This window comes from Siphateles boraxobius, unplaced genomic scaffold, assembly GCF_051911475.1.
Source record: "Siphateles boraxobius isolate OS27281-9 unplaced genomic scaffold, OSU_SipBor_1 39, whole genome shotgun sequence".
In the NCBI taxonomy this organism is placed as follows: domain Eukaryota; kingdom Metazoa; phylum Chordata; class Actinopteri; order Cypriniformes; family Leuciscidae; genus Siphateles; species Siphateles boraxobius.
This window is the reverse complement of record NW_027509019.1, coordinates 1,284,592-1,428,770: the sequence shown is the minus strand read 5'-3', so window position 1 is coordinate 1,428,770 and position 144,179 is coordinate 1,284,592. Positions and strand designations below refer to the sequence as shown.

General features: G+C 44.1%; 1 protein-coding gene and 21 non-coding genes across 22 annotated transcripts; all 22 read right to left on the bottom strand.

Annotated features, from left to right (window-relative positions):
• Positions 1-15,297: 15,297 nt before the first annotated feature.
• trnat-ugu (transfer RNA threonine (anticodon UGU)) lies at positions 15,298-15,371 on the bottom strand. The gene has a single exon. It is a non-coding gene; the product is annotated as a tRNA-Thr (tRNA).
• Positions 15,372-15,544: 173 nt separating this feature from the next.
• trnat-agu (transfer RNA threonine (anticodon AGU)) lies at positions 15,545-15,618 on the bottom strand. Its single transcript has one exon. It is a non-coding gene; the product is annotated as a tRNA-Thr (tRNA).
• A 582-nt stretch (positions 15,619-16,200) lies between these two features.
• trnat-agu (transfer RNA threonine (anticodon AGU)) lies at positions 16,201-16,274 on the bottom strand. The gene has a single exon. It is a non-coding gene; the product is annotated as a tRNA-Thr (tRNA).
• Positions 16,275-21,758: 5,484 nt separating this feature from the next.
• On the bottom strand, positions 21,759-21,848 carry trnar-ucu (transfer RNA arginine (anticodon UCU)). Its single transcript is given in 2 exon segments — positions 21,759-21,794; positions 21,812-21,848. It is a non-coding gene; the product is annotated as a tRNA-Arg (tRNA).
• A 538-nt stretch (positions 21,849-22,386) lies between these two features.
• On the bottom strand, positions 22,387-22,460 carry trnat-agu (transfer RNA threonine (anticodon AGU)). Its single transcript has one exon. It is a non-coding gene; the product is annotated as a tRNA-Thr (tRNA).
• A 293-nt stretch (positions 22,461-22,753) lies between these two features.
• On the bottom strand, positions 22,754-22,843 carry trnar-ucu (transfer RNA arginine (anticodon UCU)). Its single transcript is given in 2 exon segments — positions 22,754-22,789; positions 22,807-22,843. It is a non-coding gene; the product is annotated as a tRNA-Arg (tRNA).
• Positions 22,844-23,262: 419 nt separating this feature from the next.
• On the bottom strand, positions 23,263-23,335 carry trnat-ugu (transfer RNA threonine (anticodon UGU)). Its single transcript has one exon. It is a non-coding gene; the product is annotated as a tRNA-Thr (tRNA).
• Positions 23,336-23,508: 173 nt separating this feature from the next.
• On the bottom strand, positions 23,509-23,582 carry trnat-agu (transfer RNA threonine (anticodon AGU)). The gene has a single exon. It is a non-coding gene; the product is annotated as a tRNA-Thr (tRNA).
• Positions 23,583-24,046: 464 nt separating this feature from the next.
• On the bottom strand, positions 24,047-24,136 carry trnar-ucu (transfer RNA arginine (anticodon UCU)). The gene is given in 2 exon segments: positions 24,047-24,082; positions 24,100-24,136. It is a non-coding gene; the product is annotated as a tRNA-Arg (tRNA).
• Positions 24,137-29,300: 5,164 nt separating this feature from the next.
• On the bottom strand, positions 29,301-29,373 carry trnat-ugu (transfer RNA threonine (anticodon UGU)). The gene has a single exon. It is a non-coding gene; the product is annotated as a tRNA-Thr (tRNA).
• Positions 29,374-29,547: 174 nt separating this feature from the next.
• Positions 29,548-29,621, bottom strand: trnat-agu (transfer RNA threonine (anticodon AGU)). The gene has a single exon. It is a non-coding gene; the product is annotated as a tRNA-Thr (tRNA).
• A 793-nt stretch (positions 29,622-30,414) lies between these two features.
• On the bottom strand, positions 30,415-30,488 carry trnat-agu (transfer RNA threonine (anticodon AGU)). Its single transcript has one exon. It is a non-coding gene; the product is annotated as a tRNA-Thr (tRNA).
• A 957-nt stretch (positions 30,489-31,445) lies between these two features.
• Positions 31,446-31,519, bottom strand: trnat-ugu (transfer RNA threonine (anticodon UGU)). The gene has a single exon. It is a non-coding gene; the product is annotated as a tRNA-Thr (tRNA).
• A 422-nt stretch (positions 31,520-31,941) lies between these two features.
• Positions 31,942-32,015, bottom strand: trnat-agu (transfer RNA threonine (anticodon AGU)). Its single transcript has one exon. It is a non-coding gene; the product is annotated as a tRNA-Thr (tRNA).
• Positions 32,016-32,983: 968 nt separating this feature from the next.
• Positions 32,984-33,057, bottom strand: trnat-ugu (transfer RNA threonine (anticodon UGU)). The gene has a single exon. It is a non-coding gene; the product is annotated as a tRNA-Thr (tRNA).
• Positions 33,058-34,509: 1,452 nt separating this feature from the next.
• On the bottom strand, positions 34,510-34,583 carry trnat-agu (transfer RNA threonine (anticodon AGU)). Its single transcript has one exon. It is a non-coding gene; the product is annotated as a tRNA-Thr (tRNA).
• Positions 34,584-35,551: 968 nt separating this feature from the next.
• trnat-ugu (transfer RNA threonine (anticodon UGU)) lies at positions 35,552-35,625 on the bottom strand. Its single transcript has one exon. It is a non-coding gene; the product is annotated as a tRNA-Thr (tRNA).
• Positions 35,626-36,046: 421 nt separating this feature from the next.
• Positions 36,047-36,120, bottom strand: trnat-agu (transfer RNA threonine (anticodon AGU)). Its single transcript has one exon. It is a non-coding gene; the product is annotated as a tRNA-Thr (tRNA).
• Positions 36,121-37,088: 968 nt separating this feature from the next.
• trnat-ugu (transfer RNA threonine (anticodon UGU)) lies at positions 37,089-37,162 on the bottom strand. Its single transcript has one exon. It is a non-coding gene; the product is annotated as a tRNA-Thr (tRNA).
• A 421-nt stretch (positions 37,163-37,583) lies between these two features.
• Positions 37,584-37,657, bottom strand: trnat-agu (transfer RNA threonine (anticodon AGU)). Its single transcript has one exon. It is a non-coding gene; the product is annotated as a tRNA-Thr (tRNA).
• A 749-nt stretch (positions 37,658-38,406) lies between these two features.
• trnat-agu (transfer RNA threonine (anticodon AGU)) lies at positions 38,407-38,480 on the bottom strand. The gene has a single exon. It is a non-coding gene; the product is annotated as a tRNA-Thr (tRNA).
• A 32,202-nt stretch (positions 38,481-70,682) lies between these two features.
• Positions 70,683-143,207, bottom strand: stx1a (syntaxin 1A (brain)). Its single transcript, XM_077197311.1, has 10 exons — positions 143,133-143,207; positions 117,267-117,341; positions 105,736-105,835; positions 100,471-100,545; positions 99,648-99,724; positions 99,439-99,547; positions 91,611-91,681; positions 85,909-86,046; positions 74,358-74,468; positions 70,683-72,764 (listed from the first exon to the last, which is right to left on the bottom strand). Exons 1-10 carry the CDS (start codon positions 143,160-143,162, stop codon positions 72,687-72,689), a joined length of 864 nt encoding a protein of 287 aa, XP_077053426.1. The 5' UTR covers positions 143,163-143,207; the 3' UTR covers positions 70,683-72,686.
• Between the last annotated feature and the right edge of the window lie 972 nt (positions 143,208-144,179).

Here is a 144,179-nt window from a genome sequence, read left to right as displayed (position 1 = left end):
GCTTCAGAGAGAATATGGTGCGTGTATATTTTCTAATCGCTAGGTGTCAGTACACTCGCTGGCTGTTACCTAGAGTGCCTCGGGATTGCTATTTGCTACAAACAACTGCACCTTTGACGCAAATTTACAATAACGATAAGAGTGCGGCAAGTCAACAGCATTGAAGCGTGTCAAGAGGCTTTCCAGACAAGTAGCAGTGAGTTTTTGTGCTTTTTCCTATTATTATCATCAGTCTAATAGGCTGTATTCCCACTAATTCGCAAATATATTTTGACATAGCAGACGTTTTGAAGGCCGTTCTGAATCGTCGAAGAAGGAAACGTGATGCAGTGGAGGACCCTCTTTTTTCTGCGCCAATATGATTCATTTTCCTGTGCGTTCCTACACAGAACGTACGCACCCCGAGCAAGAGCCCAGATAGCTCAGCCGGTAGAGCATCAGACTTTTAATCTGAGGGTCCAGGCTTCAAGTCCCTGTTCGGGCGAACAAGCCTCTTTTTGTGGAGCGGTACGTTTTGTTGTTGAGTTCTTGCTTATCTACACTGGCCTTGGGCAGCGATGCTGCAAGGCACCAAGCCAAACGACATGCCCCTTTTAGCCAGCTTGTACAGTACCCGCCGGCAGTAGGACTGCCAAACACATCCTAACGCTCTCCTAACAATTCCTAACGCTCTCCTAACAAGTCCTAACAAAAGTCCTAACAATTCCTAACATATCCGAACGAGGTCCTAACATGGGGTAAAACAGCCAATCAGTTCCTAAGAAACAATGTTGCGACGCATCCAATCATCAACAACTGCTGCCTCGACGCACGGTTGTCTGATTGGTGAGGGACCTTAGCCATCATACAGCGTAAGGTTGTCATGCAAATCTCGTCGCTGATTGGATGGCCACCGTTTAGTGACAGGTTACAAACTCGACGTTGACAGGTATGTTATATTAATAATAGACTTTAGGGTGAATGTTCTATAAAGTCTATGAGACAGTAGGTTTTTGCTAGCTCCTTTGGATAAACGTGGGAAATGATGTTGAAAGGGTAACATAACGACTGAGGTAACGTTAACCCCATACGTTAAAATGACCCGCTGTTGTGAATTTTTCTAAATAAACTGCGATAGCTGCCCACATTTACATTTAGTCTCTTTCTTTCTGTTACATTAACACATTCGGATTGTACTACGACATTTATTGTGTAAGGTTAATTAGACTAGATGTAAACCCTGTTTACGTAGGGTAACGTAAGCTAGCCGTTTGTTTGTTTGTTTGTTTGGCCAGTTAATGTCGTTGTCGTTTAAGAGATTTTTCTTCGATGGTGCTCATCTTAAACTATGTTTTGTGTCATTGACCTGATGTGAAAACCGTTAATGCCTGAGGTGTTTTTGTGTGCTTTTTTAATAATCTAGTGAGGTCAGCACGAAGACCCTAGTTGAAGTGTAGACCTATGGATTAACTTTCTGAGTAAAATAAATTGTGAAATTAATTAGTTACCAATCAACACATTTGTTATATGATAAGGTAGGCTATACTGTTCATTTGATAGACATATATTGCTGAAATATTGAGAAATAAAGTAGTAAATCAGTAGTTGAGTAGTATTTCCATCTGTTACGGTTCATTTTTGTTGTTTTCCATATATTGTCCCTAATATCTGCAGAAATGACAAAGACTGGGAAACCAGATGCCTACTGGGCAGGTGTGATGTCCCTGTATGCCCAGGGAAAGTACACATTTACAACTGGCAAGAGGCCGGGGTCCAGGAGATGGAGGGCGGTAATACTGCGGATTGCTGATTGTCCTTTGACCTCCCCTGAAAGGTCAAACTATTGTCCGCAAACTAGACATATTTGGGAAAAGGATCCCCAGCAAGTGTGGATACCACCAGGTAAACGATGCCATTGATTCATTAAACATGTGATGTGATGAAAATATACTGGAAAATGTAATGGAAAATGGTTTCTCCTCAGTTCTACTGTTTGTTTCCAGTGTTAAACAGTGTGAGTATGTAATTATTAGTTGAAATTGACTTTAAATGTAAACCCACTTTGATTGTTCCCAGTCAGCAGAGAAGGCAGGGACAGCAGCATCCAGTGCAGGTCAGCTGTGTCTCAGGTCAGCTGAGAGTTTACAGGCCAGTGCAGGTGCAATAGCTACAGTTTCTCAGGCCAGTGCAGCAGCTAGGAATGCTGTTGGGCTGGGTTTCGATTCAGATGTTACAATTCGATTAGATTTCAATTCGCAAGCTTTCAATTCGATTCGATTTTGATTCTCCATTCGGTTTTTTGATTTCGATTCTAAATTCTATTTCGATTTCGATTCGACTCAATGAATATATATTTAACACAAATCCTATATTTATTAAAAAAAAAGAAAAGAAAAGTGTGTGTGTGGATGTCTGTGTCTGAGCTGATGGTGGCATAGCTGACGGTAATGGGAGGTTGAAGAACATCACCTGTGAGGGACCAGGCACTGTAGGAAGCTGCACAGGTGGTAAAATGAAAGGGAGAGAGACAGGTGGTGCTGGTGCAATAGGGACAGGAAGTCCTTGATGTGATGGTGGAGCCTGGAAGATGGCCTGAGGTTGCGACCTCCCCTTGAGTTTTGCCTCCCCCAGCAGTATTTGGTGGCAGGATAAAAAGGTGTGGCTCTGACAAATTGCCGGAACAGAGAGTCGGTCCTTTCTGCATAGCAGCAGGAAGGTTCTCAGGTCCTGCCATGGGTGCTTCAGGGGCTTGGATACCCTGTTTCAATATCTCCTGTTCCTGTGACTTACCACTCCTGCTGTACCTGGGAAAACATAAAGCAACCAATTTTAATAAACATTAAAGCAATTATACCAAAGATGGTATGTTCAACTACTGTTTGATCATGACTATGATGCAACAGCAAGACACAGCTGAGATCACAGAGCAATTGATCACACCCTTGTCTCGGGTATCCTTGCTTTAGTAAAATGCCGCTGGTACGGTAGCTGTTCGTTTGTATGTGTGTTGGAAAGCTGTTTATGGAAATACGTTGTACTGATTATTGATTCTTGCAGTCTGTTGAAGACCATGTCGTGAGCAATAAATCTTGTTTTTCATAATGGAGAAGAAAGCAGAAGTTGGACTCTTGTTGATTTGTTTCTGGACCCGTCAAAGCAGCCATAGCTATATTACAGTTTCTTTCAGTCGCTAACAAGTATTTGTCCAAACAGTTGTCACATTTTCAAAACTCTAAACACAATTAGCACAGCATCGATCTTTTGTGGCCATACCATTCACACGTCATGTCGTTTTCACACAATATGCAGTCAGTGAACACATTTCCACAATGCTTACATTTTCTTAACAGACAAGCAATACCTCCCAACAAAATTATGGATTATTTTTGTAGTATTTACAAATGTTACAGTAACACACACCATCCCACAATAGCAAAAACAATATTCCAAACCTTAGATACATTATAAAGACCTCTGCTTCTGCAATGATATGAGTTCAAAAACAATATATAGCTGATAATAAACAAAATAATATTAATAATAATAATTGACCCCATGCAGTGAGAGGTGCAGTGAGAGGTGCAGTGAGAGGTGCAGTGAGTGATGCAGTGAGAGGTGCAGTGAGAGATGCAGTGAGTGATGCGGTGAGAGGTGCAGGTGCAGAGAGAGGTGAAAAAAACTGATTTGCTTTTTACTGGAATGCTTTTGAATGTGAACAGTACGGTACATGTGGAAATAAAAGTCCCAACCAAGAAATTTAGTGTAAAAACGGGGGATTGCATGTTTTGCATGCAAATACCTGTAAAACTGACACATACAAGTCTATGTAGTTTTTGTAATGTCAACAATAGCCATTATTTTGAAACCTGGTGTACTTTGATTGACTGCATGTACCTTGTGAAGTGAAAACAAGTGTTATTCTTTGACAGAATAATTTCATTTTGAGTCAGATTTCCAGTGTTTTGGGAAATTTAGTGTGTAGAGATAGATGTGTTCTGTATTGAAATAAAGAGTTAGTATATATTTAACAAAATGTGTTTTTGAGAAGAAAATCATCCATTTGGCCAATTGTGTTTTGTTGGTGTGAGTCTGTGTTAAGAGTTTCGTAAAAGTATCTGAAGTATGGGTAAGCGCTTGTTGGCGATTTAAAAAAACTGTAAGACAACCACATAAAAGACTTGAACGCTTTGTGTGGCACTTCAATTTATGCTTAGCTGGAACAATACTAATTTACTCACCATTGTGTGACTGTTGCAGTGTTAACTTCTGGGAGCTGGATGGTGCTCTCGCTCATCACCTTAGCATTGGTGAGGATGCACTCTCGGATGTGCTTGTAAGCACGCACCACCATTGTGAAGCGGGACACCCTCATTCCATCACACCGCACCACGTTTGGGTAGAGGGCACAAAGCCTTGTGAAGATGGCCTCCACCACTCGGTTGCAGTCAGGCCACTGTGCAGGACTATGAGCCCCAACGAAACACCTGCAAATTACAGCAGAATACATATTCATTTCAATGTGTGATCCTTACTCTGTTATTTTTCTTGTTTGTTTCCCCCTTTTCTAATCTGTCTGTTTTGCTTTGTGTTGTCTAGATGTTAATTTTTAATATCTGTGCACAGTTGTGTTTTGTGGTTTGTTTTATACAAAATTTAAGACAATCAAGAGCCTGTGTTTGCTAAATTTAACATACATTTTGGTGCTCTCCACACCTGGTGCCACAATCTTCTTAGTGCCTCTGAATCGTCCCTGTTTTAGGGAGGTTTGGTGACGTCTGGGTAAATGGTTTTCCTCTTGTCATACTCCCCCAATGCCTGCCATAGGGTGATGATCTTGACACACTCTTCTCCAGTCAAGGCCAGACGGTGGTCTCTGAGGCTAACCAAGAACTCTGCCAAGTCCTGCACGGCTCCATACCCCCCAATATTATCAGGTCCAACAGAATCCTAAAATAAAAGATAATTTAGGAACTTTTGATAGCAGCAATGAATACAAATATTCACATGAAAGCACAGCAAACATAACTAAGATTTTGTTTACAGACGTAAATGTACACTGGGCCCTTACATCATGTGAAGTGTTCTCTTCAGATGTCAGAAGACCAGTTTCAGCTGATAATTGGTCCACTGGAACTACATGAAAAAGGCAAACATTCAGTTTAAATTTGTATTTTTGCCTTTCAATAAGACATATATACATAGAGGTGGTGGTAATTGTTGTCACAATAACTCTATATAGATACTTTGGTAAACTCACAGCTATGTGCTCCAGGAAAGAGTCCTGGCTTTGAATGACTGTGCAGTGGGCTGGTGACAGGAGACAGAGGGACCACAGACAATGATGAAATGGAGCAGGTGACAGATGTCACTGGTGATGAAGGAACCACAGACAATGATGAAATGGAGCTGGTGACAGGAGATGTCACTGGTGATGGAGGAACCACAGACAATGATGAAATGGAGCTGGTGACAGGAGGGGTTGGAGATGATGCTGCAGACACTGATGCTTGTGAAGAGACAACAGGTGTCCGTTCTGTGTCAAAGGTGGGGACAGTGATGTCCTGAAACTCCTCAAGTTCAGCATAACTTTCATCCACTTCTATACCAACCTCAGTGGTCTCGGACTCTTCAATGGCCAACTTGTAGTCCTGCAGATCTTTACCAGTTTGCTGGTAAAGGTATTCCACTCCAATAAGCTCACCTTTAAAATATTAAAACATTGAAAATTAGATAATATACCAGGATATTATATTATAATTCAGAGGTTAAATGGATTGTGTACACTTAAACAAATGTGACAAAAAACAACAAATAGTTATCTACCAGTGTACTTTCTTGGGCCAACATAAGGGATGATTTTCTTGCCCATAACCTCCTCTGCAAGAGTATTGACAGCATGACGCAGAAGATGATTGTAGGAATGGGGCTGCTGCTCATCAGTTGTTGCTGCCACTGCCCGGTCCTCATTCCACCTTGCAAGTCCATCCAAAAGATACGCCTGGAAGAAGGTGTCACTCGCCAGCGTACCTGTAAATTCAAAAAAGAAAAATAAGACCACACAAAAATGTCATATGGATACACAAATAGCTGTTCCCATAGTTATTTTAATATATAATTAAATCAAATCTTATTTTAATAATTCAGTTAAGTCACTTATTTACCTGGGATGAATCTGTTAAGGTGCAGGTGAAATGACTCAAGCGAAGTGGAACCTCTGGCACAGCGGTAGGTTGGCAGACGGTGCCCTCCCTTCACTACAGTGCCCGTCTGCATGTAGAGCTGCACACCTACAGGATCCTGGATGCAGGCCACATGCTTCCACTGGGACTTTAATATCTCTCTCATCCGGGCTGAGTTTATTAGTGGGACTCACATAGTGTCACGACCAGCATCTCCATCAAAGGCCTGAATATGGCTCTCAATCAGCGCCAGGGTCTCCTTGGTCCCGCGAGTGGTTCTCCTGCAATGTAGGGCTAGCTCGTTACGGCTGATACGGCGCAGCACATCAGCCTCGGATGTAGGTTTCCAGTTAGCTTCTAGCTCTGCATGCTTTGCCTTCTTCAGGGCCGTCAGGTCAACCTGGTCCCACATGAAAATACAGTGGCTGAGGCGACTCATAAATGTGGCATACAACTGATGAGAGTCAGTGGTGCAACCCACAGCAAACCTCCGCATGAAGTGCCATACATCTAAACGGATGATCATTTGCTCCCACTCTTCAAACATTCTTCTCAGAAGAGTGTTGCCACAGCAGTCTCGGTCGACATACAGTACCTCGGGAGGAGCCACCCCAGCCACTCTGTATCGCTTGATGAGGCCTTCAATCATTGGCCCGAGACCAAAACCTTCACTGGCTGTGAGCACGGACATGATCACCTGTCCGTGCTCATTGCCAACATTGGTTGCCCAGGTTGCAGTGCCATAGCTGCGTCCTGCTAGTTTTCGTGCCACTTTTTTTTTTGAATCCATTTTTAAGATCTGACCATATTGTGATGTGATAGTGGCCTTGATCTCATCCAGCCTTTGCAGGACATCCTGAGCGTACCCCTGCATCAACCACCGGTGCTTAGGGACAGAAGGCATTGAAGGAGCAGATTCAAATGTCACAGGCAGGATCAGGCTACAAGTGACAGCACTGGCAATCCTCTTGCAATCTGTCAGATACTGGACTGTCTTTTGCAACCACACCTCAGTATGACATTCCTGCAGCTTGCGCTGGATCTGGCTGCTGCTGTTTCCCAGCCCTTGCTGACGCATCAAACATACTACCTCGACGTCACATGCAAGTTTTGATGTAAGAATGCAAGGGAACTGCACCCTGTGGCCAATGTCGAGCTGGGAGACGATATCATGGCTCCAGCTGATGACCTTCCTCTTACATCTTCGGCAGGCCAGGTACCAGACCTGCAAACTTGTCGCTTTTTGGCAACAAACGCCGTTTTCTTGGTCAATTGGGTCATTTATGTGAATCGCGTAGAACCGTTGAGTTTTTTGTTTTGTGTGTGTGTGTGTGGGGGGGGGGGGGGGGGGGGGGGGGATGTGGGGGCAGGCAGGCACGCCCTTTTTTCCAAGTATTTTTTCCATTATTCCAGCATTATTGGATAATTCTTATAATTGACATTTCTCTGGGCCAATCAGAATCTTAGCATTGTTTCTCTTGGCCAATCGGAATCTTAGCACTTGCGTCAGAATCTTGAAGCACACAGCGTCAACAGAGCTCACCATTGGATGAGACACCTGGCTAACACGCAATTCTGATGGAATCGAAGGAGTCTTATGTGAAATTTGAGGTAAGTCAAGCTTTTTGGAGCAAAAACAACAGCTATTTGTTTGCTTGATTCAATTAACGTTAGCTATTGCTTTTTTATGTGATATAACAATAATATTGTATTGTTGACTTGTCGTCATACCTATGAATTACGTTAAGCTATGCTAAGTGGTACCGCCAGACCCGGAGATCAGCTGAATGGTTTCTAAAACGGTAAAAAAAAGTAGCTTAATTCCCCAAATGGTGGAATATCCCTGTAACGTTAGCTAGGCTTATCGTTTCATAGCGCAGCGCATTCCACGTCCTATGTGACAGGCAGGCAGTCATTCGCGATGTGGGTAAGTTAAATGTGAGTGTTTACACACCAGCTGATGCGAGAGTAAGTGTAACATAAAGCAATTTGGCAACCGTGTTAATCTCTTGTTGCATGGGATGCGCCGTGCCGCATAACGTTACCTGGTAAATTAATTTCTAACAACATAGGGCTATTTGGATAGCTATTTAGATAAACAATCTGGCGAGCGTGTTAGGCTAATACACCAACAGCAACTTTCTGTATTATAAATGGCTACATTTTGCATACAAGTCTATCATTTGAAATCTTTACATTTGTATTGTAGCTCAGAATTCGAGTAGCCGTATATCTCGATTCGAAACACAGATCAGTCCTTGGACCGATGAGATTGGCTAACTTATCCTGTGATTTTCTATTTCAGAATGAGGGAGCTTAATGAGAAGGACTCATTATATATAGCACAGCTAGACTCAGCAGGGAGGTGCAAGTGGAGCTGGGCATGGATCAAAGTGGAAGTGAAGCAGGAAGTGAAGGGAGCAACACATACACTACCACTTTCATTGTGTTTCAAAAAAGTAGATAAGGCAGGACATGCCAAATGTACCTTATGTACAAAAGAGATCAACTATGCCAAGAATTGGGTGCATGCCCTAACATCCCACTGTGACACAGCCAAACACAAAGAGAAAGTGTTTAGCATTTTGACAAACAGGGCTATTCGTAGTCCCCCTGAAAATGCCGTTCCTGAGACCCAGGGACCAGAAGCAATGAGAGAGAGGGAGAGAGGGAAATTGCCTGTGTCCATGTTTCAGCGTGTTGCGAATGCAGAGGTTTAGTACCTAGCTACTATTTATACAGAAAATGTATTGATTTGTTGGTTGAATTTACATTATGAACACTTCACTAGCACTTTGAGATTGTTTATTCAATGTAAAAAGCACTACATATAAAATTCATTATTATTATAATTATACATGTATTTTACTCATTGCATATCAGCCATACAATATGGAGACACACTGTTTTATCATAGTAGACTATGTAGGATAGGTTGCAAGGTTACATTTTAACATGATTTTAACTTGCTTTGCTTTCAGGCAATGGTTCTTGGCACTTTGGCAGAGCACTCACTGCCATTCACAATGGCCCCCGTCATCGTCAACCTTGCACAGACGCTGGCCGAGGACTAAGTGGGACTCAGTCGTATGAAGCTGTCACGAACATCAGCAAAGTACAAAATGGTTCACGGCCTGGGGAAGACATTCTCTGACCGCATCCTCAGCAACATCACTGGGAAGTTACCATTCTCCCTCAATCTTGATGAGGCCACCTCAAGTAGTGACAAAAAGGTAATGATAGTATTAATTGTAATTCCTAGTATTTATACAGTGCTTTTGACACTTAAAGCAATTAAAGGAGAACGCTGGCCATTTTTAACCCACCCGACTGCTGTCATTAGGAAATAACGAGAACATTTGGCCACAATATTTACCGAGTATCAGAACGGCAGCTAAAGCGACTATAGGGACAGACATAACCGAAAGGGAAACTTAAGGATGTCTGTCCCTATAGGTTTGCTTTAGCTGTCGTCCTGATATTCGGTAAATATTGTGGCCAAATGTTCTCGTTATTTTTCCTACTGACAGCACTCGGTGACCTTGATCAGCAGGGATATGAGTTAAAAACGGCTGACGTTCTCCTTTAACAATGGTCTTCTCATTTATACAGGTGCTTTCCATTTTGGTCAGCTATTATAACCCAGAGAGGAAGGCTGTTGATATGGAGCACCTTGGGTCGTTTGAAATAGTTAAGGTCACCGCAGCAATCCTGGAGAATGTCCTGGACAAGTTTTTCACAGAAAACAATATCCCATGGTCCAACTTGGTGAGCATGATGATGGATTCCTGTGCGGTGATGAGAGGCAGCAAGACGGGCCTGGAAACCAGAGTGCGGCACAACCACTGCCCACAGCTTCTAGATATTGACGGGGACTCGTGCCATCACATTCATAATGCGTCAAAGAGATTTTACAGTCCTTTCAACTGGCATCTAGAACAGCTCTTCAGTGACCTTCATGTTGATCACAAGTGGGCTTCTGACCAGGTAAATTCATACAGGAGTGTAGTGCACTTGTATAGCTCTTTTCCACCTTGACAGCACTCAATGGCCTCTTATTCACCTATTCACTCTCACTCACACACCAATGGCAGCAGCTGCCATGCAGCGAGCCTGCTCATTAGGGGCAATTAGGGTTTCAGTCTCTTGCCCAAGGACATTTTGACATGTGGGCAAGAGGAGACAGGATTTGAACCACTGAGACTTTGGTCATTTGATGGCCATTAGATGGCCTTATTATTGTCTTCTGATTCATGATTATCATATGGGACTGAATGATAACTTGAGACATGTGTTCTTTCTGTTTGTCAGCGGGCTTACCTCCGAGAGATCTGTGAATACATGAGCATTCCTGGATCAACTCCAAAGAGATTCATCGAGCATCGTTGGCTGTCATGTTATGATGTTGGACTCAGCACTCAGACCATGCTTCCTGCTTACAAGGTCCTGTACTTTGTGTTCATGGAAGAAGACAAGGGTCTATACAAAGAACCTTTGGAACAACTCTATGCTGCTCACCATGTGAATGAAAAGGCCCAGAGGCGCATTCAGTCTTTTCACAAGGACCTCAGCGGGAAAGGTAAATCAATCCATTGCGGTTGTAGATTGGCTGGATAATGTGGAAAAATGAATGGGAATATTTATGGTGTGTCAACATTGGCCTGCATGTTCAATATCTTACATTTGCTTTGGTAAATCAACAAACAAGAGCTTTGATATATTCTCTTCCAGGAATGACACAGCAGGGCAGAAACCGAAAACGGCGGGTGGTCAAGAAACTGTGGCATGAAGACACCAAAACAGAGCTCCATCTCAGTGTCTACACAGGTGGCCTGGCTATTCTGAAAGAATACGTCATGGTGTTCCAGGTATATTGAAATACTGTTTCACAACTATGTTGTAATCATAAAGCTTGGATAGTTTTAAATGTTAAAATACCTCTGGGGTAGCATCTTTTATTTTATGTAACTGGCTTTAACTGTTATTCAGTGTAACTGGCTCTGTTTTACTCTGCTTGTATGGTAAAAATTCATATCCATCTCTCACTTGCACAATATTACTACCTCCACAGAGTCGTGACACCCTTGTGCACAAGTTGCATGACAAGCAGCTGCAGGTTTTTACCAATTTCCTTGCATGCTTTGTGAAGCCAGTACACCTGCCACCAATCCCCAGGACCCTGGCAGGTCTCGAACTCAAGGGAGACAAACTGCTGCCTGCAAGAGACGTGTATGTGGGTCGAGTGGCAGATAGATTCAGACGGGAGCATCCTCAACACCATGTGAGTGGTTTAAAATTAGTTAACTGACTTTTGGAGCAAAGCCATTTTATTGGCAATGATAAAGGAGCACAACTTTACCAGTGTGTTGTTATCAATATTTATACAGCTGCTGAAGCCCTTCCTGGACCAAGTATTTCAGGGATACATCGCATGTGGGGAATACCTGCAGAGCAAGCTTCCACTGGAGAGCATGACCCTGCAGTGCCTGTCTTCTGTTGACCCTATTGCAAGGGGGCACTCCAAGACTGGACGTATGCTGGGACAACTTGCGGAGATGTTAAACCAGTTTCTCCCTGCCGATGTAGATATTCAGCAAGAGGTTAGCTGGATAATGCACTTCCCTAATGTTAGTATGTAATGCTTGTTTGTGAGTCTTGTGTGGATGCTTTTGATATTGTTTCTGTTTATTTGATATTATTTGTAACCCTATACTGCTGTGGAGGTTAAATGTCCCTGGTGGGATAATTAAGTGCTTCTTATCTTATCCTAGGTTCTCCAGTATGGCGTAGACCAGAGTCTGCCAACTTACAGAGAAGGAGACGATGCTGTCAGCTGGTGGGCAGCTGTCTTTGAGACGGGAAGGTACCCAGGTCTCAGCATGGCAGTAAAGGCAGCGTTGTCGGTGTTCCATGGGCCACTGGTGGAGTCTTCATTTAGTCTTATGTCTGAAATCATTGACTCGAGAAGTGGCAGCATGAACATTTCCACTCTGAGTGCCATCCAAACTGTAAAACACGCCTTGCTGACCCGGAAGCAGATGGCATTGCAGATATTTCATAGAGAAGACCTGAAGTATGGGCCAGTGGACCAAAGGATGTGCCACAACATCATATCGGCCGGAACCAAGGACAAAGCTCTGAGGAAGCAGGCAACCCTAAAGGAGATGGAACGAATTATTATACAAATTATTAAATGTGTCATTCTCTTTAAGCCTCAAGCATTTTTTTTTACATTGATTTTTGATAAGTATGCTAATTTTTGTTGTCACGCTCAGAAACGTGTCATTTGCACATTTAAATTCTAACAACATAGGTCTATTTAGATAAACAATCTGGCGAGCATGTTGTTTTAGGTTAATACACCAACAGCAAATTTCTGTTTAATAAAGCGCTCAGAAATGTGTGAGTCCACATTTGCTGTCCACCTGAACAGGGCCTTGGAAATCCACCTCTGATGGAATCCAGATGGAAGACAGACTCGTTGTGCTGGGGAAAAAAACAAAAAATGTAATAAATACAACTAATGTAAATTCACAATAACTTCCCTTAACTTTTTTATCCCTGGAATGGAACTTGAATATTTTGTTGCATGTTTTAAATAAGTATAAACGTACATGCCAGATGTGCCATCTCAAACTTAGTTGCCTCTGCCAGCAGTGTGCTGTCATCTATCTCAATGGACACAGTCGGGCGAGTGAGGATAGCTGAGGTACCTGTGGCTGCCTCAATGGACACAGTCGGGCAAGTGAGGATAGCTGAGGTCCCTGTGGCTGCCTCGATGGACACAGTCGGGCGGGTGAGGGTGGCTGAGGGCCGCGTACGTGCCTGGGCCAAAGCTACAAAACAAAACACAGAACAGATAAACATGACTACAGAACAATAAATCCTAAAATCCAACAAAGCAATAAATACTAAACACACCAAAAAAGTGTTTGCTTACAAGGTGTGGACTTGACGGGGGAAACCAGCCTTTCAATGGTCTTGGTCAGGCTTTTCTGGTTAGGCAACTTCCTAAACAAGAGGGAGCGGAGAGAGGCGGTGGAAGTATGGGTGGAGGCAGCGTGCTGGGTGGTGGTTGTAGCGTGCTGGGTGGAGGCAGCGTGCTGGGATGTGATGGTAGCGTGCTGGGGAGGCAGCGTGCTGGGTGGTGGTGGTAGCGTGCTGGGTGGTGGTGGTAGCATGCTGGGTGGTGGTGGTAGCGGGCTCGGTGGAGGCAGTGTGCTGGGAGGTGATGGTGGCGTGCTGGGTGGAGGCAGCGTGCTGGGTGGTGGTGGTAGCGTGCTGGGTGGTGGCAGCGTGCTGGAGAGCTTTCCCAGCATATTGCTCTTCCTTCACGGCAATGGCAATTCTGCCAGAAGGAAAGAGCTCAAAATACTCCCTGAAACTCTCTTTGTTGTGGGCATGTTCTTGGGAGTCTTTGCTGCCTCCTGTGGGGTCCCTCTTCATAGCTGCCACCAAGTAAGCTGCATACCCCAGGGCATTTTCAGCCACCCACTTGAAGGTTTGCCCTCGAAATTTCACCAAACTGGATTTCAAAGAAACCCAGCAGGTGCTTTCTGTTAGCTAGATCTCCGTGGTGCCGACTTAAGCTTTTCTTGGCCTTGTCCAGCACTATGTCAGGGGACAGGGGTCTTGTGTACGGCTTTCCTTTGTTGGCCTCCTTCACCTTTGCCGCTTCCATCGTATCAGTCAGATTCAGGCTGCCATCAGCTCGTCTCCTGAAGCGAGGTTCCATCTAAATTTTTAAAAAAAAAATGTTTGAAGATATAAAGAATTTAGAGAAAGAAACAGACAAACACATTTGGTAACACATTAGTTAATACAGCCGTGCCTATTACATTACTATATTTACTCATGATCACCTTGTAATGTTGATTATATATTATGCTTTGTGTGTCTATATTTTTCTAACAGGCTTAAAATGTTGATTTACATATCAGAATCTCAGAATGATCCCAGAATAAGAGGTCATTTTTTCAATAATTATTTTACCACTATTATACCATTGTTATACCACTACTTTCCCCTCTTTGAAATCCTTTGCTCTATTACAAGTAACAGTTAAATGTAATGCATTCAAAATGTTAGCCTACTTAACGTTAGCTAAAACAAGTTAGTTTAGCATCAAAATATAGTAAAAGTACTAAAAGTAGAAGCATAATGTACACTATATTACAGTAATTGAATTATAATTAGTGATGCCTTAGTGTGTAACAATCATTTTAATGTTGCAACTGGTAAAGCTGTAGTAAACTGTAACGTTATATGCTTTGTTCTGCTTGGTCGTTTTATCTATGAATAAATTTTTTAATTATATTTTGTATTAATTACTTTAATTATTAGCTAGTCTGAGACACATGTTATTCATATAAAACAGCTATATATTTGGCACTTTACTTTTATTGACAAAAGACTGACTTTGCGAATTTTGATCCGAAGTTAATCAATGAATGTTATCCTCTTCTCCAGTCACAATTCGCAAGTCTCTAGGGGGAGGTGACTCTTGACGTTTATTGGTCAATTCTTGGTTAGTTACTTGGCTGAATCATGGTAGCGATGAGAGCCGCGATTGGCCATAAGCGTACGAAACTTGGTTGCAGCAGGGAACGTGAATGGCTGTCATAACCAAGAATAGTACGAATCTTGGCTGCAGCAGGGAACGTGATTGGCTGTCATAACCAAGAATAACCACGATTAACAGGCGGCATGAAGCGCCACAGAGCCCATGTTTTTATCAAGGCCAAGTGATGGATTTTCATCATTTGCACACCCTGTAATGTTGTACAACCTTTGAATGGCCTCAATTTGCAACCTAGAAGTCCAATGTGCTATCCATTGCACCACAGAGCCCACGTTTTCATCAAGGCCAAGTGATGGATTTTCATAATTTGCACACCCTGTAATGCAGTACAACCTTTGAATGGCCTCAGTTTGCAACCTAGAAGTCCAATGCGCTATCCATTGCGCCACAGAGCCCACGTTTTTGCATGGCAAGGCCAAGTGATGGATTTTCATCATTTGCACACCCTGTAATGCTGTACACTCAGAAAAGACAGGAGCTCTGCACAATTGAAACCGATTCAAAGTTCTGAGGCCCTCGGTCCAAGAACGATCACAAAGTGCAAAGCCAACGGAGTAGAGGCACCACTAGGATTCGAATCCAGGATCTCCTGTTTACAAGACAGGCGCTTTGACCAAATAAGCCACGGCGCCTTGTCGCCAGGACATATTAGATTGGGACACTATCCTTCAACAACAGCTCAGGGATGGTTTTCAAATGGAAGCAACTGCAAAGGAAACCTCAGTTTCACCGTTTGTGGTCAGTTCTCAGAAAAGCAAGCGATTGCAAGGGTTCACGGCCTTGCGACACAAACGAGTATCATCAGAGGCACCACTGGGATTCGAACCCGGAATCTCCTGTTTACTAGACATGCGCTTTAACCAACTAAGCCACGGCGCCCATCTCCGCTCTTTGCTGCCAGAAGGTTGACCCAGACGATCAAAACATAGAGAAAAGATGCAAATTGTGGACCAGGCTTTGGATAGCATAAAAGAGTTTGCTGACAACTGCGTGGCCTGCTAGCCTCTGTGTTTCCGTAAGCAAATGTGGTAGGAAACAAAAGAGTAATTTTGAAGCCTTTTGACTACTAGGACATTATTTAAATGAACATGTTGAAAACAGGAGCCCTCAAAAGCTTTATGTTACCTGAGGGTAACGCTGTGCAGTATGGGGTTGACAAAACAGCAAAAGTCACAACTCTGGTGGGACTTCAACCCACAACCTTTGAATGGCCTCATTTTGCAACCTAGAAGTCCAATGCGCTATCCATTGCGCCAAAGAGCCCACGTTTTTGCATGGCAAGGCCAAGTGATGGATTTTCATCATTTGCACACCCTGTATAGCTGTACACTATAATCAGGGATGGTTTTCAAATGGAAGCAACTGCAAAGGAAACCTCAGTTTCACCGTTTGTGGTCAGTTCTCAGAAAAGCAAGCCATTGCAAGGGTTCACAGCCATGCGACACAAACTGGTATCGTCAAAGGCACCGCTGGGATTCAAACCCAGGATCTCCTGTTTACTAGACAGGCACTTTAACCAACTAAGCCACGGCGCCTACCTCTGCTCTTTTCCGCCAGAAGGTTGACCCAGACGATCAAAACATAGAGAAAAGATGCAAATTGTGGACCAGGCTTTGGATAGCATAAAAGAGTTTGCTGACAACTGCGTGGGGGTGGCCAGCTAGCCTCTGTGTTTGTTGGACAGCTGTGTTCAGCAGGACTCCCAGAACCCCAATCACACGTTTATGGAGCTCCATTCACAAGAGCTGCAAAGACCATCTAAGCTATGGGAAGACAAAGGAAGTCTGGCTCTTCTCTGTGGTGACGGCCGGTCCTTGTGTGCAAGAGCCAAGAGGTTTCCGTAAGCAAATGTGGTAGGAAACAAAAGAGTAATTTTGAAGCCTTTTGACCCAGTCAGTGCTTGATTGCTCGATTGCTGTTCCTGATCCTGATCGATTGCTCCTGTCTGCCTAGCTGCCTGCTGTGTTTTGTTTGCTTCGAGGCTGTAAGCTCCGTCTAAGCCTCGTATTAGCTTTGTATTTCTTTCTGTTTTGAACCATCATTTACTACCATTTCTAGTTGTTTATACTACTAAATACAGCTTAGACAACATCCCAGATTAACCTGACATCGCTAGCTTCCGTTATTGTTAGAACAACACGCTAGTAACTCGCTAGCCTGTTAACGCGCCACCAGTGCGCTCAGTTATTTATTTATTTATTTTTTCTCTCGCGCGCCCGCGCGTCTGAGTTCATAACAAGCCCAGGTGAGTAAGAATCAGTCAACAAACACGGTGAGTAATGTCTTGTTTTGTTATTGTCACCCGAACTTCATGTTACATGTTTAGCATAGCCTTCCCCGTCGGCAATATAGGGTTTATATGTGATAAATGCAAGGAGACAGTCAGGCTGACGGAGAAGATTTCAGAATTAGAAACACACATCCAAACTTTAATTGAGGATAGTAAGTGTGCTAGAGCTTTAGATTCTACTTTGGATGCGCCTAGCATAGTGAACTCTTTACATGATTCTGTTCCGGCTGAATTATTGCCTGTGCAGCCAGGCAGATGGGTGACAGTGAGGGATCGCTCTAGTCACGGATCAAAAAACCACTCTTCCGTTCCGATTACCACAACATATCGATTTGCCCCACTCAGTGAAACACCCACTGAGAATTCTGTTGATTGTGCCCTGGTAATTGGCGATTCTATTACACGTAACGTGAAAATAGGTACACCAGCCAACATAGTCACATGTTTGCCGGGAGCCAGAGCGCCTGACATCAAAGCAAATTTAAAAGTGCTGGCTAATGCTAATCGTAAATTCTCTAAGATTGTTATTCACGTCGGCACTAATGATGTTCGACTCCGCCAGTCGGAGATCACCAAAATTAATATTAAAGAGGTGTTTGAACTCGCAAGTACGATGTCAGGCACTGTAATTTGCTCTGGCCCCCTTCCTGTTCGAAGGAGTAATGAGATAGTTAGCAGATTGTCATCACTCAATGGCTGGGTGTCTAAGTGGTGTCCGCAAAATAATATAGAATTCATAGACAATTGGAAAAGTTTTTGGGGCAAACCTGACCTGTTGAAAAGAGATGGTATTCATCCCTCCTGGGATGGTGCTGCTCTTCTCTCTAGTAATTTGGCTCATAGTCTTAGAGACAAAACATGACAATCTGGGGCTCAGGTCAGGAAGCAGACAAACAGGCTAAACCGACCGTCTGCTAGCGGCCTCGCGTCACCAAGGTCAGATAAATCCCATCACATAGAGGCTCTTTCACCTAGATATCATCATATAGAGACTGTGTCTGTTCCCCGAATTTGGAAATCCAAAAAACATCCAAACCGATCTAAGGTTAAAAATGTAAGTGATATTCAACAAATAAAAAATAGATATAATACAGATGAGCAAACGATAAAGCTTGGGTTGCTGAATATTCGATCCCTTACTTCAAAAGCACTCATAGTTAATGATATGATTTCAGATTATAACCTAGATGTGCTGTGTATGACAGAAACCTGGCTAAAACCAGACGATTACATTACTTTAAATGAGTCCACCCCGCATGATTACTGTTATAAACATGAACCTCGCCTGAAAGGCAAAGGGGGAGGTGTCGCTGTAATTTATAGTAATATTTTCAAAACCATTAAAAAATCTAGTTTTAAATATACTTCTTTTGAAGTGTTGGTGCTTAATATTATATAAAAATATATAATGTAAACGATAAAACAAGTTTGAGAATTCTGCTGGCAACTGTATACAGGCCACCAGGGCACCATAAAGATTTTATCAAAGAATTTGCTGACTTTCTATCAGAATTAGTATTGACTGCAGATAAAGTCCTAATTGTTGGTGATTTTAATATACATGTTCATAATGGAAAAGATGCAATGGGATTGGCATTTAAAGACATTCTTAACTCTATTGGAGTTAGACAACACGTGTCAGGACCTACTCATTGTCGTAATCATACTCTAGATCTAATATTATCACATGGAATCAATGTTGATGCTGTTGAAATTCTGCAGCAGAGCGACGACATCTCAGATCATTATCTAGTCTCATGTAAATTACATTTAGCCAAGGCTGCAAGGCCAACTCCGTGTTACAAGTATGTTAGACCTATCACTTCTGCCACTAAAGATTGCTTTATCAATAATCTTCCTAATCAGTTTCATTGTCTCAGCATCCCAGATAGCTTAGAAGAACTTGATATTGCAACAGAAACTTTTAACTCTCTCCTTTCCAGCACTTTAGATACAGTTGCTCCGTTGCGCTTAAAGAAGATTAAAGAAAATAGTCCAACACCGTGGTACAACGAGCACACCCGGGCCCTTAAGAGAGCAGCCAGAAAAATGGAGCGCAACTGGAAGAAAACAAAACTAGAGGTATTTCGGATTTCATGGAAGGAGAGCTCGATTGCTTACAGAGAGGCTTTAAAAGCTGCTAGATCTGCTTATTTTTCAACCCTATTAGAAGAAAATAAACATAATCCAAGGTATTTATTTGAAAAAGTGGCTACACTAACGAAAAAGAAAGCTTCAAGCCCAGAAGTTTCCAAGAAACACAGCAGTAATGACTTTATGAACTTCTTCACTTATAAGATTGATAATATTAGGGACAAAATTATAACTATGCAACCGTCTACTACAGCATCGCATCAGGGAGTGCATTATAGTCTCCCTGAGGTAAAATTTGATTTATTTGTTGCCATAGGAGAGGAAGAATTTTGCAAACTCGTTAATTCATCTAAATCGACAACATGTATGTTAGACCCTATACCGACTAAACTACTGAAAGAGATGCTTCCAGAAGTCATAGATCCTCTTCTTAACATCATTAATTCATCTTTGTCTCTAGGATACGAACCAAAAACCTTTAAGCTGGCTATGATTAAACCGCTTGTTAAAAAAACGCAACTCGATCCTACAGAATTAGTCAATTACAGGCCGATCTCAAATCTACCTTTTCTGTCAAAGATACTAGAAAAGGCAGTATCCTCACAACTGTGTTCCTTTCTTAAAAGAAATGGTATCTGCGAGGATTTCCAGTCAGGATTTAGACCGCACCATAGCACTGAGACAGCTCTCATTAAAGTCACAAATGATTTGCTCTTATCATCCGATCGTGGTTGTATCTCTCTATTAGTGTTACTTGATCTTAGTGCTGCATTTGACACCATTGACCACAACATTCACTTAAATAGACTAGAAAACTATGTTGGCATTAGTGGAATTGCACTAGCATGGTTTAAATCATAATTATCTGACCGCTATCAGTTTGTAGCAGTAAATGAAGAGATGTCTTATCGATCACAAGTTCAGTATGGCCTACCACAAGGCTCAGTACTAGGACCGTTGCTGTTCACTCTCTACATGCTACCTTTAGGAGATATCATTAGGAAACATGGAATTAGCTTTCACTGTTTTGCTGATGATACTCAGCTCTATATTTCTTCCAAACCTAACGAAACTCACCAATTCACAAAATTATCGGAATGCATAGTTGATATTAAAAATTGGATGACTAGTAATTTCCTACTACTAAATTCTGAAAAAACAGAGATTCTAATTATTGGACAAAAAACGTCCACACGTAATAACCTAGAATACCGTCTAACACTTGATGGCTGCTCTGTTAAGTCTTCGCCGTCAGTTAGGAACCTGGGTGTGCTCTTTGATACCAATCTTTCATTTGAAAGTCATGTGTCTAGTGTCTGTAAAACCGCATTTTTCCATCTTAAAAATATATCTAAATTACGTCATATGCTCTCATTGACAAATGCGGAACAACTAGTTCATGCGTTCATGACATCAAGGCTAGATTATTGTAATGCTCTACTGGGTGGTTGCCCTGCACGCTTAATAAACAAACTACAGCTAGTCCAAAACGCAGCCGCTAGAGTTCTTACCAGAACCAGGAAGTACGACCATATTAGCCCGGTTCTGTCAACACTGCATTGGCTCCCTATTAAACATCGTATAAATTTTAAAATATTGCTGATTACTTACAAAGCACTAAATGGTTTAGCTCCCCAGTACTTGAGCGAGCTCTTAACGCATTATAGTCCTTCACGTCTATTGCGATCTCAAAACTCCGGCCAGTTGATAATACCTTGAATATATAAATCGACTGCTGGCGGTAGATCCTTTTCCTATTTAGCACCTAAACTTTGGAACAATCTTCCTAACATTGTCCGGGAAGCAGACACAGTCTGTCGGTTCAAAGCTAGACTAAAAACACATCTCTTTGACCTAGCATTCACATAACACTCTATAGACTTCTATAATTTAATATTAGGCTGCTTAGATTAGGTCAGCCGGAACTGGGAACACTTCCCTCAAATCCTGATGTACTCGTTACATCATAAGAAGAATGGCATCTACGCTAATTTTAGTGTCTTTGTTTATCCCGAGGTTTTCCCGCAGCCTGCCGGATCCAGGCCGTTTCCAGATCTGACGAAGGACTTTCGCCTGGACCCGATGACAATGCAGTGCTGAAGTGCCAACTAGCCTCTCCCTATGGAGGATCCCTATACCACTCTACAGATAAAGCGTTGTGGAATTTTTCGGTTCGCGTACCTACCCAAAGTGATAAGATAAATAAAAAATTCTGCATCAAAATTTATAGACAAGTAGTTTGTTTAGGCATGGTTTGTAAGGAATTATAAACCTGTCTGTTTAGAAGTCTGTTTAGAGAGTACGGTGTTGTCTTAGCGGCCCCTAATTTAGTAACAAACTATCATTTAGACGGAAGTGAATCAATCAAAACTAACTTTAGCTGGAAAAACATTTTTCAAGAGCCACTATAAAACCAAACCAATCTCTGTTACCTTAAATTATATCTTTATCTCTGTAAAGCTGCTTTGAAACTATCTACATTGTTAAAAGCGCTATATAAATGAGGATGACTTGACTTGACTTGACTACTAGGACATTATTTAAATGAACATGTTGAGAACAAGAGCCCTCAAAAGCTTTATGTTACCTGAGGGCAACGCTGTGCAGTATGGGGTTGACAAAACAGCAAAAGTCACGACTCTGGTGGCACTCGAACCTACAACCTTTGAATGGCCTCATTTTGCAACCTAGAAGTCCAATGCGCTAACCATTGCGCCACAGAGCCCAAGTTTTTATCAAGGCCAAGTGATGGATTTTCATCATTTGCACACCCTGTAAGGCTGTACAACCTTTGAATGGCCTCAATTTGCAACCTAGAAGTCCAATGCGCTATCCATTGCGCCACAGAGCCCACGTTTTTACATGCCAAGGCCAAGTGATGGATTTTCATCATTTGCACACCCTGTAATGCTGTACACTCAGAAAAGACAGGAGCTCTGCACAATTGAAACCCGATTCAAAGTTCTGAGGCCCTCGGTACAAGAACGATCACAAAGTGCAAAGCCAACAGAGTAGAGGCACCGCTGGGATTCGAACCCTAGGATCTCCTTTTCACAAGACAGGCTCTTGGACCAGCTAAGCCACGGCGCCTTGTCGTAAAGAAATATTAGATTGGGACACTATCCTTCAACAACAGCTCAGGGATGGTTTTCAAATGGAAGCAACTACAAAGGAAACTTCAGTTTCACCGTTTGTGGTCAGTTCTCAGAAAAGCAAGCCATTGCAAGGGTTCATAGCCTTGCAACACAAACAGGTATCGTCAAAGGCACCGCTGGGATTCGAACCCAGGATCTCCTGTTTACTAGACAGGCACTTTAACCAACTAAGCCACGGCGCCTAACTCTGCTCTTTTCCGACAGAAGCGTGACCCAGACGATCAAAACAGAGAAAAGATGCAAATTGTGGACCAGGCTTTGGATAGCATAAAAGAGTTTGCTGACAACTGCGTGGCCAGCTAGCCTCTGTGTTTCCGTAAGCAAATGTGGTAGGAAACAAAAGAGTAATTTTGAAGCCTTTTGACTACTAGGACATTATTTAAATGAACATGTTGAGAACAAGAGCCCTCAAAAGCTTTATGTTACCTGAGGGCAACGCTGTGCAGTATGGGGTTGACCAAAACAGCAAAAGTCACGACTCTGGTGGCACTCGAACCTACAACCTTTGAATGGCCTCATTTTGCAACCTAGAAGTCCAATGCGCTAACCATTGCGCCACAGAGCCCAAGTTTTTATCAAGGCCAAGTGATGGATTTTCATCATTTGCACATCCTGTAAGGCTGTACAACCTTTGAATGGCCTCAATTTGCAACCTAGAAGTCCAATGCGCTATCCATTGCGCCACAGAGCCCACGCTTTTGCATGGCAAGGCCAAGTGTTGGATTTTCATCATTTGCACACCCTGTAATGCTGTACAACCTTTGAATGGCCTCAATTTGCAACCTAGAAGTCCAATGCGCTATCCATTGCGCCACAGAGCCCACGTTTTACATGGCAAGGCCAAGTGATGGATTTTCATCATTTGCACACCCTGTAATGCTGTACACTCAGAAAAGACAGGAGCTCTGCACAATTGAAACCCGATTCAAAGTTCTGAGGCCCTCGGTACAAGAACGATCACAAAGTGCAAAGCCAACGGAGTAGAGGCACCGCTGGGATTCGAACCCAGGATATCCTGTTTACAAGACAGGCGCTTTACCAGCTAAGCCACAGCGCCTTGTTGTCAAGACATATTAGATTGGGACACTATCCTTCAACAACAGCTCAGGGGTGGTTTTCAAATGGAAGCAACTGCAAAGGAAACCTCAGTTTCACCGTTTGTTGTCAGTTCTCAGAAAAGCAAGCCATTGCAAGGGTTCACAGCCATGCGACACAAACGGGTATCGTCAGAGGCACCTCTGGGATTCGAACCCAGTATCTCCTGTTTACTAGACAGGCACTTTAACCAACTAAGCCACGGCGCCTACCTCTGCTCTTTTCGGCCAGAAGGGTGACCCACACGATCAAAACATAGAGAAAAGATGCAAATTGTGGACCAGGCTTTGGATAGCATAAAAGAGTTTGCTGACAACTGCGTGGGGGTGGCCAGCTAGCCTCTGTGTTTGTTGGACAGCTGTGTTCAGTAGGACTCCCAGAGCCCCCATCACACGTTTATGGAGCTCCATTCACAAGAGCTGCAAAGACCATCTAAGCTACGGGAAGAAAAAGGAAGTCTGGCGCTTCTCTGTGGTGACGGCTGGTCCTTATGTGCAAGAGCCAAGAGGTTTCCGTAAGCAAATGTGGTAGAAAACAAAAGAGTAATTTTGAAGCCTTTTGACTACTAGGACATTATTTAAATGAACATGTTGCGAACAAGAGCCCTCAAAAGCTTTATGTTTCCTGAGGGCAACGCTGTGCAGTATGGGGTTGACCAAAACAGCATAAGTCACGACTCTGGTGGGACTTGAACCCACAACCTTTGAATGGCCTCATTTTGCAACCTAGAAGTCCAATGCACTATCCATTGCGCCACAGAGCCAACATTTATATCACGCCCAAGTGGTAGATTTTCATCATTTGCACACCCTGTAATGCTGTACAACCTCTGAATGGCCTCAATTTGCAACCTAGAAGTCCAATGCGCCACAGAGCCCATGTTTTTATCAAGGCCAAGTGATGGATTTTCATCATTTGCACAACCTGTAATGCTGTACAACCTTTGAATGGCCTCAATTTGCAACCTAGAAGTCCAATGCGCTAACCATTGCGCCACAGAGCCCAAGTTTTTATCAAGGCCAAGTGATGGATTTTCATCAATTGCACACCCTGTAAGGCTGTACAACCTTTGAATGGCCTCAATTTGCAACCTAGAAGTCCAATGCACTATCCATTGCGACACAGAGCCCACGTTTAATAATATATAGGCCATATAATAAATCTACTGTAGGATCTAGGAAAAATCTTATTTTAATTAAACCTGAAAATCTAAATATCAGTGAACAAAAAAAAATTCTAAAGCTAGGTCTTCTAAACATTAGATCGCTCACACCTAAGGCGGTTATTGTAAATTAAATGGTCACAGATAATAGCTTCTATTGTACTTTGCCTTACTGAAACCTGGCTTAAACCAAATGAGTATTTCGGTCTAAATGAGTCTAGTCCACCAGGATACTGTTATAAGCATGAGCCCCGTCTGATCGGTCGTGGCGGCGGTGTTGCAACAATCTATAGAGATATTCTTAATGTTACTCAGGAAACAGGTCACAGGTTTAATTCGTTTGAAGTACTTGTACTAAATATTACGCTCTTAGATGTAAGAAAGAAATCCCTATTATCTCTAACCTTGGCTACTGTATATAGACCTCCAGGGCCCTATGCTGATTTCCTAAAAGAGTTTGCAGAGTTTCTCTCAGATCTATTGGTCAATACCGATAAAGCAATAATTGTTGGAAATTTTAACATACACAAGATAACACAAATGATGCGTTAGGGACTGCGTTTACAGATTTATTAAACTCTTTTGGGGTCAAGCAAAACGTCAGTGGTCCCACTCATCGTCTAAATCATACACTAGACTTAAATATATCTTATGGAACCAATCCAACTGATATAGATATTATACCGCAAAGTGACGATCTCACTGATCATCACATGGTAACTGTTGTGGTTTTCAATCTTTCTGAAAAATAACTTCGCAGAGATCTTTGATGCCAGAAATAATTAGACTTTATTTTCGAACGCCGTCCCGTTCCATAGAACGGCGCTCTAACGCTCTCTGGCCCTCTGGCCTTCCAGTGCGCGCTCCCGAGTACATTTTGGTTCAGAGTTATATACATACTTCTTCTACATAACTTGTATAATACGTACTGCTGAAATTTGTCATGTTGCGCCACGTTATTGACCAGGCAGAACAATCGTTCCAACCACTATAGATAGATTCTCAAATAGCTTACCTGATCTATCTCAGCTGCTCAGTGAACCCAAACAAACAGATGAACTAGAGGAAATGACTAGCAGTTTGAGCACCATTTTCTCTAGTACATTAGATATTGTTGCACCAATTAGATCAAAAAAGGTTAGAGAGAAAACTAAAGCACCTTGGTACAACAGTGCTACGCATGTTATCAAGAGAGAAACTCGTAACTTAGAGCGTAAATGGAAACAAACTAATTTAGAGGTCTTTAGAATCGCGTGGAAAGACAGTATGTCACTTTATAAAAAGGCTCTAAAAGCAGCCAGGGCTGAGCATCTCCACAAACTAATAGAAAATAACCAAAATAATCCAAGGTTTTTATTTAACACCGTGGCTAGACTAACAAATATACAGACAACACCAGAGCAAAATATTCCGTTACAGTATAGTAGTAATGATTTTATGAACTACTTTAATGAGAAAATAGAAAGCATCCGTAACACAATTGTAAATGTACACTCTTTTATGGTCTCTTATGATTCAGCCTCAATTATCGCCCCTCTGGAACAACTACACCGCTTTACAACTATAGGACAGGAAGAGCTAAATAAACTTATCATTGCATCGAAACCAACAACATGTTTATTAGATCCAATACCCACTAAACTACTGAAAGAAGTGTTACCTGTAGTGGAAGAGCCTCTTCTCAATATTATTAACTCGTCTTTATTTTTAGGTCATGTTCCAAGAATATTCAAGCTGGCAGTAATACAACCTCTCATTAAGAAACCGCAATTAGACCCAAATAACTTAGCAAATTACAGACCCATTTCAAATCTTCCATTTATGTCTAAAATATTAGAAAAAATTGTGTCCGCTCAATTGTGCTCTTTCTTGCAAGAAAATGAGATATATGAAAAATTCCAGTCAGGATTCAGACCGCATCATAGCACAGAAAATGCGCTAGTTAAAATTACAAATGATTTACTTTTAGCTTCTGACCAAGGCTGTATCTCAATACTAGTTCTACTCGATCTTAGTGCTGCGTTCGACACTATCGATCATAAAATACTCCTGGATCGACTACAAAACTACACTGGTGTTCAGGGACAAGCATTAAGCTGGTTTAGATCTTACTTATCAGACCGTTATCATTTTGTCTGTTTAAATGGGGAAAAATCAAAGATAACGTCAGTAGACTATGGAGTGCCGCAAGGATCGGTGTTAAGCCCTCTGCTATTCTCAATGTATATACTCCCACTTGGTAATATTATAAGAAAACATGGAATTAATTTCCACTGTTATGCTGATGACACTCAATTATATATTTCATCACGGCCAGATGAAAACACTAACTTATCAAATTTGACAGAGTGTCTCAAAGATATAAAATGCTGGATGACGCGTAATTTCCTGCTACTAAATTCAGATGAAAAGGAGTTGTTACTTATTGGTCCAAAAAACTACCCACAAACTCACTTACAATACAACTTTAATATAGAAGGATGTCCTGTTACTTTATCCACTACAGTTAAAGACCTGGGTGTTATACTAGACCGCAACTTGCCTTTCGAAAATCATATTTCATATGTTACAAGAACAGCCTTTTTCCACCTTAGAAACATTCCAAAGCTACGTAACATGCTATCTGTTTCTGATGCAGAAAAGTTAGTTCATGCATTCATGACATCGAGACTAGATTATTGTAATGCTATATTAGCTGGCTGTCCTGCATCCTCAATAAACAAGCTACAGTTAGTGCAAAATGCAGCTGCTAGAGTTCTTACTAGGTCAAGAAAATATGATCATATAACACCAATTTTATCATCTCTACACTGGTTACCTATCAAGTTCCGTATCAATTACAAAGTACTATTGACCTATAAAGCCCTAAATGGTTTAGCTCCTGTGTATTTAATGGACCTTCTATCGCCCTACAATCCATCGCGTTCTTTAAGATCACTAAATTCGAGGTTTCTGGTCATTCCTAGGATATCTAAGTCCACTAAAGGAGGAAGGGCGTTCTCACATTTAGCTCCAAAACTCTGGAATAGCCTTCCTGATATTGTTCGAGGCTCTGACTCGCTGTCCCAGTTTAAAACTAGATTAAAGACGCATGTCTTTAGCCAAGCATTTACATAATGCTTACTTTTTATACCACTGCTGAATCAGATCAAATGCATTTAATATTATAAAACTTGAAGAGTCTGTAGGTTATTTGTATAGGTTGCATAGTATTTACAGTCATTACGTTCCTGTGTATATTGCGTGAATGACGGGTGGTTGGGTAGATATTGTGTTTTGCGGTAGGTGGTATGCCATACGGAACTGTTGCCACTGAACCTGCTTTAACGACGACAGTGGGGCTCGACAGCCTTAGTCAAACGGGTCGGCGCGTATGGTTGGGCTGCAGAGAGATTGTGGTTGGGTCTCAGCAGCAGGAGGGATGTAGAGGTCAGTAAGCAGGGCTAAGTTGAGTGGGGGACGGAGGGGGGTGACTCTGGGACACAAGAATCACTGTCTTCATGTTTTTTTATAATTTACGCCCGTGTTATGGAAATCATTATGAACAGCAGCTACATAATTATTTTCCCTTTTTGCTTTTCTGCTGTTATCTCGGGACGCGAGTCCCGAGAAAAACGGCGTTCGTCAGCTCCAGTTTGTATCCAGCCTTTCACGGAGACTTCAGATACCCCAATCACAAAGCCTGTGAAGAGACGACTCAACACCGGCGATATGGACCCTCTATGGTGGACGGCACTGATCCTCAACAACTCGCCTCAACACCGGCGTGATTACTTGGACTTCCAAAAGATGGAAATGGATAAATATTCTAAATGTTCCGATCCAATCTGACTTGTAATGCTGCCCGAATCATAAATCATGCACTGTTCCTTCGTTGGCCAGAGGAGAACTGGCCCTCCGACTGAGTCTGGTTTCTCCCAAGGTTTTTTTCTCCATTCTGTCACCTGATGGAGTTTTGGTTTCTTGCCACTGTTGCCTTGGCTTTTGGCTTGCTTAGTTGGGGACATTTATTATTCAATAATATTATTGATCTGCCTTACTTAAGGTGGACGTTGACACAATTTTCTTTTAGAAACAAACTCTGTTATATTATTTTCATGTTATCACTGTGAAGCTGCTTTGATACAATCTGTATTGTAAAAAGCGCTATAAAAATAAAGGTGACTTGACGGGACTCGAACCCACAACCTTTGAATGGCCTCATTTTGCAACCTAGAAGTCTAATGCGCTATCCATTGCGCCACAGAGCCCACGTTTTTATCCAGGCCAAGTGATGGATTTTCATCATTTGCACACCCTGTAATGCTGTACAACCTTTGAATGGCCTCAATTTGCAACCTAGAAGTCCAATGCGCTATCCATTGCGCCACAGAGCCCACATTTTTATCAAGGCCAAGTGATGGATTTTCATCATTTGCACACCCTGTAATGCTGTACAACCTTTGAATGGCCTCAATTTGCAACCTAGAAGTCCAATGCGCTATCCATTGCGCCACAGAGCCCACATTTTTATCAAGGCCAAGTGATGGATTTTCATCATTTGCACACCCTGTAATGCTGTACAAACCTTTGAATGGCCTCAATCTGCAACCTAGAAGTCCAATGCGCTATCCATTGTGCCACAGAGCCCACGTTTTTGCATTGGAAGGCCAAGTGATGGATTTCCATCATTTGCACACCCTGTAATGCTGTACACTCAGAAAAGACAGGCCCTCTGCACAATTAAAACCCGCTTTAAAGTTCTGAGGCAAGGCCAACGGAGTAAAGGCACCGCTGGGATTCAAACCCAGGATCTCCTGTTTACAAGACAGCGCTTTGACCAGCTAAGCCACGGCGCCTTATCGTCAAGTCATATTAGATTGGGAAACAATCCTTCAACAACAGCTCAGGGATGGTTTTCAAATGGAAGCAACTGCAAAGGAAACCTCAGTTTCACCGTTTGTGGTCAGTTCTCAGAAGAGCAAGACAATTGCAAGGGTTCACAGCCATGCGACACAAACGGGTATCGTCAGAGGCACCGCTGGGATTTGAACCCAGGATCTCCTGTTTACTAGACAGGCACTTTAACCAACTAAGCCACGGCGCCTACCTCTGCTCTTTTCCGCCAGAAGGGTCACCCTGTAGATCAAAACATAGAGAAAAGATGCAAATTGTGGACCAGGCTTTGGATAGCATAAAATAGTTTGCTGACAACTGCATGGGGGTGGCCAGCTAGCCTCTGTGTTTCCGTAAGCAAATGTGGTAGTAAACAAAAGAGTAATTTTGAAGCCTTTTGACTACTAGGACATTATTTAAATGAAAATGTTGAAAACAGGAGCCCTCAAAAGCTTTATGTTACCTGAGGGTAACGCTGTGCAGTATGGGGTTGACAAAACAGCAAAAGTCACAACTCTGGTGGGACATCAACCCAGAACCTTTGAATGGCCTCATTTTGCAATCTAGAAGTCCAATGCTCTATCCATTGCGCCACGGAGCCCACGTTTTTGCATGGCAAGGCCAAGTGATGGATTTTCATCATTTGCACACCCTTTAATGCTGTACACTCAGAAAAGACAGGAGCTCTGCACAATTGAAACCCGATTCAAAGTTCTGAGGCCCTCGGTCCAAGAACGATCACAAAGTGCAAAGCCAACAGAGTAGAGGCACCGCTGGGACTCAAACCCTAGGATCTCCTGTTCACAAGACAGGCTCTTTGACCAGCTATGCCACGGCGCCTTGTCGTAAAGACATATTAGATTGGGACACTATCCTTCAACAACAGGTCAGGGATGGTTTTCAAATGGAAGCAACTACAAAGGAAACCTCAGTTTCACCGCTTGCTCAGAAAAGCAAGCCATTGCAAGGGTTCACAGCCTTGCGACACAAACGGGTATCGTCAAAGGCACCGCTGGGATTCGAACCCAGGATCTCCTGTTTACTAGACAGGCACTTTAACCAACTAAGCCACGGCGCCTAACTCTGCTCTTTTCCGACAGAAGGGTGACCCACACAATCAAAACATAGAGAAAAGATGCAAATTGTGGACCAGGCTTTGGATAGCAAAAGAGAGCTTGCTGACAACTGGGTGGGGGTGGCCAGCTAGCCTCTGTGTGTGTTGGACAGCTGTGTTCAGTAGGACTCCCAGAACCCCCATCACATGTTTATGGAGCTCCATTCAGAAGAGCTGCAAAGACCATCTAAGCTATGGGAAGACAAAGGAAGTCTGGCACTTCTCTGTGGTGACGGCCGGTCCTTGTGTGCAAGAGCCAAGAGGTTTCCGTAAGCAAATGTGGTAGGAAACAAAAGAGTAATTTTGAAGCCTTTTGACTACTAGGACATTATTTAAATGAACATGTTGAGAACAAGAGCCCTCAAAAGCTTTATGTTACCTGAGGGCAACGCTGTGCAGTATGGGGTTGACAAAACAGCAAAAGTCACGACTCTGGTGGCACTCGAACCTACAACCTTTGAATGGCCTCATTTTGCAACATAGAAGTCCAATGCACTAACCATTGCGCCACAGAGCCCAAGTTTTTATAAAGGCCAAGTGATGGATTTTCATCATTTGCACACCCTGTAAGGCTGTACAACCTTTGAATGGCCTCAATTTGCAACCTAAAATTCCAATGCGCCACAGAGCCCATGTTTTTATCAAGGCCAAGTGATGGATTTTCATCATTTGCACACCCTGTAATGCTGTACAAACCTTTGAATGGCCTCAATTTGCAACCTAGAAGTCCAATGCGCTATCCATTGCGCCACAGAGCCCACGTTTTTGCATGGCAAGGCCAAGTGATGGATTTTCATAATTTGCACACCCTGTAATGCTGTACACTCAGAAAAGACAGGAGCTCTGCACAATTGAAACCGATTCAAAGTTCTGAGGCCCTCGGTCCAAGAACAATCACAAAGTGCAAAGCCAACGGAGTAGAGGCACCACTAGGATTCGAATCCAGGATCTCCCGTTTACAAGACAGGCGCTTTGACCAGCTAAGCCACGGCGCCTTGTCGTTAAGACATATTAGATTGGGACACTATCCTTCAACAACAGCTCAGGGATGGTTTTCAAATGGAAGCAACTGCAAAGGAAACCTCAGTTTCACCGTTTGTGGTCAGTTCTCAGAAAAGCAAGCGATTGCAAGGGTTCACGGCCTTGCGACACAAACGGGTATCATCAGAGGCACCGCTGGGATTCGAACCCTAGGATCTCCTCTTTACAAGACAGGCTCTTTGACCAGCTAAGCCATGGTGCCTTGTCGTAAAGACATATTAGATTGGGACACTATCCTTCAACAACAGCTCAGGGATGGTTTTCAAAATGGAAGCAACTACAAAGGAAACCTCAGTTTCACCGTTTGTGGTCAGTTCTCAGAAAAGCAAGCCATTGCAAAGGTTCACAGCCTTGCAAGACAAATGGGTATCGTCAAAGGCACCGCTGGGATTCAAACCCAGGATCTCCTGTTTACTAGACAGGCACTTTAACCAAATAAGCCACGGCGCCTACCTCTGCTCTTCTCCAACAGAAGGGAGACCCAGACGATCAAAACATAGAGAAAAGATGCAAATTGTGGACCAGGCTTTGGATAGCAAAAAAGAGTTTGCTGACAACTGCGTGGGGGTGGCCAGCTAGCCTCTGTGTTTGTTGGACAGCTGTGTTCAGTAGGACTCCCAGAACCCCCATCACATGTTTATGGAGCTCCCTTCACAAGAGCTGCAAAGACCATCTAAGCTATGGGAAGACAAAGGAAGTCTGGAAATTCTCTGTGGTGACGGCCGGTCCTTGTGTGCAAGAGCCAAGAGGTTTCCGTAAGCAAATGTGGTAGGAAACAAAAGAGTAATTTTGAAGCCTTTTGACTACTAGGACATTATTTAAATGAACATGTTGAGAACAAGAGCCCTCAAAAGCTTTATTTTACCTGAGGGCAACGCTGTGCAGTATGGGGTTGACAAAACAGCAAAAGTCACGACTCTGGTGGCACTCGAACCTACAACCTTTGAATGGCCTCATTTTGCAACATAGAAGTCTAATGCGCTAACCATTGCGCCACAGAGCCCAAGATTTTATCAAGGCCAAGTGATGGATTTTCATCATTTGCACACCCTATAATGCTGTACAACCTTTGAATGGCCTCAATTTGCAACCTAGAAGTCCAATGCGCTATCCATTGCGCCACAGAGCCCACATTTTTATCAAGTCCAAGTGATGGATTTTCATCATTTGCACACCCTGTAATGCTGTACAACCTTTCAATGGCCTCAATTTGCAACCTAGAAGTCCAATGCGCTATCCATTGCGCCACAGAGCCCACGTTTTACATGGCAAGGCCAAGTGATGGATTTTCATCATTTGCACACCCTGTAATGCTGTACACTCAGAAAAGACAGGAGCTCTGCACAATTGAAACCCGATTCAAAGTTCTGAGGCCCTCGGTACAAGAATGATCACAAAGTGCAAAGCCAACAGAGTAGAGGCACCGCTGGGATTCGAACCCAGGATCTCCTGTTTACAAGACAGGCGCTTTGACCAGCTAAGCCACGGCGCCTTGTTGTCAAGACATATTAGATTGGGACATTATCCTTCAACAACAGCTCAGGGATGGTTTTCAAATGGAAGCAACTGCAAAGGAAACCTCAGTTTCACCGTTTGTGGTCAGTTCTCAGAAAAGCAAGCCATTGCAAGGGTTCACAGCCGTGCGACACAAACGGGTATCGTCAGAGGCAGCGCTGGGATTAGAACCCAGGATCTCCTGTTTACTAGACAGGCACTTTAACCAACTAAGCCAGGGCGCCTACCTCTGCTCTTTTCCACCAGAAGGGTGACCCACACGATCAAAACATAGAGAAAAGATGCAAATTGTGGACCAGGCTTTGGATAGCATAAAAGAGTTTGCTGACAACTGCGTGGGGGTGGCCAGCAAGCCTCTGTGTTTGTTGGACAGCTGTGTTCAGCAGGACTCCCAGAACCCCCATCACACGTTTATGGACCTCCATTCACAAGAGCTGCAAAGATCATCTAAGCTACGGGAAGAAAAAGGAAGTCTGGCGCTTCTCTGTGGTGACGGCTGGTTCTTGTGTGCAAGAGCCAAGAGGTTTCCGTAAGCAAATGTGGTAGAAAACAAAAGAGTAATTTTGAAGCCTTTTGACTACTAGGACATTATTTAAATGAACATGTTGCGAACAAGAGCCCTCAAAAGCTTTATGTTTCCTGAGGGCAACGCTGTGCAGTATGGGGTTGACAAAACAGCATAAGTCACGACTCTGGTGGGACTCGAACCCACAACCTTTGAATGGCCTCATTTTGCAACCTAGAAGTCCAATTCGCTATCCATTGAGCCACAGAGCCAACATTTTTACCAAGCCCAAGTGGTGGATTTTCATCATTTGCACACCCTGTAATGCTGTACAACCTCTGAATGGCCTCAATTTGCAACCTAGAAGTCCAATGCGCCACAGAGCCCATGTTTTTATCAAGCCCAAGTGATGGATTTTCATCATTTGCACACCCTGTAATGCTCTACAACCTTTGAATGGCCTCAATTTGCAACCTAGAAGTCCAATGCGCTATCCATTGCGCCACAGAGCCCACGCTTTTGCATGGCAAGGCCAAGTGTTGGATTTTCATCATTTGCACACCCTGTAATGCTGTACACTCAGAAAAGACAGGAGCTCTGCACAATTGAAACCCGATTCAAAGTTCTGAGGCCCTCGGTCCAAGAACGATCACAAAGTGCAAAGCCAAAAGAGTAGAGGCACCGCTGAGATTCGAACCCTAGGATCTCCTGTTCACAAGACAGGCTCTTTGACCAGCTAAGCCACGGCGCCTTGTCGTAAAGACATATTAGATTGGGACACTATCCTTCAACAACAGCTCAGGGATGGTTTTCAAATGGAAGCAACTACAAAGGAAACCTCAGTTTCACCGTTTGTGGTCAGTTCTCAGAAAAGAAAGCCATTGCAAGGGTTCACAGCCTTGCGACACAAACGGGTATCTTTAAAGGCACCGCTGGGATTCGAACCCAGGATCTCCTGTTTACTAGACAGGCACTTTAACCAACTAAGCCACGGCGCCTACCTCTGCTCTTTTCCGACAGAAGGGTGACCCAGAGGATCAAAACATAGAGAAAAGATGCAAATTGTGGACCAGGATTTGGATAGAAAAAAGAGTTTGCTGACAACTGCGTGGGGGTGGCCAGCTAGCCTCTGTGTTTGTTGGACAGCTGTGTTCAGTAGGACTCCCAGAACCCCCATCACATGTTTATGGAGCTCCATTCACAAGAGCTGCAAAGACCATCTAAGCTATGGGAAGACAAAGGAAGTCTGGCACATCTCTGTGGTGACGGCCGGTCCTTGTGTGCAAGAGCCAAGAGGTTTCCGTAAGCAAATGTGGTAGGAAACAAAAGAGTAATTTTGAAGCCTTTTGACTACTAGGACATTAATTAAATGAACATGTTGAGAACAAGAGCCCTCAAAAGCTTTATGTTACCTGAGGGCAACGCTGTGCAGTATGGGGTTGACAAAACAGCAAAAGTCACGACTCTGGTGGCACTCAAACCTACAACCTTTGAATGGCCTCATTTTGCAACCTAGAAGTCCAATGCGCTAACCATTGCGCCACAGAGCCCAAGTTTTTATCAAGGCCAAGTGATGGATTTTCATCAATTGCACACCATGTAAGGCTGTACAACCTTTGAATGGCCTCAATTTGCAACCTAGAAGTCCAATGCACTATCCATTGCGGCACAGAGCCCACGTTTTTATCAAGGCCAAGCGATGGATTTTCATCATTTGCACACCCTGTAATGCTGTACAACCTTTGAATGGCCTCAATTTGCAACCTAGAATTCCAATGCGCTATCCATTGCGCCACAGAGCCCACGTTTTTACATGGCAAGGCCAAGTGATGGATTTTCATCATTTGTACACCCTGTAATGCTGTACACTCAGAAAAGACAGGAGCTCTGCACAATTGAAACCCGATTCAAAGTTCTGAGGCCCTCGGTACAAGAACGATCACAAAGTGCAAAGCCAAAGGAGTAGAGGAACCGCTGGGATTCGAACCCAGGATCTCCTGTTTACAAGACAGGCGCTTTGACCAGCTAAGCCACGGCGCCTTGTTATCAAGACATATTAGATTGGGACACTATCCTTCAACAACAGCTCAGGGATGGTTTTCAAATGGAAGCAACTGCAAAGTAAACCTCAGTTTCACCGTTTGTGGTCAGTTCTCAGAAAAGCAAGCGATTGCAAGGGTTCACGGCCTTGCGACAAAAACGGGTATCATCAGAGGCACCGCTGGGATTCGAACCCTAGGATCTCCTCTTTACAAGACAGGCTCTTTGACCAGCTAAGCCACGGTGCCTTGTCGTAAAGACGTATTAGATTGGGACACTATCCTTCAACAACAGCTCAGGGATGGTTTTCAAATGGAAGCAACTACAAAGGAAACCTCAGTTTCACCGTTTGTGGTAAGTTCTCAGAAAAGTAAGCCATTTCAAGGGTTCACAGCCGTGCGACACAAACGGGTATCGTCAAAGGCACCGCTGGGATTCGAACCCAGGATCTCCTGTTTACTAGACAGGCACTTTAACCAACTAAGCCACGGCGCCTACCTCTGCTCTTTTCCGACAGAAGGGTGACCCATACGATCAAAACATAGAGAAAAGATGCAAATTGTGGACCAGGCTTTGGATAGCAAAAAAGAGTTTGCTGACAACTGCATGGGGGTGGCTAGCTAGCCTCTGTGTTTGTTGGACAGCTGTGTTCAGCAGGATCCCAGAACCCCCATCACACATTTATGGAGCTCCATTCACAAGAGCTGCAAAGACAATCTAAGCTATGGGAAGACAAAGGAAGTCTGGCACTTCTCTGTGGTGACGGCCGGTCCTTGTGTGCAAGAGCCAAGAGGTTTCCGTAAGCAAATGTGGTAGGAAACAAAAGAGTAATTTTGAAGCCTTTTGACTACTAGGACATTAATTAAATGAACATGTTGAGAACAAGAGCCCTCAAAAGCTTTATGTTACCTGAGGGCAACGCTGTGCAGTATGGGGTTGACAAAACAGCAAAAGTCACGACTCTGGTGGCACTCAAACCTACAACCTTTGAATGGCCTCATTTTGCAACCTAGAAGTCCAATGCGCTAACCATTGCGCCACAGAGCCCAAGTTTTTATCAAGGCCAAGTGATGGATTTTCATCAATTGCACACCATGTAAGGCTGTACAACCTTTGAATGGCCTCAATTTGCAACCTAGAAGTCCAATGCACTATCCATTGCGGCACAGAGCCCACGTTTTTATCAAGGCCAAGCGATGGATTTTCATCATTTGCACACCCTGTAATGCTGTACAACCTTTGAATGGCCTCAATTTGCAACCTAGAATTCCAATGCGCTATCCATTGCGCCACAGAGCCCACGTTTTTACATGGCAAGGCCAAGTGATGGATTTTCATCATTTGTACACCCTGTAATGCTGTACACTCAGAAAAGACAGGAGCTCTGCACAATTGAAACCCGATTCAAAGTTCTGAGGCCCTCGGTACAAGAACGATCACAAAGTGCAAAGCCAAAGGAGTAGAGGCACCGCTGGGATTCGAACCCAGGATCTCCTGTTTACAAGACAGGCGCTTTGACCAGCTAAGCCACGGCGCCTTGTTATCAAGACATATTAGATTGGGACACTATCCTTCAACAACAGCTCAGGGATGGTTTTCAAATGGAAGCAACTGCAAAGTAAACCTCAGTTTCACCGTTTGTGGTCAGTTCTCAGAAAAGCAAGCGATTGCAAGGGTTCACGGCCTTGCGACAAAAACGGGTATCATTAGAGGCACCGCTGGGATTCGAACCCTAGGATCTCCTCTTTACAAGACAGGCTCTTTGACCAGCTAAGCCACGGTGCCTTGTCGTAAAGACGTATTAGATTGGGACACTATCCTTCAACAACAGCTCAGGGATGGTTTTCAAATGGAAGCAACTACAAAGGAAACCTCAGTTTCACCGTTTGTGGTCAGTTCTCAGAAAAGCAAGCAATTTCAAGGGTTCACAGCCGTGCGACACAAACGGGTATCGTCAAAGGCACCGCTGGGATTCGAACCCAGGATCTCCTGTTTACTAGACAGGCACTTTAACCAACTAAGCCACGGCGCCTACCTCTGCTCTTTTCCGACAGAAGGGTGACCCAGACGATCAAAACATAGAGAAAAGATGCAAATTGTGGACCAGGCTTTGGATAGCAAAAAAGAGTTTGCTGACAACTGCATGGGGGTGGCTAGCTAGCCTCTGTGTTTGTTGGACAGCTGTGTTCAGCAGGATCCCAGAACCCCCATCACACATTTATGGAGCTCCATTCACAAGAGCTGCAAAGACCATCTAAGCTACGGGAAGACAAAGGAGGTCTGGCTCTTCTCTGTGGTGACGGCCGGTCCTTGTGTGCAAGAGCCCAGAGGTTTCCGTAAGCAAATGTGGTAGAAAACAAAAGAGTAATTTTGAAGCCTTTTGACTACTAGGACATTATTTAAATAACATGTTGAGAACAAGAGCCCTCAAAAGCTTTATGTTACCTGAGGGCAACGCTGTGCAGTATGGGGTTGACAAAACAGCAAAAGTTACGACTCTGGTGGGACTTCAACCCACAACCTTTGAACGGCCTCATTTTGCAATCTAGAAGTCCAATGCGCTATCCATTGCGCCACAGAGCCCACGTTTTTGCATGGCAAGGCCAAGTGATGGATTTTCATCATTTGCACACCCTGTAATGCTGTACACTCTAATCAGGGAGGGTTCTCAAATGGAAGCAACTGCAAAGGAAACCTCAGTTTCACCGTTTGTGGTCAGTTCTCAGAAAAGCAAGCCATTGCAAGGGTTCACAGCCTTGCGACACAAACGGGTATAGTCAGAGGCACCGCTGGGATTCAAACCCAGGATCTCCTGTTTACTAGACAGGCACTTTAACCAACTAAGCCATAGCGCCTATCTCCACTCTTTTACACCAGAAGGGTGACCCAGACGATCAAAACATAGAGGAAAAGATGCAAATTGTGGACCAGGCTTTGGATAGCATAAAAGAGTTTGCTGACAACTGCGTGGGGGTGGCCAGCTAGCCTCTGTGTTTGTTGGACAGCTGTGTTCAGTAGGACTCCCAGAACCCCCATCACACGTTTATGGAGCTCCATTCACAAGAGCTGCAAAGACCATCTAAGCTATGGGAAGACAAAGGAAGTCTGGCACTTCTCTGTGGTGACGGCCGGTCCTTGTGTGCAAGAGCCAAGAGGTTTCCGTAAGCAAATGTGGTAGGAAACAAAAGAGTAATTTTGAAGCCTTTTGACTACTAGGACATTATTTAAATGAACATGTTGAGAACAAGAGCCCTCAAAAGCTTTATGTTACCTGAGGGCAACGCTGTGCATTATGGGGTTGACAAAACAGCAAAAGTCACGACTCTGGTGGGACTCTAACCCACAACCTTTGAATGGCCTCATTTTGCAACCTTGAAGTCCAATGCGCTATCCATTGAGCCACAGAGCCCATGTTTTTATCAAGGCCACTATCCTTCAACAACAGCTCAGGGATGGTTTTCAAATGGAAGCAACTACAAAGGAAACCTCAGTTTCACCATTTGTGGTCAGTTCTCAGAAAAGCAAGCCATTGCAAGGGTTCACAGCCTTGCGACACAAACGGGTATCTTCAAAGGCACCGCTGTGATTCGCGGTACCCAGGATACCCAGGAACTCCTGTTTACTAGACAGGCGCTTTAACCAACTAAGCCACGGCGCCTACCTCCACTCTTTGCTGCCAGAAGGGTGACCCAGACGATCAAAACATAGAGAGAAAATGCAAATTGTGGACCATTCTTTGGATAGCATAAAAGAGTTTGATGACAACTGCGTGGGGGTGGCCAGCTAGCCTCTGTGTTTCCGTAAGCAAATGTGGTAGGAAACAAAAGAGTAATTGTGAAGCCTTTTGACTACTAGGACATTATTTAAATGAACATGTTGAGAACAGGAGGCCAAAAAAGCTTTATGTTACCTGAACGCGTGCCCTTGATGTGCTCTGGATGTTCGAGTTAATTGAAACTGGGACCTTCTTTGAAACCACGAGCTCTCAGGTTCGAACCCTTAGAGAAAAGACTGAAAACGAAATGCTCCTATTTATTTCGGAAGAATCTTGCTTCAGAGAGAATATGGTGCGTGTATATTTTCTAATCGCTAGGTGTCAGTACACTCGCTGGCTGTTACCTAGAGTGCCGCGGGCTTACTATTTGCTACAAACAACTTGCGCCTTTGATACAAGTTTACAATAACGATAAGATCGCCACAAGTCAACAGCATTGAAGCGTGTGAAGAGGCTTTCCAGACAAGTAGCAGTGCGTTTTTGTTCTTTTTCCTAGCATTGTTTTCCTTTAACTACTATTATCATCAGTCTAATAGGCTGCATTCCCACTAATTTGCAAATACATTTTGACATAGCAGACATTTTGACGGCCGTTCTGAATCCTCGAAGTAGGAAACGCAATGCATTGGAGGACACTCTTTTTTCTGCGCCAATACGATTCATTTTGCTGTACGTTCCCACGCAGCACACACGCTTCTCGAGCAAGAGCCCGGATAGCGGTGCCGGGAGAACGAGAGACTGTCAATTGCCATCCAATCATGTATCACTATTGGCATCTTTCCATCTTTGTTCACAGCCAATCAATAAAGCCTGATCCCATCATCTCCGTTTCCCAGCTTCCAATTACTATGATCCATTTCCAACTTTTTTTTTTATACGTATGCATCAATCACGTATCAGTATGTGTATCTTTACCTCACAGTTTACAGCCAATCAATAAATTCCATTTCCGAAATCTCCGTCTCTTTGCTTTTGTTGACAACCAATCACTGTCCTTCATTCCCAAAAACCCTCCATCTACCTGACGGGGCATCGCCAGAGGTTAAGTGGTTTCCAGCGGTTTTGAAAAAAAAGTTGAAACTTTACAGGTGTCAAAGTACTGGGTTTACTTTGGATTTCACGTTACTACATCGAGGTAAGAAACCGACAATGTTGTTATATTTAGTTCAGTGACTTGCACTAGTTAGCTAGCGTATTACGTACTAACGTTACAAGAACGTCTTATTTATGTAGCAGAGGTCAAGGGTAGCGGCCCGTTTCATTATTTTTAATGAATGTTTACAGTTTTACATGTTTATATCAATATAATTACTATCGTGCATAATGTATGTTATTACGTTGTTATGCTTACATTAAATTGGCTAAAAATAGCTAGCCTATCATATAGATTACCTCGTACCGCTATATGGCTGAATTATGCATAACGTTAACGTTAATTAGCCTACAGTTTTGGGCGCCAGTTTTTACCAGAGGTAAAATAATTTGTGTCTGTTCATTTCAGCTGTAATTCAATACATAGGCTAACCATAAAACTGCGCCTTTATTAACATTAACATTACGTTGTATGACGTAATATGGGCCTTGTGTTGTTTAAGAGGGCTATAATCGATAATAATCATAATGTGGGCTAATTGTAAGTCTATGTAATCGAAATGGTATGTAATAATCTGATTTTTATGGAGTTATGGGTAACACTTTACTTGAAGGGGTGTGCATAAGACTAACATGACACCTTCATAATCATGACATGACACATGTTATGAATATGAAGGAGGTTTCATGCATGTTTATGACAACTGTCATTAAGTGTCATTCGCTCAATTATGACATTTTTAATGCAAATATGACATTGTTTGAGATGTCTTTGTTATGACACCTTGACATAAACCAATACATCATAACCTGTCAGTGTCTTTGTCATGACAACTTGACATTACTAAGACAACACAACCTGTCATAAACATGACATAGCAGATTAATTATCAAACTTAAGAAACCACTTAGCTTTATTGGTTAACATTACATTAAAGGGTCAGGTGGTTGGTTTTGACATTGGCTGTCATGAGGCCATTATAACTGTTTAATGACAAATTCAATTTGTACCACTGTAGTTGAGGTCACGAAAAATATTCATGACACAGTTATAATGGCCTCATGACAGCCAATGTCAAACCCAACCACATGCCAGTTTAACTTAATTTAATGTCAAGTTGTCATGACAAAGACACTGACAGGTTATGATGTTATGGTTTATGTCAAGGTGTCATAACAAAGACATCTTAAACAATGTCATATTTGCATTCAAAATGTCATTATTGAGCGAAAGACACTTAATGACAGTTGTCATAAACATGCATAAACCCTACTTCATATTCATGACATATGTTATGTCATGGTTATGAAGGTGTCATGTCAGTCTTATGTACACCCCTTCAAGTAAAGTGTTACCGAGTTATGTTATGGCATATACCCACACACAACAATATACCTTCCTCACTAAATATCAAACTATAACCTTGTCCAAAAACACTAAAATATGTGCTATGTGAAATAAATGTATGAAATTGATTAACTACTCTACTGAATAGTCACAAACTTTGTATTTTGCCACACGCTATCTTTTATTGGAAGATGGCTTCCAAGCACAAGAAGCACAGGGCTATGAGTGAGGGTGAATGGATGACCCGCCTGCGCAGATTTGCCACACAAGGGGTCTGGCCTTCTGAGGAAGGAAACAGACCGGCACCACTCCAGAAGAAATGGCATGACCTGTTTTAGAAGGTAAACTTGGGCATGTATATAAACACAGGGAAGCTATGTCATATATAGAGGGAGCAGATAGTTATGATTCACTGTCATATGTTACAGATTGAGAAGTGTCCACTGCAACACAGGGGGCAAATGTCTCTGTTTGGGGGGACACAGACATGTGACTGTGGTTTCCATACAAAAAAGGTATAAGTGTTTCATAAAACTGTAATGTGTTGATGGTGTATTGTGTATTTTTGAATTTAATTTCCTTTTCTGTGAAACTGTAGCCTTCCAGTTTGGCCCCTGTGGCCCCTGTGTCATCCACACCATCCACGTCACCACCTGTAACACCAGGGCAGTCAGGAACAACATCTGGAAAGGCACCTTTAAAGCCTACTTTAACTTTGGCATCGGTAAATGCATGTCTTTGCAGATATTTATGTTATCATATGTTATAGCATTTTAAAATGCTTCACATAATGTTACTAATTTCTTTTTGTCAGTTTACAAAGCCACGGTATGGTGGGGCCCATGGTGCAGCTTTAAAGCCAAACCTAGGTGTGACAAGGACGCATGCAACCAAGGTATATAGTCAAAAAAATGAAATTTCATTCCATAAAGATATGCTGAGTTTATCTAATCATTGTTACTGCAATACCTGATAATGATATATTATTTCATTCAATATTGTAAACTGTGTTCTCTTAATCTTGCAGCCTATTAGCACTTCTGCATTGTCCAGCCCTGCATCTAGGACACCATCTCCTGCTCGCAGTCCCAGGCTGTATATTCAGACCGTCTCCCCCCTGTCTCTTCCTCCTTCTTCTGTGTCTGAAGCCACCTCTGCTTCCTGTGCTCCAGGAGCTGCTTCTAGAGTTGTGAGAAACTCTTTCATTTAATCATTTTCTTCACACTAATATTGTTGGATCACATAAATATGCTACATTTTGAACAAACATTCCTCATAAGTGGCTTGTAATCATATCTACTGTATGTGTTTGCCTTTTTTAATACATAAGGAAGTGTCAGCCGCTGCCTCCTCTGGGACGTCCTCTGCTCCTCTAACCCCTGTGATCAGCTCCACCTGTGTTCCCTCTGCTGCTCCATCTGTGGCTGGATCCTCTGTTCAACCTGCCGAGGATAGGGTGATCGCTCCAGGTTCAGAGTCTGGATGGCTTCCCGCAAAGTTGATGAAAACCTTACCACCACAGGATCAGAAATGGATTTCAGCAGCTTTGTGGAAGCAACATCGGCTTCGTACTGACCTGAAGCTGTGGTATGATCCACCAGAGCCAGCTCTGATCTATCACCGATCTATCTCACACACCGGCTTCTACTGTGGATGCCATACCACCTCTGGAAGGTCAGGCTGTCCTGTCCTGTGTGTGGGAGACAGCTCACAGGCTATGGGGCACACAAGAGAGCCCGTCAGGTTCTGGATGTGGACCAGTACTACCTAATGATCACGGAGACTCTCTGGTGCAGTGGGTGCAAAACGGCCTTAACCCTCTGGGGACGGATTGGGCGGTACCGCCCAAAATGGCATACTTTTACAAATGTGTCATTATCTTAAAAACTATTAATGATAGAGATGTGCGGCCTTTTTTGCCGTCTTCCTCAGATTCCGCTGAAAACAGTGATAACAAACTTACCCGGCTTGTATACACACTTCCTTGTTGCGCAATACCACTACGTCAAAGGCCAATGAAATCGATGTTGTTTGTCAGATTCACGAGCAACAACCAATGGAAAAATTGCCGATGGAGGAATATTTTTCTTACCCAATCAGAGGAAGGTTACTATGACGTATTCTAGCAAATCGGAGGACACTGTAGCCGTGCAAGGGGTGGTACTATATACTATTACGCAAACAGCGTTGAGTGGCAGAGACTACAGAAAGCGAACGGACGCGTCGAGTATAAACAAGGCTTTACGGAGCGAGAGCACACAGAGATATGAGAGAGAGACAGAACAATTATAATATACACATACAATTATAGAATTATTTATTGTTTTAACACTTTTATGATGGCAAGGAGTAAACGATTTAGGTAGAACAAGCTCTGGAACAATTACTGGAGAGTGACGGGGAGAAAGCATTGCTTAGAAAATTCTAAGCATTCCTAAAAAAAACGCCTGGGACTATTTGTAAATAAAGTTAAAATTTTCATTGTTCTTTACACATTTTATTTAACAATTACACATGTCTGTCAAGCAAAGGCTTTGACAAATATATTTTTTGTTCAAAAACTGTTCACCATTGTTGTGTGATGTGTGATTTTCAGAAATAAATGCCAAAAATCGAATTTCCGTTTTTGAAATTCTCTAGTTTATAATACATTTTCACTCATACTTCCTTTATAAACATATTACATGCGTGCTTAGGTTAGATTAGGGTCTTCTGAATCCATAGATACCAAACACATAGTGTTCCATCTCCATTACATATAGTTTATAAGCCCAAATGTAAAAATAGAGAAAACGGACCAAAAAGAGCTTAGTCCCCAGAGGGTTAATTTCCACCAGCAAGGCCATCTTGGACCAGCTGGACTTAGCCCACAGACTGGAATTTAGGCTGATCCTAACTCGAAAGTGAGTATACTGAGATTACTTAGCTTGTGTAACAAATGTTTGTCATTTAAAACACAATTGAGATGAGCTGGTTTTAATGTTTGTGTCTTTCTGTCTCTCTTTCCCTTTGTTTTATTCAGGTATGCCTGTGACATGCGGGTCATAAGGTTCCTGAGGGAGAGGGCCCTGGGCAACAGCCCCTCTCTCATAGTGAGGCAGCTGCGGGAGAACCACAGCGAGGAGTGGCCGATCGTCTTTGCCGATACCTTGGTGCCTGCTCAGACTTCATCTCTCAGCCAAGCCTGCTCCCTGTGAGGTTTCAGGAGCCACCTGAGCCCGAAACTATCCCCTCCCACAGGTGGATGCTGGCTGTTTATGGGCGAGATATCTTGTGCAGGATTGACCACATTAAAGCCAGCATAACGTCCACATATGGCTGCATTCTGAAGATGGACTCAACCAAAAAGGTAACTATTTTTACATTTCAATCAAAAGAATTGAAAATACACCATTAGTAGTAGTACAGTAGTATGTAGCCAGAGGCGGCGTAGGTGGTCGTGGAGGATGGACCAGAGGCGCTGTGAGTGGTCATGGTGGATGGACCAGAGGCGCTGTGGGTGGTCATGGTGGATGGACCAGAGGCGGCGTAGGTGGTCGCCCATATATAAATAATATGTATATAATAATATAATATAATATAATAAATAGTAATGTTCCATATATAAATAATTTAGCATCACTCACTGTCTTTTCTGTGTGATTACAGATCACAAAGAAGCTGTCAGGGTTTGCAAAGGGGACAGCTATGTGGCTAACATCTGTTAGCAATGAGGTGGGCCAGATCCTCATTAGTGTTCTGACAGCTCAGGAGGGTCCAGCCCTGGACCGAATGGCAGCTTACCTCATCCGGAGGTACACTGATGCGGGTGTGGCTCCGCCTCAGCTCCTCTATGTGGACTGCGACTGCTGTCGGGAGGGCACTGGGCAGACCAAGCTCAAGCAGCGATTTGGTGGGTGGCCAGACTTGGTGGTGAAGCTGGACATCTACCATTTCATGCGGCGACTGGCAGCTGGGTGCACTAAAGATGCACATCCTCTTTACCCCATTTTCATGGCACGCATGTCTTGCTGCATTTTTGAATGGGACAGTGGGGATGTGTCTCTGCTGAGGCAGGCCAAGATGGAGCAGCTGAAACATGAAGGTGTCCCTGGTATCACCGACACTATGGTGGACCAAAGGATCACCAAGGATGAATTGGCCCTGGACTGCCGAAGGCGGACAAGAGGAGAGCAGCAGACCATTCTGATGATCGAGCACCTCCTCAGCGAGCTGATGGGGGTAAAGGGTCGAGACCTTCTTGGTGTCCCTCTCTTGGACCAGGAGAGGATGCAGCACATCTGGCAAGTCCAGATGAGGCACGTAAAGTGCATTCAGGATGAACCAGGTGTGCTGCTCTACACACAGACTGGCACCACCACCAAAGATGGTATTGTGCTGCCAAAATACAGATGCGCAAGGGGCTCCACATCACTGGAGTGTCACGGAACACACACTGGAGGCAGAAAATCCAAAAGCAGTAATTTAATATAAAAGGGCAATCCAAACTCTTAGTCATCCAGGCAGGGGTCAAAAGTCCAATAAGGCAATCCAAAACATAAAATACAAACGAGAACCAGTCTGATACAAATAACGGAAGTGTGGGGACATAATACAAGGACTCCGTGACACATACTGAAACAGACAGGGTTATATACACAGGGAATCGACAATGATAATGGGGAATTGGCTGAGTGCAATGATCAGTGATAAGAAACAGCTGAGTGCAATGATGAGACAAAGGATCGTGGGAAATGTAGTTCATAAGTGAAGGACACCGTGGGAAAGGAGGACATCTAGTGGACATCAGGGGAACACAAACCCAACACTGTGACATAACCCCCCCTCTACGGAGCGGCTACCAGACGCTCCATGACAACAACAAGAAACACAGAAAACACAACACAATATAATACAAGAGGTTCAGGAGGGAGGTGGAACGGTGGAGGATCAGGGGGAGGGAAGGTGGGCCAGGTCCATGAAGGGAGACAGGAACAAGGAGTGAGGGTTTAACCGGGGACCGGGGCAAAACAAAAAATCTATCGGGCATCCAGGGGTAAACACAAAGTCTATCGGGATGCCAGGGCGAAACGCACAGTTCATCGGGAGGCCAGGGCGAGACGCAAAGTCCATCGGGCGGCCAGGGCGAGACGTAAAGTCCATCGGGCGGCCAGGGCGAAGAAGACCTCTCGGGCGGCCAGGGCGGCAAAGACCCCTCGGGCGGCCAGGGCGGCGAAGACCCCTCGGGCGGCCAGGGCGGCCCCTCGGGCGGCCAGGGCGGCGAAGACCCCTCGGGCGGCCAGGGCGGCGAAGACCCCTCGGGCGGCCAGGGCGGCGAAGACCCCTCGGGCGGCCAGGGCGGCGAAGACCCCTCGGGCGGCCAGGGCGGCGAAGACCCCTCGGGCGGCCAGGGCGGCGAAGACCCCTCGGGCGGCCAGGGCGGCGAAGACCCCTCGGGCGGCCAGGGCGGCGAAGACCCCTCGGGCGGCCAGGGCGGCGAAGACCCCTCGGACGGCCAGGGCGGCGAAGACCCCTCGGGCGGCCAGGGCGGCGAAGACCCCTCGGGCGGCCAGGGCGGCGAAGACCCCTCGGGCGGCCAGGGCGGCGAAGACCCCTCGGGCGGCCAGGGCGGCGAAGACCCCTCGGGCGGCCAGGGCGGCGAAGACCCCTCGGGCGGCCAGGGCGGCGAAGACCCCTCGGGCGGCCAGGGCGGCGAAGACCCCTCGGGCGGCCAGGGCGGCGAAGACCCCTCGGGCGGCCAGGGCGGCGAAGACCCCTCGGGCGGCCAGGGCGGCGAAGACCCCTCGGGCGGCCAGGGCGGCGAAGACCCCTCGGGCGGCCAGGGCGGCGAAGACCCCTCGGGCGGCCAGGGCGGCGAAGACACCGGCTCAGGAACAGCAGACACCGGCTCAGGAACAGCAGACACCGGCTCAGGAACAGCAGACACCGGCTCAGGAACAGCAGACACCGGCTCAGGAACAGCAGACACCGGCTCAGGAACAGCAGACACCGGCTCAGGAACAGCAGACACCGGCTCAGGAACAGCAGACACCGGCTCAGGAACAGCAGACACCGGCTCAGGAACAGCAGACACCGGCTCAGGAACAGCAGACACCGGCTCAGGAACAGCAGACACCGGCTCAGGAACAGCAGACACCGGCTCAGGAACAGCAGACACCGGCTCAGGAACAGCAGACACCGGCTCAGGAACAGCAGACACCGGCTCAGGAACAGCAGACACCGGCTCAGGAACAGCAGACACCGGCTCAGGAACAGCCGACACCGGCTCAGGAACAGCAGACACCGGCTCAGGAACAGCCACAAGAACTGTAATAGTCACAAAAACAGACACACACACAGAAACAAACACTGGCTCTGGAACAGGCACTGGCTCTGGAACAGGCACTGGCTCTGGAACAGGCACTGGCTCTGGAACAGACACTGGCTCTGGAACAGACACTGGCTCTGGAACAGACACGGGCTCTGGAACAGACACGGGCTCTGGAACAGACACAGGCTCTGGAACAGACACAGGCTCTGGAACAGGCATTGGCTCAGCCTCCGGCTCTGGAACAGGCATTGGCTCAGCCTCCGGCTCTGGAACAGGCATTGGCTCAGCCTTCGGCTCTGGAACAGGCATTGGCTCAGTCTCCGGCTCTGGAACAGGCATAGGCTCTGGAACAGGCATTGGCTCTGCCTCCGGCTCTGGAACAGGCATAGGCTCTGGAACAAGCATTGGCTCTGCCTCCGGATCTGGAACGGGCAATGGCTCTGGAACAGACACTGGCTCTGGAACAGACACAGGCTCTGGAACAGACACTGGCTCTGGAACAGACACAGGCTCTGGAACAGGCATTGGCTCAGCCTCCGGCTCTGGAACAGGCATTGGCTCAGCCTCCGGCTCTGGAACGGGCAATGGCTCTGCCTCCAGCTCTGGAACAGCAGACACTAGCTCCGGCTCTGGAACAGCAGACATGGGCATGTCCAGGATCCGAACCAGACGCTCCAGATAGTCCAGATCCAAGAAGGCAGATGGCACTGGCTCTGCCTCCGGCGCTGGAACGGATACTGGCTCTGCCTCCGGCTCTGGAACAGGCATTGGCTCTGCCTCCGGCTCTGGAACCGGCAATGGCTCTGCCTCCGGCTCTGGAACCGGCAATGGCTCTGCCTCCGGCTCTGGAATGGGCACTGGCTCTGCCTCCGGCTCTGGAACGGCCATTGGCTCTGCCTCCGGCTCCGGCTCTGGAACAGCAGACACTGGTTCCGGCTCTGGAACAGCAGACACGGGCATGTCCAGGATCCGAGCCAGACGCTCCAGATAGTCCCGGCCCAGGAAGGCGGACGGAACGTGAACAGTCTCTCGCTGGGCAGACGTGACGTGAACAGTCTCTCGCTGGGCAGACGTGACGTGAACAGTCTCTCGCTGGGCAGACGTGACGTGAACAGACTCTCGCTGGGCAGACGTGACGTGAACAGTCTCTCGCTGGGCAGACGTGACGTGAACAGTCTCTCGCTGGGCAGACGTGACGTGAACAGTCTCTCGCTGGGCAGACGTGACGTGAACAGTCTCTCGCTGGGCAGACGTGACGTGAACAGGCTCTCGACCACCTCCTCCACTGCGACCTCCACGGGTTCCACGAAACTTAACTAATCGGGTCCCCTTAAAAAACTCCATTCTCTCCCGCTCGGTGGCTGGGGAAGAGATATTGAGAAACATACCGCTGGATCTTGTGTGACGGAGTCCTTCTGTCACGGAACACACACTGGAGGCAGAAAATCCAAAAGCAGTAATTTAATATAAAAGGGCAATCCAAACTCTTAGTCATCCAGGCAGGGGTCAAAAGTCCAATAAGGCAATCCAAAACATAAAATACAAACGAGAACCAGTCTGATACAAATAACGGAAGTGTGGGGACATAATACAAGGACTCCGTGACACATACTGAAACAGACAGGGTTATATACACAGGGAATCGACAATGATAATGGGGAATTGGCTGAGTGCAATGATCAGTGATAAGAAACAGCTGAGTGCAATGATGAGACAAAGGATCGTGGGAAATGTAGTTCATAAGTGAAGGACACCGTGGGAAAGGAGGACATCTAGTGGACATCAGGGGAACACAAACCCAACACTGTGACATGGAGTCCTTTCATCTACACCTGAACAGGTTCATTCCAGGTCAGTATAAATCATTATTCATCAGAAATATTAAGGGTGACACAATGAATGTCTTTCAAATAGCATAGCAAAAAAAAAAGTAATGTAACGTTATTGATCTTATCTAAAGGAACAAGCGCCAACAGCTTAAATTTCCAGCTGTACCTCCTGGAAGGCTTGAACAGCTGGAATCAGGACCGTAAAATGGCATCTCTGGCAAGCACACCTCCGTCCCTGTTAAGCTACTCCGGGGACTTGGTGCACTGTGTCAACACCCACAGTGTTAAGGTACTTGGAAGACAGCTTGTACCGTCTTTTCAGCCACCATCTGTCTATACTGGTGAGTTTCAGCTTTAAATTGCTTTTTATATTGCATAAAAATAGAATATTTATATTATTTTTCTGAAAACTGATTTCCCTCTACTGTGTTCTCCTGTCTGTCCCAGGTGAACTCATAGGAATAGATTACCTGTACCGTCAAACAGGGCAGGCCATGCAGGACGTGGATCCTGACTCTGAGGTGACAGAACAGATGTTGGAGGATCAGGGCACGGAGGAGGAGTTGGAGGATGAGGGATTCGGAGATGTCAGTTTGGACCTTAACCTGGATCCCCCCATTGAGGTGCTGGACCTGTCCCCTGGCTCATCACCCACCACAATCAGCGTAGCCAGCACTCCTGCCTCTGTCCAGACTGGGTCTGCTAACACCACCACAGCTGCACCTAATCAACAACTGGTAACTATTCTTAATAATAAAAGTACAAGCAGTATTATTTGTATAGCACTATTAACTTTATTTGTATAGCGCAATGAAAAGAAAAATAGAAACAAACTAAATACCATTAATACAATCTAAAGAGTAAATAGATTAATAAAAAAGCAAAGTAAAAAAGATAAATTAAATTCCAAAAACATGTTTTTCCCCCTTTTTTCAGTCTTACAACTGGATGACCAGGGTGCCCTCTGGTCCATCCTCTGCCACAACCTCTGGTCCATCCACCATGACCACCCACGCCGCCTCTGGTCCATCCACCATGACCACCCACGCCAACTCTGGTCCATCCACCATGACCACCCACAGCGCCTCTGGTCCATCCACCATGACCACTCACAGCGCCTCTGGTCCATCCTCCACGACCACCTACGCCGCCTCTGGTCCATCCACCATGACCACCCACAGCGCCTCTGGTCCATCCACCATGACCACCTACGCCGCCTCTGGTCCATCCTCCACGACCACCTACGCCGCCTCTGGTCCATCTGCCATGACTGGTCCATCCTCCACAACCACCCACGCCGCCTCTGGTCCATCCACCATGACCACCCACGCCACCTCTGGTCCATCCACCATGACCACCCATGCCGCCTCTGGTCCATCCACCATGACCACCCACAGCGCCTCTGGTCCATTCACCATGACCACCCACAGCGCCTCTGGTCCATCCGCCACAACCACCCACACCGCCTCTGGTCCATCCAACATGACCACCCACGCCGCCTCTGGTCCATCTGCCATGACCACCCACACCGCCTCTGGTCCATCTGCCATGACCACCTACCCCTCCATCCTTCCTCTCCCGACCACTCTCACTGTCTCTGTTGCTGCAGCCACTTCTCCTCCAGCAGTGCAACCAGTGCCTGAGCAACCGCTGGTAAGACTTTTTGTAACAAGTACATTGTGATGGTTGTGTTGTTCTTCTGCTTGTGATATTGTATCTTTTTAACATTGATTAACTCTTATATTTTACCAGGCTGTGGATGAGCGCGGTGTACCAGGGATAGAGAGAGTGGATAACCTGGCAGGCTACTTGGTGGGGCTTAGGTCGGAAACTGGGCAAACTCTGAGCCACCAGCAGGCCAGTACCATCATTGCCCTATGGCAAAGCCTGCTTCCGTATGACCAGCAGAGAGTGGCGTACGCTGCCCGGCACCAGGTGCGTCTCACAACAGGACGCTTCAGGTGCTCAAAAACCAAGCCTGAATTCACGCCTGGTGTGGACAGCATGACCCGTTGCGTCCTTGGGTCAACAGGATCCCCTGCTCAGTGGCCAGACTGTTGCTGCCTGGTAGAGTCTATCTTCGTTAAACTGTGTGATATTCACAGGAGCCCAAAAAAATTGGGAAAAAAAATCGCAGCATTTTGCATCATATAATTGCGTAGGCTTGACATCGGGATTGCGATATGATTAATCGTGCAGCACTAGTTGAGGTTATTTTATGATTAAGATAAAACAAATATAAAATCTCACATCATTAGCTATTAAATGGAGTTTGCAAGCTTATTAACAGTGGAGGAAAATTAATACTGGCTTTTGGGTAATAGATAAATAAATATGGAAAAAAATGCGATTTGAGGTATTTGAATTGAGAAAAAAAACATTAATCGAAAAATTACATTTTTTGCCCAGCCCTACAGACAGGTGTAGGTCAGAAAACTCCAGCTCTGTGCAGAATGAGTGAAGGGAAGTCTATCACATGCTCGCTGTGTAGTTAGGAGGTGATGTGCGAGGACTTCACGCAGCACCTGTCAGACTACCACACCCAGGAGCAGTGTGAGCAGTGTGGTACAAAGGCCGGGGGGGGCGTTTGGATTGTTACAGCACATAGAGGAATGTCACCTTTTGACTTGTCCAACAGACCTCCCAGATGTTGCTGCTGCTACCACTCCCATAGCCCAAGAGACGACACTGCAACCCAGTGACCAACCCGATGTTCCTGCCCCTGTTCCTGCTCCACCCACAGCCCATGAGACGTCACTAGCACCACCACGACACCCACTCACTCTGCAGCCTCCTGAGGTAAACTGGGTGAATTTTCTACCCAAGCAGTTCACCAGAGTCATCCAGCCAGCTGACCAGGAGTGGATCGCCCACATTTTATATGACAGTACTGGACAGCTGAAACAAAACCTGTCTCAGAACTGGTTTCATAATAGATTGATTTAGTGAAAACTGAATATCTTTATTTATTAAAATTGAAACCCCTCTTTGTTTCCTGTTATAAGTTGAAGCATATATTTTGTCAAATTGTTTGAATTTAAGATCCTGTGATTCTGTGTCTGTTAAATGTGTTTCTTGTAAGAAGCAAATATCAGCCTTTAATTTTATTAGATGATTAATAACTGTAAGTCTTTTGGATTGGTTACGAAAGCCGCGTATATTCCATGTTATTAAAATAAGTGGTTGCATGTGTGTATGTCAGGTATATCCGAGTTGTTGTCTTAGTAGATATATATGAGTTAATAGTCATATAAAGTGATAGAGAAAGAGAGGGAGTAAGAAAAAGGGAAAAAGTGTTTGTGTGAGGGGATATGACGTTTTTGTTTTTTCTTGTCAGTTTTGAGTGTACGTGTGTCATATCAGTTCCCTTTCAAGGGAACTCGAGCTGCGTCAAACGCTGTGGGAACGCCCCTGCGTTGTGCGTCATGAAGCACGTATGGAATCAGCCCAATGGAGAGATGGAACGTTATAGGCGGGTGACGTCATCGACCAGGAAACTATAAAGCACCCCATAAACACAAGCGCAACAGCTTTCTGTGCCTTCAGTCGCGCTATATGTTAATCTGTCCCTGTGTGAATATTGACTGTCTTTACATACTCTGCACCACACAAACAATTTATATATATATATATATAAATTATATATATATATTATATATAATATATATAAAAAGCTTTCCTTTTAGACACTCCTCTCTCCCCCCTGGGTTTATTTGGTGATGCTGTAAATTCTGTCATCGATAAATTCCAGGAGAAGGGAAAAGCAAACAACAGCTTTTAAGAAATTTCTCCCTTTAAAAATTCATGTCCCTGGGGCTGCTGGGCGGGAGCAGCCCCGGCCGTCTGCGAGCTCATCATATAGGGCGCTGAAGCAGAGTGTCACGTCTCGTGCTCCCCCTGCTGGACAGTGGGCTCAGCCGCGGCACTCTCAGCCGAAATCTCCCAGTAATAGAACTGATCTGAGGACAGTTATATTAGCTAAGAAGGCTTCGGCTAAGAAGAAGTCCTGGCGCCACGGCGGGCAGGACACTGAGGGTGGTCCCCACTGAGGCGGAAAGGTGTTCACCTCTTTCTACGGTGCCCATTCTTCCTCGGTGCCCTCAGGGCCCCGTTCTGCCAACCCCGCCCTCCATGCCGGGGCGCAGACGGTCCCAGCGAGCGATTTCCCGAGGGATGCTCGCTCCCTCTGAGGAGGGTTTCAGAGCGGTTAGACCAGTTGTTCCCTGCCGGTGTGCCGTTACAGGGCGCTGCGTTTGCTGCTCAAGTTACACCAGAAGCCAGTCTCGAGAGACTGGTACCCTTAGTAGAATTTCTGGCAGAGTGGAAAAGCCTTCCAAAAATATCTCATTGGGTCCTGCAGACAATAGAAAGGGATTATGCTATCCAATTGAGGTGTCGTCCACCAAGATTCAGAGGGGTTCTGCCTAAAGTGGTGGGCCCCGAGCAGGCTCTGGTTATGGAACAAGAGGTGAAAGCACTCCTTCAAAAGGAGGCTATAGAACGGTTTCCTCCTCCCAGTGTTGAGTCAGGCTATTACAGCCGATATTTCATCGTTCCAAAATAGGATGGGGGGTTGCGTCCAATTTTAGACCTGCGCCTATTGAATCGCTCGGTAGGGAAGCCAAAATTCAAGATGCTCACTATCAAGCAGATCGTGTCAAAAATCAGATCCGAGGACTGGTCTGTCACGATAGATCTAAGGGACGCGTACTTCCACATTTCCATCCTTCCACAACACAGGAAGTTCCTGAGGTTCGCCTTCGGGGGCGAGGTGTACCAGCACAGGGTTCTTCCGTTTGGCCTAGCTTTATCTCCCCGCACTTTCACGAAATGCATGGACGCAGCACTAGTGCCCCTGAGGCTTCAGGGTGTTTGTGTCCTCAATTACATCAACGATTGGTTGATTTTAGCTCAGACAGAGCAGATGGCGATTCGACATTGAGATGTCGTTCTCGTTCATATCAGGAAGTCGGGGTTGAGGCTGAACGCAAAGAAAAGTGTATTATCTCCTCAGAAGACCACTTTTCTGGGTGTCGTTTGGGTTTCGGTTTCGATGCAGGCGCGACTCACTCCGACCCGCATCGTTTCGATTCTCTCAGCTGTGAAACAAGTAAAGCTAGGCCAGCTACTTACTGTAAAACAGTTTTAGAGACTGTCGGGTCTGATGGCAACAGCGTCGGACTTTATACATGAGATCGCTACAGTGGTGGCTCAGGACCAAGGGATTCTCCCCGAGGGGAAATCCGCTCCACACGGTCAAAGTCACGCGGCGCTACCTTCGTGCTCTGGTCATGTGGAAAGAAACTTGGTTCCTATTCAAAGGGCCTGTGTTGGGGGCTCTTTGTCGTCGCGTAACGCTAACGACGGATGCTTCCCTCACAGGGTGGGGGGCGGTCACGAGTGGTCGTCCAGCCCAAGGGCTTTCGCAGGACCATCATCTATCACGGCTTATACATTGTCTAGAGATGTTGGCAGTGTTCCAGGCTCTGAAACACTTCCTAGCAGACCTGAGAGGTCATCATGTGTTAGTTCAGTCAGACAACACGTCGGTGGACTCTTATATAAATCATCAGGGGGGCCTGCAGTTTCGCCGGCTTTACAAGTTGGCCCGTCAGATCCTCCTGTGGTCCCAAGGGAGGTTACCATTTCTGAGAGCAATGTATCTTCCTGCGTATTTGAATTCGGTAGCAGACTCCCTGTCGAGACAGGGGCCGAGGCCGGGGGATTGGAGACTCCACCCCGAGGTGGTGGAGCTCCTTTGGTTGAGTTTCGGTCGCGCCGAAGTGGACCTATTCGCTTCAAAGGAGATCATGCATTTTCATCTGTGGTTTTCCATCAGCCATCCGGCCCCTCTGGGGTTGGACGCTATGGTGCAGCCGTGGCCGAGGTCACGTCTGTTCGCCTTTCCCCCGATTGCTCTGCTACCTGGAGTTCTGGAGAGCGTTCGCCGGGACGGGGTCAGCCTACTATTAGTAGCCCCGTTCTGGCCGGCCTGAGTATGGTTTGCGGACCTAATTTCTCTCCTGGACGGCTCTCCCTTGGAGCTCCCGGTCAGGAGGGATCTACTCTCTCAGGGGGGCAGCATGATATTTCACCCCCGCCCTGTATTGTGGGCTTGGCCTCTGAGGGGGCCCAGCTCATGAACTCTTGTCTCTCAACCGAGGTTGTTGAGACCATTCTTCACTCCAGAGCTCCATCCACGAGGAAGCTTTCTGCCTTGAAGTGGAAACTCTTCACTTCTTGGTGTGGAGAGCACCTGCAGGACCCAGTTAACTGCCCAGTTGGTGCAGTGCTGGAATTCCTGCAGGAGCGCTTCTCCACAGGGCTATCCCCCTCCACACTAAAGGTGTATGTGGCGGCACTGGCTGCTTACCACGTCCCTTTCAGTGGAGTTTCTCTTGGGAGACACCCGCTTATAACTCGTTTCCTTCGTGGCACACTGAGGCTGAGGCCAGCAGTTCGTACGAGGGTGCCGGCCTGGGATCTGGCCATCATATTAAAAGGTCTTTCCCTAGCTCCTCTTGAACCTATCGAAGAAGTTCCTGAGAAGTTTCTCACGTTTAGGACTATCTTTCTTATTGCTATCTCCTCACTAAAGAGAATCGGAGATTTGCAAGCTCTGTCGGTTTTACCCTCGTGCCTAGAATTTTCGCCTGGCCTGGTTAAGGCTTTTCTGCATCCTAGACCAGGTTACGTTCCCAAGGTCCCTGCTAATGTTGTTAGACCTACAGTTCTGCAGGCCTTTTGTCCTCCACCATTTCTATCGTCTGACCAGGAGAAACTTAATTTACTCTGCCCTGTTAGGGCGTTAGACGCCTATGTCCACAGAACTGCCCTGTGGAGGAAGTCAGAACAACTATTTGTGTGCTTTGGGCCACCCAAGAAGGGGTGTCCCGAGTCTAAACAGAGAATGAGCAAGTCGGTGGTCGAGGCTATCTCACTTGCCTATGAGTCGGCTGGTCAGCCTTCACCTTTGGCTGTACAAGCCCACTCTACCAGGAGTATGGCGGCTTCTAAAGGGGGCACAGGTGCTCTCATCCTCTGTGCGCTAGTTCTCACATGGCGGTCACTTGGTCCTATGGCGACGTGGGTATTAGCGTTCCCACAGCATTTGACGCAGCTTGAGTTCCCTTGAAAGGGAACGTCTCGGTTACGTATATAACCCTAGTTCCCTGATAGGGAACGAGACGCTGCGTCATTCCACCATACTCCCGGCATTCCCGCTAGCGCTTCCTTCAGGCCTATCAGAAGCTGTTGCACTTGTGTTGATGGGGTGCTTTATAGTTTCCTGGTCGATGACGTCACCCGCCTATGACGTTCCATCTCTCCATTGGGCTGATTCCATACGTGCTTCATTAGGCACAACGCAGGGGCGTTCCCACAGCGTTTGACGCAGCGTCTCGTTCCCTATCAGAGAATTAGGGTTACATACATAACCGAGATGTTTTGAGTGTATGTGTGTCATATCTCGCATAACATGTTTTCCATAATTTTTATTTGAGTTTTAATTAAGTAGTAGTAGTGGTATAGAAAAAAATTGTGACATCCTGAGTAACGTGACCATTGAGAAATTTTTTTTTTCTCCTTGTGGTATCAAACATGAATACAAAACAAACAACCAGACATTAGGCAAAGTGACTTTACACATATAAACAAAAACAAACAGAATGACAAGACGTAAACGAGTAATATGCAAAGAAAGGCTTGATCATGCCCTATCAAAGAGAGAGAGAGAAGGAAAGAGAGAACTCGAGCACAGCAAGTATAGACGATGGGCTAGCTAATTCGGTCAGCTAACAGAGGTGTACGAAAATATATCATAATTGTGTATTCATTCAGCAAAGCCACGGTGTTATTTCAGGGCTTCGGAATAATCGTCCATTTAAATAGAGTTTGTCAACTGTCAAGACTGCACGTATGTTGTTTCTTCGGTTTTCCTTTAATTTGGGTAGAGAGTTTTCCTTTGTTCGTTTATCTCCCGAGGGAATTGATCATTCATTCCAAAATTGGTGTCCTTGAGTAGTTTCCTTTTTTTTTTTGACCAGGTCTTTTTGTCGACAGTGTTCAAATTTTGCGATGTAGGGCCTAGTTTTTTCCTGCTGTTGTTTGCCGAGACGATGATCTCGCTGAAAGGTAGGCTAATGCTTTGGACAACATCATTGTGTAGTTTGAGTTGAGATCGCATGAAGTTTTGAATGCATAACTCTGGATTATCGGGTGGTGTTTCTGGAATGCCTGAGAAGATGAGTTTATCACGCATCGAGCGAGTTTGGATGTCTATATACAGTCTTGTATATTAAGAATATATCAAACAAAAAACTTTCATATTTTTTTAGAAAGGATGTGAATTAAAACAACCACAGCAGGCAACAAGTTGATAAATTCTGTTAAATTAAAATTTACCAAATTATCCATTTGTTTTCTGGCAGGGAACACATGGAACGAATCACCGCTCCACATTTGGTAACCGTGTTTACTCCTTTCTTTTCAACCATTGGATTTAGGATTTAAAATATCGCTGTTGTATTTGCACGTCTGACGAAGCGCTGTTGAATATAGGTGATAAACTACGCCGCAAAATTTATAAATAAAATGCTTTCTTAAAAATGCAAAAGCATGCATGCACGTTTTCTTAATATGATAATTAAAAACCAACAGACTGATGAAAATGCAGGCATTCTCAATGTGCGACGTGCGGGACAAGGGTTAAAAATGCTGTGTGGTACACAACACTGTCACGGTATACAAATCCATTGGTTCCTTCTCGTCTCGAGAAGGAACCATGTTTCCATGTTGTACAATTCCATACAAATTTCCATGTTGTATTTCATGTTGTTGTATGAAAGCACGTGTGTATGGGGTGTGACATTCCTTGATCCGCTCCAGCTGTTCATCATCTCATCACCAGCTGCAGCCGATCTCATCTCACTATATATACTCACTGCCTTCTCATCCTCTTTGTCAGATCGTTTTGGTTGATGTCTCGTGTGGTGTTCCTGTCAAGTCTTCCTGCCTTTCCTGTCATCGTGTTCCCGTGGTTTCGTTATCTTGTTGTGGATCGTCGTTTCGTGTCTTCACTTCACGGACTCCACTTCACGGATTATTACTTCACGGACTCGCACTTCACGGACTCGCTCTTCACGGACTCGCACTTCACGGACTCGCACTTCACGGACCTCTCACGCTGGCCATCAAAGTCCCTGCGTTGTCTGTCCACACCCGTGTCTATCATCTGTTCTGTGTTCGCCTGTATAATAAACCTGAATAAACCTGCTATTGCTTCCTGTTGTGCTTAAACGTCATGACAGAACGATCTGACCGTACCATGGAAGCAGCAGGGGGATCACCCACCACCTTAGAGGAGTTCGTTCACCACAGTGTAAGGAGAATGGATTCACAAGAGAGAATTCTAGGTGACACGGGTCGTGCGATACAAACCTTAGCAACGCAGGTGTCCGAGCTCACCCAACAATTCCAACGTCTTCAGACTCCCGCTGCGCCCCCCACACCAGCCGTTCCTCCAACACCACCAGAGAATCACACTACAACTGAGCCACGCCTACCGGTCCCGGAACCCTACGCGGGTGAGTCTGCATTCTGCCGAGCATTCCTAAGCAGATGTTCTATGCATTTCGCGTTGCAGCCCAAAACGTTCAATAATTAACAGGCCAAGGCGGCATTCGTTATTACCCTGTTGACCGGGAAAGCGGCATTATGGGGAACGGCGGTGTGGGAGAATCAAGACCCATGCTGTGCCTCGTTTCAGACACGCTCCGCGGAGATGAGACGAGTCTTCGATCGGGCCGTTGCGGGGAGAGAGGCCGCTAGGGTGTTGGCCGACCTCCGTCAGGGTGAGAGGTCGGTCTCGGATTATTCCATCGAGTTCCGCACCCTTGCGGCCGAATGTCATTGGAACGAGGAGGCGCAGTGGGACATGTTCCTGCATGGGTTGGCTGACCGCGTCCAGAGAGAGATCTACGCCCTGGACCTCCCCACCCCGTTGAATGGGTTGATCGAGTTAGCTCTGAGGGTGGACGCTCGACTTATCAGAGCAGGAGGCAGAGTCCCGTCTATTCGACACTCGGGAGGAGTAGAGTCTCAACGGTCCAGCGGCAGGGACGCGGTCAGCCCAATCTTCGATCACGAACCCATGCAGGTGGGTCGAGCTCGGCTTTCCCGGGAGGAGAGGGAGAGGCGGAGGTCCCAGGGCCTTTGCCTATACTGCGGAGGTGCGGGACACTATGCTTACAACTGCCCGGTAAAAGGCCAAGACCGATAGTAAGTATGAGGCTACTATCGGGTGGGATCTCCGCCGAGAAGACCTCATCCACATCTACCCTCCTCCCGGTAAGACTGAGATGGTCAGTTCACCAATACGACTGTCAAGCACTTCTGGACTCTGGGGCGGAAGGTAATTTTATGGACAGCACTTTTGCACACAGATTTCAAATTCCTCTCAAACCACTCACACAGAGGATTGCAGTACACGCTCTAAACGGTCAGGAACTTCCCACCATTTCATTCATCACTGAAAACATCACTCTCATTACTTCAGGCAATCACTCAGAGACTATTTTTTTTTACATATTGGATTCACCCCTGGCACCCGTCGTTCTCGGACATCCCTGGCTCATCCGTCATAACCCCCGAGTGGACTGGCATCAGAAAGCTGTGTTGGAGTGGAGCAAGGAATGTCATAAGTCTTGTCTGATGTCTGCTTGTCCGTCTGTGCCTGTTTTTGTGTTACAGGAGGAGGCAGGGGATTTGTCTAACGTTCAGTAAGTCTCGGGCTGCTTCTCTTCCTCCGCATCGTCCCTATGACTGTGCTATAGATTTACTGCCAGGTAAGTCTCCGCCTAAGAGGCCATGGAGAAATGTATTTCTGATTCTCTAGCAACCAAGTTCATCCGTCCTTCCTCTTCTCCAGCGGGGGCGGGGTTCTTTTTCGGGGGGAAGAAGGATGGGTCTCTGCGACCTTGTATTGATTACCGGGGGTTGAATAACATCACGGTAAAGAATACTTATCCTTTACCGTTGATGTCTTCAGCCTTCGAGAGGTTGTAGGGAGCGTCCGTCTTCACGAAATTGGACTTACGTAACGCTTATCATTTGGTTTGCATTAGGGAGGGGGATGAATGGAAGACTGCTTTTAATACCCCCAGGGGGCACTTTGAATACTTGGTCATGCCTTTCGGGCTGTCCAACTCCCCAGCAGTCTCCCAGGCACTGATCAATGATGTGTTGCGAGACATGATTGATCAGTTCATATATGTCTATCTGGATGACATATTGATATTTTCTTCGTCTCTCCAGGAACATGTGCAACACGTCCGACGAGTGCTTCAGAGGCTGTTAGAGAATGGGCTTTTTGTCAAAGCGGAGAAATGCGATTTTCATGCACAGTCTGTTCCTTTCCTAGGGTACATCATTTCGTCTGAGGGAATGCGCGTGGACCCTGAGAAGGTTAAGGCTGTGGTAGAGTGGCCAAGTCCAGATTCTCGTAAGGCCCTACAGAGGTTTCTGGGGTTCGCCAATTTCTATCTGCGTTTTATTCGCAATTTCAGCCAACTAGCCGCGCCTCTGACCGCCTTGACCTCCCCCAGAACTCCGTTCAGGTGGTCAGATACAGCCGAGGCTGTGTTTGCCAAACTCAAGAGCCGCTTTGTTTCAGCTCCCATCCTCGTTGCCCCTGATTCTTCACGTCAGTTCGTGGTTGAGGTTGATGCGTCAGAGGTGGGGGTAGGAGCAGTTCTGTCCCAACGCTCTTCTGCAGACGACAAAATGCATCCCTGCGCGATTTTTTCTCATCGTTTGTCCCCAGCTGAACGCAATTACGACATTGGTAATAGAGAGTTGTTGGCAGTCAAGTTAGCGTTGGAGGAATGGCGTCATTGGTTGGAGGGTTCGGGGGTACCTTTTATCGTCTGGACCTATCATAAGAATCTGGAGTACATCAGAACCGCTAAAAGACTGAACTCCAGGCAGACTCGGTGGGCACTTTTTTTCGGTCGTTTTGATTTTTCTCTCTCGTACCGCCCGGGTTCCAAGAACATCAAACCCGACTCTTTATCTCGCATTTTTGATCGTTCCGAACGCCCGTCTACTCCCGAGTGCATTTTACCGGAGACCCTATTTGTTTCCACACTCGTATGGGAGGTCGAGTCGAAGGTCAAGACGGCCTTAGAAGGGGTAATGCCTCCGCCCGGTTGTCCACCGAATCGTTTATTTGTGCCGGAGGGATTACGGTCTGACGTTATCCAATGGGGTCATGGCTCCAACGTGGCTTGTCATCCAGGAGTTAATCGTACTAAGTTTTTGGTAAAGCAACAATTTTGGTGGCCACTTATGGCTCGTGACATTCACAATTTTGTTTTGGCTTGCTCGGTTTGTGCCACTGGTAAGACTTCCAATCGACCTCCAGATGGGCTCCTTCAACCGCTACCTGTCCCTTCGAGACCCTGGTCCCATATCGCTCTAGATTTTGTCACCGCCCTCCCACCCTCTCAGGGTAACACAGTCGTTTTGACTGTGGTGGACCGGTTCTCGAAGGCGGCTCACTTTATTCCCTTACCCAAATTACCCTCAGCTAAGGAGACAGCGTTGACCGTCGTTGACCACGTGTTTCGCTTACATGGCCTCCCGATGGACGTGGTCTCCGACAGAGGACCCCTGTTTGTGTCCAAATTCTGGAGAGAGTTGTGTAAATTACTGGGAGCGACGGTTAGTCTGTCCTCAGGGTTTCATCCCCAGAGCAATGGCCAAACCGAGAGAGCCAACCAAGATCTGGAGAGAGTGTTGCGATGTTTGGTCTCCAAGAATCCTTCCTCATGGAGCCAACCACTGTCTATGGTGGAGTACGCCCACAACACATTACCAGTGTCGGCTACGGGCCTATCTCCGTTTGAGTGTAGTTTAGGTTACCAGCCACCTATTTTTCCCAGTCTGGAATCTGAGGTCGCGGTCCCCTCCGCCCACGCCTTAATTCAGAGGTGTCACCGCACTTGGACTAGAGCCCGTGAGACTCTACTCCAGGTGGGGGCGCGCACCAAGGCCAAGGCCGATCGCCACCGGTCAAAGCCTCCAGTTTACGTCGTTGGTCAAAAAGTGTGGCTTTCTACTAGAAACATTCCTCTCCGATCCGTCTCCAATAAACTTTCTCCCACATTCATTGGCCCGTTCACTGTCACCAAGATCATTGGTCCGGTGGCAGTCCGCCTTAATTTACCTCCGGCGTACAGGAGGGTTCAACCCGTGTTTCATGTTTCAAAAATTAAGCCCGTGTTTCATGGTCGCATTAACCCGCCAGTCCCGGTTCCCCCCCCGCCGCGTCTCGTAGATGGGGATACCACCTATTCGGTAAACCGTATTCTGGATTCTAGGCGGAGGGGGCGTGGATTTCAGTACTTGGTGGACTGGGAGGGTTACGGTCCGGAGGAGAGAAGTTGGGTACCTGCTAGAGACATCCTGGATTACTCTCTGATCGATGATTACAATCGACAGGTAAGGGTCTCTGGGAACGCCAGGAGGCGTTCCTAGGAGAGGGGGTACTGTCACGGTATACAAATCCATTGGTTCTTTCTCGTCTCGTGTTTATGTTGTTGTATGAAAGCACGTGTGTTGTGGGTGTGACATTCCTTGATCCGCTCCAGCTGTTCATCATCTCATCACCTGCTGCACCAGATCTCATCTCACTATATATACTCACTGCCTTCTCATCCTCTTTGTCAGATCGTTTTGGTTGATGTCTCGTGTGGTGTTCCTGTCAAGTCTTTCTGCCTTTCCTGTCATCGTGTTCACATGGTTTCGTTGTCTTGTTGTGGATCGTCGTTTCGTGTCTTCACTTCACGGACTATTACTTCACGGATTATTACTTCACGGACTCGCTCTTCACGGACTCGCACTTCACGGACTCGCACTTCACGGACTCGCACTTCACGGACCTCTCACGCTGGCCATCAAAGTCCCTGCGTTGTCTATCCACGCCCGTGTCTATCATCTGTTCTGTGTTCGCCTGTATAATAAACCTGAGTAAACCTGCTATTGCTTCCTGTTGTGCTTAAACGTCATGACAAACACAAAGTGGGACGGGTGCTCACCCAAGGTCCAGGTAGGCTTGAGTTCCAGCACATTCTATTATGGGAGACAAACAGGAAGCAATGCAAAATATATACTGTATGTTCATTAGTGACGTGACAAAAATCAACCTTTCAAAATTTGCATTTAAGGAATAAATAATATGTAAAAATAATGTATTAGTAAAGCATGAAAACGTCTCGGTTACGTATGTAACCCTCGTTCCCTGAGTAGGGAACGGAGACGTTACGTCGGATGACGACGAATGGGGGTTTCGCCTAGAAAGTGTATTATAAAACGAGCCAATGGCAATGAAATGCCATGGGTCTGCAGAATTTGCATAGCGTATCTCCGCCCCATCGCGTGGGTATAAAAGGAGAGACACCGGCAAAGGCAGATCATGTCTTCGCTGAGGAGCCGAGACTGAACTCAGGCGTCTACCCAGCGGTACAGCGGAAGTGGCAGGAAGAGGTAACGTCTCCATTCCCTACTCAGGGAACGAGGGTTACATACGTAACCGAGACGTTCCCTTTCGTAGTCAATCCGAGTTACGTCGGATGACGACGAATGGGGGTCCCTGTGAAATCACGCCACCTTCACAGCTGTCTTCCAGTGCCCTGCGAAAGTCTGATCCCCCTGTCGTGATACTGGCACGGACGAAGGAGTCCTACTTAACACAGGAATACCAAGGTACACTGGGAAGCATATCTCAGAGGAAATATGCCGCAGCATGCCTACCCGTAGGGAGGACTTAGGATACACATATGGCCGGAGGGCTACATATGGAGGAACGCTGGAGTGACCAGCCCGTGGGGTGGCAACTTTCAACTCCAGGAGAGGCAAGGTGGCTTGCCGAGGGAAAGACACATGCTCAAGGAGGCTTACAGTGGGAATACACATGTGGGGGTTACTTAGGGGAGGAACCATGCACACGGAGGCACCTAGCCGACGCACAGGCAATAGACACTGTCGCCAGCATCAACAGTGCTGGAGGAACTCAGGGCTTCAGAGAGGAGGCTCACCTGAGGAATTATCGCACGTATTCAGTCCGTGGAGTGGAGTGGCGAGCAAGCGAAGACACCTGAGCGGGTCCGGTACTAGCTGACTGGAGCGAGTACACGAGAGGACATAGGCTCCACTCGGAGATTATAAAATCTGGTGAATGTGTTGGGTGTCACCCAGCCTGTAGCTCTACAGATGTCTGCCAGCGAGGCGCCATGCGCTAGAGCCCAAGAGGAAGCCACACTCCGGGTGGAGTGGGCTGTCACACCAAGGGGGCACGGTCGGCCTTGCTGTTGGTAAGCCAAAGCAATGGCGTCCACTATCCAGTGGGACAACCTCTGCTTTGAGAGAGCCTTTCCCTTCAGTCTCCCACCAAAACAGACAAAGAGCTGGTCTGAGGTCCTGAAACACTGAGTCCTGTCTACGTAAGCACGGAGAGCGCATACTGGACAGAGCAGTGCCAAGGCTGGGTCTGCCTCCTCCAGGGGCAGCGCTTGCAGGTTCACCACCTGGTCCCGGAAGGGAGTGGTGGAAACCTTGGGCATATATCCAGGCCGGGGTCTCAGGATCACGTGAGAGTGACCGGGCCCGAATTCCAGGCACGCTTCGTCAACGGAGAATGCGTGCAGGTCCCCTACCCTCTTGATGGAGGCCAATGCAACCAGGAGCGCTGTCTTCATAGACAGGAACTTAAGCTCAACTGATTGCAGAGGCTCAAAGGGAGCCCTCTACAAGGCATTTAACACCACTGAGAGGTCCCAAGAGGGAACGAGAGGAGGACGAGGAGGATTCAGTCTCCTCGCTCCTCTCAGGAACCTGACGATCAGGATGTGCTTCCCCAGAGACTTACCTTCCACTGCTTTGTGATTTGCAGCGATAGCGGCTACATACACCTTCAGGGTGGAGGGAGACAGCCTTCGCTCCAGCCCATCTTGCAGGAAGGAAAGCACGACACTGACCGAGCATCTCCTGGGGTCTTCTCGGCGAGAAGAGCACCAGTTGACGAAGAGGTTCCACTTCAACGCATAGACATGTCTCGTGGACGATGCTCTAGCGGAAGTGATGGTAGCCGCCACCGCTGGTGGCAGGGTACTCTTCCCGTCCAGGAGCCACACGTGGAGCCTCCAAAGATCGGTTCGAGGGTGCCAGAGGGTGCCCCGTCTCTGAGAAAGGAGATCCTTCCTCAGAGGAATTGGCCAAGGAGGTGCTGTCGCGAGGAGTATCAGTTCGGAGAACCAGGTCCGGGTGGGCCAGTACGGCGCAACCAGAACGCCCTGCTCCTCGTCCTCCTTGATCTTGCACAAGGTCTGTGCGAGAAGGCCCCCTGGGGGTAACGCATATTTGCGTAGGCCCCGCGGCCAGCTGTGCGTCAGTGCATCCGTGCCGAGGGTGCCCTCGGACAGGGAGTAATACAGGGCGCAATGGGACGAGTCGTGGGAGGCAAACAGGTCTATCTGTGCGTCCCCGAACTGGTCCCGAATCAGCTGGACTGACTGGGCATGGAGTCGCCATTCGCCGGAGATAGGCCGAAACCGTGACAGCTCGTCGGCTGCAAAGTTCCGATCTTCCGGAATGTGGATAGCACGAAGGGACCTCAGGTGCTTCTGACTCCATAAGAGGAGGTGGCGTGCGAGTTGCGACATACGGCGGGAGCGTAGACCACCCTGACGGCTGATGTACGCTACTGTTGCGGTATTGTCTGAACGGACTAGTACGTGTTGACCCAAGAGCAACGTGCAAAAACGGTGCAGGGCAAGGCGTACTGCCAGCAACTCGAGGCAATTGACATGCAGAAGGCGCTGGGGTCCTGTCCAGGAGCCCGGGGCAGCATGTCCGTTGCACATGGCGCCCCAGCCCGTGGAAGAGGCATCTGTGGAGACAACAACATGCCTGGAAACTCGTTCTAGGGGAACTCCGGCCCGTAGAAAACTGAGGTTCCTCCACGGGGTGAAGGTCTGACGGCAGGTCGGAGTCACTGGGACTCGGAGCGTGCCATGATGCCATGCCCACCTCGGTACTTGATCGCGAAGCCACAGCTGAAGCGGTCTCATATGAAGCAATCTGAGCGGCGTTGCCGCGGCTGCAGATGCCATGTGCCCCAGGAGCCTCTGAAACAATTTCAGTGGGACCGCACTCTTGCCATCGAACTGTCGAAGACAAGTCAGCAGTGAGTGTGCGCGCTCGCTCGTAAGATGCGCAGACATGGCGACCGAGTCGATCTCCATACCGAGAAAAGAGATCCTCTGCACGGGTCAGAGTTTGCTCTTCTCCCAGTTGACCCGAGGGCCCAGACGGGCTAGGTGCCGGAGCACTAAGTCTCTGTGTACGCAAACCTGATCTCGAGAGTGAGCTAATATTAGCCAGTCGTCGAGGTAATTCAGGATGCGAACCCCGTGTTTGCGTAGGGGAACAAGGGCTGCCTCAACGACCTTCGTAAAGACGCGAGGAGACAGAGCCAACCCGAACGGGAGAACCGCGTACTGGTATGCCTGCCCCTCGAAAGCAAACCGGAGAAACGGTCTGTGTCGAGGTAAAATGGAGACATGAAAGTCCTTCAGGTCTATCGCTGCAAACCAATCCTGTGGCCGCACGCATTCGAAAATGCGTTTGGCTGTGAGCATCTTGAACGGCAGCCTGTGAAGGGAGCGGTTCAAGAAGCGCAGATCCAGGATCGGCCGTAACCCATCGGTCTTCTTGGGGACAATGAAGTACGGGTGTGTAGAACCCTGACTTCATCTCGGCTGGAGGGAAAGTCTCGATTGCATCCGAGTGCGCTCAGCGTTCCGCATATCGGCCAGGTTCAGCCACAGGTGACGCTCCTGGACCACAGAGGTGGCCATCACCTGACCCAGGGAGCGTGAGGCCACTTTCGTCGCTCGGAGAGAATGGCCGTCATCTCGGGATCTGATACGGGCAACGCTGGTACTCCAGAAGGAGGCAACGCAGCCGCATCGTCACTTCCCGATGACTCCTGCCCGCCTTGTGATGCCGCGATCGACATCGAGTCCTCCTCTGGAGCGCCGAATGAAACACGCGGGGCATCAGTAGATGGACCCGGTAGAATCACCGCAGAGCTCGCGGGTTGCAACACTGTGGAGGGGGGCGTGGTCCGAGGACGCATCGTCGGATTGTTCCACACCGTCACCCTCAAGTCACCCTGTCCACCAGCCGAAGTACCACCTCTTGTGGAGGGTGTAGATAGGGGTGTGGATGAGGGGACTCTCTCTCGAATGAGATCACTGAGTCTCGACCTTAGTGTTGCGATGGCCATGTTCCCACAGAAGGAACATGAGTCATCCACAAGCGCTGCTTTAGCGTGCTCTAAGCCCAGACAGGCAAAGCAGCGATTGTGCCCATCAAAGGAAGACAGGAATCGACCGCACCCAGAAGAACACGGGCGAGACATCTTTAAAAAGACGTGCCACGTGCAGCTCTTTTAGAGAGGAAAAACTCAGCGATGCTGAGGCGACCAGGGAGAAGCACACAGACTGGCAGATCACTGCTCAGATCCCAGGCAATGTGAAACTCGCTGGGTACCGCCGTCACACCAACACCGGAGAGTTCGCTCGTCTCGAAGAAGATGATGTCACAGAAAACTCGGGATTTGGCTTGTGGAGTGAAGAGAAGCTCTTGGCTCCGAAGCGAAAACATGATCTGCCTTTGCCGGCGTCTCTCCTTTTATACCCACGCGGTGGGGTAGAGATAAGCTATGCAAATTCCGCAGACCCATGGCATTTCATTGCCATTGGCTCGTTTTATAATACACGAAGATGATTGGCTTTCTAGGCGAAACCCCCATTCGTTGTCATCCGACGTAACTCGGAGTGACTACGAAAGGGAACACTATTAATTACTGATTAACTTAACATATTGTTAGGTCATATTAGCCATTATTTACAATTTATTAAACATTTGAAGGATCCACATTCATGCATTAAGCAAAAATAAGCTAGTAATTAATGATTAACTGAATGTTCAGTAAATGCATTTTAGCCATTATTTACAACTTAGCAAAACATAAGCTATATTATTTTTGTGTAGTAATGTACTTAGTTATATTTCACCATCAGTGATTCATCATTTATTAAGTTAACTGAACAATATGAAACCAGTGACTATGTTTAATTAGTGCGGGTTTTAAAATTATAAATTGCTAAAATAGTGTAATAAAGACAATGCCCCTGTTCTGAAGTGAAAGTTCTCTTCATTAATTATGCCACTTATTTAATGATATTTAAGTTTATTGACCAGAATAAGCCAATAATTATGGCTAAACTGCCACTAATACAGTACTAATAAAGACAGTTTGACCCCGTTCTAAAGATAGGTTCTTATTTACACTATTGGTTTGTTTAGTAGTTATTCTGCAACATGATCTCATGAGAATACGTGTGTATTTTTTTGTTTATTTCTACAACACGTACATTTACTTACATATTCACACACTAAATGTACAATATTGACAGCACTAAAATCATTTCGCTCTGTTTGTGACTTCTGCTGCAAACATGTTTCCAAGGATTACGTTAATAATAATAATAATTCATTACATTTATATAACGCTTTTCTCGGCACTCAAAGCACTTAGCCATTAAACAAGACTACACTTTAAAATCTTGAAAAGAATAATATTCCTATAATTGTTAAACCATTATTCATCATGTTCTTGTATCGTACATTAAAGCACACACAGAAAGGACACACAGAACCAGGGAGCTTCTTGCTGTGAGGCGACGACTCTCCTCCATTTATCTCGTCTGATGGGGGCGTGGCACATGCAAATTACACTCGCCAATTATCATTGACCTTTTCTGAAGTATCAGAGGTCTTTGGGACTCACAACTACATCAACACAACAACGAAGATAGGGAACTGGAATTATCCTTTTTTTGTTTTTGTAAAATGCAGCAATCACAGGTTGTTTTTCACAGAATAAAAAAAACACAAATCTTTATTTGCAATTTAAAGAAGACTTGTGGTTTATTAATTATAACTGGATGTCTTTCTGTCATTATAGATTGAGAGAACATGTTTCCTCAAAGTATCAGTGACAGACATTGTGTACATTGAGTTTTGTTCAGGGGAACCTAAGTCTTATAATAATAAAACAAAATCAATTCTTTTTTATATAATGACCTACAATATCCAAGGCTTGAATACACTACATGACTTTTGCCCATATTCAACAAGTCAGCCTGCCGATTTTGGGCAGTCGGAGTTGACAGATTTCACAGAAAATCTGGTAATGTATGATGGGTATTTTGAGCAGATTTTAGAACAGTATTGTTTTTATCTGTCACGTGTCTCCTAGCAAAGAGGTGTGTGTTTCTGCATGAGATTGTGTCTGGAATGACTTGACAGTCTACCAGTGTATGATGCCCAGTTTTCCCTCTGCAACCATCTCGTGCAAGTATATGATGTCAAGTGTTTTAAAATCTGTTCAGATTTTAAAAGTCCTCTAGTGTGATCCCGTCTTAACACATAGCAGAACCAGTCTCTTTATTATCCGGTCCAAACACATCAGATCATGCTCTGCGTGAGTCATTCAGGCTAACACACCACCAATGATGACAGCCACTACGACTCCAAGGAGCACACAACAGATAATAATCACGGTTTTCTTCTGTATTTTTGAAGAGTTCAAGAAAAAAATACAAACATGGGGAAAACAGTCCAGGCAGCAAGAAAAGTAGAAAAGAAGAGTTACTGTAATGACCCAGGCAGAAATCTCATTGCATATTTAAAGATTCGAGGAGAGCAGTTTGAGGATGTTGGGGGTTTTCCATTCATTTATGACATGTTGTAGATGAATTTACAGATAGTGTGACATGCCACAACCTTTATACCGGTGCAATCTGTTGCACGGTGCAGTTATAATACGTGCAGACTAATGTTAGAGATTAAGATCTAATAGAAAGCAGCGATTAGCTCAACACTGCTCTCCTCGATGGCATCAGTTTGAATATAAGGAGTGTAACGACTGCGTAACACTGTTGATCCATCATCCCAGCTCTCATGCCACAACACAGACATGTAACACACATCAATGCAAAAACACAACACAAACAGAAGTTGGGAAATAAATAGTGCCTATAAAAAGTATTCACCCTCAGCAGTTCCCATAGAAAAATGTAATATATGGCCATATATGTACTTATATTTTAAACGGCATGACATATATCTATACATATATATGACTTATCTGAGAACACAATATATGTCTGCAAAATATATGAACATTTATGTGTCCAAACATGTGAAGAAAATATTTGAGTTCATCCATATATGATACCATATATCTGCTTATATTACAGTATAGTATCGGTTTCTTGCATATATGGACAACATTAAGTACAAATATGTGACACATATATGGGAAAATATATGGCACTTACATGAAAACGGCCATTTTTGCTATATTTTGAAATCTAAGTTTCATATATGTCTATGTGTTTTATATATATATGAATTTTGCATATATTCTCATATAGGCAGCAGACACACATGAGCACTGACATTATTTATGTAATTTACATATATTGACGTATATTACATTTCTGTATGGGTATGTATGTATGGAGCACCAAAATATCACTGGGAAAAGCAAGCAGTTTTTTATCAGTCACTTAAACAGCTACATGGAGATCATTTGTGTGTAATACACTGATCACAGTAAAAATGAACCTCTATCTGGAAGGTTCAGCATTGAGGCAGAACATACAAGTGTCCTCCTGGAAGTTAGTTTTTTCTTTGCATTTGTTCGTTGGGTTGGGAAGTCGTAATTACGGCATCAGGTATGTGCGCTCAAGTCATTTTGGTCAGAGCAAGATGGCGATGTACCTTTTCTACAAATCATTCAGCTTTTAACTCGACTTCTTCAAAATAATAAATAAAGGAAGCGCATTAGTTGTGTTTTTGCATTTTTATGTCTTTATTCAATTTATGGTGTTGTAAATTGAATCGTTATATATTCTAGTGTACAGTACTACTAATGTACAGTACTATTGTATTTTGTACATGCAACTTAGTTTTATTGTAAATAAAAAATAAAAAAAAGATTTCATTAATTCCAACAAAATGACCAGCAATACAGATGCTGCATCTATTGCACTCACCATATTTTCTCATTGACACTTTATGGAAGACTGTGACCACTGCTAAAAATGTCTGATACAGCGAGACCGAGACTGAGCTTTGTGACCATCAGACTAATTTGCCATGTTTGTTGTACTGTAAGTATATAAACCTGATGGAGCCTAAGTCAGAGTCCAGATCTCAAACAATGAGCTACAGTATCCACACAGAAACACTGCAGATTATTGATATGGGAATAATTACTGTAACAAATAATGACAAACTTCTGTAATATTTCTTGATCAAAGTAAAAAAAAAAAAAGTGAATACTTTTTCTAGGCACTGCACACTGTAGCCCATCTCACAAACCAGCTCTTTTCATCGTATTACACACTCAATCTGTACATAATTTCCCAGCATGCCTGTGTCTTTGTTCTACTGAATTTATATGCTATATCACAAATAAGAGAAGATGAAAACAGATGGTCCTGAGCTCCAGCCTGCCACAAGCTACTCGCTTTGTAATGTCTGAGAGCCACTACAGGTGAAGTCTCTTGGTTAGCTCAATCCAATGGCTAGAGAGATGATGAGGATGAGAAGACAGACGGACACACAGCTGCCAATCACGATCAACTTCTGTGGAGGACATGGACAGAAAGCAGAGATCTTCATTTCTCATCAATTCATGATATCTTAGTTCTGACAGGATCACAAACCTTATCAACCGTTTGACATTCAGGTTTAGTCCACCCAGAAATTAAACTGGTCATCAATTACTCCCCATCATGCCCCCATTCGATTATATTTACTGGGACTGGTAAACCACGGGTAGCCTACTAGTTTCAGTAGGATGTCACTCTTTCCTTAAGTGTGAAGATTTTCTTTCTAGCAGGAAACCCAGATTGAATCTCATCCCAGATTCAATGCTCGCATGTCTTCAAAGATAACCCAGATTGTTTCTTGTTGACAGTTAAGGATGTTAGATTACCCAGGGTAAGGCTGCGCTTTAGCCATTAATAAGTTCTTGCTTAAACTGGAATGTAAATCCACAATATAGGCTTAGTAACTGGTTGAACTATTTGTTCTCAAGGCAGAACGTAGCTAGTAGGTCGTAAGCTTTCCGTACAAAATATGACGTTTACCCTCAATGACCCAAGAACAGCGTTTAAATACGTGCGCAGAAGTTGAGCAGAACGATGTGAATTTATTAGTGAGCTAGACTGAAACTTGTTAACGCTCACAAATTACAGCCAGTCATCAAATTATTATCTTAACTTTTCGCTCATATACACAGGGAAAACAAATGCCATTTAAGCATGATATTTGAAAAAGATATTTGCAAAACACCACTCATCTTGCCGCAGGTAGTTTCCATTCTTGAGTCACTGTCTCATGTGATGCTGCTGCAGGTTGGGCCACGTGTGAACATATTCTGGGCATCTTGCTGTACGTGGCTCACTGAAACACTGCAGCTTGCAAGAATTACCATTAAAGTCATCTGCCATTGTCCTACTGGACCTGTCCTCTGCTTCAGACATGGTGAATCATCAGTTCCTCCTGTCCAACAACCTCACTGATCTGGTCAGCATGGGAATAGCCGTTTGCTGGCTTGAGTTGCTCCAGTTCTTGATGTGTTCAAGCCTGATGAGCCTCAGCTCATTGCTCATGTCTTTGGATGAAGGAACATCCCCGTCAGCTCAACCCTGCAGATCCATTTTCCCCTGCATGTCATGGAAAACTGTGACTGGTTGATTCTCATGTAAGATTGTCTTTTTGCGTATAAGAGGTGGCCAGAGAACGTCAAAGAAACTTTTACTTTATGTTTATTATTGTGTATTTAGAAAGCTCTTTACGAATGAGAAAACAAATCGACACATCAACATTAGAATAATGTTGACAGCACACAGACAGCGCTTCACATAACAGTATAAGGAGTGGGAATGAAAAAAGGCGGGAAGTGAGACAGATGTGCAAATGCTCATGCAGGACGGATGCCAGGCACTGACGTATCTTTCACTCACCCTTCGTGTATTACTCTGGTACTTTACAGCCTTTGTGGTCTCTTGCACTGCGTCCCTAATGAAATCCACTGTGAGCTCCACATTATACTCTATACGGTCTATCATCTCTCCCTGACCAGAACAGAAGATGGACGGCAACAGAGAAGGAGGAGAGAAAAAGAGAAAGGTGATTTCACAGGAGTTTAATGGATTGTTTGCTATATCTCACCGTCCTGCTAGTCTTCTGGACTTTGACAGCTGCTTTGGTTTCCTCTTTGGCTTTTTCCACATATTCCTGAGCACTGCAGACATTCTTCTCTATATTGTTTATTAACTCTCCCTAAAAGAAGACAGGAAAATACAGCTCACTAAACCATTGATCTAGCAAACACTAAACACTAAATACAACTTTTGTTGTATCAATTCCGCAGAAATTGTCTAAAGTAGTTAACTTATGTTAACTAATGAAACCTTATTGTAAAGAGTTACCAAGCCGCTTATACCAGTCTCAGAAGACACAGCAGTCCAGCGCAGTGGCTACACAGTGTCATGCTGGAAATAATACAACATCTCTATTGCAATCCCCTTTATGTTGCGGTTGTTGATGTTTTTTGCCGTATACATAACAACACAACTTCATTGCCATAGAAACCATACGATGTCATACGATCTGAACAGTTGCGATACACAGTGTGGACAGACAATAATTTAGATCAGATTTCCAATCGGATACACAAATAATCGGATTGGGACTGACAGTGTGAACGTAATCTTAGTAACATTAAAGCAGTGTTGCTGTTAATGAGTTAATTCATTTCTTAATTAAGGACCCAGAAATAATCCGTGTGACAACAGTGGTTCAACCTTCATTTTATGAAGAGACGAGAATACTTTTTGTTGCGCAAAAATAACGACTTTATTCAAAAATGTCTTCACGTCTGTGTCAGTCTCCTAAGCTGTTTACGTTGTAAATATTTTTTGTTCAATAAATATACAGTAATTAAAATGTTAATATCAAAAAATATTTTAAAAATACATAAACAAAAAAAAAACTAAATTATCCTAAACGTGGATATTTTGTTGGTTTTATCACATTTGTCACATACGCAAAGCTGATTGAAATTCAGTAAATAATTTCAAGCTCAAGTTAATTTCAATAAATAATTTTAAATTGTGAAAGGCTCAAATTTGGGACAACCAAATTGATTTAATCCTGAATGCAATTCAGGTGCCTTACATACAGGATAATTCTATGTTAATGTCAAGCGCTGGTTGCAAATATGTGCTAATGTTGCCAACTGTTGCGCAATTATTACAGACTAGTGCAGCACGATTTATCAAATTGCAATCGAGGTGTCAAGCCAGAGCCGGCTCTAGGCATAAGCGAACTAAGCGGCTTCTTCTTCTTTCTTTTTTTTCTTCTTTTTTTACATATTACATAACTTAAGTGACATAAATTAATGCATGAATGTGAATGAATGAATAATTCAAAACAAGAAAATTCTAAATTTTATGATCAATATACCTGCCTACAACTGCTGCTTTGTCTGTCAGCATTTGAAACATGCGTATAAACACCTCGTGTGCATTTAGTCAATTCTTGCGCAACTGCGCATAGTTACAGTAGTATTAAAGGGCACCTATTATGCCCCTTTTTACAAGATGTAATATTGGTCTTGGGTGTCCCCAGAATGTATTTGTGAAGTTTCAGCACAAAATACCCTACAGTTAATTTATTATAACCATTTGAAAATGTCATTTTTGGGGCCTGTTTTAAAAAGAGCTGTTTTGGTGTGTACCACCTTAAATGTAAATGAGCTGCATATCCACACAAACTGTGATAACGTTGGCGCAATCTTTTGAAACTACAAACACAAATACTGTGATAACGTTTGCTACGTACAAACGAAATTACATTTATGTGATGTTTCTGTCTGCACAATATCCCTCGTTCTACAGCTTCGTGTCGATGTGCTGGCCTTTGTATAAACATAGCAATTTTGATGTCTTGTCTTTACAGAAAACATGCACGGTTTTTAATACAATATCTTTAAAAAAAATATTTATAAGCGTCTGGTTACACACTATACAAACAAGGTTTAAATTATTACACAGACATCCTACGACGACGACACCAACTTTAGACGCAGTTGTTGTTGAATTGGCTGACATCGACTGAAATTACTATTTGCTCAAAAATCATAAAATACACTTACTTCTACTGGAGGTGATGTTGGATCGCGAACAGTAGGCAACGATCCACACTTGAGGATTAACTTTGAAGCAAGACCTGCTTTGAATTGACCCTCGTTTACTAAACAGTCAGTCAGAAAATTATTTGCACAAACAAACGTATTTTGGAAGTTTAAGTGGCGCCTTTATTTCTAAATAAAATCCATCCACTGCGTTTTCAGTGGCTCTGATGTCAGAAGTAAGTGAAAACTACTATGTACATTATTACATCGCACAACAGAATACTTATGTTTCTGAACACCGGGTGTCGTTGAAACAATGGAGGATGGTGAACAGATCACCGAGGGCGGGATCTATGCCAAAACCACAGTGTCAATCAAACCACGTCGGTGGGGCTTGCTCAATTCTACGTCACATTGAGCCGAATCTTAGAACAGCTCGTTCTGAGACAGTGCTTATGATTTATTGAGATTGTAAGTTGAGCTTCTTTGATTGTTTATCATTCAAGGGCGGTTTTGCTCACACACTGCCAACACACATTTATGTTCAAACACCATGTAAAAGTGAATTTTGCATAATAGGTGCCCTTTAAGCCATGTCACAAAAAAGGACGTATCCCTCTGGTGCCGAAAAGAGAAAAAAGAAAAGGACAGAGGAAAAGAAAAAAAGAGCAAGATAAAGGTAAGTTTGCGTGATTATTTAAAGTAACGTTATGTTTTGTGCAGAACAAATTGTGCTCACTTGATGTAGCAGCTGGTCATGATCTTATATAAGCCATCACCAGAGCTAAATCCCCAACATCAACAGTGAAGTGTCTCCCATTAATATACATTCATAAGTAATGATGGTAATTGAAGACTAAGTGGACTTGCTGTTATTAGTATTAATAACAAAGTACAATGATGTCATCAGTGACTTTGCTTCCAGAAAAGATAGGAAGTAAAGATTTTGAGGACAGTTACACTGTGAGATAGTTGAGAAATAATAATATTTTCACAGTTTTCAACAATAATTGTCATTGTTGAACCCTTGCTCTTATTATGTTTCTGATTTCTCAGTCTTGTCATTATTTTAGCAAATAATTTATTTGATATGTTTTGAGACCGTTTGTTTTTAGAAGCTTCAAAGAGTAAAGTAAAAGTTAAACGTTTTAAAAACAAAAGTGGAGTACTGACACACTTTCATTATTGAAGTATCTATTTTTTTGTAACATTCTATTTTTGATCATATCAATGTTTGTCTATTTTAGTTTTATTTTGTTGTTGAAGATTGCACATTTAATGCACATTTGCAAATAATTGATTTAATATGTTTTGTGACAGTTTTTTCCCCAGAACTTTCAAAGAGTTAGTAAAAGAGTAAAGTAAAAGTTAAAACTTTTTTATTCAAGTATCTATTTTTATTAAGTATTTATTTTGTATTAATACATAACCTCACTATTTTGATTTATAATGTAACATTATAGCATGATATTTGTGTCAATAATCATCAAGCAAAAGTGACTCCGCGTGGTGAGAGGGGCCCCCAAATCTAATTCTGCTTAGGGCCCCCAAAAGGCTCGGGCCGGCTCTGTGTCAAGCCTATGCGATTATATGACGCAAAATGCTGCAATTTTATGAAATAAATAAATACATATGCGTGACACGCTATCAACACTTTCCACACGCTCTCACGACACACATCCATTTTCTCACGCAAAGGAACATCACGGAGCAAAGAGGACACTGACCCGGCAGACTACATAGAGCAGTTACTTTTGGTGTTAAACTATTTCTCAGCTCTCAGATTCTCTCAATTTTATTACGTCATTAAAACAATAGCGTTTTGGCGCTTGTAAATGCGACGAGACAGATAGTGTCGTGAACCGAACATCTCTTACTCTTTAGCCTACTAGTTAATAGTAAATAACCCCGAATGAACAATAGGTGTGTTGAAACATACAGTAAAACTAGCCGAAATGTTTATGCCTCATACATAATATCAATCAATCAGTGTTTTTCAACCGCAGAGAGAGGTCAATAAAACAGCTGGAGAACAATGTCACATAACGTCACATTACCTCAGAAAAGCCATTTAGTGATAGCACGTTAGTTGGCTAGACATATTATAGAGAGGAGTATTTTGCTAAATATGTGCACTATATTAAATATTTAGTATATTTTTACTTGTATCATTAAAATATTGTAACATTGTTATTATAGCCTAGTAAAAGCCACATTATATTTAATTTGAGCTGTTATTTTTAACCTTTAATAATAATACCAGCTGACAGGGTCTCTGTATGTTTACTGCATTAGGTTAGATATTTTATTTTCTTGAGAAAAAATTATGTTTAACATTAAGTGTACCTAATATTTATCCAAACGAATCGATATTGAATCAAGATCGGAATCAAATCAAAAGATTTGAATTGAAATCGAGAAATTTGCATCAAGCACTAATAAAAACAGTAGCCTACAGTCATTGTACCATGTAAACGTTGTCACATAGTTGTGTTTAGTTGTCACTAGACTTAACAATTGCATAACATATGTGTTTAGTTACCAAATGTTCTGACAATCACACTACACATCCTACTTAAATGTCCCTGTTTGTCTGGAACGAATGTTCAAAATATCTTATTTTCATGAGCATACAAATGTTCTTATTTATTGTTCTATTTATTTTATGCTGTCGTACTGAGACAATGCAACATCGATTGTTCAGGGAGTTGTATCTTTCTACACTGAAAAAACTGATTCTGACCCCTTGTAAATGTTACATGTTTTTATCTGGTTAATTTCACTGATTTTAATGCGATTTTTAACCCTACTTATGTTTTATTATTAATTTTCAAATTCACGGCTTTTGTTGAATTACATGAACGGTGAGTGATTAACATCCGACGAGAAAAGTTTCTTACAACAAACACACGAGTCTGCAGCCGACACTTTCAAAGTGAAGACGTGATAGAGGCTCTGACTCCAGCTGGGCGGAGACGTCTAAAGAAGGGAGCTGTTCCAGTGCTTTTTCAATGGAACAATTTCAGTCTGCCAGCTCCACGGCCCGGAGTTTGGGAAAGGACCGAGCATCCCAATACAGAAACCACGCACGATCAATCTGTGGAATTGGACTATCCTCCTGACCATGACTACTGCGACAGTAGTGAACCTCCTGCGCTGGTTATGTCTCTTAACCGCACTGAAGAACTTCATGAAGAGATAGCAAGACTCAGAAACATAATAGAGGAGATATCTATCAGCAACAAGTTCTTCTTGGAGCGGTTTGCTGGATCAGATGATGACATAAGGTTCTTCACAAGGTAAATTAAAATTTCCACTGAGTTTAATATAGACGTTTTAGAGCTTTCGACATTGATTCATATTATTAAGCCTATCTGTTTAAATGTTGCATGTGTGATGTGTGTTGTTGTAAGCTACTGGAAACCTTGAATTTCCCTCGTGATGAGAAAAGTATCTATCTAAAACTATCTAGATCTTTCTACTAGTGCATTGTATTTTAAAATACTGAGAAGAGCAGTAAGCATAAGGACTGACGTGTGTGTGGTCCAGTTTCTGACCTTAGTGCCTAAATGTTCCAGGATGTTTACAGTAACTGTCAATACGGATGCTAACATGCTTGCAATTTAATGTTGTCTATGGGCACTTAATGTAATGTAAAGAAATGTAACACCTATGTCCCACAGATTTGCAAGTCAAGCCCACCTGATGGCCTTTTGGAAGGAGATAGAACCAGCCACCTGCAAGATGGTACGGGTGACAAGAGCACGAAGTATGAATGATGAGGTCCCTCACACTGGTAGTGCAACAGTGAATATATTTTACAGTTGTTCTTACAAAGCAAGATATATTGCATAATCTTATCAAATCATTACATCTAATCACCTTGCTAAATGAATCCGACATCGAGGATGCTATCCAATATAGGCAATTTCCATCGACGACACCCTCAAGATACTTATTACTGTGATGTCAGCCGCTTTCAAACTGTGTATGAGAGACGCAGCGGCGCGAATTGCCAGTTTAAATTCGACGTTTGACGTTAATTTTGAGTTTTATTATTTCATTTGATGATTCAATTTCTTACTTAAATGCTGTTTTTAGTGTTAACTTGTACAGTTCTCTGTCCATACTGTCAAAATCAGTCAGAGTAGCAGTAGCCTGACATAACGCTAGTAGTCTACAGCGGTACCATGCCAGTAACGTCATCGAACACGGCTGCGCTCTAATAACAACAAATGTTCATTTCAGTATTGGGGAAAACTTCATATACGTTTTGTTTTTAACATTATTTTTGAATTAGTTTGTTTACAATTTTAATAACCAACATGTTTTTGAATTATATTTTGTTCTTGCAATATGAAGCAATGTGCGTTCGTCAAATTTAAACTGGCAAGGCGCGCAGCCGCGTCTCATACACAGTTTGAAAGCGGCTGAAAGCACAGTAATAAGTATCTTGCGGGTGTCGTCGATGGAAATTGCTTATATTGGATAGCATCCTCGATGTCGGATTCATTTAGCAAGGTGATCTACGGTGAAGGTGAACATCGATAACAACTATGAGGTGAGTGGAACTTAATTGTTTACAGCACCCGCCGGGGTCACATTTATGCCACAGTGATTTTGCAAACAGGTTATTCGGTCCTTGATGGAATCGGATGTGTTATATTCGCTTGTTGGACAGATCACAATGCATTAAGACCCCCCTCTAGATCTGTTAAGCTCTTGAGATGCTATTTTGCTGGAGCTGTCAAGGTAGCCTACCATGCCAGTGACGGCACGGCTTAAGATAGCTGCGCCCTAGTAACAAAACAACAAACTAACATCACTGTTTTCCCCCTTGTGACTACTTTCAGTAGTTTTAAGTGTCCTACCACAAATAACAATGATAACACATCTGTTATATCACCTTTACTTCCTATTTCGTTTCAGTTCCCCTTTAAGGGAATGGAAGTGAGCCCTGCTCACCCTCCCGCCACTTACACTGCGCCCTAACTACACACGCCGCGCCGCCACGACACAAGGTATCTTTTCCATGTTAATCAGAGTTTTGTCCTAACCATCCGCGATGGCGACACGCGACGATTCTAATTTAGAAACGGTTTCTATTTTTCTGTTTTGCTGGAACAACAAACACAAAGTGTGGCAATGATAATCTCAGGTACTGTTTATGTGCTTTATTTATTATTAAAAGCATGCAATGTGACTTTGAATATAATTTAGTGCTCCAGCTTTGTAGCTGTAAAACAGATCTTGAAATTAAACAAATGGAAACAAGAATGTACAAACTGTGAACAAACAAGTGTATTCTTTGACAAAGATTGTTTTAGTAACTCAGTAGCCTATGTATTTTTAATAATGTTTAAATGTTGTAATATTTGTGAATTTATGTAGCCTACTTATCCATTTTCTTGCGAGTGCCGTCAGGATTACTCCCTGGTGCTGTGCACTTGCCGCGAGACTCCGCCCACACGCTTGATTGGCTGTGAGTTTTGATTGATGTTGACACATCTTGCAGTCGCGTCACGTCTAGTGTGGACTGACAAATTATTTGTAGCTGAAATCGCAGCATCTGGTAAGGACACGGTGTTAGAGTGAGTACTGTCTGGATTTATTGGACAGTGACCTTGTGTTTGGAGAAGTGAATACCCTGCATCCCTTGATTCTTAACTGAATATGTATCGTCTTCATCGGACCCGCTGGCCCCGCCCTCATTCCCCCACCACCTCTCCAAACTGCCACTAATGACTTTGTGTTTCATCAGTCACTGTGTATGTCTTCAGTCCCTTGTGACCCCAAACACCCAGTCATTGCTACCGCCCATCAGCCCCTCAGCAACACCTCGGTCCTGCTGGGAACCATCTCTTTCTGTGTGTGGGAAGTCCGTGGCTCCGCCTCCTGCCTCTGCACCCTCCACTCCTCGTCCCGGCTCCTGCGCCGGGACTTCTTCTTCCCTCTGTCTACTCTTACCATCAGACATTTGGCCTCGCTGAGCTCCCTTGGACCATTAACTCAACCTGGGTCAGACATCAACATGCCTCCAACCCTTCGGTACGCCTCCACCCCGCGAGTGAATATGCGTTAAAACAACATTGCGAAATTTGCTGTCTCCAGCCTGTTTCCAACCAATTGACCTTTTACCAATATAATAGTGTGTGTAATGATGTAATTCATTTAAAAATGCATTGTCGCATACGTTTTGTTGTATCGCTAAAAACATGGCCCTCAAGTTACATTTACATTTATTCATTTAGCTGACGCTTTTATCCAAAGCGACTTACAATTGCTATATATGTCAGAGGTCGCACGCCTCTGGAGCAACTAGGGGTTAAGTGTCTTGCTCAGTGACACATTGGTGTCTCACAGTGGATTTGAACCCGGGTCTCTCACACCAAAGGCATGTGTCTTATCCACTGCGCCATCACCACCCCCCCCCACCATTTCCATTCATAATTTCACGAATATCGCAAATGATATCGTACCTTGAATGTTTGTAAAATGCAGAGAGACAATTGGAATTTGCCAGTTTACTGCTTACTATTTTCATGAATAATAAGCCTATTACTAAATTAGGAAATATTAGGAAATCAAAAATCACAGCGTAGTGGGACAGCTTGTCTGACAGGACTGCATGTAACAGCCTTTATTTGACAAACCCCATAGGTTTGGACCAGTAAAACTGACCTGGCCATAAAATTCAGGTAGGGCAGATTCTGGGTCTTAGTTTATGATAAACATTTTATACGCTTTATATTCTAATCACTGAACACATCAAACACACTCTGGCAGAATTCTATTGTCCTTGCATTATCCTGAGGCTGGCGCTCTAATGAAGATTGACAGACTTTAGTACACATGACAAACAAATAGAATGCCATCTTAGAATTGCCTTAATGTTTTATTTCATTAGAATGTTGTTTTAGAATGTTGCAAGCTCGGAATTCCAGTGAGGAAAACAAAATCATTTCTATTGTCAGATAAAAATATAAAACAAACACAACAGAACTTCTGTATATAAAAGCTATTCACATGAGCACATTTAAAACTAATGCCAACTAGTTACTGACCTGATGCAGACACAGCTGAAGCGGACTGATATCTTCTTGGTCTGGAGAGAGGTTTACGTAAAGTCACATGAAAATAAGTGGGGCAGATTTCTGCCCCAATGGCTCTCTATTACCCCTTTTCCACCAACAAGAACCAGGTGCTGGTTCAGAGCTAGAGCTAGTGCCGGTTCGGAGTTGGTTCGACTGACGAGCTTTCAAAGAACCGGTTTGCCTTTCCACAGGCTAGAGAGCCACCACAGCGCCAGATCTTACGTTACTGTATACATCTCATGCTGCGAGAGATACCAAAAGCAGGAGTCGTATGCTCTCCAATCACTCCCGCAGCTCCGATCAGTCCATGCCGCTCCGATGCATCTCGAACAAGCCTTCCATCAAAAATGGCGGTCGTTGCGTTACTATTTATGCTCATGGCTTTGCAAACCTACATCGGTATCCAAACACGGCGAATCCAGCACGTTCGTGCAGCTCGCCGTAACTTGCATTAACGGAGATTACAATCGAGCTGCTATTAGCACGATTAGCTGCTATTTAAAAAATGGCAGTCACAAGTTTCTGTTTGTCTTGTTGGTCATGGTAACCCCGCCCCCAGCCGCTGACGTAAGCGGTTCTTACTTCTAGACCAGCAATGATTTGGTGCTACTTAAGAACCACTTTTACTGGTTCGGAGCTGGTGCTTTGGTGTTCGAAAAACAAAGAACCGATCTGAAACTAGGCTCTGGCTCCGAACCAGCACCAGCTCTGCCTTGGTGGAAAAGGGGTATAGTGTGCGCTGCAGTTCCATTTTTCACCACAGATTTACATGGTAAATGTGAGGGGCGCTGTAAAGCTAGGAACGCCTCCGAGACCCACTGCCCCACTTGGTATCATGAAGACATGCCTGCCGAATCAATGCGCTACATTTGAATATATCCTGTTCACTTTACGACTTAAAATAGTCTAGAAAATCCAAAAAATATTTGATGTAGAATGCTGAACACATTTATAATTTATTTATTAATTCAGTAAAAAAGTTTTTTTGCGACATTTGCAGTATTGACTGTAAAGATTGTATCGACATTTGCATACAATTATCGATAATTGGTATTTCCATAAGCTATATCGGTAAACACTGTGATGCGCTAAACCTTTTTTCGACTATCAAAAAGATCATTGGATGGAAACCTGGCTTATGTTAACGGTTGTGTTTTGTTTGCCTGCCTTTTTGGATTTCCTTCAGTGTGGATTATTAAAGACTTTTGATACTTATTCCTTATCTTCGTGCATTTTTATACAGCCAGTTGTGACACACTTGCCTAAAATTATCCTAACTCACCATGTCATCTTCCATAGTACTGCATAAGTTACCTTTGACAACAAATGCAACAAGCAATCGGCACAGTAAGATAGAGAGCTATCACCAAAATAAAACAAAATGTAATAAATCCTCATTATCCTCAAATCCTCATTACATAATTGCATCATCACAAAATCAGAGTGTGCATTTCAGCAGAATATGATGACAAAGGGCCCTGATAGTTCCCATCTGATATATGCATATGTTTTAATCAAATTTGTCTGGTTAAAAATATTGTACTTTTATATTATTATTAGTTGCTGTGCTTGTTGTTAAACAATTACTAGAAGGGAGTAAGTCATCCTTCAAACTATAGCCTATTAGTAAATGGTAACATGCCGTTTTTATGTAGACTATATATACCACTGTTTATACCACTGTTGAATCAGATTGAATGCATTAATATCATGAACAGCAGCTATGCTAATTATTTCCCATCTGCTCTTCTGCTGTTATCTCGGGACGCTAGACCCGAGGTAAATAGTGTTCGTCAGCTCCAGTTTGTATCCAGCCTCTCACGGAGACTTCAGATCCCCCAACACCTGCGATGAGATGACTAAACGCCTGTGAAGAGACGACTCGACGCCTGTGAAGAGACGACTCAACCCTGGCGATATGTTATGCCCTAAATTACTACATGATTAACTAACTGTATTTTTTCTATGTACATTTCTGAAATGCACTTTCTGTAAAGCTGCTTTGAAACAATATGTATTGTGAAAAGCGCTAACAAATAAATTTGAATTGAATTGAATTGAACTATAGTCCAGAAGACATTTTTTCTCAAGTTTCTCACAGTTTTAAATAAATAAATATTTATCTGCTTAGGTGTTATAATAGTGCTAAACCATGTTTACACCAGATGCGAGCAGCGAATTGCGACACGTCAAGAACATTTACCTTTACAATTAGTGATTCTATCTACATATTTTATGTAAATGTACTGCAGTAATGCATGTCTTCAAAGACTTGTCTAGATTACTCAGGATAAGAAGATCGATACATAATCATACAAAATAGGTTTTTGCTACAATTCCAAAATAAGTGAGCTACTCAAATTATACAAGTAAAGTACCAAACAAAAATGTATTTGTAAAAAAAAAAAGATTGATTTCTTTATATTACACTTATTCTTCTTTATTACAGCCTCAATGATTATTTGTTCAGTGTGATCAGCTCTACTCTCACCTGGCTTTCTACCAGCATGGCCATATCCATGAACATATCATGCAGCTCACGGATGTTGCTCTCCAGTTTGATGATTTCATTGCGTTGCGTCTCAATCTCGTTCATGGCCTGTTCAGTGATGTTGCAGTCCATGATGATCTGTAGGGGAAAAAAATTAAAGATATTAGAAAGTGGCGATGCTGAAGTTTTCCAACATAAGTCTGCTTCAATCAGTAGCTGGTTTACTGAGCGCAAAAACAACAAGAAAAAAGTGCAGTATGCTCTGAGAAGGTGATGGAAAACTCATATCTCACAAAATATGAACTTTTGCAGCTCTAAAGACCCAGCAAATGTGTAACTGTTCTGTAAGGGCCACACAATTGGTCCAATGACTGAATCCAATGGTGTGGTTTCCTGCACGTTCCGTCTTTTCAGTGAGCAAAGTATCAGAGTCTTGCGGCCATGTACACGGATCTCACAGACACAAACTCGTTAGTCTGAGTCATTCGACAGAGGTAATTGACTAATACAATTTAGATGGGTGCCCATGCTTGCTTTTCCGTAAAAGTACTTAAGTTAGTCTCAGTAGATCTGTACTCATTTCACAAGTTCACACTTAAGAATGATCAGAGAGTAAATGGTTATGCGTATTTGGCGTGCTGTCCGGGGGGAGGGCTCTAAGCTCGGAAATCGGGCCCGAACCCACAGTACTCCCCCCGTATCTCTGGTTAGGAAAATAACCAGGCAAGTGTGAGGAGATGGGGTGGTGGCGGGATGCTGAAAACTGTCGAGAAATAAGGGTGAGTCGACTGCGTATATTTATAGGCCTTACTCATGTTGATTGAGTGGACCTGTTGATTACTGATTGCTGACAGCTGGTTGGAATGACTTGATTGTTTGATTGTTAGAACGTGTTCCTCCCGAACCTCGTTAATAAAACATAATTTCATAAGTTCACACTTACGAATGATCAGAGAGTAAATGGTTATGCGTATTTGGCGTACTGTCCGGGGGGAGGGCTCCGAGCTCGGAAATTGGGCCGAACCCAGAGTATTCCCACAAAAGCTAAGTGAGCAAAGGACAGCCGCCAGCTTTAAGACCCCCCGAAAAGAGCACAGAGATTGGCGGGCTGGCATTTCGAGGAGAAGCCTGGTTGTTTGACCGGGAGAGCTCTTGCAGCGTCCGACAGGAGTTCAATACTTAGTGTCGGACGGGTAAGTCCTGCTGGCATCCGGGATGGTAAGTATGGATGTTCAAACAGGAGGGTTCTTGCAGCAATAGTCACGGCATTGGAACGGGTAACCCTCGCCTGTTAGGAAAGATAAAAACGTAAATGCTTGACCGGAAGCGTCTCTGGGAGATCAATACTCGCTGGACGGAAAAAGAGAAGACATGGATGCTTGACCAGGAAGCCTCTCGCTGTTTTTGCTGGAAGCTCAATACTCACTGGACGGAGAAGGAGGAGACAAAGATGCTTGACCTGGAAAACTCTTGTTGTGTACGCTGGGAGATCAATACTCACTCGACGGAGAAAGAGAAGACAGATGCTCGACCCAGAAGGCTTTCGCTGCGTCCGCTGGGAGATCAATACTCTTTGGACAGAAAAATAAGACATAGATGCTCAACCAGGAAGGCTTTCGCTGCGTCCGCTGAGAGATCAATACTCACTGGACGGAAAAAAAGAAAACATAGATGCTCGACTGGAAAGGCTCTCGCTGCGTCCGCTGGGATATCAATACTCGCTGGACGGAGAAAGACATAGATTTTTTTATTTATTTTTTTTTTATTTATTTTTTTTACCCGACAAGGGTTTGGTGGGCTTTTTTCATATAGAATCGGTTGGTCCTGATGTAGCTTTGGAAAGCGTCCGAGGACCATCTTCCGAGAGCTTGGATTTTCTGCTGGGAGAGGCCTTTTTGGGCTGCTGAGGTTGCTGCCCCGATGCGGAATGAATGGCTGGAGAAATTTTTGGCTGGGATGCCTGATTGCTGGAGAACGGATTTTAGGTGCTTTTGGAACCAAAAGCGTGTAGCGGGTTTGTTGGAGTCGTCTACGAATAGGGGTTCGAGAGGGGATTTCGCGTCAGAGTTTCTCAGTTGGAGGTATGCCAGTATAGTTTGGTATGGTTGAATTGGTGATGAGAAGTTGAAAATGTATATGAAATGACCTTTTTTGGTTTGGTCTGTTTTGCTTTGTTTAATCAGAAAGGAGATTGTTTCACTTTCAAGTACTGACAGGTCTGAGATGCTTGATTGGACTTTTGGGTCAAATCTGGAAGTGATAGCCAGTTCTGAGCATCTGAGAAAAAGCTAAAATAAACATGGCGTTGTGTGTGCGAGAGGTATTAAGGGATTGGTACCGTGTGCGGAGGGTATGAATACATTTAGTAAGAATATCTAATGTTATTGGTTGTCTGGTGTCCGGGTGGGTGGGCTGCGATCGTTGTATGCCTTTAATTAGGAGGGAGGTTTGTGAATTATTTATCTCTGGGGAGGGGGCGCCGTGTATCAATTTGTAAAAAAAATGGATGCTGCTCAGGTAGCCTTTGATGGACCCGACTTGGAGTCCTTTAACACTGTTAAGGTAAGAGATGAAGGAGGTTACTGAAAGGAGAGAAAAATCAGGGAATGGCATGTTATAGGAAAAGTGGAAGGCTTTAAAACATCTCCATGCGGTCACGTAGGATTGGAGAGTTCTGCATCTGTGAATAGCTGGATGTCGATGGGGGAGGAAATGAGGTTCTTATAAAAAAAAGATAGACCGTTCCACTGTTTAAAGAATGTTATCCATAGCCTGAGTTCGCCTCAGCATGCTGGAGTTAGGGAAATAAGCTCCTCTAGTGCGTGAACTGAAGACGCAAGGAGAGGAGATGAGAAATGAAAGGGCGGCCTTGTGGAATGATGCGCATGGCGAAGTTTAAGTGGCCGAGCAGGGATAGGAGTTCACGTTTGGAACACTTTGAACTGTCTATGAGGGTAGATGAGATGAAAATAATTCTATCTATTTTTTCCTTGGGCAGGGAGGCCTGGTATTTAACTGAATCTAAGTTAATGCCAAGGAACTCGATGGATGTGGCGGGACCCATGTTTTTTTCTTGGGCGGTGGGGATTCCGAGCTCGGTAAAAAGGTTTTGAACTGTGAGGATCTGAGCTGCTGGAATGGCGTCGGGAGGCAAATTATTAGAAAATCGTCCAGCAGGTGAACGAGGTGAGGAATTGCGTAATTGTTTGACAAAATCCAGCAAACGGCTTCAGATTGAATGTCGAAAATTTTGGGGCTGCTTTTGCATCCAAAAGTTAAGCGTACGGCAAAATAGAATTTCCTATGCCAGCGCACTCCGAATAAGTGCCATGAATCCATGTGAATGGGCATCACTTTGAAAGCCGAAGTGATGTTAATTTTTGCGAGCCAAGCGCCCCGACCCATGATTTCTGTCAGGTCGATTGCGTGATCTACGTCATGGTATTTGAGAGAAAATTTGTTGAGTGAGATCAGGCTGTTAATGCTTGGGAACAGGGAATTTTGCGGAGCTGACAGATGGACTATGAGGCGTTTTTTACCTGAAAAATTCCTCGTAGCCACTCCAATGGGGCTAATGCAAAAAACTTTGAATGGAGGAGCGTCAAAAGAGCCAATCATGAAGCCTGACTCGACTTCTTTTTTAATCAGGTTGTCTACTATGTCAGGGTCAGCAAGAGCCGATTGGAGATTATCGTAGACAATGTTTTGGGAGAGCTGGCATTCCACTCCAGGTTTAAAGCCATGTTGGAGGCCGGACAGCAGATATTAAGTGAAGTCAGTGTCCGGGTGGTGAGCTAGTTTGATAGATAGGCGAGAAATATTCAATAGAGTCAATAAATATTTTTTTGATTTTTTATTGACATCTTTAAACACGGGCCATACAGGACGTGAATGAGCACCGCCGCAGCAGCTGCAAATGTCCAAATACCGACAACGCTGCCTGGTGCACTTGCCGATGTTGAAATTGTTGCAAGGCTAGATGTTGTCAGTAGATGTTTTGGTGTTGAAATTTGTGTTGAGTGCTCCCTGGTTCCACTGGGAAACCCTTACAGCGCACTTTGCTGAGAAGAGTTTGTGATGCGTGTAAAAGTGCCCTCCTCCGTAGGACAACGCGAGCTCGGCTATGAGCGCTAAACAGTCGTTCAGTTCGCGCCGCCTATGAGGGAAGGCTGAAAAAATGGCTTCAGTGAAGCGGCTAAAGGCGATAGAAAATTCAGAAAAAGAAAGTAAACGTGATAAATGTGTTTTTTGTTTTTTTAAGGTGACTGAAAAATCCCCGCAGTCTAACTGGTGGTTAGAATCAGAGGCGGGAAGCAGAGAAAGTAAAAGTGAAAGGTCAATGTCTGTACCTGCCAGGATCTGTGCTCGGATGTTGTGAGCCACAGGGGGCGGTTCTGAGGTGACGGCGTTTGAAGGGACGGGCAATGGTGTAGCTGTAAAAAGAGAACATGTGATTTTATATTTAAAAAAGAGCTGTATGGGAGAGAAGCTGGGGCTGTGACTATTGGCGGAGGCAGCCTCACGCTTAAGTCTGCCTGTGGGGCTTGAGGAGGAAAATTGAGGGAAGCATAAGGGGGAAAGGAAGGGTAGAAAAGAGAAGCGTGAGCCTGTGTTGCAAACGGAGGCAGACTCGCGCTTGCTTGTGCTGCAGGCCACTGAAATGGGGAAGGGTTAGCGGTAGTCGCTGGAAGATGATGAAATGTCTGGGCCTGCGCCGCTAGTTGAGGCAGCCTTCACGCTAGCATCTGCTATGGGAGCTGAAGGCCACTGCAGAGGAAAGAAGTTAGAAACCTCGGGAAGAAGGAGCTGGGAGGATAAGCGGGGGCCAGCGGGCCCATCTGTATATGGCACTTTGGCAGGAAGAGGCGCGCTGACATGCTGAGCTGCGATGGGAGGCGAATGAAGTCTCGCGGATGTGGAATCCGGGGCGCGGCCTAGGCTCGCTGAGGGCCTGGTGCTGTGGCCTGCTGCACGCCGAAAACCGGATCTTGTACGGGAGGAAGGTGGCGGTGTCGGGCGAGGCGAATCCGGGGCCTCCCGAGTTTTGCCCTGCCTGCTTGCCGCCTTGGAAGCTGGGGTGGACTTAGGAAAGAGGTTGGCTAATTGCAAGGTAACATACAGATTGTACAGTTGTGCCTTTTTCATCCTGCGTATGGGCTGAATGTAAGAATTTATCAGCGCTTGCCTGCCTCCAAGGGCCGGGTGATGGTGACGGAGGGACCGCAGTACAGCCGAACTTGTCGTCGGAAGGAGATAACTCAATCTGGAACATCGTAGCAGTGTGGTAAAACCAAATGCTGAAAACTGTCGAGAAATAAGGGTGAGTCGACTGCGTATATTTATAGGCCTTACTCATGTTGATTAAGTGGACCTGTTGATTACTGATTGCTGACAGCTGGTTGGAATGACTTGATTGTTTGATCATTAGAACGTGTTCCTCCCGAACCTTGTTAATAAAACATCATTTAAAGCAAGACTATCTCTGGCCAGAGGTCATGACCACTAGCATAGATATTAGCCGATAGCCTTTTGTGGCACGTCTCCTAGACCCATATCAAGAACTGGACCGTGGCTCACCTTCAGTGTGTTCATAAAAGTAAAGCCATCCATTTCAACCACAAGATTATTCCAACTTTTTATTATTCCAACTGACTAACATAGTATCTTTGTTATGAACAGTTAATGATGCAGTATCCACTCACCCCTGAAGTGAAGATGGGGTTATCACTTTCTAACACACTCTCCAACTCCTCATTTGTTGTATTTCTTCCGGCTACACAGAAAAAAACATGATATTAATAGCTTGATTGTGCTATAACACATAAAGCAGCATATGTGTAAATGTTTGTCTTTATACTAGCTGATGTAAAATAATATATTAACACATATACAATGTATATTAGATGATTTTTGTGAATATACTATCTATAGTGGCTCTTCCACTGTCAGGCCAGTAGCCCCACAGCACTACCCTAAAACCCCCACACACCTCCATACAACGACGTCACACAACCATTTCACCAGCTGACGGAAAACTAGTTAGATCACAAAATAAGCATGACGGAAGCGAACTGTTGGTCTTTACTTAAAACTCCAGCATCGGTATTTGACCAATGTTTTACAATAAAAAAATGATACAGTGACAGTAAATTCAGTTACAGCCCGACAGGGGAAACACGGCTTATGTGTGGCCTGGGCCTGCTGTGCCAAACGGCTTCATATCTAGTGGATTGACTAGACTTATGTGTGTCTGTATCAGAGTTATATTTACTAGTGACTTTAGCAATGTGAACCTAGTTTGAGTTACTATTGACATAAACCAGTTATTTGAGTCAATATGGCTCAAAAGTAACTAATTACAATGCATGACTTTAACAAATTATTTCACATCGCAAGCTTCTAGATATGGATGAAATTACCTTTCAGCATGAATTTTCCTGGGTTTCAACAGTCTATCCAAACATATGGTCATGTGACAAACAGCAAACCTCAGGATAACATGCACATCTGCACTCTTCATAAAAAGCTGTGCTTGGCTGTAACCTCACAGCTCTTTTCTTCCTGCTGCTGTTATTGATTCAAAACGCATGTTTTCATGCCAGCTTAGATTATATGCTTAACTATTCACTCCTTGCATCATACAAAACTTGTCAAACATGTGTATGCTTGCTTCATTAATAAATTGATAAATGCACATCATACAAGATTGTTTAATGATGTGGAATAATAAAAGTTAAAGCCGTAATGAAATCGTAGTAGCCAAAGATTTTATCTTCCTTATATTGACATCCGAGTGTATGGTGGGGACTTGGTTTTATGGATCAGTTAATGATTGGATTTTGAGATGTGGGCGTACATTCAGCCAGATAAACATGGGTTTAAGCACACTAAATGATTGAAGAATATTGCACTCATCACCAGAACTCTGTTGAACATTACCAGATTAAACTTAAAAAAATCAAGCATAGGCTATGTGTAACGGAGGCCAGCTAGTAGTTGCTGTGCGAGTAAACCTCACTCCTCTGATCTCAATAGACGCTCTGGCGACAGATGCTAGAGGCTGCAGTCTTTAGCCTCCTTGTTAGAGCGCCTGACTCTCATGCCGGAGACCCGGGTTCAAGCCCCGCTCGGAGCGGGTCGAGTGGGACCCGGGTGAAGGGGGGTTACATATGCATGAATTAATTATTAACAATATGATCTATAACATGCACTTAAATAGATACATTTTAATTTCATGTCAACTTGTGTTTATATTATTAGGATTTTTCTTACACACACCTGTTATTTCCCTTTAGAAGATATTTAAGCATCCCCTGGGGTCATATGCATTACCATCATGATGGCTGTGTGTGCTTTTTCCCAGCTAACAAAAATGTTCTTAGAATGTTTTGCTAACATTCTCATTAGGCTATGAAAACCTTATTTCTGAATATTTTTAAACATTGAAAACGTCCAGTTATTTTAATCTATTAATAATGTTTTTTCTTTGTTAATGTGGACGTAAAAGGAATATTCCATTCAATCATTTTGACAATGTTATTAAACTGTTATTTCTGAATGTTTTTTAAAGGTTGAAAAAGGTTTTTTAAATGTAGTAAGAATGTATTTTTGGCCAACCCGTGTGTGAAATATAGTGTGAAAGTCTAGATTTAAGTTATAACACAAGAACAAGCTGTGATTTATTTATTTGCTCTGTTATTTAAGGGCTGTTTTTGTTTGTATCAGTTAGCTCATCTTCACTTAAATTAACTTATTAATGTATGCTGAATCAAAGCCAATGTTTAAATTTATACCTTCATCGGGGCCTTGGATATGAATACTGTCTTAGTTGAAAACCACTTTTTGCACATTTTCATACATCACAAGGCATCCTAATGATATTATTCAGTCATCAGGCCATCCTCTGTGTTACCTGTTACCCGTGTTTGCTTTATTAGTTTAAGTCCCCTTTTGTGGTTAAATAAAAACACACCTGGCAAAGAACAAATTAAGAAATTCAAATTCCAGTATCTCTAACAAATTATATCTAAGCTAAATAATAACATATACTAAGCATGTAAAGAACAACAAATATTTATGTTTTTTTTCTTACAAGCTTAGTTTTTCTTTTGCTTTTACAGGTAAGGTCCTATCTTTAAGCATTTTGGTTTGTCCTGTTGGATTTCTGTGTTTTTATGTAACCACAAGATGGTGCCTCAATTAGTAAAGCAAACTCAGGTAACAATACAGGTGACACAGATGATGAGTTGATGACTGATGCATGTTATTCTATATAGGATGAATTAAGAGCAGTTTATTTTGCTACTCTAATCTAATTTATGAAGAGACAAGTTAATCCACTACAAGAAAATAGCTCTTAGAAAATGTTTACCCTATCCTGACCATAATTACTGATTAAAAATAGACATGTTAAAATAACCAGAGATACTTGGGGACTGTGATAGGTGGTTAGGACTGTTTTTAACAGGATAGTCACCTTTATTTGACAGTTATGAGACAGGAAATCATGGGAGAGAGAGAGGATGTGACATGCAGCAAAGGACCGGGATTCGAACCATGGTCGGCTGCGTACATATACACATTAACTTTGCTATGCCATGGCCACCCCACACACCCAAAAAATGTCCTGGATACGCCACTGCAGAGTGTTTACATTTTTTCAGAGTTTAAACGTTTTTAAGTGCATTAAATACGTAAATTACAAAAATAACAGATAAGACTTTACTTTAAGATTCACATTTTACTCTAGTGGTACACTACAGAGGCTCTGGGAAGTACACAGTCCAAAACATGAAATCATAAAGAGCAAAGATTACATTTTCTAAACCAAAAACACAACCCATACAAACATACAACTAGACTGCACAAAAGTCAAATCTAACAAAACATGTGGAAAACAACACAATAGAAAAAGAAAACACCACAAAATTCTGCTCTGTGTATATGAATCGTTTCATGTGGCATTTCAAACATTGTTATTTTACAGTGATGCTTCAGACTGAAGAGAGACCGTAGACTGTAACGGTTGTCAGGAGATGCTAGATGTTTGGTTTAACGATGGCATGGAATGGAGTTTATGCGCAGAGTTGTGAGTGATAGAAAGACAATGAGAGCATTAAGTTCAGAATCAGATGAAATGCTGTTACTGAAGGGAAAGTCCTGATTGATTAGCGTAATGCATTAGGTTCAATCCTAGCTAACAAGGAACCCAACAAACAGAACGTTCCCATATGGTTGTTTTTTTGGGAACCAAATAAGAACATTCTCTGTAGTTTTTTTATTTTATAACCCTAAAGAGAACGCTCCCATAACGTTCTTTAAAAGTTATGTAATGTTAGGACAAAACGTTCTTTAAAACATTTTAAAAACATTCAGAAATAACATTTTTCTAACATTTCAAAAATGATAGAATGTAATGTTCCTCTAACGTTCACATAAACCAAGAAAAAAAACGTTCTTAATACTTTTTAAAAAAGTGAAGTTTTGAACATTCAGAAAAAATTCAGAAATATAGTTTTCATAACATTTAAAAAATGATAGAATGGAATGTTTTCAACGTTTAAAAAACATTATTTAATAAAAAATTATTTTAACTACAGTATGAAAACATTATAAGACATTATTTTAGGAAAGTTTTTTACTAACATTAACATACTGTAACTTCTACATAACATTAGTGAAAGTTATGGGAACGTTCAACTTTATCGACACAAATAGTCTATAAATAGGCTGTCTTTGACTTCACTTGAACGAGGGTTAAATTACTCGTCAGGCTACAGAAGAATACCATAATTCCGCTGCTCAATTATGCCTAAGACATCGAGAGTCACGCAGACCTATAACAACTCAGCCACAACACAAATATTTGTGAATAACATGCCTAACACAGAATGGAATTTGCACCGCAGCGCCACCACACCTCGATGCTCATGACAAGAATAGCATACATAGTTATCTTTATTGAATTAGGTTTAAATCGCAGCCACGCATGAATGAATGAATGAATGATATTTTTGCTATTTTACACAATAATACTCCATTATGATCACATTACACAAAACTGAAATTGCACATTAAAATAAAACATTGTCAATATTTTTTGAGACCCCCCAAAATTTCACAAATCACGTTTTCAGGGGAGCCCATGTCTTATTAAGGGGAGCCGAGCCCTGGGAAACGTTCCCTGTTAGGGCTGGAGCATCAACATCTGGGAATACACTGTGATTTTTAAACAGACTATCCTTTTAAGAACAAAAAATCCTTCATGTATGTGTTTAATTCAGAATAAGGTTCCTCACCTTATCACATCAGTTTATCTTTCCATATGACAATGTAATTCTGCTATAGCAACATCAATCACTTGCATCTTATGCATTTATTTCTTTATCCATTCATGGTATTCATTTGCTAATTGTCTTCATTGTGTTGATAATCGTTAAGGACACACTCCTTTGCTGGTGCCCCGAGATAAAAGTAGGGAGGGATAATTTGACACTTACATTCACCGTAAGTGATGAGTGACCAAAACTCACAACATCATTTGGTGCCTTGTGTTAAAATCACTAAAATGGGAACATCAAGCTAACAATACTATGAGGTCAAGATCAGAGTTTATATGCAATGGTCAAATGGCAAAAAACAACAAATGGAGCAAATGTTTTGCAAAAAGACTGCAATTAAGGATAATTAAACAAATAAAAAATCTACTGATGAAACTGCGGCCCTTTTTAAATTAAGAATAGATAATCACTATCCTGAAACAATGAAGTGACATACACCATTGTTAATCCTTGACAATCTCTAATTTAGTAGCTCACTGAGTTAATAATGAACAGTCTGACGTGATCACAGATCTCTGATCTGTATGTACCATGACTCAGATTTGATTAAACACTGAATACACTAAATACAGACCTTCACTGCAGATGTTGTCATGGCATGTGTGTTTTGAGAGCTGGGCGACCCAGCTGGCCAGCTTTACTACATGGTAGTACTTATTCTAGTAAGCAGTAACAGACTGAAAACACAAGCGGTCTTTCACCCAAGCTGGCAGGATGATTATGGTTCCAGCTTGAAGCCAACGACACAGAAAGGCCCAGCAGACAGATGGGGTCAGCTGTTTCCAATCTGGGGGCTCAGGGTAATGAAAAGGGGGATGCGTTAGATGAGAGTGAGGAGTTGGGGTGGAGGAGGGATGCTGGAAAACTGTCGTGGAACAGAAGTCAGTCAGCTATAATATATATAGTGATGCTCCAACACAGTTTTCAAAGCACTATTGTATCACACACAAACTGATGCTTGTATCGAAATGAAAACACCACGTGATTGATAACGGTTGAAGCTTCTAACGTCATTTAGTATTGGAAGATGGGGACAGCTGGTTTGAAAAAATTGGCACTTCGCGACCCCACCTGATGCGTAAAAGAGGGTTCATTTCGAGATTAAGACACGCTAATGACTGCATTTTGAGAGAGAGAGAGAGAGAGAGAGAGAGAGAGAGAGAGAGAGAGAGAGAGAGAGAGATCAATGGAGAATGGAGAATGGTGTTACACGAGGAGGAAAGAGAGGTCGATCCGTAGTTTGGGAGCATTTCGACATGAATACCCAAGTAAGGTAGGCTAATGTATATAATAATGCTTCTACAAAAATTGTATTGATGTTAATATTTTTCCAGGTTTAATGCTAGCTTTGTACTCAACAATTGGGGAACAACATCAATACATCCTCAATATTGATGCACCTTAGGGCTAGGCATACAGATAGCCCTATACCCCCACCCTATGGTGCAGGTGCTGCAGCAAGGTCTAATCACAGTAAGTAGCCTAACTTTTATTTTAAGATTATACAGTGGTGGCCAAAATTATTAGAACATAATATATTTAAGAGGTCCAGTTATTTTCCAAGAGGACAATGACCCTAAACATTCTTCTAACTATTTCCCGAACGACCTGCGATGGAAGGAATCTGCTGGAATTTGGGGCGAGTTGGAAAATAAACTGGACAGATCGATTGTATATTCAAAGGAAAGCCTTTAGCTTCAGTTGCAGAAGGCATGGGATAACATTAGTGTTATAGCTCTCAGGAAATATATGGACACTATGTCAGAGATATATGCTGTTGGACACCAAATATCACAGTTAAAAGTGGATAAAAACAGTACGACTCACTTCATCTGATATTTGTTGTGCTCAGAGCAACCATCTGCATTTTTCATGGACATTATGAAATGAAATCCTGTTTTGGGGGCAAAAAAAAGTCAATATTTTCAGATATGTCAGGAGTTCTGATAATTTTTGCCACCACTGTATACAATGGAAATTATATATATATATATATAAATAAACTTAACTACATTTTTTAAAAATGTTTTAATAGGGTCCAGACAAAAAAAGCTGGATGAGGCCCTTGTCCAGATGGTTGTGAAGGACACTCAGCCATGTTCTGTGGTTGAGGATGATGGCTACACGGCTTTGGTTAGCCTGCTGGACCCTGCCTACATCCCCCTCAGTAAGAAAGCTCTGAAGGCTATGGTAGCACATAGAATAACATATTCAGAGTGGTAGCTCCCAGCCATCGTTCTGTGCATGGCCAAGTTCCCCAAGACCCACACAGCAGGTCACATCTCAGAGGCAAAAGCCACTCATTCTCTATACCCTAGGGCGCAAGATCATGGGTCACTTCAGATCCATGTCCACGAGGACATACTGTGACCTTTACAAGTGCCTTGGGATTCTTGGGCCTCTCCACCAAGCCACGGGGGAAATGTCAAAGGAGAAAAGGGTGTCAGGATCCAAAGTGATCCCAATGATCAGAATGCTGAAAACATCCATTCGAGAGATGAGTACCCAAATGACATCAGATGTGTGCTCACGACTGGCTGCAAACCTGCTCAAACAACTGAATGAGAGGTTTGTCACACAAAAGAGCTGCCTTGCTCTGGCAACACTTTAAGACCCATGTTTTAAAATGGTTGTTTTTATTAATGACGCCTGTGCCCAGACTGCGATGAAAAATCTAATTTCACAATGTGCAGCAATCATCAAGGCCTCTAGGCCTGAGAGGCAACCCCAAACACCAGCACCGCAGGCTCAACCAACACCAGGACCCTCAGCAGCACCAGCAGGGTCTTCAGCAGCAGCATCAAACATTGTGGTGGTGGTAGACCTATGGAAAACCCCAGACAGGCATTCGAGTGTTCGGCAGGGAAACAACATTGCCACTGCAGACGCTACAGTGGAAGTACAGAAGTACCTTGGGGACCCCATTCTGCCACATTGTGTTGATCCACTTGAATACTGGTCTAGACAGAATATGGCCTATCTACACATCCATGACCTGGCTAAACACTACTTGTGTACACCTGTATTCTCTGTCCCATGTGAGAGAGCATTTTCCAAGGCTGTCTGTGTGTGTGTGTGTGTGTGTGTGTGTGTGTGTGTGTGTGTGTGTGTGTGTGTGTGTGTGTGTGTGTGTGTGTGTGTGTGTGTGTGTGTGTGTGTGTGTGTGTGTGTGTGTGTGTTGTTTACTCACTAATCTCCAGCTGTCTCTGTATCCGTCTTTTACAGCGTTCCCTGTAATCTGATTGTGTTGCATTATATTCAGACATCACCTCCACAAATTTACGTGACAAGGTGGAGTGCTGAAAAACAGAGACCACTTATAATAATGTACACAGAACCACATGTATGTGCCAGTCATCAGTGAGCAGCAGACTGACGTGTTGGCATGCAGAGTCTCACCTGTGTTTTCCGTATCCTCAGATCAGCTGATGGGCATTCACTGTTTACGGCCTCCTGCTCTATGGTCAGCTGGATACCTTAAAAAAAGAGGAGATATCCCTGTGGCTATTCATTTACATGATCTAAAGACAGTAATGATCAATAAATAAGAAGCAAACTTGTTCCAAATCCCTCTGGAATGTGTTATTGTGTGTATTGCTATCAGTGCCATGATGTTGTGGGAGAGATCCATCAAATAATACCACAATCGCTGAATGCTAATGATATGAACGGCTCTCTATTTCTAATGCCAAAAAGCTCAAGCATGTGTTCATGACTCAAGTTTAGATTATTGTAATGCACTACTTGGAGAATTTCCTTCAGGGTTATTGAATCAGCTACTGAACCAGCTGAAGCTTCACTAAATCTGCTGTCTACTGCAATTCAGACACATTAAAAATACTGCTAATTACTTATAAAGCTTTAAACCCTTATCACACTACAGTCCATCAAATACTTTGCAATCACAAAATTATGGCCATGTTAATGGTACCCAGAATATCAGAAAATCTACAGTAGGGGCAGCCCCTTTTCTGTCTGGCTCATAAACTCGGAAGTAGCCTTCCTATACCACTGTTCGGGATTCAGACAGTTTAACTTTAAACCAAAGACTCATCTCTTGAGTAAGTCAGCTCACAAGTTATAAGAACGAAGCCAGTGCTGTGTGTGACTCAGGTAAAGAGAGAGGTCACTGAAATCATGCGGTAATTGTTTCTCTGATGCTTCTGTGTATAACAGTAACAGTTGCAGTTTAAATGCATGTTTTTGAGGATGAAGGACTCACTCTTTAACTTGGAGCGCACTTTATTAGCCAACTTCTTGATATCTGTCATTAACTCCTCCAACTCTGCTTTTGCTTCTGTTGGAAAATAAATGAGAGAGACACAGAATGTTTATATGCACAAGATGTCTGATCTTCAACTACTGAAATATTCCAATATTAATGAAGTGTAATGTAGACTATTCAGCATATTTGAATAAGGTAACACATTATTTTCCAACTCTTCTCTTCTAGAAACACTGAAGATGTCCATCATTTAATACAATGTATTTTTTTTGTAATTTTGTACAGTCTTTTAATGCAGTGTTTTCCAACCCTGTTCCTGGAGGCCCACCAACACTACACACTTTCAAACTCCTCTTCCGACTCATCAGCTCGATAATAGAGACTCCAAGACCAGAAATAGAGGGGTCAGATAAGGGAGACATCTGGAAGAATTCTGTTGAAATGCGTGATTTGGCTCAAACTTGTTTTTATTTAGCCAGAGTCAGAGCGTCCACCCTCAAGGCACATCTAAAGACTTATATTGACTGTCTAGTGGCACCATTCAATAAGCTAATATTTTCTAATAATGGAAAAGATACTTGAGCTTTGATGCACTATAACCAGGGAAGTCCCAGGGACAGGCATAGCCTTAAAGCGCCCCAAGAGAGACGCTGTCAGCTTCTTATCTAGAGAAAGCTCTCAGGGAGAACTGACCAAGTGGAAAATATTAACTTGACCTTCTGTAGTACCACTACATCTAGAGGGAGATTGAAACCCTCAACTCAAAGGCCGCAAAGTACTGCACATGTGAAACGAATTTACAGCGTGGATAGCAAAAGTGCAGCTGTTTTGGTTTGGGATTCATTGTTTCCAAGGCTTAAACATGAGCCAACATGAGTCAAACTAAAACTCTTGCAACTTTTTTTTTTTTTTTTTTTTTTAATACTTGGGAAATATACTAATATATAGTTAGTTTATAAAATATGAATATACTGGGTAAATAGTGCTTGTTAACCTTTTGTTCCATGAAGTTACAAGGTAAGTACAATAAAAAATACATACACACAATCTGATATCACTGACTCTGAAACCTTTACTTGAAAAACAATTAAATTAAAAACAGATTACAACACTTCTTATTCGTTTAAAACTAGTTTTTTTTTTTTTAATTAACATTTCATTTCAAATGCTTAAGTCTTGAGAGAAAGCATGTTTCGAGGGTTTTTTTTCTCTTGCTCGGCTTCTTCCTCCTTTTGTTCCTCTTCTTCTTTTTCATTCTTTCCACTGATGAATCTTAAGAAGGAATCCTATGTCTCTTGCTATTCTGTATTATGTATTAAAAGAAAATACCGTACACCCATAAATAATTTCATAATTTATGCATCTTTTATTCATCATGCCTTCTGAGATGTATACAACTTTCCTGCTTCTGTGAAATTAGCGTGAGACTGAAGTGCTATGCTATCCATCAATACTTCCTGTGTCAGTACAGAGTACAGTCATTTACTGTGGTAAATTAAAGAACAGAGAAGCCCTGCTGTGGTTGTAGGAGAACACTGGCATTTAGTGTGTCAGTCACAAGAACACAACCCGACCAGACATGAACCCAGTGTGATGTCTACAGTTGGACCACATCTGCTTGCACAGAGAGTGTTTTGGTGCAGTTGTGGCTATAGAGTAGAGGTTCCCAACCCTGATCCTGGAGCAATCCACACTTTAGATGTGTGAACATGCTACATATAGGTAAATTTAGATTTTTATGTTAATTTTAAGGGGTTAAGGGGTCATGACATAGACTTTATTATTATTATTATTATTTTAATATTATTTATGTTCCCTGAAGTTCACTTATAATGTTAATAGTTTTTGCATAAAAAACAAGGTCTATATATATGGGGAAAACCATCATTTATAAACAAAGCATTATAAAATAATTTACTTACAGTTTGTGATGCAGCTGCTGTCAGATCCAATACAGTCGGCTGCTTCATCTGTCAACCAAAGCTGATAGTAATGGCTTCTATTTGCTTTTGAAACAAAGCTCACATCCAGTGTAGGCAAATGTCAGCCATTAAGAGACTGAACGCCAGTGGACAGGGTCTATGGTGTGATGATGTATAACTATTGGTCCATGTCTTGCTCTGGAGGCGGGCATATGCAAATATGTTTCCCCAATGTGACATCACAGATCCCGCAATATCAAAAAATCTGTTTTGGGAGCTTTATTTAAAAAATGCTATGTTTATAACAAGGAGGACGTTTTAAGCTATAAAACATGCAGGATATTTTTAGTACAAATACCTCTTATAGGCAAATTTTATTTCTAATGTCATGACCCCTTTAAATACAGCTGTCTTGCAAACACGTCACAATATTAGAAAGGCAAGAGAATGATATAGGAAATTATGTAACCAATGTAGTAACAAAGTCTGCAAACAAATGCACTAAACATTGAGCTTTTACACACACAGAAATTCAACTCGTGAGTACTTCTCTCCAGATTTAATTCCACCTGCTCTGATGTCTTGAATGCCGTGGCACCTTTAAGATCACCGCGACAAAAAAAAAACACTTAAAAAAAACATTAAAAATATTACTGAAAAAAAAAATATATAAAAAAAAAATACTTTTTAATATTATAAATGTTACTTTAAATCCATCGACTGTACTCTCTCTGGGGGTTGCATCCCCGTCATGTGATGAGTTTTTATTTTTCTTTGAAAACAAAATAAGAGATCTTAGACAGAGTATAACTTGCACGCCCTCTACAATCTCTCTTAATTTCTAATAACCATCTCTTAAATGAAACTGATGCTGTGTCATTTAGTGAGTTTAACTCAGTTACTGAGGCGGAATTGTTAGAAATAGCTAAGCAGCTCAAGCCTTCTGGCTCACCACTGGATAGTCTTCCTTCTTTTTTATTCAAACAATCATTGATGGCTCTATATCTTCCGATTATAATAAATCGCAGTCTAGAATCCGGCATTATGCCTGACTGCTTAAAGCATGCATTGATCCGTCCAATGATTAAAAAATCGAACCTGGATTCATCTGTTTTGACACATTTTAGGCCAATTTCTAATTTGCCATTTGTTTCTAAATTTCTTGAAAAAATTATTCTATTACAGTTACAGAATTATTTAGCTGAGAACTCATTATTTGAAAAATGTCAGTCTGGCTTTCGAAAATGTCACTCCACAGAGACTGCATTGGTCAGAGTTCTTAATGATATTTTAATTACTTGCGACTCTGGTGATTTTACAGTACTTATTCTTCTCGATTTAACAGCAGCGTTTGATACTATTGATCATACTATCCTAATTGCCCGTCTAAGGCACTATGTTGGTATAGGAGGTACAGCTTTGAAATGGTTAATATCATTTTTAACAAATAGGAGTTTTTCAGTTAAGATGGGCGAACGTTATTCGAGTATAGCACACCTACACTACGGAGTTCTGCAGGGCTCTATTTTAGCTCCATTATTATTTTCTTTATATATGCTTCCTCTTGGGTCCATTTTTAAAAAACATGTGAAACGAGATTTTTTTAAGCCTAACGTCTCTTACAGTATGCCTAGAGGAGGTAAAGGCATGGCTTTCTTTAAATTTTTAAATTTTTAACGAAAAGAAAACCGAAATCATTATGTTAAGCCCATCTGAGCTATCAAAACCTTTAAATTTAAATCTGGGTGAGATTTTGGTGTATTTGAAACCCTGGGTGAAAGATTTGGGTTTTGTTTTAGACAACAATCTAAAATTTGATCGTCAAATAAACTCTGTGATAAAATTTGTTTTTTATCAGCTACGTCTGCTTGTTAAAGCAAAACCGTTTCTCTCATTCAAAGATCTTGAGAAATTAATTCATGTATTTATTTCGACGAGATTGGACTATTGTAACTCGTATCTTGTTTACAATTTGTCCAAAATGCTGCGGCCCGTTTTCTGTGCGGAAAAGAAAAGAGAGAGCATATTACACCAATTCTAAGATCATTGCACTGGTTACCGGTGTGTTACAGAGTAGAATTTAAAGTATTACTTTCAGTTTATAAATCTTTGAATGGATTAGCACCAATGTATCTAGTGGAATTATTAATAGAACAAAAGCCTGCAAGGTCTCTTCGCTCTTCAAATCTGGCCTTACTGTCTATCCCAAAATCCCGGCTAAAGCGCAGAGGAGATCGAGCGTTTTGCATCGCTGCACCTAGACTTTGGAATACTCTCCCAATTAGCTTAAGACAGGCTCCATCTCTAAATATTTTTAAATCCAAACTTAAAAGATATTTATTTTCAAAAGCTTTTGATTAAAGACTGTGTTTTTATATCTGCTTACATGTTACTTAAATATAAAGTTCCTTATTGATTTGTGAGTCTATGTGGAAAGCACATTGGTCAACAGCTGTTGTTTTTAAAAGTGCTATATAAATACATTGTCATTGTCATTATCTGTTATGTCTGAAACCGAGTGAAAATTTCACTTCAGTTCTTACTGAGACACATAGACTACGTTTACATGCAGCCAATAACCCATTCAAAACCGGGATATTAGCAATAACCCGGTCACGCACGGCCATGTAAACACCGGCAAAAACCAGAATATGCTCATATCCCGGATTTTAAAAACCGGGATATGATACCTGGGGTACCTCGTTTCTAATCCGAATTTTTGGTCATGTAAATGCGTATCGGCATATCCCCATAATGATTTGTGTTCTGCGAATGTTCTATTCACAAGGAATCTTGGTCTTTTGAGTAGAGGAACTTCTCGGCGCATACAAAAACCCGCGTGCATTATTCCGGAAGTAAACATGGCGAGATGCAGCACAGCATACTTTTGGAGCGAGGTCAGTATCAGCACCAAAGCGAAAACGAAGGCGATCGCTATCTGCCCCAAACTATTCATTATCCGCGTGCTGCTGCTGCTGTTGTTGTTGTCTTTGGATACAGGAAGAAGAATCGGAAATGACGCATATTGCGTCTTAAGGTTGTCCGTATGTCCAGACGCTAACCGTGCGTCGCCGTTTACATCGGGATATTACAGTTCCATGTATACAGGAGTAACTCTCTCTGCTCACGCATGTAAACGGGTTATTCCTAATGTTTCAGAAACACGAATAGTGACCTTAACCCGACCATAACCCGAAGATTGGCTGCATGTAAACGTAGTCATAGATGTTTTGTAACGGTGAAACTGAATAAGAGGACTGTGATCTTTTCCATGTGCGTTTCTGAGTTTATGGAGGCTGCTGATGAAAGACTTTATTGTGAGTGTTTAACAGGGTCTTACTCTCATCTGGGTTTGGAGAGGCCAGGATGGTGCTGTGGTTTCTTTTCACTTCTTCTACTTTCTCTGTCAGAGAGTCAATGAACCCTCGAATCTCCTCTACCTGAGAGAGGAGAGGGAAATCAGAACTGATCAAACACATATTGTCATTAACACTAAAGTAACACCCACGTCTATACAAGCCAATCATATAATGACCACGTGGTGCTGAGCAATCGTAGCACATTATAACTTCAACCAATTTCAAAGGATTTAAACTTCTACCTCAACCTCATTATTCATTATGGTGAAGGAATAAGACCCAGAAAAAGATCTCATTTCACAGAAACTCAAACACAGAGATGCAGTGTGCCTGCTACATTAAACACAAGTAACCATATGTGAAACCAGACTTAGCTAAACTATCCACTCAATTAAATCATAGTATGCAAATGTATGCATGTGTATCTTAAATAAGCTATAACATGTATATAAAATTATAATAATAAAAAACTAGTATATTGAAGCTGCCAGCAAACCCATATAACTGATATTCATGGCACAAGTGAAGTGGTTAAAAGAAGCAATCAGTGTTATTTCATAAACAGAACACAACTGCAGACTTTATTAAGCTCTTCTGTGTGCCTGCTCTATAGCAGTCTGGATGTGTCTGATGTAATGTGATGTGATGTGTGGTCTTCATCTTGCATTATTATTATAGTCTTTCCATGTGTGGTTGATTAGGAAACCGAACCCAGTATAACTCAGGACATCTGTGTCATGGGTCGTCTGTGCAGTTTTTGTTTTTTGAGATCGGTTTCAATTTCTGTGTTTAGTTCTGGAATTTTTTTGGTCCCATAGGTACTCTTGGTTGATTGATTGGTCCCACTTTGTTTTATTCCTCATTTAGCCTGTTGTTTGGTTCAGTTCTTTGTATGTTCTCATCGTGTATTATGTTTGTTTGTGTTCCTGTTTGTCTTTCCAGGGGGGTATCCAGAAAGCAAGGTTAGCTTACCCAGGTGTAACACAATTCGTTGTTACAGGAAGAAGGAGGCGGGAACCTGGGAACATTTAATGACTTTAATAATAAAATAAACAAATTGAAAATAAAGACAGCAGCCCCTCATGGACGACTGCTGTCATACACAACAAAACAAACACAAGTCCAGGCCTGGCCTGTCACGGTAGATGTATTTGCTGGTCTCTTCTAGTCTCGTGTTTATGTTGTTGTATGATTGCACGTGCGTGTGGGCGTGAATGATTGGCACTCCTGATCCGCTCCAGCTGATCATCATTTCATCACCAGCTGTAATCAATCTCACCACTCTATATATTCTTACCACTGTTTCCTCATCATTGTCAGATTGTTGTCTTGATGTCCTTGTTGTTGGTGTTCCTGTGTTCTGTCCCGCCTGATGTTCCTGTTCTTCGTCGTCTTCGCCATCATCGTCATCATCACCGTGCGTTTGGGTTTGAGTCTTTGTTGTCTTCACCTCTTCACTGCACTTCTCCACGGATCCTGATCATCGAAGTCCCTGCATCACTCAACATCGGCTAAACTGTGTTGTTCCCTTGTATCATTATTATTATCTTCAATTAAAAGAGTAACTCGCTTTTGCTTCCAGTATTTCTTGCAGCAGACATGACAGAACGATCTGACCATCAAATGGAAGCAGCGAGTGCATCCCCGTCATCCTTAGAGGATTTTATCCACCACAGCATTCGGCGAATGGACGCCCAAGAGAAATCGGCGACACGGGTCGCGCAGTGCAAGCCTTAGTGACGCAGGTGTCCGAGCTCACCCGGCAGATCCAACACCTGCGTGCTCCCGCTGCGCCGCCCACACCGGCCGTTCCCCCCACACCACCAGACAACACATCCAAGTCAGAACCGCGCCTACCAGTACCCGAGGCTTATGGAGGAGATCCTACTCATTGAAGAGCATTCATCACCCGCTCTTCCATGCACTTCGCACTGCAACCTCGCATGTTTAACACAGAACAAGCCAAAGTAGCCTTCACTTTAACCCTGCTGACTGGGAAAGCGGCTCTATGGGGGACCGCGGTGTGGGAAAATCAAAACCCATGCTGCGCCTCGTTCCAGACCCTCGCCGCCGAGATGAAGAAGGTTTTTGGCCGGGCTGTTTCGGGTCGTGAGGCAGCCCGAACTCTGGCAGAGCTGCGACAGGGGGGAAGATCTGTTTCGGATTTTTCCATTGAGTTCCGGACCTTGGCGGTGGAGTGCGGCTGGAACAAGGAGGCGCAGTGGGACATGTTCCTGCATGGGCTGGCTGACCATGTCCAGAAGGAGATCTATGCCCTGGACCTACCCAACACCCTTAACGGACTGATAGACCTGGCTCTGCGGCTGGACGCTCGTTTGTCCAGGGTCGAACGTCGAGCCCAGTCCACCCGTACCTTCGTAGGTATCGATGTTCCTCGGTCCAGTGGCAGGGACGTGGTCAGCCCCAACTACGATCCGGAGCCCATGCAGGTGGGTCGAGCTCGGCTTTCCCGGGAGGAGAGGGAGAGGCGGAGGTCCCAGGGCCTTTGTCTCTATTGTGGGGGATCAGGACATTTTGCCTACAGCTGCCCAGTAAAAGGCCCACCCCGGTAGTAAACTTGAGGCTACTATCGGGTGGGATCTCCGCCAGGAAGACCTCATCAGCTGTGACATCTACCTCCACCCTTCTCCCGGTAAGACTAAGATGGTCAGTCCACCAGCACGACTGTCACGCACTACTGGATTCAGGGGCCGAAGGTAATTTTATGGACTACAGTTTTGCTCAAAAGTTTAAAATTCCCAGCAAACCACTCACTCACAAGATCGCTGTTCAGGGACTCAACGGACAAGAACTACCCACCATCTCCCTTTCCACTGAAGACCTCAACCTCATCACCTCTGGCAACCATTCCGAGACTATTTCATTTTATATTCTGGACTCACCCCTGTCACCCAACGTCCTGGGACACCCTTGGCTCATCCAACACAATCCCTGAGTGGACTGGCATCTACGTGGCAAATACGTGCTGGAGTGGAGCAAGGAGTGCCATAAGTCTTGTCTTGTGTCTGCTTGTTCGTCTGTGCCTATGTCTGTGTTACAGGAGGAAGCAGGGGATATGTCTAACGTGCCCGTGGAGTACCTGGACCTGAAGGAAGTGTTCAGTAAGTCTCGTGCTGCTTCTCTACCTCAGCATCGTCCCTACGACTGTGCTATAGATTTACTGCCAGGTAAGTCTCCGCCTAAAGGCAAGTTATATGCTCTCTCTCTTCTGGAGAGAGAGGCTATGGAGAAATACATTTCTGATTCTCTAGCAACCAAGTTCATCCGCCCTTCCTCTTCTCTTCTCCTCTTTTTTGTGGGGAAGAAGGACGGCTCTCTGCGACCTTGTATTGACTACCGGGGGCTGAACAACATCACGGTAAAGAATACTTATCCTTTGCCGTTGATGTCTTCAGCTTTCGAGAGATTACAGGGAGCATCCATCTTCACAAAATTGGATTTGCGTAACGCTTATCATTTGGTTCGCATTAGGGAGGGGGATGAGTGGAAAACTGCTTTTAACACCCCCAGGGGGCATTTTGAATATTTGGTCATGCCGTTCGGACTGTCCAACTCCCCAGCGGTTTTCCAAGCAATGGTCAACGACGTGTTGCGAGATATTATCGATCAGTTCATATATGTCTACCTGGATGACATATTGATTTTTTCCCCTTCTCTCCAGGAACATGTGCCACACGTTCGACGAGTGCTTCAGAGGTTGCTAGAGAATGGGCTTTTTGTCAAGGCGGAGAAATGCGATTTTCATGCACAGTCTGTCCCTTTCTTAGGTTACATTGTGTCGTCTGAAGGAGTGCGGATGGACCCTGCGAAGATTAAGGCTGGGGTGGAATGGCCAAGCCCAGATTCCCGCAAGGCCCTGCAGAGGTTTCTGGGGTTCGCCAACTTCTACCGGCGATTTATTCGCAACTTCAGCAAACTAGTCGCACCTCTGACTGCCTTGACCTCCCCCAGAACTACGTTCAGGTGGTCGAACGCAGCCGAAGCTGCGTTCATTAAACTGAAAGGCCGCTTTGTTTCAGCCCCCATCCTTGCCTGATTCTTCACGTCAGTTCGTGGTGGAGGTCGACGCGTCAGAGGTGGGAGTAGGTGCAGTGCTGTCCCAACGTTCTCCTGTGGACGACAAAATGCACCCTTGCGCGTTTTTTTCACATCGACTATCACCCACCGAACGTAATTACGACATTGGTAACAGAGAGTTGTTGGCTGTTAAGTTAGCGTTGGAGGAATGGCGCCACTGGTTAGAAGGGTCGGGGGTACCTTTTATCGTCTGGACCGATCATAAGAACCTTGAATACATTAGAACCGCTAAAAGATTGAACTCCAGGCAGGCTCGGTGGGCTCTGTTTTTCGGTCGTTTTGATTTTTCCTTGTCCTATCGGCCGGGGTCTAAGAACATCAAACCCGACGCGCTATCCCGTATATTAGATTTTTCCGAGCGCCCGTCTACTCCCGAGTGTATTTTGCCTGAAACTCTATTTGTTTCAACACTCACATGGGAGGTCGAATCGAGGGTCACTAAAGCCCTAGAAGGGGTAACGCCTCCGCCCGGTTGCCCACCGAATCGATTGTTTGTGCCGGAGGAATTACGGTCTGACGTTATTCAGTGGGGTCATGGTTCCAACGTGGCTTGCCATCCAGGAGTTAATCGGACTAAATTTTTAGTTAAGCAACGATTCTGGTGGCCACTTATGGCTCGGGACATTCACAATTTTGTTTTGGCTTGCTCGGTTTGTGCCACTGGTAAGTCTTCCAATCAACCTCCAGAGGGGTTACTTCAGCCACTGCCGGTCCCCTCGAGACCCTTGTCCCATATCGCTCTAGATTTTGTAACCGCCCTCCCACCCTCTCAGGGTAACACAGTGGTTTTAACTGTGGTGGACCGGTTCTCGAAGGCGGCCCAAATTGTTCCCTTACCTAAATTACCTTCAGCTAAGGAGACGGCGGTGGCAGTCGTAGAACACGTCTTTCGGTTACATGACCTCCCGACAGACGTTGTTTCCCACAGGGGACCCCAATTTGTGTCCAAATTTTGGCAAGAGTTTTACTGGGGGCGACGGTTAGTTTGTCCTCTGGGTTTCACCCCCAGAGCAATGGTCAAACCGAGAGAGCCAACCAGGATTTGGAGAGAGTGTTGCGATGTTTGGTCTCCAAGAATCCTTCCTCGTGGAGCCAACAACTGTCTATGGTAGAGTACGCGCACAACACATTACCAGTGTCGGCTACGGGCCTATCTCCGTTTGAGTGTAGTGTAGGTTACCAGCCACCTTTATTTCCCAGTCTGGAATCCGAGGTTGCGGTCCCCTCCGCCCACGCCTTCATCCAGAGGTGTCACCGCACATGGACTAGAGCCCGAGAGACTCTACTCCAGGTGAGGACGCGCACCAAGGCCAAGGCCGATCGCCACCGGTCAAGGCCTCCCGTATACGTCGATGGTCAAAAGGTGTGGCTTTCAACTAAGAATATTCCTCTCCGTACAGTGTCTAATAAGCTCGCACCCAAATTTATTGGCCCGTTTACTGTCACTAAGATCCTTAGCCCGGTGGCAGTCCGCCTCAAATTACCTCCAGCGTACAGGAGGGTTCATTCCGTGTTTCATGTTTCCAAAATTAAACCCGTGTTTCATTCACACATTAACCCGCCCGTCCCGGTCCCTCTTCCACCGCGGCTCGTAGATGGAGAGACCACATATTCAGTTAATCGAATTCTGGACTCTAGGCGGAGGGGACGCGGATTTTAGAAATTGGTGGACTGGGAAGGTTACGGTCCGGAGGAGTGAAGTTGGGTTCCTGCTAGAGACATCCTGGATCACTCCCTTATCGATGATTACAATCGACAGGTAAGGGTGTATGGGAAAGCCAGGAGGCGTTCTTAGAAGGAGGGGTACTGTCACGGTAGATGTATTTGCTGGTCTCTTCTAGTCTCGTGTTTATGTTGTTGTATGATTGCACGTGCGTGTGGGCGTGAATGATTGGCACTCCCGATCCGCTCCAGCTGATCATCATTTCATCACCAGCTGTAATCAATCTCACCACTCTATATATTCTTACCACTGTTTCCTCATCATTGTCAGATTGTTGTCTTGATGTCCTTGTTGTTGGTGTTCCTGTGTTCTGTCCCGCCTGATGTTCCTGTTCTTCGTCGTCTTCGCCATCATCGTCATCATCACCGTGCGTTTGGGTTTGAGTCTTTGTTGTCTTCACCTCTTCACTGCACTTCTCCACGGATCCTGATCATCGAAGTCCCTGCATCACTCAACATCGGCTAAACTGTGTTGTTCCCTTGTATCATTATTATTATCTTCAATTAAAAGAGTAACTCGCTTTTGCTTCCAGTATTTCTTGCAGCAGACATGACAGAACGATCTGACCATCAAATGGAAGCAGCGAGTGCATCCCCGTCATCCTTAGAGGATTTTATCCACCACAGCATTTGGCGAATGGACGCCCAAGAGAAATCGGCGACACGGGTCGCGCAGTGCAAGCCTTAGTGACGCAGGTGTCCGAGCTCACCCGGCAGATCCAACACCTGCGTGCTCCCGCTGCGCCGCCCACACCGGCCGTTCCCCCCACACCACCAGACAACACATCCAAGTCAGAACCGCGCCTACCAGTACCCGAGGCTTATGGAGGAGATCCTACTCATTGAAGAGCATTCATCACCCGCTCTTCCATGCACTTCGCACTGCAACCTCGCATGTTTAACACAGAACAAGCCAATGTAGCCTTCACTTTAACCCTGCTGACTGGGAAAGCGGCTCTATGGGGGACCGCGGTGTGGGAAAATCAAAACCCATGCTGCGCCTCGTTCCAGACCCTCGCCGCCGAGATGAAGAAGGTTTTTGGCCGGGCTGTTTCGGGTCGTGAGGCAGCCCGAACTCTGGCAGAGCTGCGACAGGGGGGAAGATCTGTTTCGGATTTTTCCATTGAGTTCCGGACCTTGGCGGTGGAGTGCGGCTGGAACAAGGAGGCGCAGTGGGACATGTTCCTGCATGGGCTGGCTGACCATGTCCAGAAGGAGATCTATGCCCTGGACCTACCCAACACCCTTAACGGACTGATAGACCTGGCTCTGCGGCTGGACGCTCGTTTGTCCAGGGTCGAACGTCGAGCCCAGTCCACCCGTACCTTCGTAGGTATCGATGTTCCTCGGTCCAGTGGCAGGGACGTGGTCAGCCCCAACTACGATCCGGAGCCCATGCAGGTGGGTCGAGCTCGGCTTTCCCGGGAGGAGAGGGAGAGGCGGAGGTCCCAGGGCCTTTGTCTCTATTGTGGGGGATCAGGACATTTTGCCTACAGCTGCCCAGTAAAAGGCCCACCCCGGTAGTAAACTTGAGGCTACTATCGGGTGGGATCTCCGCCAGGAAGACCTCATCAGCTGTGACATCTACCTCCACCCTTCTCCCGGTAAGACTAAGATGGTCAGTCCACCAGCACGACTGTCACGCACTACTGGATTCAGGGGCCGAAGGTAATTTTATGGACTACAGTTTTGCTCAAAAGTTTAAAATTCCCAGCAAACCACTCACTCACAAGATCGCTGTTCAGGGACTCAACGGACAAGAACTACCCACCATCTCCCTTTCCACTGAAGACCTCAACCTCATCACCTCTGGCAACCATTCCGAGACTATTTCATTTTATATTCTGGACTCACCCCTGTCACCCAACGTCCTGGGACACCCTTGGCTCATCCAACACAATCCCTGAGTGGACTGGCATCTACGTGGCAAATACGTGCTGGAGTGGAGCAAGGAGTGCCATAAGTCTTGTCTTGTGTCTGCTTGTTCGTCTGTGCCTATGTCTGTGTTACAGGAGGAAGCAGGGGATATGTCTAACGTGCCCGTGGAGTACCTGGACCTGAAGGAAGTGTTCAGTAAGTCTCGTGCTGCTTCTCTACCTCAGCATCGTCCCTACGACTGTGCTATAGATTTACTGCCAGGTAAGTCTCCGCCTAAAGGCAAGTTATATGCTCTCTCTCTTCTGGAGAGAGAGGCTATGGAGAAATACATTTCTGATTCTCTAGCAACCAAGTTCATCCGCCCTTCCTCTTCTCTTCTCCTCTTTTTTGTGGGGAAGAAGGACGGCTCTCTGCGACCTTGTATTGACTACCGGGGGCTGAACAACATCACGGTAAAGAATACTTATCCTTTGCCGTTGATGTCTTCAGCTTTCGAGAGATTACAGGGAGCATCCATCTTCACAAAATTGGATTTGCGTAACGCTTATCATTTGGTTCGCATTAGGGAGGGGGATGAGTGGAAAACTGCTTTTAACACCCCCAGGGGGCATTTTGAATATTTGGTCATGCCGTTCGGACTGTCCAACTCCCCAGCGGTTTTCCAAGCAATGGTCAACGACGTGTTGCGAGATATTATCGATCAGTTCATATATGTCTACCTGGATGACATATTGATTTTTTCCCCTTCTCTCCAGGAACATGTGCCACACGTTCGACGAGTGCTTCAGAGGTTGCTAGAGAATGGGCTTTTTGTCAAGGCGGAGAAATGCGATTTTCATGCACAGTCTGTCCCTTTCTTAGGTTACATTGTGTCGTCTGAAGGAGTGCGGATGGACCCTGCGAAGATTAAGGCTGGGGTGGAATGGCCAAGCCCAGATTCCCGCAAGGCCCTGCAGAGGTTTCTGGGGTTCGCCAACTTCTACCGGCGATTTATTCGCAACTTCAGCAAACTAGTCGCACCTCTGACTGCCTTGACCTCCCCCAGAACTACGTTCAGGTGGTCGAACGCAGCCGAAGCTGCGTTCATTAAACTGAAAGGCCGCTTTGTTTCAGCCCCCATCCTTGCCTGATTCTTCACGTCAGTTCGTGGTGGAGGTCGACGCGTCAGAGGTGGGAGTAGGTGCAGTGCTGTCCCAACGTTCTCCTGTGGACGACAAAATGCACCCTTGCGCGTTTTTTTCACATCGACTATCACCCACCGAACGTAATTACGACATTGGTAACAGAGAGTTGTTGGCTGTTAAGTTAGCGTTGGAGGAATGGCGCCACTGGTTAGAAGGGTCGGGGGTACCTTTTATCGTCTGGACCGATCATAAGAACCTTGAATACATTAGAACCGCTAAAAGATTGAACTCCAGGCAGGTTCGGTGGGCTCTGTTTTTCGGTCGTTTTGATTTTTCCTTGTCCTATCGGCCGGGGTCTAAGAACATCAAACCCGACGCGCTATCCCGTATATTAGATTTTTCCGAGCGCCCGTCTACTCCCGAGTGTATTTTGCCTGAAACTCTATTTGTTTCAACACTCACATGGGAGGTCGAATCGAGGGTCACTAAAGCCCTAGAAGGGGTAACGCCTCCGCCCGGTTGCCCACCGAATCGATTGTTTGTCCCGGAGGAATTACGGTCTGACGTTATTCAGTGGGGTCATGGTTCCAACGTGGCTTGCCATCCAGGAGTTAATCGGACTAAATTTTTAGTTAAGCAACGATTCTGGTGGCCACTTATGGCTCGGGACATTCACAATTTTGTTTTGGCTTGCTCGGTTTGTGCCACTGGTAAGTCTTCCAATCAACCTCCAGAGGGGTTACTTCAGCCACTGCCGGTCCCCTCGAGACCCTTGTCCCATATCGCTCTAGATTTTGTAACCGCCCTCCCACCCTCTCAGGGTAACACAGTGGTTTTAACTGTGGTGGACCGGTTCTCGAAGGCGGCCCAAATTGTTCCCTTACCTAAATTACCTTCAGCTAAGGAGACGGCGGTGGCAGTCGTAGAACACGTCTTTCGGTTACATGACCTCCCGACAGACGTTGTTTCCCACAGGGGACCCCAATTTGTGTCCAAATTTTGGCAAGAGTTTTACTGGGGGCGACGGTTAGTTTGTCCTCTGGGTTTCACCCCCAGAGCAATGGTCAAACCGAGAGAGCCAACCAGGATTTGGAGAGAGTGTTGCGATGTTTGGTCTCCAAGAATCCTTCCTCGTGGAGCCAACAACTGTCTATGGTAGAGTACGCGCACAACACATTACCAGTGTCGGCTACGGGCCTATCTCCGTTTGAGTGTAGTGTAGGTTACCAGCCACCTTTATTTCCCAGTCTGGAATCCGAGGTTGCGGTCCCCTCCGCCCACGCCTTCATCCAGAGGTGTCACCGCACATGGACTAGAGCCCGAGAGACTCTACTCCAGGTGAGGACGCGCACCAAGGCCAAGGCCGATCGCCACCGGTCAAGGCCTCCCGTATACGTCGATGGTCAAAAGGTGTGGCTTTCAACTAAGAATATTCCTCTCCGTACAGTGTCTAATAAGCTCGCACCCAAATTTATTGGCCCGTTTACTGTCACTAAGATCCTTAGCCCGGTGGCAGTCCGCCTCAAATTACCTCCAGCGTACAGGAGGGTTCATTCCGTGTTTCATGTTTCCAAAATTAAACCCGTGTTTCATTCACACATTAACCCGCCCGTCCCGGTCCCTCTTCCACCGCGGCTCGTAGATGGAGAGACCACATATTCAGTTAATCGAATTCTGGACTCTAGGCGGAGGGGACGCGGATTTTAGAAATTGGTGGACTGGGAAGGTTACGGTCCGGAGGAGTGAAGTTGGGTTCCTGCTAGAGACATCCTGGATCACTCCCTTATCGATGATTACAATCGACAGGTAAGGGTGTATGGGAAAGCCAGGAGGCGTTCTTAGAAGGAGGGGTACTGTCACGGTAGATGTATTTGCTGGTCTCTTCTAGTCTCGTGTTTATGTTGTTGTATGATTGCACGTGCGTGTGAGCGTGAATGATTGGCACTCCTGATCCGCTCCAGCTGATCATCATTTCATCACCAGCTGTAATCAATCTCACCACTATATATATTCTTACCACTGTTTCCTCATCATTGTCAGATTGTTGTCTTGATGTCCTCGGTGTTGGTGTTCCTGTGTTCTGTCCCACCTGATGTTCCTGTTCTTCGTCGTCTTCGCCATCATCGTCATCATCACCGTGCGTGTGGGTTTGAGTCTTCGTTGTCTTCACCTCTTCACTGCACTTCTCCACGGATCCTGATCATCGAAGTCCCTGCGTCACTCACCTTCAGCTGCACTGTGTTGTTCCCTTGTATTAATATTATTATCTTCAATTAAAAGAGTAACTCGCTTTTGCTTCCAGTATTTCTTGCAGCAGACATGACATGGCCTCTCTCGATCTTCACTGTCATCGCTCCTCCTTTTATGCTTCTGCTCCTCCGTGAGAGCAGGAGTCCCTCATTATCAATCATGCCACTGGCCTCGCGCCGCGCTCTCATGGCCCTCGACCTTTTCCTGCTCGTCACACCTGGTAAGTCATATAACCTACTTTCTGGAATACCCCTGTTTCTCCTGAGTGCCTTTAGTTAGTTAGTTAGTTAGTTAGTTAGTAAATACAAAAGTCTAAGGCCGATTTGCGAATAGTGCCTCACCTCAACTCTCTTTCTTTCAACCCTAGCCCTGATAGTCTGGATAAGTTTGAGGATTTTCAGTGTATTTCATTAGTAAATAGGCAATGTAAATATGCAAACCTGCTCAAAGAACTCGTCCATGAAACCCTTTTCAATTACAACGACCACCTCATCCGCCTCTTCTGGGTCTTTTCCCTGATGAACAGAAATACAGCTAGTAAGTGAAGTAGTTCAGGAAAATGATGAGAAGAGTGTTGAAGTGGGGAAATCTGAAGTCACTTGTACTTTAGAAACAGCTAGTATTGGTGATAAAAGTGATTGACTGCTTTTTGTTTAACAGACGGAGGAAGAGGGAGTTGGTCATGAAATGGAGAAGGAGGTGAACATGATGATATGTCAGATATCCTTTCTCATTGTACAGATGAACAGATGTACATTGTAAAAGAAATCAATGGTTTTCTAGATGATCCGTTTGGCAGAACATTTTAAGAGAGGGAGTTTTTCCCAAATGTTAACAAGTTGTTAATTTTAGTAATGAAAATACAGAAATCAGGTTTTGATTAACTTTGCACAAGAAAAAGGTTTAGAGTAAAGAAAATTGTAACAAAATTAAGGAGAGGACTAATAGTCTGTTTAATGTCACAAAAATTGAATCTTCTCCGCTGTTTTGAAATTCAAACAGTAAATGTTGGTGCTCTATAATACTAGCCTGGTCCCACCAGACTCTCGTACATTTCATTTGTAAATAGAGTCTGGCACCGCTCCATTGACAAGCGTTAACTTCCTTGTAGGCGGGTACTCAATTGAAGTCTAAAACTATTGGATCTGCCCAGAGTCACTCTGGATCTGCCATAACCAATCGCTAACGTTTGGTCGTGACGTATTGTCATGTTGGTGTCTGTTTGATTCTATTCTGTTTAGTTCTTCTGTTTTGTCTTTAGTATTAGTCACATGTCTTTTTTTCCCGCCTCTCATCTGTTTCCATGCCACCCGTCATTAGTCCATCATCATCACCTGTGTATTGTTAATCACCTTCATCTGTGTCACCTGGTTTATGTTCATCAGTGTCTGTATTTAGTTCCCGCTGTTTAGTCAGTCTTTGTCCGTTCTCATCAGTATAGCGTCAAATGTTACCAGTGATTCGTCCGTCAGTCTAACGTTGTTCTGTGACCGATCTGCCAACAGATCTGTGAGTACTTGTAAATAAAACTTGGATTTGAAGCTTCAGCCTTTTCGGCATCATCTACCTGCACAAACCCTGACACGCATGTCATGTCGAATCCCGTGGGGAGGAGAGCCACAACATCATGGCCACCATCAAAACTAAGCAAAGATTGTTCTTGCTCCGGCTTTAACTTCTTGATATTCGGCAGCGTTGCTACAACGGACCGAATGGCTTCGCTCGCATCTTTCTTTCGCATCTTTCATCTTTCAGCATGATAGCACAAGAGAGAAATTCAAATGTTAATTTCCTTCGTTTTCTCAGAGAGTTGCCCTCTCTTCCAGTTCTTCCAGTTTCTCCAGTCTTACAATACCGAGCTTGAAGCCCTCTCCTCGGACAGCATACTAATACACATACTCTTTAATCTGTCTGATTATTTGGGAGTGTGAACTTGTGAAATGATTTTTTATAAACAAAATTCGGGAGGAACACGTACAAATGATCTCTCCCATCAGCAGGAGAAGACGCCTATATACGTAGCTGACTCACCTATGTTCCTCAACAGTTTTCTGCATCCCTCCAATACCTCCTCACTCTTGGCTGTTTTCCTATTCCAGCCAGAGATACGGGGGAACTACTCTGGGTTCGGGCCAAAATACCCAGTTCAGAGCCCTCTCCAACAACAATTAAAATATGATTCACCAAATAATTGCATTAGGAGAAGAAAACATAAAAGAAGAAAAAAAGTAAAGAAAAATAAATGTATGCATGCCATAGAATCACAATAGCAAAAATGTGAATGCACACAGTATAACTGCTGCAAATCGGAAGTAAAAATTAAAAGTTAAAGTGTTTTAGTAGAGAAATGGAGTTGTTAGCAGAGCAAAACCACAAACTACATGCCCTTATGTACCTTCCATTTATGATTGAACTAATCCTTCAAGTGTGTAAATTAATAATTATATCTTGTGCATGTAGTTTGGGTATGCCTTTCCTTTTTTGTGGAATTTAATTTTGTTTCCTTCTCGCTAATTCTCTTTTGGAGTTTTGATCCTCATTCTGGGCCTGTCTGATCTGTTACATAAGACTTCACTTCAAAAGGATTCTGCAGTCCTGCAAGCCGATGGTCCAGAGACAGTGTGAAAGATGCTCAGGACAGCTTATTTACAGCTGTTTATCCCGAGGTTTACCGCAGTCCACCGGATCCAGGCCTTATCCGGATCTGATGATGGACCGGCACCTGAACACGACGCCTGGACAGTCCTGAAGTGTCGACTAGTCTCTCCCCTGTGAAGGCCTCCTTCCCTTCCCTTTACCTCTCTACAGATAAAACATTGTTGGGATAATTCCGGTTCACGCGTTTTCAAGCCATCAGGCACTGTTTTGTGCAAATGAGCGGCCGGATCGCATTAAGGGTTTTCTGTAAGAACGGTGTCGTCAAGGCCGGCGATTGCTAGAGGTGAACTAGGCGATTGCCTAGGGCGACAAATGTGTTGGGGGCGTGGGCGCCCTCTAGTGTTTGCCCTTAGGCCTCCTTCCCATTAATCATAGAATTAGAATGACAAGCAAAATAAAACATATTTATTAAACATGATCATCCTAGGCCCCCTCAGCCACACGTTTAATTTCTTGTCAACCTGATCATTAGATTGAATTGATGATTATTGTCAATCATTTCCTAATGGGGGGGGGGGGGGGGTACGCTACGTTACGTTACGTTAGGCAAGTGCTCAGCTGCTGGCGCATTGATCGAAAAAGAAAGCGGTCTAAACCCTCTGGTGCACAAGGAAGAAAACGGAGATGGGAAGAAGATAAAAAGAAAGCCCAGTATAGAGGTAAGTCTTCTCATCTCAGCCATTAAAGTTTTAAACGAAATAAATTTATTTAGTATTGTGTATCACCTAATATTGGACGTTTCATTGCTGTCACTAAGCTATCACTAGCTAGCTAGTTACTTTGCTAGTTTGCTACGTATTACTAGCAAACGTAACTTCACTGATAACCTAGATCAGTGGTTCTTAAACTTTTTTCGTTGCGTCCCCCCCTTAATATTTTTTTTACCACCCCCACCCCCAAGATTTAATAAATAAAAACAGAAATATTTCTTAAATAAAAAGAAAACGTGCAAAGAACAACACCTGCAATAGTTTCACTTTGTAATGTCATTATTTCATATAACAGTAAGAGGGAATAATAATACAGTGTTATAGTAATATAATAATAATATTACAGTGATGCTTTGGATGAGCAATATATAAAAGCGCAAATATATGACTGCTTTTGACAGCACCTCATTGCACGAGCTCAGCTTCTTGTTCGTCTTTTTACCGGAACACACACAGCAGCGGAGTGGCGAGTTCACAGTAGCAGCTTGAGTTTCAGTCTGCTGAAGAAGTGCTTTTCCACAGCGAGCAACTACTATGTTGGGCTTGTTCAAGCGGTGACAAGTCAACGGTCAGAAGAAGAACGATTCAGTGTACGGCTGTTTTTTTTCTTTTCCTTTTTTCGGCTGATCTCCCGCACCCCAGAGCGACGGAGTCAGAGTCAGAGCTTCTTTGTTCTTGTTTCAAAGAAAAGTTTAACTTCAAATCCTCCAGAGTCGCGGCCAAAGCCGAATCAAAAGACTGCTATTCACAAGCAGCAGTAGCCATTCTTTGTTTTCAAGTAGCAGTGAACCGCCGCAACTCTGTCGTCATTATGTTAAGCCCACCCGCCGACTCTATACACGATCCGATTGGCCAGACCAGTTTTTGGTTTTTCCAGCTCTAAAGTCAACGGAGAGTTGCTAGACCACAATGGCTGCAAAATAATTTTTGCTGCTGCTAGGGTGCGTCTAGATTTCTAGGCTACAGTTCTCCTCCAGGAATATACTATATTGTTTTTTTTTTTTTGTATTGTGTTTTTTTTTTTTTAATTGGCCATGGCCAGATGCACTCAGACATATTTTCAGGAGTCTCAAGTAAAATATCATTTGATGATACCATCAACGAATTTGCCATTCGGAAGATCAGACGAGTAAAATTTTAATGCTGCGTCAATTTTGAAAGTGAATAGAAATGCCAGAATCAACTGTTCATCTTTTATTATTTGAGATAGGGATAGAACTACAAGAACTGCAATCTTTTAATTTTGTAGTGGTACGTAGGGCTGGGTACCGAGTTCGGTACTTTTTAGGTACCGACCGAATTGCCTCGATACTACCGAGTACCAAAACATGTCTTGTTTTTCGGTACAAAGTTTCGGTACCTAAGTGGTTAATCTCGTCAACGTCAGTGAAACAATAAACATGCAGCATGATTGGCTGTGGCGGAAAAACACTACTTTACGCAGCTGCCCATAGACGTTCCTCTGCCTCGTCGCACGTGTGGCTGTAGTGAGTATGTGTGTGCGTGTGTGTAAGCGTCCAACCCAGATAGATAGAAAATATGTCCCGACTCGATGCCATAAGCACACAATGCAATATTTTCTACAAGATAATTGACCTTTGGCTAAGCCCCGCCCCCCTTAGTTACTGTTGCTACGTCCGTCAAACTTCGCCTGGGCTCTGGTGTTTGCTATCAACATGGCTTATGCTGTGACAGCTCTTCCTGATGAAATTTTATCCAACTTTTATAAATCAGCAAATAAAGTGTCCGATAAAAGTAGGCAAAAGGGGCTGCAATATGCGTTCGAAGGCTATATCCATGACATACAGGTGAAACACAAGGAACAACAAGGCATCCAAATAGAGGCAAAAGCATACCGGTCACAGTCAAAAAATGAACCACCGCATATCCTACTGATCGAGACGGAGGCTGGGACTAACAATATCAAAGAGCAACACTGTTCATACAAAGCTGGGTAGGTTTTTATTCACTTCTATAATAGTTATTACAAAGCAAACGGACCAATGTTACGCGAGTATAACGTTGTATTTATTAGCAGCGGTAGGGTATCAACAATCGGTATGCTACAGTAGATAACGTTAACGTTAGCTGACAAGGTGATGTTTTGGTTAGCTCCACAGGGTTTTAATAAAACTGTCTAACTAGTATAACTTCACAGTAAGGTTAAAAGCAAAATTTACCTTAGAGCACACAAAGGTGTGCTTCTCGATCTTCGAGGGGTTTTGCTGACTGTGAGGACGTCCACACAGTTTAATCCAAAGACGACAGTTGTCAGGATTTGACTTCGGTTTTGGGAAGGGAAAAAAATGGACACCCCCCTCCAACCTCTCTGGGAAACGCGTATCGGTGTTACAAATGCCCCAGGCACAACGTTTAACCAATGTTTTTGATAATCCTAAGACGATAATGGCCTGCCGAGACCAAAATTATGAGATGCTCGCGTTAAAGTCAATGGAGCGCTGTGAAAAAGTGTCGGACCTCTGTCGGAGCTCGTTCTTGGCTGCGCTGTGATTGGTCAATCTACATTCTAGGGCGCAGGGGTGTGAAGTAACGAATTACAAATACTCACGTTACTGTAATTAAGTAGTTTTTTTCAGAAATTGTACTTTTTTGAGTAGTTTAAATTTTTTGTAATTTTACTTTTACTTGAGTACATTTTAAGTGATGTATCGGTACTTTTTCTCCGCTATTTTCCTTCTGTTTGTGGTCGTTACTCGTTACATGCTTGTTTTAAATGTATTTTATTTTTATCCATCAACGTGATTGGATTGAGTAAGCGGTCTCGTGACTGTCATCAAATCAAATTAAGCATAGAAAACTTTAACCGCCTATTCCTGCTGTTACTCGTGACTGCTGTGGAGGTGCATTCTTCACGCATCAATCCAGATATCAATCCTCTAATAAGGTACAGTTCACATTTCTGCTTAATATGATATTTATATAGGCTGGCCTGTCTACAGGGCCTAACATTTGGTCTGAGGCTGTGGGTATTGCGTGACGAGTTCATAATGCGGTGAATTCCCGCTCCCATTTACTTCAAAATCACATTATAGAGAGACGCGCGTCACGATCTGTGCACTGCCGCGTCTCGCGCTCGCCATGCCGCCAGATTCAGAATCAGTGTGAACCATGGCGTTAACTTGAACTGCATTTCTGTCAGTGCGTGACTACAGCTCGTTAATAAACAACGTTTTTTTATTGATCCATTACAATCCGTCTTCATTTGGCAAGTGCACTTGCGCAAAACATTTTTTCATGTTGAACTTTTTTTTTTTGTGTGTGTGTGTGGATGCTGCTGATAAAACAGCTTCACCCAGACTACAAAGAGACATGCATTTGTGTGTGTGTGTGTGTGTGTGTGTGTGTGTGTGTGTGTGTGTGTGTGTGTTTGTGTTTGTTTGTTTCTTTTGTAAAAGTTTCCTGGATATAACTTCCCTATTTAACTTCCCACACACGCAAATCAATCCACAAATACACGTGAGATATCCACACACACAAAGCAATCCACAGATGCACGGGAGAGATCCACACACGCAAATCAATCCACAAATGCACGAGACAGATCCACACACACACATAGCAATCCACAAATGCACACAAGAGATCCACACACACACACACACACACACACACACACACACACACACACACACACACACACACACACACACACACACACAGCGATCAACGAATGTACGCGAGAGATCCACAAACACAGCAATCATGCATCATTGTCCTTACTCACATTGCTTTGCTCACAATTCACAATTGCTTTATCTGTACCTGTAATTTCATGCACAGCAACTCACGTGACTTTTGAGACTGTTGTTCCGCGGCCTTGTTTCACAAATGCACACAAGCAATCTGTCCACATTACCTACAAGGATGCGATATGGTGTTATTACGTGCAAAAGTTTGAGATTTGCCTCAGTTGCTCTTTTTGTGGTGAATCAGATTAACCAGTTGTTCATCTTTTTTGATCTGTCTATTTACTAAAAAGCTTTGGCTTTTTGAAGAATGTCAGAAGTGTTGGAGTGACTATAAGAGCATTTTTGTTTGTTCATCCATTGTTTAAGTCATAATTTACATTTACATTTACATATATTCATTTAGCAGACGCTTTTATCCAAAGCGACTTACAAATGAGAACAATAGAAGCAGTTAAACTAACAGTAGGACAACAATACACAAGTGCTATAACCCCTCTCAGTTTAACTTTAGTCTATTTTTTTTTTAGAATAGAATAGAAGAGAAGAGAAAGTGTTAGTACTACTGAATCAAGTGCTGCCGAAAAAGATACGTCTTCAGCAGTTTCTTGAAAGTGGCTACTGACTCAGAAGCTCTGGTTGAGTTAGGCAGTTTGTTAAATATTCTTTGTAGCATTTTTGTATGTGCAATTTATTAGAGTGTATCTTTGGCGAACAGGACGAGGCCGAGGGACGTGAGAGAACGGAGCGAGGCCGGTGGTGCGAGTGTTAATGAGCAGCACTTGTGAGCACACCGGTCTCGCATATCTCACGGAGGAGCGGAAGCATAAAGGAGGAGCGACGATGTTGATGTTCGAGAGAGAAACAGGCCTGTATTTTGGTGTGTTTGGTTTTTGTGTTTTATTTTGGGTAACCAGCAGTCGTCCGCGAGGGGTTGCTGGCGGATCCTTTTATGTTTATTTTCAGTAGTTTTCGGTATTTTTGGTTTGTTTGTTTGTTTGTTTTATTTTAATAAAGTATTTTGAATGTTCACCGGTACCCGCCTCCTTCTTCCCTGAACTTTCCTACACTGGTGCCGAAACCCAGGAAGAGGGAGGAACGCGCTGTCAGAGAGTCCTCGCTGTGTGGGGAATCCGTGGTGCCATCGAGCATGGTGCGCGAGTGGCCGCCGCTCACCGTGAGCCGGAGCCTGCTGCCATCTGCCGAAGAAGGGGAGGAGCAGGGAGCGGGGGACTAGCGGCCATGGACGCTCGAGGCGGTGCGCTGGAGTTAGTTGCCGGGGGGCCGGTCGAGCTCGCTGCCGGCCGCCTGGGAGTTGGAGGGGCGGCTGCAGTCCGGGAGGGAGCGGAGGAGTCACCGCCGCTCGTTGAGGGCTGGAGCCTGCTGCCATCTGCCGAAGGAGAGGAGCAGGGAGCTGGGGACTCACTGCCAGCTGCCCTAGACCCCAAGGAGCCGTCACCATCCACCGGGTGTCGGAGGAGTGTCGAGCCGTCCACCAAGGGCTACCCAGTGTCACCGCCAGGCGCTGTGGAGGAGATCCCCCAGCTGGTGGAGGACCAGATGGCAGCGCGTTGTGGGTGCCGGACCAAGTTTTTTTTTTTTCTCCTCTCTCCCCTCTCTCATTCTGTCGCTCCTCATGCTTCCGTCTCGGTTTCCCTCGGCTCGTTGGTCCATACCCCCCAGGGATCACCCCCGCCATGGGGGGGGGGGGGGGGGTAGGCACAGTCTTGTGGGTACCCCCCGGCCTGTGAGGGGCGATGGGGGTATATGGCGAACAGGACGAGGCTGAGGGACGTGAGAGAACGAAGCGAGGCTGGTGGTGCGAGTATTAATGAGCAGCACCTGTGAGCACACCGGTCTCGCATCTCTCACGGAGGAGCAGAAGCATAAAGGAGGAGTTTCGACATTGATGATCGAGAGAGGAACAGGCCTGTGTTTTGGTTGTGTTTGGTTTTTGTATTTGTATTTTATTTTGGGTAGCCAGCAGTCGTTCGCGAGGGGCTGCTGGCGGTATTTTTGGTTTGTTTGTTTTATTTTAATAAAGTATTTTGAATGTTCGCCGTTTCCCGCCTCCTTCTTCCCTGAACTTTACTACAGTATCATTTAAGTCATAATCTGCTTGTTGAAGTGTTGGAGTGACTATAAGAGCATTTTTGTGGCACAAAACTCAATCTCGCCTAGGGCAACCAAAGGGCTAGAGGCAGCCCTGGGTGTCGTATTAGCGGCCCCTAAGTTAATAACTAATGAATGTTGCGATGGAAGTGAATCAATCAAATCTAACTTTAGCTACACAATAACTTTATTCTAGAGATGCTGTAAAGCCAAAACAATCTCTGTTACTTTATTTTCCTATTATCACTGTAAAGCAGCTTTGAAACAATCTATATTGTTAAAAGCACTATATAAATGAAGGTGACTTGACTTGACAGATGACAGAATTGTTATCACTTGGTTCATCACAAAAGTTTATCATTTTAGCACGTTTTGAAGTCTTGCCAATTTAAACATTCAAGTGATTTTAAACCATTCAAGCACAATACGACGCGTTAGAGAACTCAATTCATTAATCACGTTGTTTAGAATATTAGACACTATTAATATTGGTATTAATAAATAATAATAATATTAATAAAAGAGAACCAACTGCCGCTGTAGTAGCCACTGAATCCAGCGGAAAGCGCTGCATCTGTGTACAGCTAAATGTCTTGCTGTCAGACATAGTCATTATAGAAGAAGGATATGCCGTTCCATGAAGACAGAAATTGCTGCCAGAGGCGAATTTGCATTTTCAAAGCTGTGTCCAAAGTGACTTTGTCTTGGAGATAGGGGATTGTTGCTGCTTTTGATTGAGCCTGGGTGATTGAGCCTGGGTTCTCCCAAGGTTTTTTTCTCCATTTTGTCACCTGATGGAGTTTTGGTTCCTTGCCACTGTCGCCTTTTTTTTTCGCCTTCATTCGCCATTGGCTTTTGGCTTGCTTAGTTGGGGACATTTAACATTTAACATTTAATTTTGAATTTAACAATACTATTACAACTTTACTTTGCTGTTATCTCTGTAAAGCTGCTTTGAAACAATTTGTATTGTAAAAGCGCTATATAAATAAAGGTGACTTTACTTGACTTGACTTGATAGTAGGTTGGAAAGGAAAGATTTCCCTTGGGGAATTATTCTGATGGCGTAGTTAAGGTGACCAAAGAGGGCTAACAGCTGTTGCTTTGTGCATCTATCTGCTAGAAGATAATTCAATAGGAGCAGTGAAATGCGTTGTATATTTTCGGGAGGCAGAGATGCTTGGAAAGAGACAGAGTCTAGGGTGATGCCTAAGAACTCGATGGAAGAGCATGGCCCTAAAGCCTAGTTCAGAAATGCCTTTAAAGAGGTTGGAAAGTCTGGAGTGTGGAGGTGCAACAATGAGGAAGTCGTCAAGAAGGTGGAGGACATAGGGAAGACTGTGGTTATTGATGAGAATCCAACATAAGGCTTCCGTGAAGGAGTCGAATATTCTGGGGCTGCTTCTGCAGCTGAAAGTAAGGCAAACTGCAAAATAATAAGCCTTTCTTTCCAGAGTAAGCCTTCCTTTCCAGAAGGTTCCAAAGAAACACCAGAAATCTGGACGAATGGGCATGACTTTGAAAGCGCTGGTGATGTCTGCTTTTGAGAGCCATGCTCCATGGCCTGCCTTACAGATAAGAGTGATGGCTTGATTGATGGATGCATATTGCATGGAGAAGTCTGGGGCTGGAATGATGCTATTAAGTCTGGGGCTGGAATGTGTGTGCCGTTGGGGGAAGATAGGTCGATGATTAATCTCTTTTTTCTAGAGTATTTCCTGGTGGCGATGCCAATGAGACTGATGCGAAAGGGAGAAAACAGGGGTTCTTTGAATGGGCCTATCATGAATCCTTCCTGGACTTCTTTGGCAATTAATGCATCAATGGTATCTGGTTCGGTGTGAGCAGACTGGAGGTTATGGGAGAGATGAGAAATGTCGGAATTTATCTCTATACTTGGGTGGAAACCAATTTTTAATCCATTGGAAAGGAAATCAACAAACTCTCAGTGGCTAAAAGGCTCCTGTCTGCCTTGCTGCTGAGTGGTTTGCGTATGTAAGCTCTGTAGAGCTTTCTGTCTTGAATCTTTATTTACTTTCATTCGTTGTTGTTTATATTGCTAAATATAACAAACTCATCGACACACATTAATCTGACATTGCTAGCTTCTATCTGAATCTGTATCGCTAGCACAACACGGTAGTAATTCGCTAGCCTGTTAACGCGTCATCCGTGCCTGCCATTTATTTTTCTCTTGCGCACTCACGCCATTCGTGCCTGGCGTCTTTTTTCCCTCTCTTTATTAGTTTCTATACTACTACTTTAGATACTATTTTGGATGCGACTAGCTTAGTGAACTCTGTACATTGTTCGATCCGACTGTAGAGCCTGTGTGACGCTGTAGTCGCAGGAAAAACACTGCTCTTCCGTTCCGATTACAACATTAAACAGGTTCTCCTGAATTAGTGAAACACCCACTGAGAATCCTGTTTAAAGTACCTTAGTTATTGGCGATTCTATAACACGGAACGTGAAAATAGAGCCACCAGCCTCTATAGTCACATGTTTGCCGGGAGCCAGAGTGCCTGACATCAATGCAAATTTAAAACTGCTGGCTAATGCTAATCTTAAATTCTCTAAGATTATTATTCACGTCGACACTAATGATGTTCAACTTCGCTAGTCGGAGATCACTAAAGTTAACGTTAAAGAGCTGTGTGAACTCGTTAGTACGATGTGAGGCACTGTAATTTGCTCTGGCCCCCTTCCTGTTCACCGGGGTGATGGGATACTTAGTAGACTGTCCTCACTCAATGGCTGGCTATCTAAGTGGTGCCCGCAAAATAATATAGAATTTATAGACAATTGGAAAAGTTTTTGGGGGAGACCTGACCTGTTGAAAAGAGATGGTATTCTTCCCTCCTGTGCCGCTCTTCTCTCTCTTGTAATATGGCACATAGTCTTAGAGCTCAAACATGAATTGGGGCTCAGGTCATGAAGCAGACAGACTGGCTAAACCGACCGTCTGCTAGCTGTTTCACATCACTGAGGTCAGATAAATCCAATCACATAGAGACTCTTTTACCTAGATATCATCATATAGAGACTGTGTCTGAAAATACAAAAAACTCCCAAACCCATTTAAGGGTAAAAATTTAATTGATGTTAAACAAATAAAAAATAGATAATGTACAGATGATCAAACGATAAAGCTTGGGTTGCTGAATATTCAATCCCATACTTGAAAAGCACTTATTGTTAAACGGTAACTAAACACTAAAACAACTTTTTTTAGGTAATGATGGAATAATGGAGCTTCATAAATACTGTTCATTGATTCGAGTAAATTTTTTGACATTTGGTTATCTGTTTATTTATTACAAGGACAATGCATATTAACAAGACAAGTCAAAATATGCCAGAGTTAGCCAAAAGGCCAGATGTACAATAGGCAACCTAAAAATACAATGCAAATACAGCAATTTAATCAAAACATAACAAAATACAACAAACCCTACAATTTCCAAAATCACAGAGAAAACATAAATAAAAAATAAATAAAAAAATCAATGTTGACATATTTGCATGTTAAAAAGCCAAGTTTTAAAAGAAGAACGAAATCCATTATAACTATTTAATTCTCTAACTGACTCTTAATTCTCTTTTGAGGCTTTAATAGAGAAGGCAGACTGACTAAAAGCAGTTTTTCTGAAATGAATAACACAATCCCTTCTAAGTGTATCTCTAGTGATACGACTGTTATCCGATCTTAAACTCAGAAACTCACTAAGAGGTGGTGGGGCCAGGCCATTAAGAATTTTATAAGCTAAACAGCCATTTGAAAACTTAAAAGTTTTCCCAACTCAACAAATTGTATTTTGATAAAATCTTACAATGATGAAAATGACGTGGTTTCTTGTAGGAGTGTAAATCGATTATACAGCCGACGATTGGATGCATCGATGCGTCTGCAAGAGTATCGATTAATGTGTTTGTTTTGCCGCCTGTCTATTTTCAGCATCCGCTCATATGCGTACAAACGATTGTTGTTATGCACTGGGCTAACGTTAGTTAGTCACCGAACTTAACTGCCAGTGTGAATGCACCCTCAGTCACTTAGGGTGTACTCACACTAGCCAGTTTGAACCGTGCCCGAGTGCGTTTGACCACCAAAGCGGGGTTCGTTTGACTAGTGTGAGTGCTCCGAACCGTGCCCGGGCGCGGCTCGATTAGCCGGCCCTGGCCCGCTTGGAAGAGGTGGGCCAGAGCACGGTTCAGTTGGACTTGGGCGCGGTTCGCATGCAGTGTGAGCCCTAACCGTGCTGGACCACGGAACAGGACGCGTGATGTACGGGAACTGTAGTCCGTAATCAAAGCTGCAAAGTCCTTGCTGCACTTCAGCTGGTACCTTGCAAACCTCTTCATACGAGCAGCACGATTACGTGAAAATTTTCGCGCCACTAAGGCGACACATCTGTTTAACAACAGGCTGTGAGAGGGCTGTGGACCACCGTGGACCAAACGACACAAAATTATCCACAAAGAAAACAGAGCGATGGACTCCATTGTGTTCAGAGAGTCCCGCTCTTCTTGTTTATCCCGAAACCGTCGCACCATAATGACGTAAGCGTGCTCCGGCACGAATGCTGAAACCCTATGTGAGTGCAGGCCAGAGGGGGAGTGGGGAGGGGCAATCGTACTCGGGCCCGGTTCATGGCAACCGTGCCTAGTGTGAGTACACCCTAAGTCGGCGAATTCCAAGCTAGCAGTTAATAAGGTAAACAAACAGGCGCTAACGTGTACAAAAGGCTACTTCAACAGCTTTCTTGAAAAGTTTAGGGTGCTTTCACACCAACGCGGAACGGAACGGGCCGGGTTTGCATGAAAAATCGCTAATTATGTAAACGCTGTCTGTCATGCGGACCCGGGTGCGCACTGGGGTACCAAACCCAAGACTGTCTGGAGGAGGTGCGCTGAGTTCGGTTGCACTCGAAACGTGTCGCGGCTGACGTGAATGTGAAAGCATCACGGACTCGGGTGCGCACTTGTTCAGGAAGAAAAGTGACCTGCGCATGCATTTTAGCTGGTTATGATGTATTTAGTTAAATAAAACACATGTAAGGGATGATAGTGTTGATAATTTACCTTGGATAAGCGCGAGAGTGAGTCTGCAGTGTATTCGCACACACATAGCGCGTGGACTCAGGGCAACACATTAATGGAAATCCACTGTCTCCTGCTTTTGCAATCAGCAAAAAGCCAAATGCGACACACAGTAAACCGGTGTTGTTCACTCAGCTGTGCATAATAGCACCAAATAAAATAAAATAAACACAGTATATTGACCCGCATTCTGTTTTCTATCATGCGTCGTGCACGTTTGCGATGACGTAAGATGCACGGAAACGCACCAGGATTCGATAGGTCAAGTTTTGAACTGTATGCAGTAACTGTTATATTTGCTGTTCTATTTGCAGTGCATTGAGCACAACATAGACATTATGTGAATAGAATACTGTTCCTGTATTCTCAATAAAAGGCAAATTATAAACATTTTTGTTGATTTATTTGAAACTTAATAGATATGATGTAAAAATATCGATTATTGAATCGTATCGAATCGAATCGTATCGCGGGGAATTCTGAAGTATCGAATATAATAGAATCGCTGGCTTAAGAAATCGGTATCGTATCGAATCGTCATGTAGACTCCGATTTACACCCCTAGTTTCTTGTCAAAAATGTGTGCGTTTGTTTATATATAGTCTGTATTGGTAGCAAGGTGGAGTGGTTGGCCTGAGACCAAGTAGTTAGACAATAATTCATATGTGAAAATATCATATGCATAAACATTTTAGCAGCTTGGGTAGACATTGAATTCCTGATATACCGAAAATTAGATAAATTACATTTTATTTTCTTAACAGTATTTGAAATCTGAGAATTAAACTTAAGTTTGGAATCAATGATAATACCAAGATATTTAAATTCTGAAACAATTTGAATTTTTTCACTGGTAATAAAAATGTCCGGATCAACTGAGAGTTGGTGGTTTTACTAAAAAACATTCCAACTGTTTTGGAAAGATTTAACTGAAGGCTACAGTGGTTTAACCATTCACTAATTTTAACCATAGCGTTTGTAAGTTTGGCTGCCACTGCTGCTTTTGAAGTTCCATGTATATATAAAACAGTGTCGTCTGCATACATTTGAACTCTGACTTCTGGGCACGCACGCGGCAAGTCATTAATATACATGCAAAACAAAAGGGGGCCCAATATAGACCCTTGAGGCACTCCAGTGGACAGCTGAAGAGGTTCAGATTTGTAGCTGCCAATACGTACAGTTTGTGATCGTTGAAAAAGTTAAGATGCTACCCACTTTAGAGCATTATCTGAAAAATTAAAATGAGATAATTTAGACAGTAAAATATTGTGATTAATAGTGTCAAAGGCTTTCCTGAGATCTAAAAAAATAGCTCCAACAATCTTGTTCCTATCAAGCAAAGATTTAATATTTTCGATAAAAAAACAGTTCGCTGTCTCAGTGGAGTGATTTAACCTAAATCCAAATTGAAAAGAATGAAGGGAAAATACTGAATTATTCAAGTGATCCCTAATCTGTTGAGATACCCATTTTTCTAAAACCTTAGATATTACTGGCAAAATGCTAATAGGTCTATAATTGGAAATAATTTGTCTGTCTCCCGATTTAAATAAAGGGGAAACAATAGCTAATTTCCAAGTATTTGGGAATTCCCCCACAGAGATCGATTGATTTATAATTTTTGTGATGGGGATAATCAATGATGAACCTAATTCTTTCAACATTGTATTATCCATACCAAAGACATCTTTTGCTTTAGAAGTATTAAGTGAACTGATTAAGGATTCCATATTTCTTTCAGAAGCGCTGGAAAACACAAGGCTGTGCTCTGACGACAAGATATGGCACTTACTAATATCTATGTGTGAAAAACCCTGTGCAATAGATGCAACAGAGTCTACAAAATAGTTGTTAAAAGCTGTAGCAACCACAGTTGGATAAGAAATACATTTCCAATCCAACAAAAGATCAACAGGTTTTCTTTCTTTATGTTCCTTTATGTTCCAATGTTTATAGTAGTCAGAAAAAAGTCAGCCCTTGACTTTCTTAACTGAGATGTAACTTTATTCCTCAACATTGCAAAACGTCTCGGTTACGTATGTAACCCTCGTTCCCTGAGTCGGGAACGGAGACGTTACGCCGGACGACGACGAATGGGGGGTTTCGCTTAGAACACCTATCGACTTCGAGTATTACGAAACGAGCCAATGGCGATGAAATGCCATGGGTCTGCAGAATTTGCATAGCGTATCTCCGCCCCACCGCGTGGGTATAAAAGGAGAGACACCGGCAAAGGCAGATCATGTCTTCGCTGAGGAGCCGAGACTGAACTCAGGCGTCTACCTAGCGGTACAGCGGAAGTGGCAGGGAGACGTAACGTCTCCGTTCCCTACTCAGGGAACGAGGTTTACATACGTAACCGAGACGTTCCCTTTCGTAGTCACTCCGAGTTACGTCGGATGACAACGAATGGGGGTCCCTGTGTAATCACGCCACTTCACAGCTGTCTTCCAGTGCCCTGCTTAAAACTGAGATCCCTGTCGTAAGACTAGCAAGGACTCCTATTTAACACAGGAATACCAAGGTACACTGGGGAGCATATCCCATAGTTTAGAGGAAATATGCAAAATATTGCCAGCCCTAACGGGGGGGACTTAGAGAATACACATATGACCCGAAGGATGCATATGGAGAACACTGGGGTGCCAGCCGCAGGTGGAATATTTCAACCCCAGGGGTGGCAAGGTGGCTTGCCAAAGGAAAGACACATGCTCAAGGAGGCTTACAGTGGAAATACACATGTGGGGGTTACTCAGGGGAGGAACCATGCACACGGAGGCACCTAGCCGACGCACAGGCAATAGACACTGGCGCCAGCGTCAACAGTGCTGGAGGAACTCAGGGCCTCAGAGAGGAGGCTCACCTTAGGAATATATCGCACGTATCCAGTCCGTAGAGTGGAATGGCGAGCAATCGAGACACCTGAGCGGGTCCAATACTAGCTGGTTGAAGCGAGTACATAAGAGGACACTGGCTCCACTCAAAGATTATAGAATCTGGTGAATGAGTTAGGTGTCGCCCAGCCTGCAGCTCAGCAGATGTCTGTTAGCGAGGCGCCATGCGCTAGAGCCCAAGAGGACGCCACACTCCGGATGGAGTGGGCGGTCACACCAAGGCGGCACGGTCGACCTTGCTGCTGGTATGCCAAAGCAATGGAGTCCACTATCCAGTGAGACAACCTCTGCTTGGAGAGAGCCTTTCCCTTCAGCTTCCCCCCATTACAGATAAAGAGCTAGACTGAGGTCCTGAAACACTGCATTCTGTCTACATAGGTGTGGAGAGCACATACTGGACAGAGCAGTGCCAAGGCTGGGTCTGCCTCCTCCGAGGGCAGCGCTTGCAGGTTCACCACCTGGTCCCGGAAGGGAGTAGTATGAACCTTGGGCACATATCCAGGCCGGGGTCTCAGGATCACGTGAGAGTAAGCTGGCCCCAACTCCAGGCACACTTCGTCAACGGCTTTGAGGGTGGAGGGAGACAGCCTTCGCTCCAACCCTTCTTGAAGGAAGGAAAGCACGACACCGACCGAGCATCTCCGGGGGTCTAGCGGAAGTGAAGGTAGCCACCACCGCAGGTGGTAGGGTACTCAAACCTGCCTGGTCCCGCCCAGGAGCCACACGTGGAGGCTCCAAAGATTGGGACGAGGGTGCCCAAGGGTGCCCCGTCCCTGAGAAAGAAGGTCCTTCCTCAGAGGAATGGGACAAGGAGGTGCTGTCGCGAGGAGTATAATTTCGGAGAACCAGGTCCGGGTGGGCCAGTAGGGCGCAACCAGAAGGACCTGCTCCTCAACCTCCTTGACTTTGCGCAAAACCTGCGCAAGAAGGCTCACTGGGGGAACGCATATTTGCGGCCCCGCGGCCAGCTGTGCGCCAGTGCATCCGTGCCGTGCGTGCCCTCGGTCAGGGAATAATACAGGTCGCAACGGGTCGAGTCGTGAGAGGCAAACAGATCTATCTGTGCGTCCCCGAACTGGACCCAAATCAGCTGTACCGACTGGGGATGGAGTCGCCATTCTCCAGGGAGGGGCTGAAGCCGTGAGAGCTCGTCGGCTGCACAGTTCAGGACTCAGGGAATGAAAATTGCTCGAAGCGACCTCAGATGCTTCTGACTCCATAAGAGGAGGTGGCGGGCGAGTTGCGACATACGGTGCGATAGTAGACCACCTTGATGGTTGATGTACGCTACTGTGGCGGTATTGTCTGATCGGACTAGTACGTGTTGACCCCAGAGCAACGCCCGGAAGCGGTGCAGGGTAAGGCGTACTGCCAGCAACTCGAGGCAATAGACATGCCATACTGCTCAACACTACATGCGAGAATCACTGAGCTTCAGGAGCAACCTTGCTCAACACCTAAGTGTGAAGAAATTCACTGAACCTCAGGAGCATTTCTGCTCAACACCTGTGTGTGATAAATCTCACTGAATTTTTCAGGAGCATTTCTGCTCAACATGAGAGTGTGACAGCATGTCCATTGCGCATGGCGCCCCAGCCCGTGGAGGCATCTGTTGAGACAACAGCATGCCGTGAAGCTCGTTCCAGGGGCACTCGGGCCCGTAGAAAACTGAGGTTCGACCACGGGGTGAATACTGACGGCAGGTCGGAGTAACTGGTACTCGGAGGGTGCCGTGTTGCCATGCCCACCTCGGGACTCGGTCGCGAAGCCAAAGCTGAAGCGGTCTCATATGAAGCAATCTGAGTGGCGTACCGCGGCTGCAGATGCCATATGCCCCAGGAGCCTCTAAAAAAAAACTTCAGTGGAACCGCACTCTTGCGCTTGATAGTCTCAGGCAAGTCAGCAATGGCCGAGTGGAGAAGGCGACCAAGTCCAAACCGAGAAAAGAGCTCCTCTGCAAGGGGCAAAGTTTACTCCTTTCCCAGTTGACCTGAAGGCCCACACGAGCTAGGTGCCGGAGCACTGGGTCCCTGAATTCGCAAACCTGGTCTCAGGAGTGAGCTTAAGACAGTCAGTCACCGAGATAGTTCAGGATGCGAACCCCGTGTTCCCATGAAGGAACAAGGGCTGCCTCAACAACCTTTGTGAAGGCGCGAGGAGACAGGGCTAGCCCGAATGGGAGAACAGCGTACTGATATGCGCGCGCCCTGACAGCAAACCGTAGGTATGGTCTGAGTCGAAGGAGAACGGAGACATAAAAGTAGGCGTCCTTCAGGTCAATCGCTGCAAACCAATCCTGTGGCCGCACACATCCAGAAATGCGTTTGGCCAGGAGCATCTTGAACGGCAGCCTGTGAAGGGAGCGGTTCAGATGAGTAGGTCCAGGATTGGGCGTAACTCACCAGACTTCTCCGGGACAATGAGGTAGGGGCTGTAAACTCGGACCTCATTTCGGCTGGAGGGACAGTCTCAATCGCACCCTTCGCCAGTAGGGTAGCAACCTCCGCTCACATGATAGGGGCATAGCCACCGACCAAAGTGGAGCGGACTCCCCTGAAGCGGGGAGGAGACCGTGCGAACTGAATCGCATAGCCGAGCCGATGGTTCGCGCGACCCAGCGGAACAGATAGGGAAGCTCTAGGCAGGCTCCCAACTGTGCCAGCGGCGTCAAGAACCACAGACGTCCCCCCGGTGGTGCAGCGAAGCGGAATGACCGGCCCAGAAGTGGACGGCATAGCGGCCAGGTGTGGGGGCAAGGTCATAACCGCACCCTGACAGAGGAGGCCAGGGAAGGACCAGCGTTCCACGGGGGCCTGCTCTGTCAGGGGTCTGGCGACAGAGGGGGACAGGGGCGAAGCGGTCCGTGGACGGCACGCCGTGTCAACCGCCTATGGGACAGAGGGGGACGAGGAGAGCACAGCTTGTGGGCGGCGCTCTGTGTCGTCTGAGAACTCTGTATGCTCAGAAACGAGAGAGTCAGTTCTTTCTGAATAAGGATTCTTCCCCAGCCCTCCACCGGGGAAAGGAGTGGCCCTGCTACCAACTCCTGGAAAGAACTGAGTCTCATCTCTGAGCAGCCCATCTCAAAAGTGCCGCTTAACCGGCGTTTAGCGGGGGCGGGGCTGGAGAGGGCTGAGGCATCCCCCATCCCACGGTCTTCCAGAGCTAGGCCCGGGTGAACGGGCAGGGTTGGAACCGTGGGAGGGAGCCTTCGGCGGTGGGAAGCACTCTGAGGACATAGTAGCATGGCAACAGAGCGTTCAACTGGGGGAACCCCAGTGTACCCATGGGCAGCGACCCCTGAGGGGAGGAAAGGCGGATGAGACGAACGAGAGCACCCGTGATCTCATCATGCACGTCCGGGAGGAAAGATATTGGGGTTGTCCGTGGACGCGTCGGCGGCCTTACCCAAAACCAATCGTCCCGGGAAAGCATGGCCGTCATCTCCGGATCAGACTCAGGCACAGCCGAATGCACACCAGAGGGTGGCAGCTGTGACGAGTCGTCATTTCCAAAAGAATCAAGCCCACCTAGTGGTGCTGCTACAGACACAGCATCATCCTCTGTAGCTTCAAATGAAAACACACGGGCCACCCGAGGGTAGACTCGTGGAATCATCAGTTCGCTAGCAGGCACCGTCATTAAAGAGGGGGGGCTGGGGCTTGGACACAGAGTCGGCGCCTTGTTCCAGACCAACACCCTCATGTCACCCTGGCCACCAGCCGAAGATCGGGTGGTGGATGAGGGGACTCTCACTCCTTGTGAGTTCACCGAGTCTCGACCTATATATGACGCGATGATCACGTTCCCAGAGAGAACATGAGTCATCCACGAGCGCTGTTCAAGCATGATCAAAGCCCAAACACACTAGACAGCGCTAGTGCCCATCAGAGTCCGATACCAGTCCGCCGCAACCAGAAATGCACGGGCGAGCCGTCTTCAAAAAGACGTGCCGCGTGCAAGCTCTTTTATGAGAGGAGAAAAAACTCAAGCGATGTTGAAGCGCACAGGGAGACACACACACTGGCAGATCACTGCACAGATCAGCAGGCACTGTGAGCTCACTGCAGATCGCCGTCACACCAACACCGGAGAGAGAAGCTTGTCTCGTAGAGCGAAGTCAGAGATGATTGTGGAGTGAAGAAATACTCTTGGCTCCGAATCGAAAACATATCTGCATGTTGCCGGCGTCCCCCTTTTATACCCACGCGGTGGGGCGGAGATACGCTATGCAAATTCCGCAGACCCATGGCATTTCATCGCCATTGGCTCGTTTTGTAATACTCGAAGTCGATAGGTGTTCTAAGCGAAACCCCCCATTCGTCGTCATCCGACGTAACTCGGAGTGACTACGAAAGGGAACTGTGTTTATCAGTACTTAATTTTGAATTATTAGCCTATTTTGCAAGATCACGTTCTTTCATCATATTAAAAATGTCGGCATTAATCCATGGGAGACTATTCTTATAATTTCTGTTTCTAAATTTTTGGGTAAACTCCTTAATAAAATACTGCAGTCTACTTGTAAACACTGTACTTCCATCATGTACATCTTTCTCAGCTAACAAATTACTCCAGTTAAACCTGTTTATTGTATCTATAAAATGATCCCATACTTTGTAGGGTATTCTAGATACTTATTTCTCCTTAACAGCTGAAACACAAACCTTCTACTATCTAACTTTCTTGTCACCAGAACTAAATTATGGTCCGATATCCTGTGATCATATCAAAGGATTTTGTAATTCTTTCTGGCTTATTGCAAAGGATTAAGTCAATCTGCGTTTCAGTATTATGAGTTTTTCTTGTTGGACCCTTGACTACCTGTTTAAATCAAAATTGTCACATATTTGTTTATGATTTTCCTGGCTACTCTGTCTTCCCAATTAGCATTAAAATCCCCCATTATTAATACATCTTTTTCAAAGTTGCAACTTAGAAGCATACAACGAAAATTTTCATAAAATCAACTTTGGCAGACGGAGGGAGATAGATTACAATCAAAATGAAAAACATTTGTGGCGATAATATAATTTTCAATCCAATACATTCCAAGTCACTATTTGACAAGTTAATTTCCTCACATTGAATGTTTTTTTTTATATACACCAAAACACCACCACCTTTAGATCTCACTCTATCATTTCTATAAATTTGATAACCTGGTAAGGTGATAGCTGCATAAGGTGAATTCACATGAAGCAAAGTTTCGGACAGACATAAGAAATCCAAATTAGAGTCCATTAACAAATGTCGGATTTGTTCATTTTTAGACATGAGACTACGTCTGACGTCAGAGGGTACCAGCTAACCACGCCATTGCCTACAGAGAGTCTCAGCTGCACGCCCCCCTCGCTGGGCTCTGCACACTTTTACACCATTTTTCAAATATTGCCAGTGGGTGGAGTCAGGCTCTGACAGGGGTTTAGTTACCCTTTAATGATATGATTACAGATTATAACCTAGATTTGCTGTGTTTGACAGAACCCTGGCGAAACCAGACGATTACATTACTTTAAATGAGTCCATCCCCCAAGATTACTGTTATAAAAACGAGCCACGTCTGAAAGGAAAAGGAGGAGGTGGTGCTGTAATTTATAATAATATCTTCAGAATTAATGACAAGTCTATTTTCAAATATAATTATTTTGAAGTGTTGGTGCTTAATGTAACACTATCTAGTATAAATGATAAATCCCGCTTGACATTTGTGCTAGCTACTGTATACAGGCCACCAGGGCACCATACAGAATTTATCAAAGAATTTGCTGACTTTCTATCAGAGTTAGTACTAGCTGCAGATAAAGTCCTAATTGTTGGGGATTTTAATATACATGTAGATAAGGAAAAAGACGCATTGGGATTGGCATTTAAAGACATTCTGAACTCTACTGGAATAAGAAAACGCGTGTCAGGACCCACTCATTGTCGTAATCATACTTTAGATCTAATATTATCACATGGAATCAACGTTGATGCCATTGAAATTCTGCAACAGAGCGATGACATCTCAGATCACTATCTAGTCTTGTGTATACTCCATTTAGCCAAGGCTGCAAAGCCGACTCCGTGTTACAAATATGTTAGAACCACAACTTCTGCCACTAAAGATTGCTTTATTAATAATAAACCTGATCAGTTTAATCTGTTCAGCATCCAAGATAGCTTAGAAGATCTTTATAGTACAGTAGAAACTTTTGACTCTCTCTTTTCCAACACTTTAGACACAGTTGCTCCTTTGCGCTTAAAGAAGATTAAAGAAAATAGTCCAACGCCATGGTACAACGAGCACACTCAGGCCCTTAAGAGAGCAGCCAGAAAAGCGTAGCCAGAAAAACTGCTAGATCTGCTTTTTTTCGATTCTCTTAGAAGAAAACAAACACAACCCTAGGTATTTATTTGATACAGTGGCAAAATTAACAAGAAACTTCTACTTCTGAAGTTTCCAAAGAGCATAGCAGTAATGACTTTTTTATACTTCTTTACTTGCAAGATTGATAATATTAGAGAGAAACTTATAACTATGCAACCCTCTACTACAGTATCGCATCAGATAGGGCATTGTAGTCTCACTGACGAAAAATTCCGTTCATTTGTTGCAATAGGAGAAAAAGAATTGTCTAAACTCGTTAAATCATCTAAATCAACCACATGTATGTTAGATCCTATACCGACTAAGCTATTGAAAGAGATGCTTCCAGAGGTCATAGATCCTTTTTTCTTAATATCATTAATTCATCTTTGTCACTAGGATACGTACTGAAAACTTTTAAGCTGGTTATTATTAAACCTCTTATTACAGTAAAAAAACGCAACTTGATCCTAGTGAATTGGTCAATAACAGGGTGATCTTGAATCTACCCTTTTTGTCAAAGATACTAGAAAAGGCAGTATCCTCACAACTATGTTCCTTTTTTAGAAAGAAATGGTATCTGCGAGGATTTTCATGAGGATTTAGACCGTATCATAGTACTGAGACAGCTCTCATTAGAGTCACAAATGATTTGCTCTTATCATCCGATCGTGGTTGTATCTCGCTATTGGTGTTACTCGATCTTAGTGCTGCGTTTGACACTATTGACCACAACATTCTTTTAAATAGACTCGGAAATTATGTTGGCATTAGCATGGTTTAAATCATACTTATCTGACCGTTATCAGTTTTGTAGCAGTAAATGAAGAGATGTCATATCGATCACAAGTTCAGTGTGTGGAGTACCACAAGGCTCAATACTAGGACCGTTACTGTTCACTCTGTACATGCTACCCTTGGGATATATCATTATGAAGCATGGCATTAGTTTTCACTGTTATCCTGATGATTCATGATGACTGTCTTTTATTAAATATGCAATAATTGATATGCTTATAGATAATAATTGTTGTTACATGTGGCAAAAAGATAATATAATTGGGGTTGGTGCCCAGATTACAAAATATCCGGGGGGCCCAGGAACCCTAGCATTGCCACTGCGTCCAACTTTATCCTTGTTTTGGAGAAGGATTTGGCTCAGAACTAAAAACACAAATAAAAAGAAATACAAACATGGTGGAGTTTGTGAGATGGGCATTTAAGTAGAGAGACTCTAAAATGGGTTTGTTATTAATGATCAATGTATAACCCGATGGAATAGATGCATTTAAATTTATCCGTGTTATATTTTATCTGCAACAACATTGTGAACTTCTTTTTAAACATTGTTTTTAAATATTTTAAATACCAGGACAATAGCAAAAAAAAAAAGAGTTTAAGTAGGTGAATTGGGACGCAGACAGCAGACAGTCACTTGCTTCGTTCCTGAATGAATCAGCCTTTGAAGGAACGGGTTGAATAGATTAATGACTCACTCACTAAGAAAGTGATTTGCCGCCACCTACTGGCTGTTATAGTTTCATATTTAAAGTATCATTTCATATATTTTTTAAATTATTTCAATATTCAAAATCTAAGTTATAAAACATTAATCTCATAGCATTATTTATGCAATTGTAATTGCAGTGTAAATAGATATAAATGCTTTAGATGCAACTTCTGAATTTGACATAACAGATGATGCATACATCTAATGTTAGAAAAAAATTGCCCCTTATTAAATGTAAAAATAAACCTGGAAGTCAGTTTAATGTGGCAAATACAGTCCCTTAATGAAAAAGTTAATTTATGTCACTGCTGTGAACTGACCGGCACACAGAATATGAAAAGCTTTGGGAGTCAGTTGACCATGACAATGACTAAACCAGCAGAAACACACTCAGAAGAAGAGCAGTATCAAAGCATCTGACACACAGACGGTCAGTTTTACCGCTCATAACTTCTGCTGCCCTCAACCTGTTATTCACACCCATGATCCATGAATATGGGCGATAACAAGTGTTCATTTATGCAATGTGTCATATGTAATGATACTAGCAGTGGGCTGCTGTTTTGAACCTGACATGAACTACAGAAGTGAAGCCAGTATGTCAATACATGAGACACAACCAGAATCACAACAGGACAGAATCACTCTCTAGTCCTCTGTTTGTTCAGTGATAGTGAGGAAAGACTGGTTAATAATTAATGTGCTCAACTCTGATCAATCCATATAGAAAAACACACAAATGAAGCTTCATTTATTATGTAAAGATCCAGCCAGTCACATCTGGTCAGTGAACTTTATTATGTTAAATCAGTTTTCAGCTGCTGATGGCGTGATTCAGTTTTGTACCACACGTACAAAAAAACCCATTAACATTAACATAAGTCTCAAAGAACGTGGTAAACAAACATCTCAGCTCTTTTCACGTGCAGACAAACTCAGGAATTAACATTTTCTGAATGTGTGTATCATCAGTCTTTCAGCTCAACAACGCCATGAAATCCGTCAGTGTGATAGTAGGCTACATAATAAGACAAATATATGTTTATAGTGCATTCTCATATTCACCAACTTCAAACACAACTCCTTAATGACAACTATTACATGACAAAAATCACTATCGATCTAAAATATTCTGAGGATTGATAAATATGAAACCTTCAAAAAAGCTCGTTGTCGACATTATGAGCTATGCGTGCGTGCATCATATCATCAATATAAAGTTCGTTCTGACTGAAAAAACTCAACTCATATACTTACATGTCTGAGCTCTTGCGTGCGGTCCCTCATGTTTCATTCAGTCAGTCTGACGCGTTTATCGCTCGCTGAGAAGAGCGTCATTTTTAAGTGAGGTGAGGCGCGTCCCCTTAACCTCACCCAAGCGCGCGACGCGACGCCTCACTCCACATACTAGAAGTACCAACAATATATTGTTTTAATGCTCGAATAACAATAACATAAAGAACATTATCCAGGGACAAATACATTAAAACGAACAACAACAATAGAAAAGTTCAACATGATTAACATACACACAGCTTACAACAAATTGAGAAGTTACATTTACATAATAATAATAATAATAATAATAATAATTAATTTTAAAAAAGGTGAAAGAAAAATACAGCTGAAGAAGGCATTATGATGGGGTGAGTGGCAAAACGACATGACAGGAAAACTCCAACTGTTCATGCAATAACACAGACATTGATACACTAGCAAAAGCATCTAAATTAATGGATTTACTTTAAATGTTTCTTCATAACATTTAAGAGAATCTTTTTTTTATTATTATTTATAAAATAAAGAGATTTAAGAAGTCTTAAAGTTTTAAAGTGGAGATGGGATACCATTTGCAAACTTCTTATGAAGAATTTGCCATATAAACGACAAAAAGAAAAATGAGCAATATACTCCAGGGATTTATTTTTAATGTCATTATGATAAAAAAAAGTATTTTAAATGAAAAGAGCGTGTAACATTTACAGAATCAAATACATGATAACCCCTATGGGTCAGACTAAAACTGTTTGGATACAAGACAACCAAAAACAGATGTGTAAATGTCTGCTCTGCTTGTTTACAGAAAAAAACATGAGCTATCAGTGTCCAAATATTTAGAAATATTAGAATTGACACACTATATTTTATGTAAAATTTTTGAAACGGGTTCCCTTTGACTTGTTGGAAATACAATATTTTCCAAGCAAAAGCCAGGCCCTTTTCTAGTATACCAAGGAGGGACCTCCAATAGAACTTTCCATTTGGAGAAATTTTCCCTTTCCCTTTATATTGACTTAAAGGGAC

Coding starts and splice junctions, on each gene's coding strand:
- stx1a (XM_077197311.1), bottom strand. CDS start 143,162: ATGAGGGACCGCACGCAAGAGCTCAGACAT. Junction 100,546..105,735: donor CTCTCCAAACCCAGATGAGA/GTAAGACCCTGT, acceptor ATTTTCCAACAG/AAGCAAAAGCAGAGTTGGAG. Junction 86,047..91,610: donor ACCCCATCTTCACTTCAGGG/GTGAGTGGATAC, acceptor TTTCCCCTACAG/ATCATCATGGACTGCAACAT.